Source organism: Asterias rubens, chromosome 20 (genome assembly GCF_902459465.1).
Source record: "Asterias rubens chromosome 20, eAstRub1.3, whole genome shotgun sequence".
NCBI classification, from domain to species: Eukaryota; Metazoa; Echinodermata; class Asteroidea; order Forcipulatida; family Asteriidae; genus Asterias; species Asterias rubens.
The window spans coordinates 294,923-429,109 of NC_047081.1; the positions used below are offsets into that span (position 1 = coordinate 294,923).

Consider the following 134,187-nt stretch of genomic DNA (forward strand, 5'->3'; position numbering starts at 1 on the left):
ACCTCACTTGGTAACGAGTAATGGGAGGTTGATGGTATAAAACATTGTGAGAAACGGCTCCCTCTGAAGCGACGTAGTTTTTGAGAAAGAAGTAATTTTCCAGAATTGTATTTCGAGACTTCAGGTTTAGAACTTGAGGTCTCGAAATCAAGCATCTGAAAGCACACAACTTCGTGCGACAAGGGTGTTTTTTCTTCCATTATTATCTCGTAACTTCGAAGACCGATTGAGTTCAAATTTTCACAGGTTTGTTATTTAATGCATATGTTGAGATACACCAAGTGGGAAGACTGGTCTTTGACAATTACCAATAGTGTCCAGTGCCTTTAAAATAGATCCTAATACCTTTTAAGGAACTGCCACTACTCCATATTATGTTCAGCAGTTTTACTAAATTTATGTCAAAAAATAAGAAAAATTCCGCAAAAGAAATTACCCCTTTGGTTTTATAACATTTTTGTAAAAACTTAAGAACAAATCCAAGGGGGTAAGTCCAGAATTTTGAAGAAAAAACCCCCACATACAGCAATTTAATCAAATTTTGACAAAAAGTTGAGAGAAAAAAATACTAGGGGTATAATCAGCATTTTTGTTCAAATTTGGATCAACAAATTTAATAAATCACAAGGGGAAAGTCTAGTTTTTGTTTGTTTAAATTTGTGTTAACAATTAATTTGACAATCAAATAGGGGCAAGTCCAGCGTCTAAGTTAAAACAAATTTCATATCAGTTTGGAAAACAAATTGCAGTGTATACTTTTTTTATTGGTAAACATCATAAAATACATTTTTAATTATAATATTACAATTATGTTTGTCTTGTCCCTCAATGCTAGTAAATACTAAGATATTTCATGAATAATTAATTTATTAATTATATCGAATAATGCAAGGGATTTGTTTAGTTACATAAATTATGCATTTATTATAATAAATAATGCATCCGCTAATACAGACATGAACAATTTATAGAATCCCTAGCCTTCCCCTTCCAAGTCTGTACGAAGAAACCCTTAACCTAACAACAAACAAAATTACTTAAGAATACTCTAAACGCATCACATGGACTCAATTTCATAAAGCCTGTCAGCACAAAAGATGTGCTAAGCACAGACAAATCTTGCTTAGCAGAAACTGGGTACCAGCGAAAGTTCCATCAACTTGACACTGTTGCGACTAGTGCCTCACTCATTTTTGCTTAGCACAGGTAGTATTTGCTGCTTAACAGCTTAATCAAAGTGGGCCCAGGGTTAGAACAAAAATTGAGACTTCCACCCACAATAATGTGAACAATCGCATCCCAAATCTTTTCACAAACATGACCCAATGCAATAAATTACATTGCAACATCACCACAAAAATAATTATTTTTGTGAAGGGGCTCCAAAAGCAAATGAAGTTTGTGATGTGCTTGCTTTGCTTTCAATCCATTTTACCAGAGGTTAAAGACCCTTTGCCCCTCCTCTTTCATAAGAACTCTATCTTCTACAAAACTGAATTTGACCTTGGAGTCCCTCTTAACAAAATTTCAATCCAGAACAAGTTGATTAACACTTAGGAAAATAATAACTTATTAACCCGCTGCACAGTAGTGTTCCCATAACACTATTTCTTGTGACCTACCTACATTAATAAGTTTCCTCTACTGTTTTTGTGTATATATAAAACTAAACGGTTTATGCTGCTAAAGGTGCAGGTATAGACAGTGAAAGGCTTTGGGTTGCTTAAAGTTCATCAAGACTAAATTTCATGGTTCTGCTTACTGGGAAATTCTGTGTTAACAGTCATCAATAAGCGCTAGCTGCATTAAGCCAGAATGCTTAGCAGTGTTAAGTATATGTGCTTCTACTCCTTGCTAATATCCGACATTGGTGTATTTTACCACCATGCATCACGCATGCCTCAAGCAATCACAAGTTGTCATTCACCGTTGTTGATGATTAATATTTCCTTTTATACCTTCCACATAGCAGGGCCATGAACTTTGACCTCAACATGACAATTATATCAATTGAAACGCTATACTGCGAACAACTGGAAAACAAAAGCTTAACAACCAATAACCCATCAATTCATTGCAGAAAAAAAGAGACAATCACGGCATCTTGAAAGAGTCATCAAACATTGTCAGGGTCGTAGTGACGTTTATCTTGATACTAACGATACCCCCCACTTTTAAATGAGCAATCATTACTTTGCCTTTAAAATAAGCAAATAACAAAGTTAAAGAAAAACTGCTTCATAGCTCTCCATAAGCAGACAACTTCAGTTAACAATCTTGACGAGAATTGGCCAATAATCTACTCAATTTGAAGTAATTTTAAGATATTTATAAATCTGTCATTTTCCATGCCATTGTCACTCCCACCAGTTTTAACTATTCACATGGCACTGGATAACACTGGAGAGTCAACAAAAATCCTACTTTTAATTCTAACATTAAATATTCATCAGTAACACAACATGTAAATTATTTAAATGACCTCATGAATTATGCATAATTACAATCATAAGGGGAACCCACTACAGGTTCCTCCGGTCAAGTGGTAAAGCATATTCAAACATGGGTGGTTAAACTCATTTACATAGATGGCAAGTTCAAAAGCAAATACTCTATCAAACATTTGCATTGGCAAAACAAAACAAAAAATCATACCTCTCAGAAAAAAGGTTTTTACAAAAAAATTTGGTCAATCAAGTTATAATAATTATGATGAGATCAGCTGGTGCGGTAGGGAGAATTCATCAGTACAGAATGCAGAGGTCAGCCATATCAGTTCCAAATTCTCCCAACCCTCAAACGTAGACTCGTGCCTGTCAATGCTTTTGGTTATGAACTGGCAACATCTACTTGGTGGCGAGGCACCAGACAAATCAAATTGTAGCTGAAACTAAGTTTATTGGAAAGTAAGTTTTAACAATGAATACTTCATCAAAGTAATAATTAATCAAAATATTGGGAAGTTAAGTCATACTTTTGCTATCCAATCCTAGTAGCTAGGGCCCAATTTCATGGAGCTTCCTAAACAATGCTGAACATTTTTCTGCTAAGCACAATTAAGCAGGATAACAGTTACATTTATGTGAAATGGCACTTTGCTGTGCTTAGCAACTTTTTATGTTTAAGCAGCTCTATGAAATTGGGTCAAGGTAACAAAAGACTGAGTTTGCCCCAAACTAAGACAATGTAAAATCTACACGTAGTGTCTTAATCTTGGTATGCAAATAAGAATTGGAAATAGACAAACATCTAGTCCTGCCTACATAAAACAAATAATATCATACTAGACAGCATCTTAGTGGTCTAATCGAAGGACTAGGGAAAGTCTACAGTCTCAGGATCAGGCTGCACTTGGGGTTCTATTTCATTCAGTTCTGGAATAGTTCAACGCGGTCTTCATTTTTCGATGGCTTCATTCCGTGGCTTTTCCAAGATTAGTTCCAAAGGGTAAGCCTTGGCTGCTAATAAACTTGCCAGATATTTCAATATAATGAGTTCCTATGGCAACCATTCTGAGTCTATAGACTCCCTAGCCTTCTTTGACAACAGACCTAACCCCCCCCCCACCCCACCCCCCAAATATAGGAAAATGTTTAACTCTATCAACTTGAATATTTAAGATCAAACAAATCCAACATTCAAATTTTGTTAGTGCATGCGGCACTAATGCTAAAATAGAAGTGCCAGATTTGTAATGTCTCGCTAGTTCCAGGATGGTTGACGAAGTCTATCTCACAAATGCAGGTATTTTAGGCAAATGTGATGTTACTGTGTGGAGTGCTTTTTTCAAACTCATCTCCAGAAAACGAAAGAATGAAATAAGACACTTTTTTAAACATTTTAAACAAAACCAAATTATTTACCTAAATTTTACTTGCTAAATTTAAACACTACCTGTCCAAATGAAGAATACCTTGCCAAATTTGTTGACGGTAATTACAAATTTTTTTCAAGCGTATAATTTAGTAATCTAATATAAAGATTCAACATACACTGATTTTGTATTATTGTTTTTTCTTATAAACAGTGTGCATTTCTGAAAAAACTTCACTTCAACAAAGTACTCAGTTTTACAGTTTTACACAAACAAATCTACCATGAGTTGCAAAATATTCCTCATCCCTACCCCCCTCCCCCTCAAAAAAACCCACAGTTTTTGGTTTAAGAGTACATTTGGCCTATGCTTTGTGAAGTTTAACACTTCAAGTGGCTTCATCCTCTAGACCAAGGGGAGAACCACGCCCACTATACCTTCCACAAAACTAATACTGAAATCATTAAAGTTCTTCCTGAAATACGCCATTTCTGAGTACATTTTTGTCTTAGTGTTCGCTGTAATGATTACAACAAGTCTGTAACAAATTTGACAAACATTAACCTCTACACAATAATCACATAGCATGTATTTATAAGCACTCAATACATGACCTTTAAACCTTACCTAACCTTTGACCTGTCAGCTAATCACAGGCTAGTCTGTTGAAAGGTTTGTGGTGTTTTGGGGAGGACCCTTTTCTGTGCTCCTTGTCGTTTGACATCACCAGTGACTCGAGGAGGTTGAAAGGGCACGGCACCGAACGGATCTCGATCATCTGGAAACGCTGCTTCTCCAGACGCTAAGGAGGGCTTACTGAAATCCTCAAGTGGTGATCGAGGTGTGAAGTCATCATCAAACGAATGCTCTCTCGACCGGACAGGTTTTGCTTTCGGTAACAACGACGTCGGCGCCGCGCTCTGATCATCTGATCCGAACGGCTTGGCTCCGAAGGCGTCCAGGCTCTCCTGTGAACCAATCTGACGTGGGAGGCTTCCAGGGCTGGACTTCAATGAGTTGGAGGCTGAGCTTGAGCTGCTACGGCGGGAGGAACGAGAGCTGTTACTTCCACTGCGTCTACGTCTGCTACCTGATGCGGTTCGACCAGCTCTCCTGATACCCCCGGCTGTGCTGACTACATGAGGTCTCTTATGATGAAAGGCTGCATGGAAAATGGGGATTTGGAAGAGAGTTTCAGCTGGGGAAAGCTATTAAACAAATATTTCCTTAACCTACACACTAGATGATCAAGCAGGGCCAAATTTCAAAAAGCCTGTAAGCACAAAATCTTGCTAAGCACAGAAAAAAACCTGCTTAGCCGAAACAGGTTACCATCCATCATTCCATGATTTTGCCACCGGTGCCCCACTTATTTTTTCGCACAGCAATGAAATATGCTGAGAGGAGGATTTTCTGCTAAACAGCTTCATGAAATTGGGTCCAGGGCATTTTTTAAAGGAAAGTGGACAAAATGTTCAAATAAATTTCACTTTGCATGTAAAAGTATTTGATATGGTCCATGACTACATACCGGTCTCGTGTTTATGATGCTGGAGTGGCTGCTCTTCGCTGACTGTAAGCGTAGAAGCCACAGCTTCAAACGGTACTGCTCCGAATATATCCTCAGCTTTCTGGGCGTCACTTCTTGGCTTCGAGGTCTCCTTGCCAAACAGGTTGATCTCAGTTGGCGACAGAGGGGGTGTTGGGTTCCCAGTTGCCGACAGGTCTGTGTTGGAGCGTTGAGATTTAGGTTTATGGGCTCCTGTGGTGGATTGCTGGGTGTCTGGTCGTTTCTTAGAAGGGAAAGGAGCTTTAGAGAAGACATCAGAGCTCTCTGAGGTTGATGATGTACGGCTTCCTTGGCGCTGGACGCTGCGAGGGTCAAATGGCGCCTCGATGAAAGGGTCTGGTTTATTCACCTGCATTGGAGGCGACACAGGAGGAGTGAGGGTACAGGAGCTAAGAGGCTCACTTCTGGATTTAGTTGATCCCGAAGTTTTAACTGCTTTGAAGGGTGCCTTGACAAAGGGGTCATCTTCCTCTCCCATGTCAATGAGATTCCCGACAGGGGGGTTAGGATCGCGAAGATTTAAACCAGCTAGCTCGGCATCAGATAAGTCCTCTTCAAGTACTAGCACTCCTCTTGTCTCAGTGTCGTCATGATCATCTGAATCTTCATCAGAATTATCATCGGAGGAATCTTCCTTGTCCAGAAGCCGTCGGTGGAGACGCTCCTCATCTTTCCGTGTCTCCAACGATTGAGTATCAAAATCCTCATAACTGAATTCCCGTAGGCTGTCTGTGGCTCTGTCGTCTCTCTCGCTACTCGACTCGCTGACTTTCCGCCGTGGTGAAAATGGCAACGCTCCAAACTCGTCAAGTTGACGCTGTGGGTTAGCGAAATCCAGCGATAACATTGGATCTTTGTCGGGATTATCTCCCAATTGAACGTCGTCGTTAAAGTCACCAAGAAGCACGAGATCAGGGATGATGTGTTTTTTCTGCACCGCCCCCTCGTCCATGGTTCCGGAAGGGGGCCGTTGGACGTCCCCCGAAGCTGTAATTGAGGGTTGCCCGACCACCATGTCTGTCGGGCTGGTTACTGGCGGGCTCAAAAACGGACGTGCACCGAATTCATCAATGCTGTTATCGCCTTGCTGTTGGGCGGAGGTCTGACTGGTCCCCCGCATGGCAAGGTTGTCTAGCTCAATTGCACTACTCGGTCTTGGGCTACCTGTTAACAGTAAAGGGGGGGGGGGTGGGGTAGAGAAATACTTTACATTAACATCTCATGCAACATACTCTTGGGCAAGCACATAAACATTTCTGAAGTTGTGTCCTACTATTGAGAAGTATCTTACCACAAGACTTATTGCTGTCTGGTAGTCAACTAGTTAAAATCTGTTAAACCCCCCCCCCACATTAAGCCCCACCCCACAGTGGTTTAAAACCCTAAGTGACCCCGACATCGACAAGTTTCTGAACAATAATCGGTCAAAATACCTTCATAATCGGTCAAAAATACCTTTATAATATCTCAAGCATGTCTCAATGTCATCTTTAGGTAGATAAAACGTGGTTGTCCATTAAAATAATCCACAATTTATCGATCCGTGTCGTGATTCATGAATTATTGTGACAATTTTTATGATGTGGTTTTGAAGTCAACAGAGGGCGCTATATCTTCTGTGTGTAATGTTAACGTACACAATGTTTTTGGTTAAAAACAGCGTTCTGAAAACTTAGTTTTTGGGAGTGAAGGCGATCTTGCAGGATTTCGGCGCAATTTTATTTTCAAAGCTAAGTAGTCACTCTATCATTTTATGGAAAAAAATACAAAAAATATGTTGGCCGTTGGTGGCCGATTGGGAAAATATCCAACGATTTGATTTTTGTTTATTTTCCTTAATTTTGCGATGTAAACAATTGCTTTTTTGAAAATTCTCATTTTCAGGAGTAAAAACTCATTTTCGCTAATTTACCGTGAATTTCTAGCCACAACGAATGGTTACTTTACTAATCTATTACATATTTTTAGCATTTCGTCCAGGCCCTTAATGGCTTATTTTAAAGATGTGTGGAGGTATTTTTTTTATAAGTAGCATTTTTTGACATTTTAGTCGAAGATTTCAAAGCATTTTTGCCGTATCATCAAAACTTCGGTCCGTATTTAATTTTCTACAGTGCGAAAGGTCACTTATACAGGTAATTTAAAAACAATATTTTTTTTTTACATAAGGGTTTGTGATTTTTGCTGAATATAAACGTATGTCACAATATACAAACTACAATTCCTTAAAAAACCAGGGTCATAAAAGTCACCAAAGATATGTAGTTATCTCAGAAAAAAAAATCGGACCCGATGTCTGGGTCTTAAACCACTGTGCACCCCCTAGTAATCTGAGTCTGATACGCACAAGAAATATTCTCTGCTACCCACACAATACTCTTGATGTGAGCAAGGAATTCCTTGTTTCCGTAAGCTTTGATTATTTGCTAATGGCAAGCAGAGCCAGGCGCTGTGAAAGTTCTGAGAAGCCAGACCAGAGATCCAGTTGGAGTTTATTTTAGTCTTACCTTCTGATTTGGTAAACGGCAAGGCGCCAAACACATCCGTGTGAGATGTACGTTGAGGTTCATCACCTGTGAAAAGAGAGGAACAAAACTTAATCAAAGATCACAAAACAACATGCTTTAAGAGGAGTTGTTACAGTTTGGTTGTGTGGAATGAACATTGAAAAGTTGGAGATTGGAATGGAAACATGTGATGTAATAATTTTATTAAGAATAGTTTACTATTATTGACTGTTTCAAGTACTATTAATAATGGCACCTGAAATATTCTTCCACAGCATACATAAAAGCCGCTGTCATTCAGGATAATACATGCAGAATAAGACAAAGGCCCTTCACGAAACCACAGCTTTGGCTTCGGCTCCTTTCTCTCATCTCAAGCCCCGAGCTCGTAAGCAAAGCACGCTCGATTTTCAAAACAACCGTGGGGCCAAGCTAGCCTGAGCCAAATCTAGAGCCAAGGACATGGTTTCGAATAAAAAAAGAAACTAAACTCAAGTTTAAAAGTAAAAAGATGCTTTACCTGGGGCAGGTTTCCTCAGCATGTCAAACTCACTGTCAACCACTTGGTCCGGGGACAGTGTGGCGAAATCACCGTGGCTTTGGAACGGGTTGGGAGATTTGACCTCCGAAGGGAAACTCTGGGGTCTACCATTACCCGGTGACGTTGAACGATCGCTGCTGCTCTGTGCAAAACTGCTGGTGTTTAATAGCTGCTGTTGTTGTTGCTGCTGTTGTTGCTGATAGAACTGTTGCTGTTCTGCTAGTTGCTGTTGTGAGTATCTCTGCTGCTGCAAATGTTGTTGTTGCTGCTGTTGTTGTAACTGCTGCTGTTGAAGTTGTTGCTGCTTTAGTTGTTGTTGCTGCATCTGTTCCTGTTGCAGTCTTTGTTGTTGTAACTGTTGCTGTTAAAAAAACATGAGAAATTCATTAAAATACTATTAACTACTGAAAGGATTTGTAGAATTACTGTCAAAATTGTTAGAATACTTTTTAAAATACAGTAAAACTTCAGGTTTATGCTACAGTTACAAACACCGAATAATTAACAATTACAAGAGCCACAGAGTCAAAAAGCTATTTTTCTGGCTATTAAAAAACAATTTTTGAGGGCGAAAGAAATCGGAAATCAGACTTCAGTAGTTAGAAAATCATAAAGACAAGAAATTGGGAAACGTTTGTCTCTTCCAATGAAGGGTTCTTTCAACAAATTGCATTCATACCTGCTGCAGTTGTTGCTGCTGCTGCAACTTCAACTGTTGTTGCTGATACTGCTGTTGTTGAATCTGCTGCTGTTGCTGCTGTTGTTGCTGCAACTGCTGCTGTTGTTGAAGCTGTTGTTGTTGTTGCTGTTGCATTTGTATCTCCTGCTGGCTGAGCTGTCTTGTGAACTGTGGCTGGGACACAGCAGCTGCAGGCGGGTATTGTTGGTGCACTGGCGCTACGTAGCCCTGCTGAGGAAGCTTGTATTGCTGTTGGTAACCTGTGTTTACTGGTACGAAAGCATGGCGCTGTGGGCCTGGGTACTGTGGTTGGGGTCCTGATAGATTCAACAAAGAAACAAAGAAAACTGTCTGTTAAGGTACTGTCCGAACAGTCAATAACATCGGCTGTGGTTTAGAATGATAGATAAATTAAGCTAGCCTGCAAACATGAAACGATATGGTGAATGCATCAGCACAGCACACGGTCAACCCTCATACTGTATGACCATTCGCTATCATCCACTGTGGTTTTGAATGATAGATAAACTATACCAGCCTGTAATCTGATATCATTCCGTGATTTTTAAATAGTACACAGTCAACCCTCCTACTGTCTGACCATTCAATATCATCCACTGTGGTTTTGAAAGATAGATAAACTATGTCGGCCTCCGACTATGTGCAAAATTCCAAGCTGGTAGCGTCAAAGGCACAATTGTCCTAAATATTTCGCCCCATCTGCCCCACTTGTAGTTGTCCACCTTAACCATAACATCCTTTTGTCAAGTATTGCTGCGTTTCAAGAATAAGACAAAACTTCCTACCTGCAGGATACTGCTGGGAGGTCATCTGTCTTTGCTGCTGTTGCTGCTGTTGCTGCTGCTGCTGCATCGAGTAAGCCTGCTGCACTAGCTGCTGCGGTGTATACTCCAGCATCAGCGACTCTGGCTGCTGCTGCTGTTGTTGTTGTTGTAACTGCTGCTGCTGTAACTGCTGCTGTTGCTTCATCTGTTGCTGTTGTTGCTGTTTTTGCTGCAGCTGTTGCTGTTGCAGTTGGAGCTGCTGCTGTTGTTGCTGCTGAAGCTGCTGCTGTTGTTGTAACTGCTGCTGTTGGATCTTTTGTTGCTGCAGTTGTTGCTGCTGTTGCTGCTGTTGGGTTGGTGTATGCCGATGTTGAGCTACCTGGGCTGCTGCTGCTTGTTGTTGCTGTTGTTCTTGAAAGGCTTGCTGCGGACTCAATCCTATTTTAACAGACAAACCTTGGTTAAATGCTTTCCAATACAATCATCTCTAAATGCTAGTGGATTTCACTGTTCTTGTTCTTTAAAAATACTGCTTCAAATCATAACGTCAAATAAATTCATAACTTTGCCTGAATCTACTGAGACAAACTTGAACTCACTATTGCCTGATGCTCCCTGGGTCGCCACTGCAGCTATCGGCTTACCACGCCCTCGTGTTGCAGGAGTTGGCAATTGTAACACTCCAGTAGCTGGGGCTACACCAGCTTGACCGGGCTTGGGTCGTTGACGAGGGGTAACAGACGTGCTTACATCCATGGGCGTTGCTGCTATTCTGTAAAGATTGGGGAGGAGGATGAAAGAAATTTAAAAACGAATCCTGCAATTCTTACTAAAGGGTGAGAAAAATTATCTCAGAGAGAAACATTCGCCGAGATTGTTTTAAACATACCAGAACTCAACTTAGAATTGATCGAAGACTTGATTGAACAATTTTCAACAAAATTATACTGACAAGAATAAGGTTTCCAGCTAAACTAGTATGTCACATGGACAATTTGTGACTGGCTCTCTTCTGCTAAGAAGAAAAATGTTCAAACAATATTTTCTGCTTAAGCAGCTCTATGAATATGGGCCCTTGTCTTTAAAGTAACAAACTTCGATAGAGTCACCAGACTTTACCTGTTGGAATTCTGCTTAGAACGATTGTCTTGTTGCTGGCGGTACTCTGTCTCTGTTAAGGGCAAAGGCAGCTTGCCCACCTCGGGTACCGGTGAATTCTAAAAGGTAAAATATTTGAAATTCTGGTTATTGATATGATTTGGTCTCTAACCCTTACACCAAAACACGGCAAGCACCAAGCTACGGCTATGACTATTGCTAACGGTGTTGCTGAGGTTGCCTATACATGATGACGCAATATAGACATGCCGTCAGTCTCTTTGAGGTATGGGAGGACACTATAGCCGTGCTCTGTTTGATTTGGGTGTATACAGAAAATTTACCCAAACCTAGAAGTGTCCTAGTATTGTGTCCACCATATCTCAAAGTGGCTTAAACAATAGCAACCAAATTGAACAAAGCCTAAGCAAGGGGCTAATAGGTTTTTTAAAAAGCTGCAAATAATAAAAAACACTTATTTTTGAATAAGACTCACATGTAGATTCTGTACCGGGGTGTCCGTTCCCATGATTTTGAACGCAACGTACGAGACTTGAAAGATATCTGGGCGCTTATCTGGGTCTAACTCCAGCATGTAACCTATGAGAACAAGAAATAAATGTTGGGTTATTATCAACAACATTACTAAATCTGGTTTCCAGCCAGAATTAAGCAAATTTTACATTGTTGCAACTGTTACTCAACTCATTTTTTGCTTATCAATGAAATTTGCTAAGCAGTATTTTCAGCTTAACAGCTTTATGAGAGTGACCTCTGGCTTGTTATACCTATGGAAAGGAATTCTGTCTTACATATAAGTGAGTGCATCTCTTTGGAGTAGCGTGAGGCGTCAGGAATGGTGAAGTTAGCACACTGGATAGCCAAGCTGCTCTCTCCGAAGGGTAGAGTGAAGAAACAAAGCTTGTACAACATGCATCCCATAGCCTAGAACAACCACAAAGTCAATATAAATATTAGAGGTTTGTAATCAAATTAGGCTTGTTACATAACAAGTCTACCTTTGTTTTAGGCCATAGACACAATTATAATTATTATGGCCGCCATAGCCGAGTGATTTAGACCATCAAATTCAAGTTATGGTGGTTTAGTCAGCAGAGTGTGGGTTCAGGTCCCAGTCATGACACTAGTGTCCTTGAGCAAGATGCTTTAATACAATTGCTTCTCTTCACCAGGGGGTATAAATGGGTGCCTGTAAGGGTAGAGGTTGATGTGTTTGAAAAAAACCTTTGGAGCACCACGCAAGCCCAAGATGTATACTCCCCAGGGAGCTGGGAAAGATTACAGGAATGTTATTGGCACATTGACCAGGGCAGTAATGTAAAGCACACTGATACAGAATTGAAAATGTGCTAAAAGAGCTAGTTACTGTATTTAATTTTATCACAGCATGCATGAGAAAGATACCATTTTCCTTAGTGCCGGTAACTCTTTGACTTGGGCTACGTCCTGTTATAATTATTAATATTATTATAATTATTATTATTAATACTTACCCATATATCTGACTTAGTGGTGAGTGGAGTATCTGAGTAAAGATCGATCATTTCTGGGGACCGGTACGATAGCGTTGTATACCTATATAACAAAAGAATCAGGAAACAAAGGAATCAGGTTTCAAATCTCATAAAATAATACACAATTTATCTAGACAAAATGTAAGCATAGTTCCAGGGTGCTGCTTACTAGTTAATTCTGTGCTTACTCTGCTCTGTAACACACATGAAACTTTTTCACGGTAAGCAGAGCCTAAATTCTACTCTTTGGGGGCAACATGTCTTTTCCTGCAGCATCATCTCACCAGTTCAATCAAGCATACTCACACAATCCACAGTCCTTATATGTTTTCCTCCTCTAGCACCATGAGCGCCTTTTTTGTGGAAACCTGTGCTTTACTAAGTTTTCTAATTATTATTATTATCACCTTTCCAGTTCATCCTTGATGGATTGTACGCCATGTTGTTTGGGGTCCAAGACTTTGCCGGTCGCACTCCCAAAATCACACAGCATGTAGCTCCCACTAGGATGCAGTAAGATATTCTCCACCTAATCAACAAATAATAAACACAACAATTGTTGCAAAAGGTCACTCTCAAGACTTAACACTTCCAGGTCATTGTAGTTGGTAGAGCCCTGATACATTTAAGGCAAAATTATATCTCTGGTTTTTGTGTGAATGGAAGGCCAAATCATGAGGCAGCGATGAGCATTTCTGTACCGGCTGCTTGTGGCCGCTATGGTTTCTAAAGGGTTAGGCAGCTCTGTAAAATGTTGCCCTGATGCTAAAACTACTGGACTCCATCAAGTGGCCAAGTAAGCATTTCAAGCCCCAGTGAATAAACGACTCTTCCAAAAACTCACTGTACGAATATAATACATTGACCAAGATCCCAAGAGGATGTTTTCAGGAGGAAACCAACCAAGTAGTAAATAAACTTACTTTTAGATCCCGGTGTATAATAGGAGTCTGACAATGGTGAAGTCTGGACACGGCCTCACACGTATCGCAGAATATCTTCATGACTTCATGTTCAGTGAAGCCTGTGCTTAATCGCTCATTCATCTGCTGGACAACATGGCCATCTGGAGTCATCAAAAAAAAAAACCAGAAAAGCACAATTTTTATAACAAGAACAACAAAACACATGTGACAAAAATGATGAGGGTCTGAGCAGAAGGACCATATTTGATAGATTCCTTTCTCAGCAATGTAAGAAAGTCATTCGGGTTTCTCGAAGATGATGACCCAATTGCAATTGTGGCACATCACCCAAATATATGTCATACTTTCTGAGATGCCTGGCCCTTGAAGAGCAGTGCTTTCTTGAAGAACTGATGGTCCCGATTGGCAAACGCCATGGGTTCGAATCCCACACGAGTAATATTCATGTGGAGTTTTTTCACAGGACTCAGGAAAGTACCAAGTACAAAGTGTATTACACGGATGGGAAAAAGACATTAAAGAACTTTAAAAGATAACAAGTTTATTTTTGAATCAGAAAAACAAGTTCCCACGCATTTCCCCCATGATAAACTGAAACCCAGTTCTTAATTTTCCAAGAAAAAAGCCTAACTTAGACTAGACTACATGTCATGATGAGATGGATAGAACTCAGCCATTAACCAACCACCAGAGAGTATTTAAACAACATCCTGTCCGGATTGGATTGAGTTACATGCAATCCAATCACTACAATGTGTACATAGAGTTGCTCATAAACAAGAAAAGTCTCTTCCCAACGGGGTCCGATTTCATAGAGATGCTTAAAGCAGAACATATCGCTTAACAATTGTCTGCTAAGCAGAAATGAGCAGTACACCAGTCACAATTGTACATGTGCGAGGTAGTTTGCTTGGTAACCTTATTCTGGTAAGCAACATTTTCTTTTGCTGAGCTACTTTTTGTAGTCAAGAAACTCTATAAAATTGGGTCCTACCTGGATACACACATTTATAATTATATCAAGCTCTCTGTGCAATGCGCTAGATTGTAAGGGCTGTTATTATTATTAATTATTAATTATATTGTAAAGATATAATTAAAGCTGAGACCACTCACCTCTGCAGTATTCCATGAGAATGAGTACCTCGTAGACACCGGTGTTCCCTTTGGTTATACTGGAATCAATGTATGGTACGATATTCTTATGACCAGTCAAGCTAGCCTGTTGAAGAAGAAAAAACAACACAAAGATCTTTGTTAAAGCTACAAAACTTCCCCCTTCGTAAAACTCCTCTGATGATTTTGAGAGGCTGAGACATTTCCCGGTTTACGACTAGTCTACAGAACTCCTTGCCCTTTTCAAATCAATTAAATAGACCCTTGTTTTCTAGCTTAGCTTGCTTGCTTGCTTTAATTGATAGAAATGGTTTTCTATCAATGTTTTTTGTGAACAAAATACAAAATATTTGTCCACATCCGCCGAAACTTGCTCGTATCAGAATTAGTATTGCGCAACAATACGCTAGCTTGTGCATGTGGAGAACCCTGTTTAAGTTCCAGGTGTCTGATTCTAATTTATTTGATGAACAAGTTAAATCAGTTTATAGTTTTGCCAGGAAGTGCCTGGTCTTGTGAGGAAGTGCCTGGTTTATGCATGAACTCTCACATTCCTCAATGAACATGATCAACCTGTACATGTGTGTACACACATTCTACATGAGATTTTGCATTAATCTTGGTGTCGTTAAAAACTTTGAATTTTCTTTTTAAAGAAACACAGTTCAGTCATCCCAGTGGTGCATAGGCAATTTGGGACAGAAAACAAAACTTGAAACTCAAAACAAATCTCAAAATTCAAACATTGAACTTTAATCTCAAAAAATAAACTACACAATTTAAACTCAAATTAAATAAACATTCCATATACATAAAGTGCTCTTTTAGATTGAAAAGTACTCTTATTTTCGGCCTTTTCTCCCAATAAATGTTGTTGTTATTATTAATGAAAAGTGGAGTGCACCATTAAAGCCAGATTCACAAGGGACCCTCAGAATCTGTTTATCAAAATGGATTCTGCCTTCAGGTCTCTGGTTAATATGAGACATGCAGGATTTAAAAGGATTTCCATAAATAGCATTGATATCTTTCGCTTCAACACCAACAGCAACATGTTTTTACAGAGTCACACAGTTTTTTTTTCAAATCAGGAAAAAGGTCTCGGCGGTCATACTTGGAAAATTCCCTGAAGATTTGGATTTGCTTTTTAAAATTTGGTTTCGCTATATTTATACAACTTTTTTTTTCTTGCTCTCAATTTAAACAGTACAAATAAAGTGTCAAGAGTAAACAAATAATGCGTCACTCAAATATGCTATTTGCTAGGTCCGATTTGTGGTCGATCTGACGTCAAATTTTGGGTTATAAATAGTGACCAAACCACCATAGAATACTCCTTACCATTATTTTGATTTCTCGTTTGCACACGGTCAGATCCTGTTCGTTATTGACGAACATCCGTTTAAGAGCAAAGTGGCGTCCGTTTCTAGCTTTGACGAGGAACACCAAGGCAAATCCACCTGCAATAAAACAATTTGAAAATCATTCAGAGAAAAATCCATTTCAATTTCGCGACAAATGTACAGCAGTTCTGAAAATTAAAAAAATGCTGAAGGTTGAATATTACAGGAAATCTAATTAGGTGAGGACGCTACATGTATATTGATCTAGCTTGACTATGTTCATCAATGTTAATCATTTGGAATGTATGTCTATTCCACCCTAAGTCAACAAAGTACATGTAGGAGGCCGAGTTAAGCTGCTGGAATCAAATGGAGCTACCCTGGCCTCAATTTCATGTTCAAGCTGCTTACTGCTAAGCATGTTCATAAAGCTCTTGACCTTAAGGCCGTTTTTTTTATACAGTGTAGCTGTTTAGTTGTAAACAATTTTATAAAGCTGAAACAAAGAATAATACCTCACTGCATAAAATCTTTTAAAGAAATTCATATGTTCAAATGGTTGAAAGGTATTTTATCATACTCAAATTATCAAAGTCAACATTTATTGAATCAGAATTTTACATTAACATTTTCTCAATAACAAGCAATAAAAAAGACTGTGGGGTGTCAAAACAAACATTGAAATAAATTTCACAAGGTTAATAGACATCAACCCCTCAGAGTAACATAAAAGTACTTTACCATTGACCACAGCACAGGGTGTAAAACAGTGACATATGTGTGGGTGGAGATTTTACCGGCATGCTTTCATAATGAACCAATGATAATTGCTACTATGTACTGTAGCCAAACTTTATGCACAAGCTAATGCATCGGGCACAAACTAGCAAATGCGTAAAATCCCGGGCCGCTTTGCTACTCTCACTGAACTGAAAGTGGCCTTGTCCCCACGTAAGTGCTACATCAAATTCGTAAAAATTTCTTTAAAAAAAAAAAAAAAAATCTTGTATTGACCAAGATGGTCCCATGTGACAAAAATGCACTTTTTTTATTTATAAGATTATTTGTCTTATTACGTTCTGCCCCCTGTTCAATCTTTTTCGCCTGCTATTGACGTAAAATGTTTGTGTTTCACCTCAATTTGCAAGCCTTCTGCACATAAAGACCCTATTGACACTCCGTGTCCGCGCACACATGAAGAAAAAAAATGTAGATCATTCATGAATTTGCATTTTGAGTTCTTCCTGACTATCAGACTATTGTGCCGGTCATATTGACAGGCTTTTATAGTCAGTGCGTAGGGCGTTTGTTTTCTACTCATGTGAATTTGCATTTCTGAGTTCTTCCTGACTATCGGACTATCGTCCCAGTTATATGAACAGGCTTTCATAGTCAGTGCGTAGGGCGTTTGTTTTCATGTACTTGAACTATCACAATGCTTTCAGGGATTCAATCTTCTACAGCCTGCAACGAGGTCGAGTCAATAACGCTGTGCATTCAGCTGTGCGGAAAAACACCCTTCTTGGAAATGTATACGTGATGTAAAACATCAAATAAACAGTACTACACTGTATGTGTTTTTCTGTAATTGTACAGTACACTCGGCTCTGTATTTACAGGAAGATTGAATTTGATTGTCATGTTACTGGTTGCCAACCGAGTTAGCAACAACCAGTAGGGTTTTGCCCTTTAATTTATTAGTGACTGGCCAGTGGGACCAGTAACTGCTCATTTGCCATATTTATAGACCGCCAGCCTTTTTACTGGTCCACATCTTTAATTGTTTTCTTTCAACATTTTGTTTGGTACCTAAGCTTGAGACCAGTACAGGCAATGGTTTACATGTAGCTTTTGGAAGCTATGAATGAGCCAGCTGGAACATAATTTTTGGGCTGGTCCTCAGAGGTTCTCAACTGACCAGCAGAACCTGTTCAGGGAGACAATGCACTAGTGGTGAAAAAGTGAAAGTCATTGCTGACAAAATTGTCTAAAACAATAATCTAAAATCTAAAATGTTATCTCTAAAGCATCCTACAAAAGGTCCACCTTTTGTTTTAACCCATTGAGTAGGGCCTATAGATTTCAAAGAGCTACGTGTACATGTACATGTAACCCTGTGAACAGTATCCTGTGCATTATTAGACTGTGAAAGGGAATAACCCAGTTTCAGCCCCAGCAGTAGGCATGGTAGGTGGCAACACACCCCTGGACACAGTTGATTTGGTCGACAGCCCAGATCAGTTAAAGTGTACCCCTCATCTTGAAGTGGTCGTTAGGCCTTTTGTTAATAGGCAAAGTATCATAGGGAAACGAAAATCCACTTTTAGCATTTTAGGGAGTCAATGGACCCTAGACTCTCAAAAAGAATTCCAGATATTTCAACATTTGTTCAAGTGCATTCTTTCACATGTTTTCCAATCGTTCAACCAATCAATAATTTGACCCCCCAACAAAACAGGTGAATTGGGCGTGTCCAAAAACACATTGCAGACAGCCCAGGGATCTACTATGGTAGAGTACATGGTGTATGTAGTTTTACATTGTGCCATTTAGCCCAACTAGATTGCCTCACAAATTCACGGTCAGGTCATGGTCAGATGCACAGCTAGATATTATTGCAAAATTGCATTGTATTGTGATATTTCTATAGGCGAATGTGCACAGCCTGACCTACATGTATCTGTTTATTAAAAACTGCTACCAGCTAGTAAACACCACTACTCAACTTGCCCTTTGGGCTACAAAAAAACTGTGCAACCTAATTGTTTAGAATGCTCATATTTCATCCTTAAAATAACAAATTTAGATTTTGTCACTGCTTTTTACATGTAGGGTCCAACCTCCATGGTCCAACATAAAAAATTGACTCAAGTGGGACTTGCACAGTCTGCATTTACCCAGTCAGTTTCCCTTGTGATGTACATTGATTTGATACATTATTTATTTTCTAATGTAGCAACCATTTATGAGAATTAAAGACTTAAATGTTTCTGCACTTAATTTTAAAAGTACACTATATTTTATTTTTAATATTGTTGTTTAATATTGTTTAAATGTTGTACAACACAAGCTTACAAGTGACTAGGATTCAACCTAAAGTATGTGACTTGTGAACAGACTGGGACTCGACCCAAATGACTGAGGATTGAGATTTCAATTCAAGACTAGTAATTGATGTACACCCTGTATGATAATTTACTTCCAGCCTTGGTTAATAATAAAATATCAGCAAACCCTTGGTCAATGCCAGGTACCCCTTGAAAGTTTCCACTACAACCTATTGCCCATATAAGGGAAAACTGTCCTGCTCATGCCATACAAGAACAAAGTATCTGCCCATCTTTCCTGGCATTGCAATCATATCATATACATGACATGTACACGTCGTAAACACCTTGCATGTTTCCTGCACAGACTTGTTTGTCTGTATACAAGCCACAAATGGCTAAAACTGTCTTTTGGGGAGGAAACCCACACAACAAAACAATGTGTCTGACTCAAAAAGGATATTACGATACAAATACGTGGGATATTTGATCAGGTTAAGTAAGCAATGTTGATCACTTTGACAGATTTCTAGACAACCCAACGGACGAGGACTACTCAAGTAAAACCATTATTGATGAGAAGAGTGGGAGTCAAGCTGGTCTTTGCCCTCCAGGTATGAAATATGACACATTTATTTCTTTATTTGGATCAATTTAAAGTACACCATATAGGTCAGGGCCCAGTTAGCTACTTTCTGCTTAGCAAAAACAAGCAGGATACCAGTCACAGATTGTGCATGTGACATGGTACTTTGGCTGGTAAGGTTATTCTGGTTAGCATATTTTGGTTGTGCTCAGCTACTTTTTGTGTTGATTGCTGGCTATAAAAGTGAACCGGGATACGCCACGGCAGTCCATTAACTGTCAACTGAGCTATCTAGATTTATTGTAGAAAGTCCACAAAGACTATTTTGAACTCCGTGAATATTTTCAGTTTCACATGATTGTAGTTCTCTATTTCACTTTCACATCAAACCACAATCCATGACTAAAAGTAGGAAGAAAACCCTGTCATTATCAGTTGACCTTTTTACATACTTCTCAGATCGGTTTCCGTTCATTTTCTTCATCTCCAAGAATAAAGCTCTTTGCACAAAACAATAACAAGTTGAGAACACTTTTCAACTGAACAAACAATCATTCGATTTCCATCTTGCCTTGTTCAAGGAGCGGAAGTGATTCAAGCCATGGCAGTATGTGGGTAGAATACAAAACCAGGCAAGACGGCTGTCATTTATCAACAGACAATTTCAACCATGTACATTTTGTTTCCAAAGCTACTTGTCTCCTTGAACTTTGAGCGTGAAGACTGTAAACTGTTTTGTACTAATTATGTGAAGCTTTCTTTCAATTCAGAAGTGCTTTGTGCAGGGTGTGTGTAGTTACGCTGGTTGGCGCTGGTTGGCAGGCACCAACCATCACTCTGTACACACAATGTACATGTACATGTACATGTATCCTACATGTCCTACTACTGTATAGAATACAGGCTTGTATTCTTCGTTTTTTTAATCGGAAAGGGCACAAAGTTAAGGGCACCCTTCATGGCCTGTTCAGTGTCCTACACTGGTACAATAAGGCTATAATATTTCAATTAGGACAATTGAAAACAAAGAAAGTGAAATTTAAGGTCTTGAATACTATTTCTTTTTCTCTAATCCCAGATGTTCAGATGGTATTATTTCCCTGGAGGTTTGGTGGCGCTTTGAGGTTTGCTTTTAGTTTTTACTCTTTTGATTGTTCATGTTGAAATTTGTAAATTACTGAATTTTTTTCAAATTCAAACACTGTATTTTGTGAAAAGGAAAAATGCTGTGGCAGCCACTTTCTAAGGAACTTAAATGTTTTTAATGATGAATGTTTGACTTTAAAAAGGAAAATTCAAGCCCACATTTCATCACGTAGCCATATAAGTATTTTGCACTCATGCCCAAATAAAAGCAACATATTTAATTTGATCAAAGAAAAGGATTCCAAGCAAAGTTGCTTTAATTTAATGATTCTTGCATTCACAAAATAACATTTTGTTCGGAAAAATTGTCATTACCCATGGAGGAACATATTCCATTGCAACAACCACTGGAAAAATTTTCGTATGGCGCCACCACTTTTTCATTCGATATGAAATAATATAGTATATAACTTACCTCAATGAAATATTTCTTTTTGTAAAAAAGAGTGAAAAAGTGGTGGCGCCATACAGAAAGTTATCCCAACCACTTTTTAAAACGAATACTGGACCTTGTTGTTTCCTTATTAATTATGAAATTGTTAGAAAGATATGAATGTAATTGTTATGGAAAGCATTGATGTATTGTAAAGGAAACCAATTTTAAAATTAACATTTCATTAGTATTTATTTCACTTTCAACAATGAGTTAAAATAACAAAAACAAACTGACCCAGCAAAACAAAAATACTGAAATACTGAAATAATACAAGAAATGCAAAATATGATTATTAAAATTGCAAATTTGCAAGAGTAAAATAATATTTATAAATACACTTTAATATTCAAGTTATTGGTAAAAAACCCTCAAAGCTAAGGACTTACCTTCGGCAATAACATCTTCTACAGTAACTTGATACCTCCCAACAGTGAAGACCCGACCAACAACAGAGGCGGCCGCCGTTGTCGTAAATTTCTTGTTCTTCTTCATTTTGGCTCACGAACAACAACCCAGCAAATTTACTAATTAAAATAAAACAAAATCTAACACCACTTTCCTAATGCATTATAAAATATACAGCTACCCTAGATGTACATTTTGCACAGACTGGACGAATTGGTGAGAAACAGCAGCTGAAAAACTAGTTTTGCTGACGGAATTCGTGGCTATTTATGACAGAGAAATATCCTCGCTCTGTTCCACATCACGAACTACACAACACCTATTTTTATCATAAAAAAATAAACTGGTTACTGCTGGATCCGTGTTGAAATGACACCACAGTGCGGGTTACCAGTCGTGGTGGATGAGTCATCAAGCGCAGTACCCTGCACGTTTTAATAGGCCCTTTTCGAAACTTCGGTTTCGGCGGCTTAGGCTCTCGAAGCCTTGTCGCATCAAACCCGCCATTTCCGATATAAAAGACAAAGCCTAAGTTAGAGCCCATGTTAAAATTTTAACTTCGAAAAGGGCCACGGACGAGATGGTGTCTGGTTTCAGCCGCTTCCCTCACTGTATATAAATCATAAGGCCGTGTCCGAAACGACGACTTCGGCTACAGCTACGTCTAGATCAGCGCGTCTACCAGTGTTGAAGAATAGGCAGACGCGCGCGATCTAGCCGTAGCTGTAGCCGAAGTCGCCGTTTCGGACACGGCCTTAGATTTATTTATGTTTACCATACCAAACATTAGTGACCCACTTTCTTGACCTATGACCTCAGCTTGAACACCACCGCGCAAAAAATGGCAGATGTCGACAGCAAAGAAAGGTTTTTATTCTAGTTTTCATTTTCTGATTAAACGATCTTATTTAATATCCTCCTTTTATAAATGTCTATGTGTTAGCTTCAATTTGATGTTAAACTTATGGGCCTGGAGGACTGATTTGTGTAACAAAGATAGAGCTCAATTTGTATTTATCGGAGCATAACAAAACACAATGCATTTTGTGCTGCACCAGTTTCGTGATATTTTGGGGGAAATTGTTTTTAGCCGGTATTTTATAAAATAATATTAATTTGGATTACACTAGTAATTAATAATGCAATTAAGTCATTAAGATAATTCCTTCTCCCTTAAAATGGAGAAGGTACAACAAGCTTATTTTATTTTTAATACACAGCCTATAATTAGTATTATTCCCGGCTTTTAACAATAACGAATAACATGATATTGATATTAATAAAAAAAAGTGTAGGCTTACCTCCACAGAACATACTATTCAGAATTGAGTACACAATCATTGAATGAATCATTCACAAATAACAATTTTACTGATCGAAACATCAAGTTGAAACTAACGGTTCTTTTCAGAACCATCCCAACTCATTTAGTAGAGATTAGATTAGTCATTACATGGTGATACTGCTAACTTTTCAGTATCATGGTATTTCCACTGCAAAGTTTCAAAATCCTAATTATTCTTATTGTTGAAAATGTATGTTTTCTTCATTTCAGTTCTGCAACAGAAGTGGAGGAGGAGGTTGCCATGGAAACCTGCGTGACAGATAGCTTTGATGTTGCTGAATCACAGGAGGTTGAAATGCAGGAAACTGTGAGTCCCTCTGACAAGGATCTTTCAGCACCCCCCTCTGATGACGATGGAACAACCACTGATAACAAGGAGAACCTCTCTGTAGACAGCAGTTCCACTAATGGAGAAGGGGGGAAACCTAAGGACATTCTAGGCAGAAAGGGAGACTGCTACTGGTATGAATAAAGTTGATAAAGTTCAGACGATTTATGTGGAATAAAACCTGAACTTACATCAGTTAAGGCAAACTCTAGAAATGGAAACAGAAAGCAGTTTCTCTAAATGTTTGGAAACGTCTACTACAGTGTAAAACTGAGCTCAGTATATCACACAAGGCCTTCTGGAAATGTTTCTGATTTTAGAGTTTGCCCTGACTGACTTAGAAGGCCATTCATGGCATCAATGCCCACTGGCATAAAACAAAATGTAAAAATAAAAAAATGTGTAAAATGACTCATTCTTATTGTGCTTATTTTTCTTTCGCAGTGGGAAACAGAGAGATCCAAACAATATTGAGCTCCAGTGCAGCGTTTGCCTCAAGTGGTACCACAAACAATGCATCACGTGTAACGTTGGGTGAGTCAAACATCTGTCAACATCCATGAGCTTCACATGCCCAGATATATGGGTCGTCTTTGCTAATCTTAAAATGCACCCCACCCTCTTTCTGGCTTTCCTTTCTTTTTCTTTTCAAGCTGGCGCTTTATAAATACCCTGTGTGTTATTATTCTTACCATAAATGACTTTTGTTTTTGCAGAAACTGCATTCCCTACATGATGACGTATACATTCTGCTGCAAAGACTGCAATCCAACAAAGTCAGAAGTTTACAGCCGGAGAATGGCAAGTAAGTATCAGCTACAAAAACAAACTTAGGAATTAAAAGAAGTAAAGTGGCTGATGATTTTCTTAATAAGGTGATGTTTGCAGCATAGTGCTGGTTCTGAGAAGAATGGGTGGTTTTCGACTACCAGTTCTTCTCAAAAGAGAGATTTACACATGGAGCTACCGCAGTCTCACCTTATTATACTCCAACCATGCAAAATTGCAGATTCTACTGAAGATTTTTTTTGTTTGTCTTGTTAGATTTTAGCCAGCTGTGTCACATGGCGCTGGCCAACTTGACAGCTCAGAGTTTGCAGGAAGGAACCGATAAGTCGCTTTTCTCAAAAGAGAAAGATTTGATTCCTTTCATTAATCAGAATTGGGAAGCCCTGACTCCAATGCAGAGGAGGACGACCACGACCTGGCAAGCAACCATCGTTAAGGCTATGGTGAGAAGCTCTTTAACTCACATTATTTCAATCAGAATTTTCTTTTTTACTTAATATGTTGACATTTCATCAGTTGTGTTTGAAGCTTTGTATGAATTTTTGCACCGGTGGGGTCAGATGTGTCAGCTAATATTATTAGTACATGACAGACTAAGACTCGTTTGTGGATGAGTCAATTGGGAATTCCCTTGAGACAGTGGACTAGTCTATGTTGTAAAAAGTCCAGCGGGTAACTGACCTTGCCCTGGCTACGGTGCTAACTGGCCTTGTGACACACATTAAGGGTTCAAATTAGTTAGTTTATTTTTCTAACCAATCATGTCTGATATTTCTGTTTGATTCAAACTCCAGACGAAGGACAGTGATATCTTTGTGTGTAAGGAGAAACCAGACAACGGCGGGGAAACTGAAGAAGAGTATCCACTCTTTGGTCTCGTTGATCAGGTAAGAAGCAGTCCATCACCATGGAAACTAATGACAACAAAAGTTACATAATAGGGTTCACTCTGACATTTTGGTCTAACACAATTTCCCGACAGGACAGCATGACTAAATGATGTAGAACATACTTATTGAATATTTGCAACTGAGCGTGAAGTAAACACTGAATTTCTTGTTTTGATTTTCTCTTTTTCTCTTTCAGGATTTAGCTAAGATAAGCCCAAACTACGACCCATCGAAGCAGAGTACCAATGTCAAGGGTGACCTAAGTCAAAAGCTTAACTCATCACTCAGCTCATCTCTGAATGGTAAGACAAGGGTTGCAATACAAAAATTAATGCAGTCCGTTATCGCTGTGTTTGGTTGTGGCTGGAAAGGGTCATGTAATATTAGTGTGTTATGTCATTGTTGCTTTTTTGTCTGATTCTACAGGAAGCAGCTTATCATCTTCTTTGGGGAAGAGCCGCGGAGCTAAGAGGAAAGGTCTGGATAGCAGTCAAAATATCACCTCAGGGAAAAAGACAAGAAAGTGAGTACACAGAGAATTTCTTTTTTTTTTAAAGATTTCTTGCAATAGTTGGTGAACCAATGACTGATGAGCACTACAAGTTGACTATCTGCCAAATAACATGAAAGGCATGGCTTGGATTTGAACACACACACTCTGATGACTCAGTCATCAGAACTTGAACAAGTTACACCATACCACTTTTCATTCAAAGTTCAAACCATTTGTTTCCAATTTGTCTACAGTGATATGATCACAGCCCAGAAGCTTCCTCCTCATGGCTACCCTCTTGAACATCCATTTAACAAAGACGGTTACCGTTACATCCTGACACAGCAAGACCCTCACGCTCCGAGCAGTGCCTTTGAAGAAGACATGTGGATCGGGAAGCCTATCCCAGCCTTGCTGTATCGTATGGCTCTCGGTCGAGAACCCTACCTAGCCTTACATGACAGAGGTGAGTAGTAAAAACTTTGCATAACATCATCTCTGACACTCACTCACTCACTCAGGTTTGGGTTACAAACTGGGGGATTTCTTTGATTTTAAATTCAACTATTTTTGTTTTACTGTTTTTAGCTCCTCAGTTGAAGATATCGGAGAACCGTTTATCAGTCACAGGAGAGAAAGGTTACTCCATGGTTCGAGCAACGCATGGAACCAACCGCGGTTCTTGGTTCTTTGAGATAACAGTCGAGGACATGCCTGAGGGAACCGCTACCAGGATCGGATGGTCACAACCATTAGGTAAAGAGAACAAGTTCCCAAAACTCTACAAAAAACTGTACTAGTTTTACCAGATTGTAAAGGTCCCATGAATTTGAAAGTTTCATAGACACAAGCTGTGCAAGCAAGTGATGCAACACATGAGACTTACGGCTTTACGTCCCTTCAGAAGGACGCAGCAATAATAGTTTAGTATCTTGCTTAAGTGTTACGACCGCGACTTGAACCCTACATCTGCTGATCAACAGAAACACCACAGCTCTTATCCGCTCGATCACGACATGCAATAATAAATGTTGATGTTTTGTTTTCTTTTTCTAAGGTAACCTGCAAGCTCCATTAGGATATGACAAATTCAGCTACTCATGGCGGAGCAGGAAGGGAACCCGTTTTCATCAGAGTATAGGCAAGCATTATGGAGAAGGGTACAAGACGGGAGATGTATTAGGATTGTACATTAAGCTACCTAGTCAGGTTCCCCCGGATCAACTCCTTCCATTAACATACAAAGACAGGGTAAGCAACGAATAAACAAATTAAAAATAAAAGTACTCAAGAGTACAAAGGTCTAGTATTTTAAAATGGAGCATTATATTCAGAATAGATGGATTACACATGGCGTCATTGACCGCTATCATTGATGACAAAAAATTTGAAAATTGCATGCTTGTAGGCGATGCGCACGACACTCAGCCAATGATAGCCTTTTGCTCATGCACAACTCATCAAGGATGGCAGCCAATGCAAGGGATCTATGCCATACATCATAGTAAATGTCGATATTATGTGGAAGGGATTTGGCTGATTCTATTCTTTATTCCACTCCAGGCCCTGATCAAATTTAAGAGTCATCTATACTTTGAGGAGAAGGATCTTGTACAAGAGACGGAGAACGCCTTAACACCCTGTAAAGGAACAAAGGTATACAAAGCTTAAACCTCAAGACAACTCCACAAGACATCGTTCTTGTAGTTCAACATATCACTGGACTAGGATAATAATTTTACAAGATAGTTGAACCATTCTCTTTTAAACTTGTAGAGGTGTGGACTTGACAAGCTAAAGTACTTATTTGTCAATATGTAAAAATATCTGCAGGCCATGGCTTCTGTTGCCTAAGTCTTGAAGTGCTCTTTACAAAATGAAAACAGTCTTCCCTCTCAAAGATGAAATTTCTAGCCTTTATGTGTTGGGAAACAAAATTAGCAGTTTTGTCCTCTTGTTAGGTTGCTGGTAAATTGTTTGTTTTCTAGTACTCAACACACAGTGTTTCTTTCAGGTTTAGACCACAACTGAAAAGGCATTTTTCAGATCACATTTTTGAAATTGTGTTATTTAAAAATAAAATTACTATCATGACAACTGTTTTTACACGTACACAGATTGCATTTTACAAAAACGGAGAGAGCCAGGGTGTAGCTTTTGAGGACATATTTGAAGGAACGTACTACCCAGCAATATCATTACATAAGTCATGCACGGTGAGTTATTTTAGTTATGATTTTCAAGATAGGGTTAATGTATCTTACAACTGTCTTTGATGTTAGGTTGTGTTGTCCCCAGATCTCCCTGTCCCTCCCTGTCAAAAAAACAGTGTATAAGTAAGGTGACCTCTACCTCATTGGGCTTGACCTTGCTTGGGCTCCCAGAGGACAAGCTTGCTTGGTTGAAGCTCAGGGTGGCTATAGTAGTGCCCTGCAACTTTTGTTTTACTGTAATAAACTATTCTTGATTTTCCTTCAACTTAGGTGTCGATCAACTTTGGTCCGAACTTCAAGCATCCGCCCAAAGACATTGATGATTTCTTGCCAGTGAGTGAGTTAGCCCACCGTGCTATGGTGGAGCAATCTCTAGCTAACCTTGTGTATCACGTACAACATGAACAAGATTTCATTGATGCCAGTAAAGGATTGCTGCCACAGTCTTGTTGAATTGAAATCCGTGCTTCTCGCAACCTCTTGGCAGACAGGACTTACTTCCCAATTACTACTTGTTTAGCCCAATGGTGTTTCATCCAAAATCTGGGCGATTCCAGCGCTGCCAAATTGAAAATGAAATGATCGTTCCATGTTCTGATGAGCAAGGAAACTTTGTCCTGATTATTTGGAATGTAATTCTAAACATCTCCCTGATTGCTGTACAAAATCTCCCTTATTGTAAGATACAAATGTTGGCAGCTCTTCAATTTCGTGGACTGCAGGCAATCTTTGTAGATTCAGTTTGTCATTAAGGCCTACTTTTATTGATTTCTTATGAACGGGGGCACTTCACTGGAAATGCTTTCACACTACCATTACCATCTGTATTACAGGTAGTGGCTTTTGGATAAAAAGTACACATTTTCTTATCAGGGTCAAGCCCCTAACTTTAAGTCAGTTGCTTTAAGTACCCTTCTTTCTTCTTTCACACAATTGAAGTTCCAAAATACTTTTCTCAAGTTAAAGTTAAATTCAGGGGTTACTGCTATTAACTTGCAAAAATAAGATCAGTAACTTCATAGGAATAAATACACACCTTTGTAGAAACCTGATCATGGAATTAAGGTCTGATGTGTTCGCAAGGATCTGATAAGAATTTTTGGGATGTTATTTTTGTTAAAGTAGCCATTTCACTACATAGGTCCTTCTAGGACAAAATCTACTTTGCGCAAAGAAAGTTGTCAATACCTTCAACATTTACTTTCTTAACATGGTACATGTATTTGTACTCAAACATTATGGAAACACCAGGGTCCAATTTCATAGTGCTGCATAGCGGCCGATTTTGTGCTTACTGTGCAATTTCTATTTCATAGCGCTGCTAACCGTAAGCACACGAAAAGGCATGCTAACCTTCCGGTGCTTACGGCATAAAAATAAATGGCGTCACAATGCAAATCCACTGTAACCACGCAATATGGCCGACCAATTTTCCTGCTAACCTGTGAAATACGCTAAGGCTTAAGCAACTTTTTCTGCTACAGTAAGCACACAAATTTGCTTACCGTTAAGCAGCGCTATGAAGTTGAGCCCATGCCCCTTCTGTGTACTGTGTTTGTGATTATTGTTCCCGTTGGTACTTTGCTGTTTGTCGTTTGTCTTGTGTACTTCTTTGCTCAGTTTGAAACTTTAAAATGTTTAGTAGTTTACCAAAGTCAACTCTTTGTACTAAAAACTTGAGAAGGAAACTTCTGAATTGCAGGCAAGTTTGTTTAGCTCCTGCATTATTGACGTAACAATGAGGTGAAAGAAGCCATGTATATATCTATTTCTCCATAACTTTTGTACATTTTTCAATTAAAAATAAAGAATCTTTTTCTGTAAACGAGAAAGACAGTATTTACAAAATGATTTGTGGTTTTTATTGAGCAATTGTTTTTTGGTTTAATTTTATTAGGACATTCTTTAATTTACTACATCTACTCCCAAAACTGACACAACAAATTGAAAAATTAAAAACAAAAAGGAAGTCAATTCTTAATGTACTTTGGTCTGTACAAGACAAGTTCATGTGAGGTTTCTTTGAAAGTATTTACTGGATAATATTGGGATAATATCAAAGACCCACTTTATTAATTTTACAAATTCAAGTTTCTTTGTGTTGTTTGTCGAGGCTGGAAAGTGCCGCAGGGGTTTTGCTCTTGAGCTCAGCAATTTCCCTCCCTCTGAATCTCACCTCCAGCTGAAGCTTACTCAAGTCATTGTGTAGTTTCTTGACGTCAGTCACCGCTTTCTTCAGCTCCACTTGAAGCTGATTATGAAAAGCCGTCTTTAACTGTCTGACACTCACATTGCAATGATCCACACTCTGTGAGAGGCTGTCAATTTTCTTGATGTTGTTAGTCTTGGCGTCATTGAGATGGTTCTCATGTCTTGCCACCATCTTACTGATGTAGACGATGAGTTGATCAAACTTCTTTTGTTCCGTCTTGAGTGAGGTTATAGCGGCTTGATTGTCACGGCTGAGGTTTCTGGATTCTTTCAGAGCTGCAATTATTGACGCTCTTCCTTGAGAGAGTTTGAGGACCTCAAAAGAGGTGTCTAAGAATTCTTCCTTCATGAACTGAATGTGTCCTTTGAGCTTTTGTATGTCCACTGAAACATCTCGGACAGTCTGTGCCATTGTTGGGTCTGCAAAGACCTGCGGAAGTCATGTTAAATATCAACTTGCAGAATAGTTTAATGAGTATGCTGGCCAAACAAAAGAGTGTTTCTTTAGTTATGGCACGGCATTTAACAGTTGTATGGTGTCTGATTGGAACTCCTAAAACAAATATATTGACCAAATTAGGAGGCTGCAAACAGAGGGATATTGTAGCTCAGTTGGTACGTTAGTCCGGAGGTCTTTTGTTCAAATCCTGCTCAAGTAAATTCTAACCACCTGCAGCATAATTACGATATTACTCGGTATCTCTCATTACTTTTAGGAAACAAGTCACAGCTGTCACTTTAATAAAATAATTCAGAATGCTAATCTTGCTATTAAAGGAAACTGAATTGCAAAAGATGCGGCTGTAACGTGTTTAAGCAACAGGCAAGCGAGGGCGCCTTTGACAGCCTTGGTGCGACTCATGACCCTGGAGCACATCCTATCCACATAGCAAAATTGTTCGATTTTTTTCCGAAGGGGGAAAAAACAGAGGGATTAAAAAAACTGTTCTAAACGGCCTTGAATGGGAATTGAACCAGAGCCACACTGGTGTAAGACGAGTGTTTCACACACTAGAAACCCATGCTACCAAAAATGTTCATGAAAACATGGTTAAGTACTGAAGATAAGCTCTCTATTGTCAAGAAAATAAAATGTATACATCGAGGGAACTTCTCTTTATTAACTTCACCGCCACTGAGTGAGCATTCGTCTCAACGTTTGAATTATAGCCTGCTCTAGTCATCGTACAGGAGATTTACAATAACACACAAAACAAAACACAACACACCAAAAGTAGTGACCAATATTTCGTATATTAGTTGTTATCAACAATAATATGAAAAAGTGGGAGTAACTTACTTGAACGTTTGCTGGACTAAACACCATGGGTTTCTGGTCATCATGTCCGGGCAAGATACTTGTCGGTTGGTCTGTTTTCGGTGGGTCACCCGGCGGCAGTCTTCCCGTGGTCTTGTCGCCATCTTTCTTCAACAGCCCATGGGTCGTGCAGAGCCGTCGTTCGGTAGGTGAACCCCGACGCCGACACGGTAAACCCCGGACTTGAAGCAAGCTTTGATACTTTCGAGTTGTTGACAATAATCTCGAGCTAAAACCATGTCCATTTGTAACGTTTTCATGTCCAGTGGAAAGGGTGAATATTGGCTTGTACCTTGCGTGACGAAAACCACAATCCCATGCAGTTGTGAACTTGTTGACTACTGCAGCAGCTGCTCGTGAACAAAACATGGCGACGAAACTTGTGGCCAACCAGCAACACCTGCGCCTACATTCCTTGAGTGGTTCTCTATTGTTATGCAAATTAAGTTGAAAGGCAAATCGCTGAATGGGCCATTTTGTAATACGATTTCCAAACTCGGCTTCTCTTTGAGTCAACTTTACTTTATCATTTCAACTCCTTTTATGAAAATGAGAGTTTTATTGCCTTGTTTTTATTTCGCAGTAGTATTTTTGTTGTTGAAACAAACAAAAACCGTCACAAACGTATCTAACGGATGATGACAAAAGTTCACAATGCAAAAGACAAGGAGCTTTGCATTGTGACGTCACAAAAAGAAGAAGTGCAATTTAAAAGAAAACTGGACGCACGCATTTTGCAGCGCGTTTCTGTTTCTATAAACGCGTCAGATGGAATGTTTTCTTGACTTCACAGTTGTGATGTTTTTTTCTAAATCATTTGTGACGTTTTATCAGCGCCTAAATAAATTAGAACATTTCGTGTTGCCTACAGTCACTGCAAAAATCACAACAAATGCGGGAGGAAGTTCAAGAAAGTAAGACGTTCGTCCCTGTGAGTATCGCAAAATTCTTCTGAAATGACCCTTTCTGTTATCTTTTTACAGTATTATAATTCCATGATTACGTCAGTTGATGTGCAACAGTAGGTGCTACTTTTTTTCAAAAAGGTTGGCTTTCAAAATGTCAGTTAAATTGAGGTAAAATAAAAGCACGTTGCCGATATCTTGTGTATGCGACGCATTGCCTTTGCCAGTTTGTGTAACTGAATTTTAAAAATGTAACTGCAGACAAATGACTTTTATACAATGGAAATTTCTAAGCTTTAAACTACCAACCAGAACATGCCACTCTCTCAGAATCAACTTTACTCGGCGAGGGAACTTTGGAAACGGTGATATGTTTTTATACATTTGTGTTGATAACATAACTTTGTTTGAACGTCGGTATAGCATAAATTGATTTTTAAGAAAGGTTTCACAAATATCTCAGAGATTGGAGGCAAACAGTGATGGTTGAGAAACACAAGTACAAACCAGCTGGTCCTCAGTAAGGTAAGTGAACTTTTTACCATTCTTAATCAGTTGAATTGAATCTCTGTTTATAAAAAGAGTGGCCTTGTGCATTCCAGGGCATTTCCTTGCAGGCAAGATACTAAATTTATCAGCGGGAAATATTACATTCATTTCCACATCTCAAAGAGTTAACACAAATCAGACAGTGCAATCTCCATAAAATAATAAGATTAATTGTTTTCTTCCTTTTAACTGTGTATAAGTCATGCGTGCAGGAAGTCTAGCCTGTGTGGCTATTTTGTTAATATTGTGATGTATTGTGATGTCACAGGTCACATGGTCTATACTTTTGTACAATTAGTAAGTTATTTTCTTTTTTTCTTTTGTCATTTGGTAAAATAATTTTGAACATCACACAAACAACAACAATCAATCACTAAATTTCTTTAAATCAAAATGCCCCAAACAGGGGTAGTATTATTTTGTCTCTGAAGGTGGAGATTACCACTCACTACTCAAAAACTTTATTTCAATTATTATAGACTATAAAATATACATCATAATACAGCATTTACAAAGTTTCTTTATTGTCTTAATAAGTGTTTTAGCAAAGGCCTGATTATAACACATTGGAAAACCATGCTTAGCAGAGCAATTGTTACCAGCTTAATTGCCATGTAACGTACACTACTTATGACTGGTTTCCTGCTGATCTTTACTTAGCAGCAATTTTCGTTTTAGTATTAAGCAATAACTTTTGTGTGAATGAAGTGTGAATACATTTTCGGGACAAAATGTACTTGGCAAAAATGTTTAAGCGACAGCAAAATACTCGTTGAGTTCAAATTACTATGAAAAATGAATGAACTGCAATAGCCTTCAGTGCTTCTTTCTGTATCAACTAAATTTTCCTTTTGTATTTACTTCACATCTCTATTAACTTTTACTTCTCTGTTGTTTTCTTCTCAAAGCGCATAGGGACTTTTCTGTGATTGTGATATGCGCTCTACAAAAATGGTTCATTATTATTAGTCCTAACTCTTTGTGAAATCGACCCCAGGTTTGTAGGTGTTTTTATATGAAGCCAAACAAAGTTGTGTAAAAAACAATATTAAATACATAGCAAATATTTTTTTGAGAGAATCTTCTAAATCAATAAACTTAAAATCTAAAGCAAAATACCCTTCTTTCCCATTCACATAAAAAAACTATAGCAGCTGCAGAAACAGATATGTTGTATAAAATATCTGTAAAAGTGACAAGGACCAAAATAAATAAATCAGTCCAAACAACTCTGTCTAACTACAGGATTTCTACTAGGCCATTGGGTCTCACCTCTGCAACCAAAGATCTGTGACATGAAGTTTGTAGGCTTTTGTGGCCCAAAATGTTGCACAATATTTACGCTGGAATGTTTTTTTTCTGTTTAAAAACAGGTAGTTGATGATCAATGTTGGTGTTTTATAGTCATAGACATCAACCGTCTACTTTATATTGCTCAATAGTTTAAAGGCAGTGGACACTATTGGTAATTACTCAAAATAATTACTGCCATAAAACCTTACTTGTTAACGAGTAACAGGGAGAGATTGATAGTATAAAACATTGTGACAAACGGCTCCCTCTGAAATATTGTAGTTTTCGAGAAAGAAGTAATTTTCCACGAATTTGATTTCGAGACCTCACATTTAGAATTTGATGTCTCAAAAATCAAGCATCTGAAAGCACACAACTTTGTGTGACAAAGGTGTTTTTTCTTTCACTATTATTTCAACTTCGATGACCGATTGAGCTCAAATTTTCACAGATTTGTTATTTTATGCATATGTTGAGATACACTAACTGTGAAGGCTAGTCTTTGACAATAACCAATAGTGTCCACTGTCTTTAAGTAGACTTGTGGTAGCATTGTGACTGCTCCCTCTTTTTCAAGTTCTATCTCCTAAAAAACAAGTATTTCAGTAATATTATGAAAACAGAACTTAAAGGAAAAATATGCTTGTCGACAAAAAATACAGGGTTGAAATATTAATAATAATATGATGGATTTTGAGAGAGTTTGTATAGATTTCAGATTGTGCTAGAGCATGTTTTGGAATAATTGGTTTATTTTTTGATTATTTAACAAAAGAAATAACTGGTTTTGATACACCCATGTGATAAGCCATTGCTATAACACCTTGTAGTAACCGGCTTGTTGAGCCCCGAAGCATGGATCTAATATGATGAATCGGGTTCGAATCCCACCAGGGATTCATTGTTATAAGCCATTGCTATAACACCTTGTAGTAACCGGCTTGTTGAGCCCCGAAGCATGGATCTAATATGATGAATCGGGTTCGAATCCCACCAGGGATTCATTGTTATAAGCCACTGTTATAACACCTTGAAGTAACCTGCTTGTTGAGCCCCATACTGACTCACTGAAGCATCGATGTGCGACGATGAACCTGGAATACCCAAACTGATTCCCGTTATTCCAGACATGATGCCAGGGTTACCTGTATCAAGAAAACAGACAAAATCATTCATACTTTACTGGTTTGTTGGTTGAGCAATCTTGACTCTGCACCATAATTGCTTTGTCACAGGACAACAAGCCAGAGATGCCGTGTACTAGGATTGATAGTGTACGTAAAACAACCCTGGAACACTTTATAGTGGAAGTGTAGGGGTTAACCCTAGTGTTTCTGGTCCACATACCAGGTGTTTGCAGGTTTCCTCAGGCCTGTGAGCTACAGTGATTAAGTTCACTTATGAGGCATCATTGGTTTCATTATCAGAAATATATAGCAATATAAATAATAATGACTTACCACCTGCCGGGGGAACAGCAGCGGGTGACTTGAACAGAGTGAAAGACTGGGGAGTTGATGATCGACGATTCAAGATGCCAAATGGTGTATCGGACTATAACACAAACAACAGACAAAAACATTACCAGCAACCCAGACCCATTATCACAATCTGGAATCCAGCAGAATCCTTAGTAGGGTGCACCAAGTGCAAGGATAGTTCTTATGATGAAAAGTACTTTAGTGTACAGACTGAAACCCTTTTCACACTTGTCTATTTCCCAGGGGCAACCTCTGGGGCACTTTGGAATCCAGCTGGAATCCAGCAGAATCCTTAGTCCTCCAAAAGCCTGTTTAGGTTTTCTGATTGTGTAGGGCGTGGTACCCAAGCAAATTGGTACCTACAAATAGGGTGCACCAAGTGCAAGGATAGTTCTTATGATGAAAAGTACTTTAGTGTAAAGACTGAAACCCTTTTCACACTTGTCTATTTCTCAGGGGCAACCCCTGGGGCACTTTGGCGCTTGGTTCACTTCACCCCCGGTCTACCCCAGAAATTGGGCATACCCCTGGGGAAAAGCCATCCCTGCTCCGGAGTAGGGGTAAGTGGTACAGCCCTAGACTTTTCTTGAGGAGCTAGTGGGTGCCAACCCAGGGCAACATTTTATAGAGCTGCTTCTAAAACAAATATCGCTATAAAACAAAATTTTCAACTAAGCAGAAATGTACTGTTACCTTGTCAAAAGGTACCATACATGATAATTGTACTTTATGGCTGGTAACCAGTTTCTGCTTAGCAAGGGTCGACAAGTTCACGGGACTTACTCGGAATGTGTGTGTCGTGTTTGGTCTTGACTCTGAGGTAAACGTAGCTGAACGATCTTTTAGTCTCAACGCTCTGTCATCAGCTGCAGCACTTGATATCCTGAACTTAGCAGATGTTTTCTGTGCAAACAAAAACAGTCCATGTAGCGGCTTCAAGTTATTGATTGCTTGTGTGAAATAAACATTGATATAGTCTAGCTTTCCAAACTATGTTCACATTTGAAAAATTGCGGGCATAATAAAGGAGTGCATTAAAGGCGTATCTGAACAATGAAATTATGTTGTGTGCAACTGGACATTAATGAAGACCAATCTTGCAGCAAACTAACTTTACTTCTAACTGACCCTTTCTATGATGGACATAATATTGGGGTGTTCTGCAGACTGTGTAAGTGGGATACATTTACCAGCTCTGAACAGACCCCTTTTATTCTGTAAACCATCTTGTAACAGACTGACTTTACTTCTAACTGACCCTTTATATGATGGACTTAATATTGGGGTGTTCTGCAGACTGTGTAAGTGGGATACATTTACCAGCTCTGAACAGACCCCTTTTATTCTGTAAACCATCTTGTGACAGATTAACTTTACTTCTAACTGACCCTCTCTATGATGGACATAATATTGGGGTGTTCTGCAGACTGGGTAAGTGGGATACATTTACCAGCTCTGAACAGACCCCTTTTATTCTGTACACCATCTTGTAACAGACTGACTTTACTTCTCACTGACCCTTTCTATGATGGACTTAATATTGGGGTGTTCTGCAGACTGTGTAAGTGGGATACATTTACCAGCTCTGAACAGACCCCTTTTATTCTGTACACCATCTTGTAACAGACTGACTTTACTTCTCACTGACCCTTTCTATGATGGACTTAATATTGGGGTGTTCTGCAGGACTGTGTAAGTGGGATACATTTACCAGCTCTGAACAGACCCCTTTTATTCTGTACACCATCTTGTAACAGACTAACTTTACTTCTAACTGACCCTTTCTATGATGGACATAATATTGGGGTGTTCTGCAGACTGTGTAAGTGGGATACATTTACCAGCTCTGAACAGACCCCTTTTATTCTGTAAACCATCTTGTGACAGACTGACATTACTTTTAACTGACCCCAGAACCTACCAGATGCTACACAATTCGGGAGGTTTACAGACTCTGTGCATCACCTGAAATATATAACTACAGGTTTGGATGCAATGGGAAATAAAAGTTTCTTTCTCCCTTTGGGGACTGCTTTACTTCTTTCAAGTAAAATTTAAAGGGGTTTTGAGAAAACCTTCAAATAAAAAATCCCTGTCAAATCCCAGCCCTGCTTGTGTACTTACATGTGTAGACAATTTACATGTGTACTTACGTTATTAGTGTTATTGGTTTGTTTGTTCTCATTCCCATGCGACTCTGGTTGCCTTAGCTGAGGCAGAGTTTCTTGGACTGCCTCTATTGGTGGTAGGGTCGCATTCCGACTCCAATGGTAGGGAGGAGAAGCAGCGGGATGGGGTGGAGAACCTAGACGGTCACTCGCTGTGGTCCTGTAGACATTGGAAGAAGGTCACAAGATTATTCTTTACGTCAAAAATATTTGGCCAACGATAAATTGACTAAAGTGGACTAGAGTTCAACCTGCAACCTCTGGCAGTCTGGATCAATGTACTGGACCTCTACCAGATGAGCTATCTAGCACCAATATTGGCATTCCTCTGCTTTACTATCTTTGCTCAGGAGTGCCAGTCAGAAGTTGATTCAACCTGTTACTGCAGTGTAGCAAGTTTATGAAACAACCTGGGAAGCGTCAACCAAAGGATCACCTTTCCGAGATCATCTTTGTAAAGCTCGTTCAAGATGGAAACAAGCAACAGATAAACGCAAAGTGCTACGTCAAAGAACTTACAGTTTCTTTCCGGTGATGATTCCCTCCATGTTGGGCGTCTTGGCTCGGTCGATGGGCCTCAACCTCCCCCGGCCTCTAGCTGATGACAACCTGTAGTTGAAGTTGTCCGTTGTTTTGACACTCATCGGACGGTTGGAGCGGTTGATCTGACTCAGGGTGCTCGAGCCTGGCCGATTCATTCCAATCTGTAAGGGTAGAGTCTGCAGCTCATCCCTAAAATACCACAAAAAGGGAAAAGACGACTTTACAGCACTTTATCACACCCCCAGGGGCGTATCGAAGCGCTCAGTATTTTTTCCTGGAAGGTATGTGCAGCTACATTTGAAGCATGAGGTTCGTTTTTAAGCAGCTTTAGTGAAGGACGCAATAATAGTGGTTAAGTGTCTTGCTTAGGGACACAATGGATTAGAACCCACACTCTGCTGATCAGAAACACCAAAGATTGAGTCTAATGCTCTAAGTATCTGCTCAGCCATGCCACGCCCTGAATGATGTTACAGCCAACCAAATAATCATTGAAACCTCACCGTGCAATGCCTCAAATCCCATCTTGTCAGCTTGTTACTGTAGTAATGCATTGTACTTACCCTAGTATTGAAGGAGCTCTCGTATCTCTATCATTGGGCCTGTTATGAAGAGCTTTGGACGATATCGTCATTACACCAGTTAGATTCTGCCGGTCAGCGAGCGAGATGTTCAGGGAGGGCGCTGTGTTCAATCGAAGCTGAGTGGGTGTACAAGTATTGAAAATCTTTCAGCATGAATACATAATGCAACACAACATCCATGAACAATCCAAAGTTTGCTGTGGCATGGGCCCGATTTCATACAAACATTGCTTAGCAAATTTCTGTTCAAAATTTAGTGGGGCACCAGTGGCACCAATGTAAACTTTAGGGGAAGATAAGCTGGTAACCTGTTTCTGCTGAGCAAGATATTTCTGTGCTTAGCATGTTTTAATGCTTACAGGCTTTATGGAAATGAGCCATGATGTCCCTAAGCTTGTCTGTTTGCCCAATCTTTAACCAATGATGAAGTGGTAGGTTTACTTACCACTGAGCCCATTGGAGCGAGCTTGTTGGATGGCATATCTAGCAAGCCACGCCCCATGTGGGTACTGAAGGGGTATGGGCTTAGGCTGAGGTCAAAGGTTGGGGCAACGGGATGCAAGGCTGACATGGCGGACGAGATGTCTTCTGTGTTTGTGTACTTCTTAGCTGTTGGTTAAAAACAAAATTGATGCGAATGTATTGTTGGTTGTTAATGACTATTGATTATTAGTGATTGACACACCGATTTAAGTTACATGTGTAACCTAGAAGCTGATTTCGTACACAGCTAGATTAAAAGCAGAACAGATTGTATCCGTATTGAAATTCGGACCTGATCCGGATAAGTCTCGACATGGATCAAAAGTCAGTAGAGTGAAAAGGCTTATTTACTAATAGGGAGACTGCCAACATAGAGCTGAATAGCTCAGTTGATAGAAAGACGGTATGTCAATCCGGAGGTCGATGGTTCAAGTCCTGCTCGTTTATGTTCGAACCCAAACGAAGGTTTGATTGCGCTTACCTTCTGCCAATAGATGCCAATGTCTCTTGATTAATAACCTGATCCATCCAACGACCTCTGTCCACATCACATCAAAGGCTTGACTATAGATAGAGTTCTGTACACAGGCGTTTGGAGTCAGGGGAGGGAAGCCTTTTCTTCTTGGGGCGTGGTATCTCTTCAGCTCGTGACCTTCGTCCTCCCTTTATAAAAACAATAATGGTAATTTAGTTGATAAACTTATTCTGGTAAGTATGTTGTTGTGCTTAGCTTGTTCTGAAAGGGAACGAACAACCTTGTTGCACAAATTTGTTCTCCCTTGCTAGTTACCAAGAACATTTTCATGCTAATACATTTTTTTAGTAATTACAAACATATCTTTACGCAGCTATTTGAGATCGGCAGATTGGGTCATCGACTCACCATGATTTTAATCGGTCATACGCAAAATACTCTTCAATGACGCCTTCAGACTCAAATATTTCCTCTTCCATGTCGGCTAGTTGTTGTTGGACGTCTTCATCTCTGCTGGATCCCATCGTGGCTACCGGATCAATCGGTGTCAAACGAGTTCCAAAGACTGTCAACCTGTAATCCAAAATGATTCCGTTTGATTCCAGGTCTGTATGCTTCATGTATTCTTGTCATAAATTCACAATATTTCTGCTGTCTTATCAGAATTCTGTAGGTTTGACATTATCCGTATCTATTTGTTTATTCCAAATGGAAGTGGCCTTTTCAAAAATGAAAATGGCCTCGCCCTGTCAAAGATAAAATTCCACGCCCTGAGTACTCACTGGACTCGGCTAATACTCACCCCTGTGGGTCTTGACTTGAGTAGTTTGGATACTCATTCTCACCGAGGTCCATGAGCTCAACGGCCGTTGCTGGTGTCTGGGACGAGCGTGGAATAAACTCATAGCCGAGGTCACTTGGTGTGATCTGTTGCTTGCCCAACACTCTGTAAATAAATCATCAAAATATTCAATATGACTTTGGTTCTAACTTCTTTGCATAGCCTGCAGATAGACCTGGTCCCAATTTAATAGAGCTGCTTCCCAGAATTATTGCCTCAAAAAGATCTGCTTAGCCGAAATACGCAGAATACCAGTCACAAACAGTACATGTGATAAGGTACCTCGGCTGCTAACCTTGGTGTGGTAAGCACAATTTTGTGTGCTTTTACCAGCTCTATGAAATTGGGCCTTTACCTAGACAATTTTTTTCACAGAAATGGGTTACCAGCCAGAACACCATGCAAATTACATCTTGTGACTGGTACCATGCCTTCTTTTGCTAACCAAATTTCACCTGCTTAGAACAGTTTTCTGCTTAGCAGTTAGAGCTTTTATATTGTTTACAGCTGAATGAGTGATCTTTAAGTCAAATAAAAACCTTGTAAATATTATGAAGATCAACAAGTATGATCTTCGAGGGGCGACACTCTTACGTACCTTAAGTGTGGGAACCTGGAGTTCCATTCTTTACATTCATTTTCTAATTGCACTGACGTGGTGGCGTCTTTCTGTCCCTCAAACAGAATATCATCAATCTCCTGGAACATACGACGAACCGTTTTACCCGCTTGCTTGTCAAATTCCTGCAAAAAAAGAGAACAAAAACAATAATTTTTTAATTTTTTATTTTGAGTATTTTCCCTAAATGTTCCTTTAGGTTTATAGACTGTGTGGTCTCTGGGGTCAATAAGAATGTCTTAAGATGGGTTATAGTATCACCAAAGTGATTTGAACTGTGACATCACACATTGATTACCAATTAAGAATAATGCAAAAGTTAAGATCAATCTTAGCTCTTTGTGAAATAAAGCCCCAGGTTTGATTCTTAGAATCAGAACCAACTTGTAAATCAGTTTTCACACCCTGATTATCAAAGTTTGCATCTTCTGTTTTTTTCTCTAAAATCCAAGAGAATCGTTCATTTACTTCTACCTTTGACTCCCATCACTAGACAAGAGCCAATTTGTGGACAGCTTTTCTTTTCCAACCAAACGATGAGGATTTTGCCCTTTTTTTGAGGGATCTTAAACTCTTCTCTCTAAAGCCACTACTCACTTGAACATTTTTACTTACATCATCTGCCCAAGAAAACAGACTACTCCTTTCTGTCGAGTTTCCAGACGTCCAACCTCCGCTATTCATTAAGAAGTTGGGTTTCTCATCCTCTGATGGTGAAGACATTCCGCTTCCAGAGGGGGTGACATAGCTATTTATAGCCTCGTTAACGCTGTTCAGGTAGTGCATGGGGATGATGTCATCAGGTCGCTCCAGGGTGGGGTAGTTGTCCGACCGCGATGAGATGCCCCGTCTGGAATACAAGAAGCGAAACAAAAATCAGTGAAAACTCTTTCGTACGGTTTGGTGATGCCCGTTGCCCCACAGTTTTTGGAAAACCTGTGAAGAACACTGTTTTTACAATTTAGGAGGTGCACAGACTCTGTGTATTGAAACCAGAAATACAAGGAAGACCATAGGTTTGTACATGGGTGACGGTGTAGACTATCTCTTACTCCAGTTGGTCACTGCTTTAGTATCTCCTGCAATAAAACTTGAAGGCTCAAATGAAAAAGGGAAAATTATGAGAAATTACAATTAACAGTTTACCCTAAAATAATCAGACCCTCTCTATGTGCTGTCTTTCTCCGCATGATCAGAAAACACTCACTCCGAGTTACAGATGCTTTTGAAAAGTAGAGATATCCGACGCCAATATTCAGAAAACTCACAGATACTCATTTACTGGAATACTCAATATCCAGATGTCCGTTCCTGATACTACACACTCACTCTCCTCCAATGACATTGTACTAAATATCTAACAACACTGTCTTTCTGACCATATGGCTGACACAACCAAAATGTCAAGTGCACTGGAGATCTATCACAGGACAGCGGGAAAGAGCTAAGCAAACATTGCTTGTCAAACACAGAAAGTGACCACCAATAATGACAATCAACGGCCAATAGGGCAAGATATATAATCACCTCACTCAAGGCGCCAAACTAAACACAAGTGCTTTGCTGTGAATGTCCGAGTTCAAGTAATAAAAGACTGAGCGAGGAGGTAAATAAACACACAAAATATTAATATGATCCAAAATCATATTACTGTTCTTATAATGTATAATATTTTTATATCCGTCCTGTAACTGGCGCTTGCGCTGTTGAATAAAATAAAATTAAAATAAATAAATAAAATAAATTTCATCCAATGAAATTATTCATCCAGGGATGAGATTTATAGAGTGTGAAAATGCCTGAAACGTGGCTTGCAGGGCTTCGGTTTCCCTTTAAACGAGACCTCCTACAGTCCTAGACAGTAAGGGTTCTTCTCCTATGCCCCATGTACTTGAAGCTAGCTTATACGTGGGGCCATTACTTACGATTGGTGTGCCGATACAGGCACACTACGGCCAACTCGCAAACAACAATTTTGTTTAATAGTATGAACTTTGAACCTGGGCTTCAAATACTCAAAGGCCATCATCAATGTTTGAATCATAATAAAAACAAGGGAGAGAAAGAATCTTAGTCTTGAAAAAAATATTTACAGTCAAGTAAAATTCTGAGAAGCAAGACGAGTGGTCTTATTGAGATTTTCCTTGAAATTCTATCCTCAAATGCCCAAGACATCTTGTTCAAACAACAACCATTCTTGTCTTATTGAATACGAGTACAAATACATTCACATGTACGCTACGGAATAAAATCTGAGTGTCAGATCTTTCATTGATGAATATTGACTTGAATCTCAAGTTCCACTATCGAATCACAAACTTAGGAAGCAAACACATCAGCACCATGTAAATAGATATTTTGTTTGTTTTGATACGCAAGTATTAAAAGTAAAATAACGTATGGTGCAAGTCTCAGGCATTTTGAATATGAGAAGACAACAAAATCAAAGACTATCTTTCAATGAAACTGAAAGCAAGTTATTTTTTGATATATAAACCTATTGTGATCCCTGGCTATGACATTATGGCAGTTACAGGTTGCATAGCTTCTTACTTACTTGCACCCTGAACAAAGATATTGACTGATAGGGAGACCACCATCATAAGGGTGAGATAGCTCAGTTAGTAGACCGCCGGGCATGTTATACTGGAGGTTGTTGGTTCAAATCCTACTCCCATTAGTTTGTCTTTGTTCAATTCAAAAATTAAAGTGCTCAGTACCTTTTAGGTAAACCTTTACCTAAAAAAACAAGTGTATATAATGTTTATATAGGCCTAATTATCTAAAAAAAATCCAGCCAATAATTCTGAAGGACATTTTGTTTTATTGAGGAGGCGCCTGCCACTAAGGCCACCTGCTATTTACCCAAGGTCCCCCATCAATGGTGTCCTTGAATGAAATATGTACTAATATAGCAGGATAAGATTACATTTTAATAGAAATATCAACACTACAGTAACCAACAGCAATGACCATGAATGACCTGTGCCACCATTGTTAGTATAACCATTCTATTTACGGACATGACAAAATGACCAACTTCAATCCAACTTTCTATCTTTCAAGAAACGGTATCTGACTAAAAAAAACACAGAACTTACCAACATGGCAACAAATTTCAAGCTTGATTTCACAAAGCACTTACGGTAAATATTGACTAAATGAATTGCCTGATCTCAGTAATAATTTGAAAGCCCTTAATTTGTTGTATTAATTACATATTTGACGGTTTAATACTTTCAGGGTCGAATACATTGACCTGCAGACAATTGTCTTTGATGCCTCTCCAAGGGGCAATTTAAAATAAATTATTTTGGTTTACTGAGCTCTCACAACTGAAGAACTCGGCAAACTCCCACAACGGGAAATAAACACCAAGCTGGCAAAAGCCAATTTCTCACATTAGTTTCACATCTATGATTATAAATTGCACAAATCAATAAATTGTAACTGGTTTTTAAAAAGTCAACATGATTTAGCAAACTATCCTAGGTTCAATCACCTAGATTAGATTTTGTTCCTTCCTCCAAACATGACTGGGCAGAAAAAAACACTGAAAAACAACTGTCAAAGAAGGGCAATGAATAGGAGACTTTCCAACGCTAGGTGGCAGCAGACATACCGGGTAAATTTCCATTGTTTACGTAGTTCTGAACATGCGCATAATTCTGAGAACAATGGATTTACCCGGTAAGTCTGCTGCCCTCTATCTTCCCAGAAAGTCTCCCATTGACATGCATTTATTCATCAACGACGTCAATATGGAAGACTTTAGACGTCTTTGTTTGTGAGGGTTGATGTACCGATACGAGGAACCACATCAATATCCAGCTGTTTGTTTTATCAAACAGTCGCAGTCTATTGCGTCTTTTGACTCTTTTCGCGAGTGACGTACTGCCAAGGTTATAATGACAGCTGCTCGCAGTGAAATGTTTCGCATCGTAAATAATAAACGCCAACAAATAATTAATATTTGTGCTTCTCAATAACATGTTGATTTATGGAGCCTTTAGACTGGGCTAGGTAGACAATGGAAACGGCGTCATGACAATTCATCAACACCATATGTTTATTGGTTTTATCTCTTCTTTCATATTCCTTTGTATGGTTTTGTAACTCATACTAATAGGCTGTTTACTAATTGGATTTGCCAAGTGGCAATGTAGCATTTTATGGCGTGTCATGGCTGAGCCGATAAGTTCACCGCACTAATGATCTGGTGTTTCTTGTCAATAGAGTGTTCGAGTCCCCGGCGTGAAACTTGTTTCCTTAAAACAAGGCACTATACCATTATTGCTTCGTCCTTCAGATGGGGCGTGAAGCTGTTGGTCCCATGTGTTATGTAATGCATGTAAAAGATTCCAGTAAACTTATCAGAAGGCCAAGGCTGCATAGTGTTCCTGGTTTGATTTGCAGCATATTGTGGCACACCTCCTAGTAAACCACTACATGGTGCTATGTAAAGACATTGCAATATTTACATATTATTTTGAAGCTGACAAATGGCTATTAATGTAAGCTCTTGCACTCTCCATCAATTAACAATACCAAGGTCACATCGTTAGCTTTTACTGTGGATCCATTAACGAGCCTGTGGTGACATCAGTTCATTAGTTGGTTCGTTAGTCATGATAATTAAGATGATTTCCATACTCGTTAATCCTACTAAGATATCCGTTGACAAACAAACAACAGATGAGGAGATTGCATTCATTTCATTTGCAGTCGGAGTACCTCAAACTTTAAGTGCTTTTTGACGTCAAACCCATTATCCTAACCAACACAAAACACATCGGAATCAAAGCTCAGTTTGTTTTGGATTTGTTTGACTAGCCTGATAAGTGGAATCAGACATAGTAACCGATGGTGCCTGTGACCGGTCTTTAAATTACTACATATCTGTCATGGCCCTTTAGTCAAATATTTCTTTCATAACATTACTGTGACCACACTAAAAATCATCAAAGGGATCAAATATAAGATAAATCCCTGGGACATTCTAACTGTCTAACGAATAATTTAAAAGTCAATTGCTCTTTTAAGTCATATTATTCTGATTTAACACTAGCCTTGCACTAAGCCTTTCGCCCTATCCCACTCTGAATATGAATAATTCACTTCATCAGTCAATTTTAATGAAGGGACTTCAAGGTGCTTCAAACCTCCCATTCGCTTGCCGTGTTGATTGGATCAAATTAATCGTCTAACAGAAAACTATAAGTTATTTTCCCCCGTTGATGCAAATGCCGGTCGTTGCCTGGTAACTGATAACAACACAATGGATGGCTCATCGTGACTTTCACTTGATTGTAATTGTGGTATGATCAAATTGAAGGACATCCCATGGATCGCTCCAAACCCACATAATCAATACAGAACGCTGCTTAGCACTGAATTCTGCGCTTTCAGGCCCTGTAAAGCACAGGGACCAATTTCATAAAGCCTGTAAGCATAAAAACTTGCTAAGCCTGAACTAATATTGCTGAACAGAAACTGGTAACCAGCCAAAATCCTACAAAGTTTACATTGATGCAACTGGTACCCCACTTTTTTTAGCTTAGCAAAGATACGCTTGAAATTATAAGCCTGGAACTCCCTGCTTCTGTAAGCGTTGATTCTTTGCTTATGGTTAGCAGAACCATGAAATAAAGCCCTGATCTGAATACAAAATAGTTTTTATTAAAGTATACATCAATCACATACTACATGTTTAATGTAGGTCTGAAGGCCTAGCTTTAAAAGCATTGAGAAAACAATCAAGTGTCCTTCAGTTTAGAATAATTATAACACAAACAATGGATAAGACATTGGGTGGGCTAAACAGCATTATGTCATTTTAAAATAAATACAACATGCAAATTTCAGGGCTTACAGCATTGAACAGTAAAGCATGCAATGATCTGACAAAATATACACAACGTCTGGAAAAATTTTTAAAGAGGAAGGCTTTGAGAAAGACTCTGCTAGGGTCGAAACGTCAGGGGCATAAACTGTACTTTGAAGGACAAAATAATGTACATCAGTCAGACGGTATGTTTGAAGGGTGAGACTCTTTGCTGATGCAAAGTTTCCATCTTTTGATAACCCCAGTTGTGATTTTACTGGCCAAGTGCTAAAAATACTGGGCCCATCCAGTGGTCCAGTGTTAATTTCGTGTCCTGAACAGCTATTTTTTTAACCAAGTGAATTATAAAGTAAATTATCTTCAGCTCAAAATCTAGAATTTCCAATCCCTGTGTTTGAAACAGCGAATCCTGCACCTCCCAGATTATATTTCTAAAAAACAATATGTGGCAGGTTGTTAAAGTCAGTCAATGAATAACTTGTAGGCTCAGTCAGACTCTCGTCTTTAAGTCAGCCAATGAATAACTTGAAGGCACAGTCAGACTCTGGTCTTTAGAGTTGTCTAGAGCCAACCTCAACGTGGTCATTTATTGTCCTTTACTTTGTCCTGTTACACTTACACTTTACAGGACGATGTAAAAATGACATCAACAAGGCTAGAAACAAATCTCAGGAGGTGAAATGTTATGATCTTATATCCACGTTCATTTATCATAATAATGAGCTGTCGAAAGTACTAAATGGAATAGGAGATATTGATTGTTAAATAAACAAAAAGTGTTTCTGGTTTTATAAATCAATGAGGAGTTGTTTATTTCTAACCAGGCTCTAAATATATTTAAAATATTTATAGGCCCTATTGAAATAATAAGAACAAATTCAAAACAGAACTTTGATCATAGTAAAAAGGTTCCTCATTCCATGAAACCTTTTCAAACTAACAAAAGATCTGAAGGGGAGGGGGGGGGGGGGTGCAAAAATAAACAAATGTTACCCACATTGACAGAATGCTCGATAGAATTCGTTCTGCTTCCTCGCCATTCTGCGGCAGGGTATGAGACGGGGTCCTCTGGCCTGTCTTAGCCGATCTTGAAGACCCAATCCGCTTTCTCGGTAGTGTCAAGGATCGACATCCGATGCTTGGTGCCGAACTCGCCGATGAATTGGCCGAGGTTTTTCGGTTGCGTGTCAAGCGCGGGTTGGCAGACCGGGTCCTAGTGATCTCGCATGAGGGTTGGATTACGGGTGGGGTCTGCGTAGCGATGCTTAGCTGGATCGACGAGGGAGTTCTGGTAAGCTGGGGCGGTTGGAAGGCCAACATCGGAGACGGGTGAGTGTGGCTTAAACCGTTCTCCCTGAACAAGTCTCTTCACACTGAGAAGTCAACATCTTGTGAAATGAATAATTCTGCTTCTTATAAAGACGACAACGTCGTTTTATCCTCTCAAGTGGTATGCTGACAAGTACTGATGTTTTCACAATCCCGTCAGAAAATATTGCTTCTCGGAAATGAAAAAAACCTTCTCTACTAAGAACCCAACAAGAATAATGTTTCACAAATCAGAGAAATGAAGCGTTTGCCTGAGAAAACTCAACTCTTTCGTAGAAAATTATTCTCTGGTGTGGTTCTGAGAAAGACTTGCTAACTGCACAACAAAATAACATCTAAGGAGGTCGAAGACCGATGCCAGCGTGTCTTCAGGATGAGACAACAATAGGAAAACAGTCAACACTTACAAGTTGTCCGAAAAAAGCCAAGCATTTCATCAACAGTAATCTGAACTCCGTTGAGACTCCTCATTCACCAGTTTCTATAGCGATGTTTTTTAACTCCATGAAAATTCCATGGCAACCAATCAAAACACAAATCAACAAGACACAAAAGGGGGTTTAACCAGGAAAACAGGTTGCCACAGTGTTATCTGCAACATAAGATCCCTGTCACCCTCTCTGTGTATTTGTCACTGTCGCTAAATGAGAGGGGGAGTCAAGCAGGTCACATGACCTTGTGGATCATATCACATGACCTCATCTGTTTTTCTCCTCTGTATGGTGATACGGGAAATAATTGCCGTTATCAAAATGGAATTCACATAGCCTCTTGCACAAGGCTGAATGACTGTTGAAATTATTCGAAGTGTTGAAATTATTCAAAGTCTAATGATGAGTGTTGTATGAAGGTAGCCATCCATCACACTGTGTAGTCTCTGTTCAAGAGTGATTTACTACACACCTAAGACACAGCTCAAAACAGAATCCTCAAGTCTGAAATAAGATGTTTCCAAATCAATGTGTTATCTTTAACATCATCACACACGAGATGAGACACAATCTAAGATACGACACACTGCATTCAATCCCCCTAACATAGATTCCTCCTGTAGTCTTGCAGAAGGCCCCAATTATACATCGTTGACAAGAACAGCTTTCAACTCAATTGCTATTCTCTGATCCCATGCCATCTTCCTGCTTGTCGCTACCACACACAGCTAGCCCATCATAATGTCAACTTGTCGCTACCACACACAGCTAGCCCATCATAATGTCAACATCTCATGTTGTACAGTATATATGACAATGATGAGTTGTGTAGATTGACTGTGTATTACGTAGACCAGAAGGAGGATCTACGTTACACTTTAGCCCTGCAGCATTCAACTGTGGTGTCATTACATACACAGCCTGTGCACAGTTCATCACTGACGAGGCAGGCAGGCAATGCACTTGCCATGCACATGTTCATATGGTTTATGAGGTTTATGAGCACTGCAATGCCCACCCAGTGCTTTAGATAACACACATGTAGAGTACTGCTTCGTTTATAGTTGAAGGAAGAGCTATGAAGCACAAGTTAGTTTGCATTTTTTAGAAGAGAAGCAGGCCTTATGCCTTGGTGCCCTTGAAATGATCTGCAGTAGTAATTTACAATGTCCCAGGAGAAAATGCCTGGTTGTCCTTGCCCGTTCAAAAACAAAGCATACAGGCTTGAAATTTGATAAAATATCTTGATAACATGTTGATAACAGCTTAGCTCAAGTTTTTACAGGAAACAACATTTTTGCCAGGCCTTTAAAGCCATTGGACCCTTTCGGTGCAGAAAAAAAAAAAAAAAAGTTCACAGATTTACAAATAACTTACAGGATTTACAGAAGGTAGTGGTGAAAGACTTCCCTTGAAATATTATTCCATGAAATGCTTCACTTTTTGAGAAAACAGTAAAACAATATCAATTCTCGTTAGCGAGAATTACGGATTTATTTTAAACACATGTCATGACATGGCGAAACGCGCGGATACACGGGTGGGTTTTCCCGTTATTTTCTCCAGACTCCGATGACCGATTGAGCCTAAATTTTCACAGGTTTGTTATTTGATATAGAAGTTGTGATACACGAAGGCTGGGCCTTGGACAATACTGTTTACCGAAAGGGTCCAATGGCTTTAATGCGAAACCACACATGGAAAGTAGAATTCACACATATCTGATCAATTGGCCATATATCATTCAGATAGAAACCATAAACTCGGGAAAGGTTTCTCCACAATTTATCAAGACATCCTTGAGATCCTCATGCGGTAGAAACGCCAGCCCGTAAGACGTTGTGCCAATCATTAATAAAGCCAGCCATCCTTGGGCAGGATAATTAATGTGCCACCGATTGCAACGCCCAACGAATGTCTTCAACGATTCTTCAGCTGTAGAAAATTGGTCCCTCAGAGAAAAGTAATTATATTGAGAGATACAGTATGTGGATTTTGACTGATTTGGATTCCGTGAAAATTCTTATCAATTCTTGCCCGCCTGGTCAGGAAAAGAAACTGCGTTGCTAAGTTTAATAGCTTCATGAATACCCTATAGTTTATCCCAAAAGGACGAGTGGAATAGCGACTTATTCTTAATTTTGCAACCAAAGAATTTCTAAATAAAATTGAAAGCTTTTCCATTCCAGACCTCCTCCTGCAAACCTTAGCATAAAAGGAAAGAAATATTTAAAATTCTTGTGAAATATATTTCCGGTTCAGTGATAGTGCTGGGCTATAAAAACCTGTAGAGATTTTCTTTGTAACTAGAGACTTGACTACATTGCATTTTATGTATGCTTTCCAGCTGTTCGGAATATATCACAATATTGTCCAAAGACCCTCCAGCTTTAATCACACAAGCTACACTTTCATTCTTTAGTATCTCCACAATTGGCAAACTGTGGGCCAAAATGTTGCAGTGTAATATCATCTGCTTACAGTTAATGACCAGTTGTTGCCCGATTATTGATGTCGAAAATGCTCTTTCATTATTTCCACAGGCAAGCCCCTGGGTCACTTGTAAATTATTTTTTTTAAGCTAGATTGTTTTGATAATGCATGGGGATGCGAGATGCATTTCAGAGTCAATAATAGAATGCAGCGCTGTCAACATTTGCATCTTGCAATCAGGGAGATTAGTCACAACAATCAGGGAGACATTTAGAATTACATTTATTCTAAACTACAGTAGACTAGAGACAACGTTTCAATAATCAGGGAGATTTTCAAACTTGTTCATCAGAAGATGGAATGTTTGGTTTGTTTTGTAGAAAACCTTCGGCAGAATCAGGAAGATTTGGCAACTTCCAATAAATTGGATGGTATCCCATTTTCTTATAATAAAGGAAATAGCTTACATCTGGTATATAAAGAATACTCTTCAATTTTGTTTACCTAGATACATCGATAATTAAGCACTTTGACATTAAGCAATATGATATTAAGAACTATGATATTGAAGACGATTATAATAAATGGCCTACATCAGTGACAATCATCTGTCTGTTTCTCCCCTCATCTTGTTATGATGTTGCCATAGCGATACTTAACACATTATTTTTACTCCAATGAACATCACATCTCCTACTTTGGTATCCATAGTGATATGGATCTGGGATGTATCGATGGAGAAATTACGCAGTGAGGCAAGAACTTCATTTCAACAACAACAAAACTGGGCGGTAATTGCAAGGAGTAAAACTCTATTATTTAAAGGAAGAAAAAGAAGTCAAGGAGATATCTGTAAACAACTTCAACTCGGACCATATTGTGAAATATGAAGGCAAGATCGGCCCATGACCCTGGTCACAGCCTTGGTGCCCTTAGAAATGCAGCCATGATATGCCACAAAGACAAGAGGCAATTGCCTTAGTCATGTTGGTGCCCCTTCAAACTGTTCAGTCCAGTACATTTCGCTCTTAGACAGCTGCCCTTGAACAATTTAAAACTGCCCGCCCTCATAAGAACAAAATATCACACTTAGAAACTTTCCAGTAGAAGTAAAGACGTGCCCTTCACTCAAGAAAAAAAATCTCAAACTAAGGCGTCCAAACAAGGCTAAGGAAAATTGCTGATTTATGTACCTTTCCCAGCAGTACGGGAATGCAACATTACACCAGAGTGTTCAATATCACACTCAAAAGCACATTAGTAGCTGTCAGGTAATTTATAGCTCCGTCCAATGTCAAACAATTGAAGGGAGAGTGACAATATAATTATAGGCTGTGTGTGTGTTCAGGATGTTTGGACTTGACTGCAAAGTAAGATTGATAAATAATACCTTTGGCAATCAATCACGATAATACTTACATTTGTACTCAAGTAATGACAATTGTAAGTATTTATGTGGTATTAATTTGGGTCTAGCGTATTTCCAACGGGAAGAATAAATGGACGAACATCAGCGAACACGATTGATCATAATGCACAGTATTCAATTGACTTTCAAAGTCTACAAAAACTATTAACTGAAGTATCGTGTTACCAAATGCACTCAAAAAGAAGAACATCTCCAACACTAACAACCTCACATGCAGGCTAATAACATATCTTGTTAAAATTGTTTGAAATCATGTCATGCAGTGCCTAAGCACAAGAAATAATTGTGCTTAACAGAATACAGTTACAAACCAAACTATCAAGTCACATTGTGACTGGGTTCCTGCTCATTTGTGCTGAGCAGACATTTAGTAGCAATATTATATGTTAAGGCAGCTGTATGGAATAAGGTCCAGCTATTAAATTAAAACAGACTGCATTTCTTCATCTAGCCTTTGACATTCCACTGTAAGAGATGCTACCAAGGTTGATTCCTTGCAGTTTGCCAGAGGGAATTTGAACGACAATGGACTTAAAAATCCGATGAGCTTGACCTTCCTAAGTTCTGGATTGAAAGGTCAAGAGTTGGGATTGCTGTTGCTAGGCAACAATCAAACAGAGTATTAACAATGTCATCTCCGTGGATGATAAAAGCAGATGTATTTTGTTAATGTTTCGTGTCTTTTGTGTGGCGGTCAGGCAGAACTGAATGTTTGCTTTTAACTCTGAATACATTGAGCTCAATGTGGACACAATGATAAATAATTTGTAGAATTATAATTTTATTCTGAATATCATTAGTGGTCAACTAATGGAAGCTAACTCTGTGGACAGGGGTCAACATTTCAGCACATGTGTAGTCCAGTTGGCCAATACACCTTGATGTTTTCTGAATCAGTTTTTGTTTACAAAAATTATTAAATTTTAAACTATTGTTTTTTGTTTTAATATGAAAACATTTCAGTCTGTTAGGCCTATATTTTCCCCTTTGTAGTTGTTGTTTCCTTTAGGTACCAATTGTTTTTGGATAATTATCACAAAACACCCAGACATTGCTAATTTCTTTAATCACATTTTTTAAGTACAAATTTTCATAAAAAACATGAAACAGATAGTTTAGTCTTGTGTTTAGAAGTTGGGATACTACCTTTAAAAAAATACTACCTCTACCTTAAAAGCAATTGGAATGGTAACCTGTTTGGACACTAAAATCTAAAACCTCTCTCTGTCATTTGAATGGTAAAGACACCATGCTTGTCTTAGTTCTAGAGTCTGTCCTACAATTTACCTGAAACCCTACAATGAAACAAACCTCTGCCCTTATCATATATTAACAACCCATCTACCACTGACATTGACATTGTTTGATTACATCAAGCGAGATGTAGAGATCGAAAAGGACTAATTAGTATTGCTGAGTGGCGCAGGAGGGGGGGGGGGGGGTCATGCGCTAGATCACAATACAGCTACAGATCCATGGTCGCTTGGCAACCATGGATCTGATAAATAATGACAAAGATATTACATTACAACTTCAGAGCAGATGTTCACAGAAGGACCTGGGAACAGTTTCACTAAGCTGTTTAAGCAGAATTTACGAAGCAAACATAGAAAGGGTAAATTTGGTTGGTTAACTATTTATGCTGAGCAAGCTTTTCTGTAATAAGCATTATTTTTTTTAGTATGAACGGACCAGGGCCTACTTTTATAGAGCTGAAATTTGTCAAGTAAAGTTATAAATAGAAAAGGACCAGTTCCGCTATCAATTTTGAAGCAATTGTTTGAAAACTTGTCAGTGAATGAGCAAATTTTCAATTGCCTCAATAAAGCAGGAATATATTATTTGTTCACAATGCAGTTTCCCATACACGTTTCCCTGTTTCCTGCTTCAACTTTCCTTTCTTGGCCAAACTCAAACACAAACACAAGAGGGCTCACTCTCACAATCACAAGCCTTACAGATATTTTTGTCATTCTTTTAATGAGTAAATATTAACCGACACTGAAATAGTGGTGCAAGCCTATTGAGGGCACTGTTGATCTTAACATCAATCCTACACGCCAGTACTAATTGCATTCTTTTAATTCACTGTTGTTTCTCTAAACGCTTTACTATCGAAAACTGATTTACTTCGAGCCAAGTAAGTTTTCATTGGCATTTACTTTATGAGTGATTGTCAAACATACCTTCCCTTTAAAACAGAAATCTTTAGGGTGTGCCACAACGAGGGCTAGGGGTGGATTTCACAAATATTTAAGACTAGTTATTTCTTGAGTTCGGACGATGAACTTGTCTTTACTTTAGGACTAGTTGTCAGAATTTCTCTAGTTCCAACTCTTTGTGAAATCCACCCCAGGTCTTGCATCTCAAGTGATTGTAGTTTTGCTTCTTTCAAGAAAATCAGAACATGAAGAGACAAAAAGATCAATGAAAAATCCTACATCAGGAAAAAACCACTTACTTATCACACGCCTGCATAACGCATCAATCAAACTAGCAACTCTACAGTTTAGTTTCTTACATAATAATGCGTTTATCATCTAAGTCAATCTCTGATTATTCCGAAAAGTATACACAACACAAGGCTACTAGAGAAGCGGAAAAATCACTGCTACCGGGTTTCAAAATATTGTTTTGTCAAAACAAACCTTCGCTTGATCACAGATTTATCTTTCTGGGACTCGCTACACAGTAAACACTCAATCCATTTAGGACGTATAAAGCTGGACATAAAAGAGTTTGCTTACAGAGCATCAATCCTCCGGAAACCAGTTGTCTGGCTCTGTCTACTTTACGACAAGTAGGATTAGACTTTCAGTTCACCACTTGAGCTGTCTCAAGAAGTTTTTTATTAAAATTTGAGGAGAGATTTTCTTCTGGGTAAATACCAGAAAATGGCGGGATTAACGAGTTACCACAAACTGAGATAATCCAAAAGGCCCTGGAATGGGTGGACTTATACGGCCTAGATTAAACTCAAGGTAGGGGGGTGAATGCAGAGGATTGAAGTAGGGTCTGCTGAATGTCCAAATATTTAACCCAGGGGGCGGAGGATGGCAAGAGACCCCGTTCACAGCAACCCACTCAGATCCACTGTCCTCTCCTCTTTGCCCCCCCCCCCCCGTCCCCCCCCCAAAAAAAAAAAAAGAATGCGAGGAAACAATTAAGAAAACACCCTCCCCCCTCAAAAAAAAATAAAATAAAATTCTGCTCACTTCACTGCAAGTAATACACAACCAAAATATCTTACTGTACCATCACTTGTCCAAAATTAGAGACCTGCTTTAAAAAATGCCAGTAAACTGTAAGAGTTTCTATTATCCGAGTTCCCAAATCTGAAATGCGTATTCTGCTTGTAGTCAATAGTAATTATCAGCATGTGGTGTCTTCGACACTACTATAGTTTCCTCGTACCATACTCCTACAAAGAGATCTATTCTAACATGGGGATCTAATTTGAAGCCATCCAATCGTTGGTCCGCAGGGAGGCTGCGTTTGCTAAACACCTCTGACGACAGAGATTAACCATGGAGGCACAGATAGTTGTAGACAGGCTCCATTGCCAGTTGCTGGATGATGGATGTCCAGTAATCCCCAAGACCTCCTCCCTTAATCCCCTTTTGAGGGGTACAACCCCGGAGGTCATCGCTAATCCTCTGAAAACTTTGCGAAGCGATCCAAAGTCCTTCAGAAGTTGTAGTACTTTCAGCACCCCATTTCTCAATAATAAGCTACCAAGTAAAAATCTACTGTGCGATCATAGAATAAAGCAAAACAAGTTCACAACCAGCAGGTACATGTTTAGACATGGTGTTGTTGCCATGGAAAAAGATACCTGTTAACTTCCCATGCAATGCCTCAAAACATGAGCCACCAAGTTTTTTTTTTTACATAGCATTTTGCACTGTATGCTATGTGAGTTCATTTAGTTGGGTGCACCCCTATTGGAAAATAAGTTTATAACTGAACTCCTTAAGCCTATTTTATTAATTAAGCCCCTCATACCACCATTAAAGCACACCTCCCTTTAGGCCCATCCTCAGGAATAACATCAACCTAACAGTTACTTCCTAACAGGTTTTTATGAGCTCCTGCTGGTTGCTGACCCCCACAATGGATACTGGATCTGTTTTTAGCTCACTACACAATAAGATGAACAAAGCGCTGCAGGCATAGACCCTTTAGTTAGGCTTTTATTGATTGCTGATTTGGTAGACCTGTCCCTGGGTAACAGTTGCCTAGTTCACACCTCCATGTGTACTGGTTACTCAAAAGGACCCCCCCCCCCTAAGAACTATTCTGAGTAACGGAAGATTATCTCCCACACTTCGGTACAAAGGACCTCAGCTATGGGTCTTCAAATCACATAATGGCATCTCAATTGACGTCAATTAATTATATGGACATCCGAATTAATTATCTATGTGTCCTTGGTCCTATACCCTAATAGACTTTTAGAGTTGCACTGTTTTTCTTTGGCCTTTCAATTTCATTCTTAAAAGAACATGGTTTTATTAGTCCTAGATGTGCAATATATTCAATTGAGTTCCGCCTGGTTGTCAGTGTCCACAGACCACACCAACACAATCTCTGAACAAACTCATCAAAATAGGTGGCTATGTTCCAGCATTCAAAATGCAACACCCCACCGCAGGCCCATGGCAAGTGTTTGGCAAGTAAACTCAGGAGCAGACAAGTCTGACAGTCTTGTGGTTTATCAATTTAATATCTTTCATTAAAAAAAAAGATGTTCAAATACTCAAAATCAAAGTTTATTTACCTATGATGAAAAAGGAGATAAGTCATATCTTTGCATTTAGTCAGATAAAAACAGTTGAAACTGGTCTTGAAAACAAAATGGTCCCATACATGCATTTAAAGCTCAACAATCTTAAGTACAGGAAAATACTAAATGTTAAGTGCCTTAAGCCTCACTGAGTGACGAATATGAACTCTATAAGAACCCACTATTATTATTATTTTTTTAAATCTCAAATGGAAAGGCGAAGGTCGTTTTGAAGTCTCATAGATTTCTCAGCGATGTGATACCAGTGAGCCATTTACCGATAATAGGATTTAGATTTCGGCGCTCAAGTGTTCTTATTGTCAATGCAATAATCAATGAAGAATTCATTAATTATTAATATCCAAGGAATGGGGGGCTTTGTGTGGGGTCCCAGACTGGAATGGCACAAATAAGTTTATGGATGTCAACAGACTGGGTTTACAAATTTTACCTCTCTGCTTTGAGCGTTATAAAAGAAAGAAAGCAAGGAACTTATGCTTAAAGCATTCTTTGCATGCACAGCTAGTGTGAGAATAAATATGTCATGTCTTTTGGGAATTCTTAAAAAGGTGCCGAAGCCAAGACCAGGGCAACTAGAGGCTACAGCCTTCGTGTACTAGACAATTCCAGGCATGCATTATTTTTAAAAAGCAATTAAACAAATGAGACTATTTTTTAAAGAGGTCCTTAGCTATTCAAACGGAACTTGGAAAGTGGGCCACTGTAAAGGAAGAACACTTGAGCGGTTGACAAGTTTCTGAAAACTCAATTACTGCACTGCACCCGGAATGACGAACAAGACAGCAATAATGCAAGCTAGTTTGAGTATAGACTTTACAGACAAACAGTCTTTTGTGCGGTCATTATTTGCAATTACTCTCTCATGCAACAAATGCAGGGTCTACACATGACACTCCCATAACTTTGCCAGGAGCTACCAACTAAAAGCTCTTCACGCTGCCCTGGGCCCTGTTGGTACCTCAACCATACACCATGGCCCAACGAGTACGTACACACCAAACAATTACAAGTTCCTGCAAAAGTGTACACTTAAAAGTTAATCCCCACTTTGGCAGGGTGCCCAAGATCCACTGTAGTAATCCAGCTTGTGCAATGCATATTTACCATGCCGCGAGTGTTTGCAACCAGTTTGCAGTGTAGGATTACTTGTGTTTATTTGTATTTATTTTGCGGTATCCACAACCAACCCTTCAGTACTGCAATTTGGTATTTACTTCATAAGTAAACAAGTCAGCCACAGTGTATGATTCCTAGGCTACTTTAGGATCTTGTGTATTTTTTTTTAAATCCATGAACCTCTGACAGCACTGCCTCTATCTCTTTATTTTACTACCAAATGTGACCCATTGCTCCTTTTAGATGCTAAAAAGCTATTGCATTACAAGATCAAAGTTTATCACACAAACATATTGGAATGAAAGACTTCATCAAGTTTCAAAATAGTTTTTTTGAGCGAGATACTTTGTGGATACAACCCCCAAGCATTCAGATCTGTTTCAAAGGTATTTCTTGATCCCATGGTCAGATGGTAAAACTCTTATCCCAGAGTTCTACCATGGAGGAATAAGGAATGTCTTATTCCTCCATGGTTCTACACTTAAACTAAACCCAAATCAACTGTCACCAGGGGCACGTTTGCACCTACTCATTGGGCTGAGGTCCAGTCCATAGGTATCATGGGCATCATCTTTGAGAAGCCTGGCTGGTAGAGCAGAATGCCTGGCTGGTAGAGCAGTTCTAAACTGTTTGCGAAGCAATTATGGTTAAATGCCTTGCTCAGGGGCACACTCAGGCGTCATGATAGGGATTCAAACCACACACTCTGCTGACAACACCAGAGAGAATGAGTTCGGTAAACTAGATCGCTCAGCCACGACACACCTAGAAACTGGTTATAATCTGTAAATTCACAGATGTGAGATGGCCCTAGCAACTCCACCTCATCAACAAATAAATTACACAAACAGGGGCTAATGAAGAATCAACGCAGAAGAGTTTAACAACACTCTAGACCAAGAAAACAACATTAGAACGCCAACAGAGTGTAAAATCAGTTTCTTTTCAAAAACTTCTTTTCACACCCAATGTTTACTCAACCATTCATCTCAAAAGAAAATAAATGAAACAATTTTCCAACGATAAAAGAGTGCCTACTCTGTTGAGTTAACGTTGGTTGTTGTTTGCCCATTAAGTTCACCTTAATAGTGTTGAACTTTAAAAGGGTGTAAACAGCCTATTCTTGGTTAATCAAGCTTGCCTAAAAATGACGGCCATGGAGGCTGGATACAAAATAAAATATGATCTGGAAGTCTGTAATGAAAAGTTAGATTTGATTTCAACTTTGCCAGAGGGGTGACCGTGGTTCAATATTGAGACTTTTTACTTTCTGCGATTGAGCCAGCACAGAGCGTGCTGTCTGATGTTAAGATAATAATTGTTGCATCAGGGATAATTTTGATTTTACCCTTACAATGTGTGTTTAGTAGCATTGTATACTCAGTACTTTCAATGAGTTCAGTTTCACAGAGTCATGCTTATGTGCTAAGAGTAAACATCAACCCAAATGCCTGTAAAGGGATCAGGAGAGCAGTTGGGTAACACCTTGATGTAACCAAGCAGTCTCTCATGGCCATTTACTGTTTGATAATTGACTTTACACTTTTCAGAAACAAACATCAGGAGCCCTACCAAGGGATTACTTCATCACACTATCAAGCTCCAAATCATGCCGAGAGCTACACGGTTCTGATCCGTGCTGTTGACTTCATTCATAAATGGTTTGTGCATAGCAATTTTCTGCTAAGCAAAAATAAGCAGGAAACGAGTCACATGGTTGACATGGTTTTAGGGCTGGTAACCTTATTCTGGTAAGCAAAATTGTTTTGTAAGCAGCTTTACGAAATTGGACCCTGCTCTCTCTCAGAAGCCCCAGACTTTTCTTTGGTTTCTCATTTCAATATTCGCAGCACAGTTGTAGAAAACAAAATCAAAATATTTCAAAATAAAATTCATAAAGGACCCAAGTTCTTTTGAGCACAACATTTGATTTACGCACTGATTATATTACGCTGTAAAGCTCCTCTGGGGCAGGTGGCTTTCTTTGTGAGACGGGGCACTTAAGCTAAATCCGCTATTTCAAAAAAACACGTTTTTAATAAAACTCTGCGCTGGCTTTGATTGATGCAGTCAATTAAGAATTCTGTCGTTTTCACACTCTTTGAAAATAAAAGGAGTTCATAGAAGTGCTATTGACATTTAGGGAATAATGGTTGGTTATTTTTCAAAAATAAAACCAGTCAACAAAACATGACTGTGATGACCTCTGACACAAAACAGTGAAATCCTCACAAGAACGTTGCTACCTAATCAGGGTCCTAGCTATAGAGAAACGACGGTCCTTTTTTTATGCTCACACAGTGACCATCTATTGACAAGCAGATTCACCCAAATCTTCATGAGTCGATTTGGGTGAACTGTATGGTCACTGTACACTAAAAATTACAGACTAAAGTTCAAACCTGCATGTTAGGTTGAATTTTTCAACAAAATCAGCTGAAAACAAGGTCACGTACTATGCCATCTATCATCTGGGTCGACATCCCTAATTTATCTTGTATAGTCATGTGGTAGCTAAGCAACAATAAACACTTAGATTTGTGCATTCGGTAACCTTTGGCGGCGAATCACAACCAGACAAGTGTTACAACACAGACTGGATGTAAAAAAGATTGGGTTGAACAGGCGGTCAGGTCAACCAACTAAACCCCCAGTCTGGGCAATTCTTTGATACCCCCATGTATTTGATAAACTAACCCGTCTGTGTGGTCTGGCCTGGAATTATAGAAACTTTTATTTTCCATCACAATTATGCCCTTACTCACAAAATGTGGCCCTTCCCAAAAACAAGAATGAATTTGAAATATTACAAAGTACAAACATGTCACCAACTTGATACCCTTAGGCCCTTGTTTGAAAGGGAACTTTCTTTAACAATTGAAAACTTAGTTGACTTTTCTTGACTTAAATACTTTCACTGCACAGTGACAAAAAGTTTAGTTCTGTGGCTACTGTGTGTAAAGGCACATGAGGCAATTTACAGGCAATCAAATCCAAGTTATCGCCAATAAGAAAATTCACTTTCTCATCATTTTCTTGGGGATAGTAAGTCACAGCTAGAAGAATGTCTCATGCAATGCCGAAGTAGGCCTATTCCTTTAGCATACAATGCATTAACTCTTGCCTGTAAAACTACATCTTAATTGTTGTATACTTTCTCTGTTAACTCTTGCCTGTAAAACTACATCTTAATTGTTGTATACTTTCCCTGTTAACTCTTGCCTGTAAAACTACATCTTAATTGTTGTATACTTTCTCTGTTAACTCTTGCCTGTAAAACTACATCTTAATTGTTGGATACTTTCTCTGTTAACTCTTGCCTGTAAAACTACATCTTAATTGTTGTATACTTTCTCTGTTAACTCTTGCCTGTAAAACTACATCTTAATTGTTGTATACTTTCTCTGTTAACTCTTGCCTGTAAAACTACATCTTAATTGTTGTATACTTTCTCTGTTAACTCTTGCCTGTAAAACTACATCTAAATTGTTGTATACTTTCTCTGTTTAGTACAATAGTTGGCACTATTTATTCCCCTATAAAACTACATGTACATTCAGAATTTAGTTAGTGTACCTTCAATAGTATTTCTCTAACTGTAGGTTAAATGATAAACACAAACACTAACAAAAGGAAGATTTGATTTGTCATTTTCCATTCGCTTGAGACTTGCAATCTATTAGGACAAATATCACAAACTCTGATCATTGGACAAAATCTCCGCACACAGCCAACAAACATTAATCACAACCTTTTGTTGCGCTACTAAATCTCAATCATCGGTCTTTGATCTGGTCCAACAACAACCACAAGTAGGAAATTAGTTAACCATTTATTTCTGTCAGTTACACTGGCACCAAAAGGCCATTGCCAGCTTTTATATCACATGGCAACCTAAATAAACAAATACACAACTGAGTGCTTTAATTGTCATTTGATCGTTACAGTAGAAATTAAAATGTACTATATTTCATTGATCTGATAGTGATACCACACAGTTTGAGTTTCACAAAGAAATCTCCACAAGAAAATAGGTCGTTGGAATTTTCAATAGTATACTGTTTGAATAGTATACAACTTTTTAATCAGTTCTTAGATTCGACAGTGAGCTCATAAAATTATGGTGTTTTTTTTGGTCTTGGTATGTGCTATGGGGTTAGTTTGCGTCATAAAACTTAACTTTTGGTGTGTTTTTTTGTGACAAATACTTTGTGAAGAAAGGTTATGGAATGGTGGGTTTTATGTTGTTGTTTCATCCTTGCCAATGTCTCTTCTCTAGTACAATAACTTCATAAAAATGCAAAAATGTAATCAGTTAACCTCTTTTCCTCCAGTGAATTGTGTGTTATAGAACTTTTAAAACTTTAGGCCCTATAATGTTGTTTAGTATTCAGCCAGGGTTTGCCTTGTTTAATTTTCAGTAAACTATGTAGAAGCCAGCGGCACCCAATGACTTGTCATATCACACCTTAGCATGTCTGTACTGTGTCAAAGGCCTGAAATAACATGAAGGTCACGTCCTGTATTGCACTGGCTTGGTCTTAGACATGGTGCCCCTTGAAAGGTTTTAATTATAGACTTTTATTTTCTAATGGAAGTGTTCTTTGCATAATTAAATGAAAATGGCCTTGCCCTCCCAAAGAAGTGTCAGTGCATTAGTGCTGGTACCAGTTTTTTTCTCTGGTCTACATGGTCTACTGCAAGTTTTTTTTAAAATGTTTTCTGTCAACACTGTCATTCAATTATCATGTGGAAATTGTAACTTGAAGAAAAATAATCAGTGATAGAAATGAACATGCTCACAGTCACATGTTGTTTTAACTGGCTTTTGGTCAGTGGACCACAGGAGAGCACTGTGACATATTTATTAGTCCCGGACAACAATCAAGTCATAAATAGAGTATCCCCTGAAAGCGCTTGCAAACAAACTGACCCAGGCTGCCTCATAAAAACAACCTAAACATTCCTGTAAAAAACTGTATGAAAATGTAAATGAGGATAAAAATAAATAAATTTGGTTATCAAACTGGTTTGTGGCTCCCGTGGAATGTTTTGAAAAGATTTCTGTATCCTGCCACCACTTTTAAATAAAAATTTACCAAAAGGAATGAATCTCATGAGTAAGGTTACTCATGAGTAAACTAGATTAAGGAATTAAATAGTGGCGACAGGATACAGAAATTCTGTTGAATGTTTTTGTTAAATTAAAGAAAAATTAATTCTGAAATTCATGGTCCAAGTAGGGCCTACCCCAAAACAGTAACTGCGCATGTTCAGTGCTGGCTAATTATACACAACACTGGAAAAAAGTTCATGTTATAAAATGTACAGTTAACGACATATTAGGCGTAAGTCTGTAACATGTTGACCTTGGTTTGGTAGGACTGCAGGAGACGAGAATATGTACCATTTAAAAATAACAAAGAAACATCATCCAACCTCGAAAGTTCATAAAAAATTACTGTCTGCTAGACTGGGTTTCATTCTGCTTTAGTCACTAGATGGATGATGTGAGGTGGTTACTGTTTGGGATTCTATGGTGTGCAATTGTGGGGAAAAAATTAAAATATTTTATGTGAAAATGACAACAAATTTTTAATTTTTATTTACTGCGTACTGTAATAAATTCCGATAAGCGTAATAAATATTAAGTCTACATTAAAGAGAAAATATCATAGATTGGTTTCTTATCTCCTGACTGAAACCAAACATAATTGGTCTGAAATGGGGGAAAACGGGTTGTTATGAAGTGTGAGTGCATCGAGGGGGGGGGGGGGGGTGGAGTGTTTTACTTTCATGCCTTATGATATTTCTAGATTCTAATATAGTAGCCATAATGCCTTAGGACAAAAATTAAATTTGTTAAGTAGTAATTGAATAATATTTTTGATTTATTTTGCACGCCATACTAGCTTCTGAATATTCAATAAAATACCAACCAATGAAAGGTGTGAAAACATGACGTTGCTCCAATGTCCTGCATGCATAAGCACTGTTAATGGCGGACTGTCTCTCACATCGTAAAACCAAAACTTTTAAAAATTCAACACACCATGAAGTGAAAGTGTTATTGTTAAAAAATTGGATAGATGATTTGAAAGAAAAACAAATTTAGTTTTTGATGGTGAACAATTTTATCCTACTGAAAACACATGACACCAGGATATCTAATTTACCTCAATGAGATATCCCTTTTTGTAAAAAAGTGTGAAAAAGTGGTGGCGCCATACGGAAAGTTATCCTAAGCCATACTTACATTTCCATTTTGTCCAGGGACAAAATATTTCTATTCCTTGGTTTCTTGCCTGCCATGGTTTGGTTTTTCATGACCAAGTGTCACCGACTGCACGATCAAAAAACAGCAAGTCAATTTCTCGCATTCTTCACACCAAACTGTGTCCAGAAATGCCGTTATTTCAGTGTCACTCCAAAAGTCGTTTTAAATATACAGAGAGCAGGGTTTATCATTCAAGTTTTGATAAAATAAACACAGAATAAAGGTAAATGTCGGTGTGCTCCCGGGGCCAAGAAGTGCTGGCTTACTTGTGGTGGTATCGACTAGCGACACCGCAGTCAGTGCAGCTGCATTCTTCCGTGCTTAGCTCCCCGTTGCCGCGGTTGGGTCACGAACTCAACCCAAACAACGTCCGCGGACTTCCCCGCCCGTTCCTCGAAAGTTTGGAACACAACTCCGAAACCAAGCAAAAAACCACAACACACGCAGAATTGACTTCAAATGTCCTGCAGTTAACCACCAGGAAGAAGTTCATGAAGAATCATTTTATGTTATTTCTTTTAGAGGTCACCAACAGATAATGGTACAGCACAAAGTTTCGCTGTTGAGTTCCCACCATACAAAAGTACACAAACCTAAATAAAGATGGCGGATTTAGTGTCAGCCGGGACCACAATGCAACGCGCGGTTGGCCAGGCGACATAAGCCCCTTGCACTTTGCCTCACACGAAGAATCATTTTGAAGTATTTTTTTGTAGACGTCAGTTTTGTTATTTTAAGGTTTCGTTTAAAATCCTTTAGACGATGAGAATTATGATAAACAGTCAGGTAGTTAAATTACACAACTGTTTGGGGTTTATACAATTGAACTTGTGTTTCTGTCTCTGCCGGGCGCGGGGGCGTAACGCAAACTAGCACCTGTTTTCAATTAAAAGATTAATTGATTGGAAAATCAATACGCAATTAGTGTCTAGATAATCCGCGATTTCTCTGGGCTATTTTCAAAGTTTCAAAGAAAATATATTTAGAAAACAGATCGCTGCAAAAGATTCACGGATACGTGTATAATTTTCACAGCATAAAATAAATACAAGATAGGATCGAGATGTCTAAGTTTGCTTTTGCAAAATCCAGAATTTCGGAAGGGGACCATAGAGGTAGTGATTCAAATATTTTCCCCAGGGTTGATTTTTGAAATAAATAAAGTGTAAAACTTACAAAATGAAGCAGCCCCACCCAACCCACAAGCCCCACCCCCTGCAGCAAAGGCCAAAGGGGAAAATTCCAGCCCCGCCCCCCCCCCCGCCCCACCCCCAATAAACCTACACTGTAACTACAGAGGGCGGGCTTGAACTTTCCCTTGTTTTGATTCATCACACGTCAGCTGTTAGGGCACGTGTGTGCGCATGGCACCTCCGATAAATTCAACCATCCGGAAAATTTGTCCTCAAAACAGTGTACGTTCGAAGGTGTGCAGACGACACAACAGTGGCAGTTTTACCTTAAAATAACAGTGAATTATCATGGATTCTGCAGTGAGAAAAAGAGTCAAATCTTCGCCGGCTTCCGAGTCCAAAACACAGGGACCTCAGCGGCCTAGAGGAGGGGTCAATGCTAAGTATGTAGCGGTCTTCCTGGTTGTACTTTTTACGGTGATTTTTGTTGGGACCTTTTTGGGACTGGGCGTTCTCGGCCTCGGTAACGATCCGCTGAAGACACTGATGTCAAAGACGAACACGAGATCTGAAGTTTGGTCATCTGAGCCGGAGGAAACCGAAATGAGAAATTCTGCTAAACCATTGCCAGTGTCGGTGAAGGTAGCACCATTGACAAAACCAACAATTCTTTGGTGGACTGACAAGTTATTTCCGCATTTCCAAGGTAAACAAACCGTTGAGATTGAGTGTGGGCTCAAGGAGGGACTAGGAACATGTCTAACCACAACAGATAAGAATGTTTTATCGGACCCCCTTGCTAGGGGGATTATTTTTTACGGAACCGATTTCCGAGCTTACGAAGCGCCTCTTCCGCGAGAACCTTGGCACGAGTGGGCTCTAATACATGAAGAATCCCCGCTCAACAATCAAATATTTTCGCATTCAGTCGGAATGTCACTTTTTAATCATACGTCAACATTTCGACGAGAGTCGGACTTCCCAATTACAACTCAACACATAAAGAATCTGAAATACCTGACAGAGCGACAACCTCTTCCAATAACCAAGAAAAATCAGCACCGCCAGAAACTTGCTCCAATTTTATACGTTCAATCTCATTGTAACGTTCCGTCAGATCGTGACCGTTACGTTAAAGAATTAATGAAATATATAGATGTGGATTCCTACGGAAAATGCGCCAACAACAAACAGCTTCCTGAGAATCTTCAAGATCCGGTAGAATCAATGGAAGCGCAAGAGTTCCTCGATTTCATCTCGAGATATAAATTTCATCTTGCGTTTGAGAACGGTATCTGTGAAGACTACATCACCGAGAAGTTGATTCGTCCGCTCCATGTTGGGTCCATCCCAATCTATAGAGGCTCTCCCTCGGCTCAAGATTGGATGCCTGATGATCACTCCGTCATCTTTGCGGAGGATTTCAAATCACCCAAGGAGCTTGCGGCGTTCATCAAACGTCTCGATGAAAACGACGGAGAATATCAGAAATATCTTTCCTTCAAGGAAGTTGGTATCCAGAATAATTTGTTGAGGTAATAACCAAAGTCACTTGGATCAAATGCGGCTTACATTAGTATAGCTGGGTTCTGCCTAGTTGCGATATTGTAACCCTCAGGAGGAGGGTTACTACGTTATCGCAACTAGGTTCTGCCTACTCCTAGAACTATGACTGAGGTTCGTTCTGCTATCGCCCCCACAAGACGATAGCAGAACGAACCTCATCAGTCATATACATGTACATGTACATTGTAGTCACAGTTCTAGGAGTAGGTTCTGCCCTAACTTTGGCCGCTTTCGAAACCACAGCTTGGGCTTTTGCTCTGGTTTAGGATCTGCCTGAAAGTATCAAAATTACAGGAATCCAGAGCCCAAGTCAAAGCGGCCGGATTTCAAAAAGGTCCTTTAAACATAATAAACAAACTAGGCCTATTAGTTGAGATTGGCCCTACTAAAATTTGGATTTGGGCCAGTTTCAAATAGCTGGGCGGGGACAACAGCTCTGTGTGTATGCAAGATACATTTTTACATCTTGAAGGGCAAGAAGTTTTTAATATAAAACTATGGCTTGCATTTCTGAAAAAGCTAAATTCAAATGCACATATCAAGTACATTTGAAGACACAGATAAAACCTTTAGAGTGTAAGTTTTCAGACCTTTTTATCACGATGTCTCCCGCCCATACATGTACCTCAAAACATGCCATATTTTCTTTTCCTTTAATACAGACAAACAATGGAGAGCAGAACATGGGGCGTTAATGAATGGCGAGTACCCAGTTTCATCACTGCATTTGAGTGTTACGTCTGTGAAAAGATACAGGAAAGACTGAAGGCAGAGAAAGCCCATGCTGACGATCCCTCCCAACCTTTGCTGCCTCCTAGAGTAGCTAAACCCAATCATGTCGGTTGTCCAGAGCCGTCAATCTCACATGGTGATTGGAGTCAAGTCAGAAGCAGAGACAAGTAAGTTCTTTTTGAAAGTTAGTTTGTTTTAAAACAGTTTACTGAGATGAAGCACAAAAAGCAGTTTTAAAGGACAACATTTGTTTGCTTACCAGAATAAGGTTGCCTGCCAAAATACCATGACATGTACTTTACTTTATTAGCTATAGGAAGCTAGGTCCTGCTCATAGTGATTCTACAACATTCCTGTCTTGACCGTAGGTAAGTAACATTGGTGTGGCGAGCTGTCAAACACACAGACTCGAGCTCTCTTTGTTACTGATCAGCAGGATATTGGTTCGAGTCCGGGCCATGACACTTGTGTCCGTTAAAAGTAAGACACTTAACCAAGATTGCTCCATCTTTTGGTGGTGCACATAAAATAACCTAGTGTTCCTGGCATGGTTATCTTTTATTGTTTGTTCTTGATAATTTGCAGAAAAACAAAACAAACGATGACCCTTTAATGGAAAATGGGTTCATTTCACTATGTGCAGTTCTGAATCTATTTATAGATGAGAGTTGCAGGGGGGGGGGGTGGATTAGAGAGCCTGGTGAGAGGGTAAATTGAAAAATATAATTCGAAAGAATTTCCCTGTCGCAGTCAAAAGTTGACAGTCTTCCCTTATGGTGTGCAAGGGACATGTCCCCCATTGCTTTATGCACATTCCTGTCCTTGGAAACCCAGTGGGTGAAAATGGCCTCCGTGCACACTCTGTATCAAAACGTCTTCTTCGATCGGCTGGCCCCAGGCAGTTCAACCAATTTACTTCTTAATTCCGCCCAGGGTAGCAAAGAAACAACTGATGGGATACATGTAATGTGAGATCTCCTTGCCTGGTGCATGTTTCCCTCCATCCTTCAATCTAGACTAGGGAACATGTAATGTGAGATCTCCTTGTGCATGTTTCCCTCCATCCTTCAATCTAGACTGGGGGTACATGTAATGTGAGATCTCCTTGCCTGGTGCATGTTTCCCTCCATCCTTCAATCTAGACTGTTTTAAGAGGAATATCAATTCCTACCTTCAGCTCCCCTGAGTTATTTTCATCTTAGATGTTTTCTTTTTGTGGCCACTCTACCAAAGGTTGGCTTTAAGCCTAGTTTGCAGTGAACTTGCATATAAAAAATAATTCATACTACAGGTCTAGACACAATCTGATCTAAAGGAAGCAAATTATTTATCAAAATTGTCTGTTTGAGGCAAGAAATTGTTTGCATTCTTCTTGCATAAATCATCAGCTCAATGCAACTTGGGCTTCTGGTACTCAGTTGAGTGAGTTTATGTGAAGCGGTGGGTGGCTTACACTGGAATTTAATCACTCTTACGAACAGGATAAAGAGGGTTCAAAAACCAGTAAGAACCAATTCTTTAAAAATGTCATTGTTACTATTTCCTTTTTTTCTCATTTATATCATCACAGCATCTATTTCTGGAGGGAAGACTTTCACACCTCCAAGGAACAAGCCATTGCTTTGAAGAACATGATCGACAAAGGCGCAACAGATTCCTCCAAACTATTTGATGAACTTCAACAAATGTATCAACAAAATGGTTAAGCCTTTGCTTACAATTGTTGACTTGTGCCGACTGTACCCATATCCCTTCTCCTTCAAGAGTTTGTAAAAAAGTCCTTTAAATGAAAGCTTTCTGAAACTGTAAAGGTTGTATTCAAAAGGATCAAATGCAGTCCTCTCAAACTGTGTGATGACCTTAAAATAACAGGGAGAAAACAGGGTAAAAGCATGAACAGTAAAGGGTTTGAAGTCTGAACCCATTTTGTTTGGACACATTGTTAGGCTTGTGTATTATGACTGGCGATAAAAATATGTTGAAACGTTTTGTAAATTAAAAACTTCCTGTCTGGACGCTTTATCATAATTATCATTTCCTGAATGTAAAACCATAAGGAAAGATTTTACTTCCACAAAAGGAGGTAACAATTATATTTTCTTGCCAGCCTATATTTTGTCAAGACGATTTTATTTTAATGAGAAAATGGTACAAAATGTAGCATCGGATAACTGCCATACATGCAGTTGAATCAACCATCAACTCCCAGTTATGTGGTATTGTCAAATTTGTATAGCGCCCTCTTTTGGCAAATTATGATGCTAGAGAAGCTACCCACAATGCAATAAATGGCAGGTTTGTTAAAGGTGATATTTTAATCCAATTTGAAGTGGAATGCATGAGAGTAAATAAAGACCTATATTTAGGGATTGCGTTTTCTAAAAATAATTTTTGTTCTATGGTTTGATTTTTCTTTGTGTGTGAAAGACTGTTGTGAAAACCATTTAGGATTCGGGCAAAATGAGCCTTACAACCTGAGCAATGGGTTGTGCAATCAAAGTTTATGGTGAGTGGTGACTGTAAGCACATGATTCCTCTGTTAGCAAAACCATTAATATCGAACTGGCTAAACAAGAAACTACATCAAATCGGTCTAACAACAAATCCTTCACTTACTTCGAGACGATTTTATTTCCATCTTGAGCCACGTCAGCTTCAATAAATTAACAGAAATGTGTACACAATCTTTGTCAAACAAATGGCACAATAAATAAAACACAAAACTCAAACAACACAATGAAATTTAGGTACAGCTACCGACTGTTCAACTTCAAAAATGCATCCTCTGATTTTACTTGCTTTTCTATCAATAAGCCATTTGGGAGTTGGGTTTGAATAATGTGACAATGTCTGGTAATGACTAACATTTGAATTCCTGAGACTAAAGAGACAGTTGCTATGTCAAATGGTTCGGGGCAAGCTTTTGTATAACATCCTGCAGATGAGCAAACCCTGGCACCATTGTTCCATACACATCCATTTAGAATCCTGTATGGGTGTTCACTGTCTCTTACGTAACTAAGCGAAAGCTTGCCCTAATCATGTGACATAGCAACTGTCTCAATAGTCTAAGGAATTCAAATTTAAGTGGTAACTTGTGATCAAGCACATCATTATACCCGACAATATTCAAATCTAACACGCAAATGGCTTATTGGCTGATTTTGTTTTATGGGTTCATTATTAAAAATAAAAATAAAAGTAAAAACTATGGAATTTCATTGGGCGGGTAGTTGTACCATTGTTCACGCAACAATTAATATTTCATAACACAGATATCAAAGCAATAAAGCTACTATATACAGAGACAAACAGAATATTGAGTTGTTGCATTTGCATTACAGTTAATATTACAATGCTGCCATTAATTGCAAACAGATAAATAATTTATTTGTTACCGAAAAAATAAACAAAATAATAAATAAATGGAAAACAAGTTTTTATCTTAAAGCCACGATATGGTGAACACTGATGATGTTTAGCACACATTTATAATGAAACAACAAAATTATATAAATTGGTTAAAGGTGCTGTGCACTTTTGCATCAATTTTTCACCTTTGACCGTACACAACTATACCATAATACAAACAAACTTATTAGTAACCTTTCAAATTGGAATTGTTCTGTTGTTGAACATTAAATATATACACGCATTATATACAGATTAATTTGTTGATTATGTACAATATTATACAATTAAGGTGTGTAGATCTGTGGGAATATTCAGTTACAAGCAAACATTGAAACAAGTAAAATGTGTGTCTTCTTTCAAATAGTGTCTTAAACATCTTTTAAAATTAAGATTTTGGTAAGGAGAGGCCTGGGATATTTCGAATGCAATAAAGGAATATTCAAATAAGATCATGAAAATTTGATAAAAGAAAAAAATCACTTAATATGTCTCCAGGGCTTTCCTTAATATGGCAATGCCATGATAAGAAATGTATACTCAGTACTTTCCCAAAGTCCTGCGAAAAATACCACAGGCATTTAACTCGGGTGGGATTCAAACCCATGACCTTTGCTAATTTTTGCTGAACAGCTCTTCAAAATTGGGCCCTGGATTAAAAAAAAAAAAAAAAACCCAGCCATTGTCTTCCTACAAATGTACCAATAAATCTTACGAATCTATCGTAAAAGAAATACATTTCACCTTCACTTCACAGTTCAAAATATCAGCAAGTACACATCAAAGTATCGCGACAGTATCCACAGATCGCGACACAAATTTAACTTCATCATAATAAAATTTCATTATTATCAAAACTACCTTTTAAAAGTTTAAGATAAAAAACCTTTATGTTTTGGTAATATATGCACCCAAAAGTGAAATATTTTGTTTTGATTTTTATTTAAAAACTATGTTGGTGTAAGGCACTACATGATTGTGGCACATAGACTTGTCATGTGGTCATTACATAAACTTTAATTAAAGTGAACCACATTTCTTCACTTTTCTGAACTAAGTACTGCAGAAAGATGTACTGCTTTGTTCATACGCTAAAAGAAGTTAGCAAGCTTAAATAAACTGTTAAGCAGCTCTATTTAATTGGGACAAATTGCAACAACATAATCTTTATGGAATGTTTTCTGGTAACCTCTATATGCTAAGCAATATTTGTCTGTGCTTATTGGGCCCTAGTTTGGGGTATATGCGCTGCAATGTTATGCATGCATCTGTTTATCAGTCTAACTACTTTGAGCAAGGACAGAAACAAGCTTGCCGTACCATCTCAGACGGATGTCAAAGGCAAACACAATCCTGTATTTCAGCCGATGAGGCTGGTCTATGATGAGGGTTAAACATTTTGAAAGATTATGGTAACATCACAACTTGCTTTTTTAAATTTTGACCCATTAGTGTTTCTTTGAAGTTGGTTTACATAGTACTATTTTTGCATTGTTTTGTGGGTCCAGTATTAAGTGATTTTTCACAGAACAGAACATATCCAAGAAGGTTTAACTCCGTAAACAGTACTTCATGTTGCGAAGCATTCAAGGAGACTAAACAAATATAATTCCAGATAAATTTTACGTGGGTGCATATTTAAATCTGAATAATTAATACAAGAATTTACCCTTCATCAGTTTACTAATTTGGGACCTACACACACACAACGTGATAGCAGACCATTGATGCAATTTTCAAAATTTGTAAATTTTCCCATAATTTTTTTTGATTTGGTGTATGACCCTACCTTCAACCGAGTCCAATGTGATTGACAATTATTGGTTGTACCAACAGAGCCATTATCGAGACAAAGCAAGACCTACTTTTACTGAGGCTAGTTGTTCCCAAGAGACCTGCTTTGTAGGATGTTGACAGTGGAGAGTAAATTTAATTAATTTTTATAAAGGCAATGTACACCTTTGGTTTTTTGGAACCATTCGATCATTTTAAGCAATAAAACTAACCTTTGGATATTCCAGTCCAAAAGTGGTTGTGTTTTTGTGATTGAACTGATAATATGGAGCAGTTATGTTCAGGCAGAAAGAATAATCCATAGTTGGAATACACAATCTGAGAATTGTTTCTTAGAATCTCTTTCTCTAAAACCACATTCCTCTTAAAGGAATCATTTCTCAAAATGCTATACACTATCAACAACTGCAGTGCTTCTTACCAAGCAAGTTTTAATGTCAATCATTTTTTGGAGTAATGACCAATGGTATACCCTGCCTTTAACAGCGGACTTTGGTCTGCTACATCATTTGACTTTAAATGTCGCTGATGTAAAGTCTTATATCATGCGAGTCAAATTAAACAGGTTGCATGCAATGCAATGAGGACAGGGTCTTAATTGGCAGATCTAAAGGTAAATTTGACGAGCAAAATATAATTAATGAGTTTCTATGAACCTTGCCTTTGGCATTATAATTGAACTGGTCAACAAACCCACACAGAGGAAAGGTAAGGACCATGGGGGCCAATGTAGAGCTAAGAGCTAAGTCAACATTTTCACACAAAGATGGTGCTTTGTATGCAAATTAAATCATGCATAAATTTAAGAGATATGTGATGTAGGAGAAAAGTATAAATCAGATTTTAAATTGCACAAATATATCATAAATATATCATAAACTGGCAAAGAAGTGGACGTATGCAAGAGTTTTGGACACACTTTTAAAAATGAATAATATGCATTATTCATGAGAGTCAGAGATGTCATTTCAGACGGTGCAAGATGAAATTGCACAAATGATAAAGATTACAAACAGGCAAATGTTTGGGTTTGAGTTGTAACACTTTTAAAGAAATGCTGTGTTTTATGCATATAAAACTATGCATATTCATGAATCACACTGTGATGTAAGTTTTGGAGATAAATTAACAATTATATTGCACATTAAAGTCTTTTTTAGTGTCCTTTGTCACGATTGAATATTCATTCATGGGTTCTGATGGTTTGCTTGGGCAAGATTTTTTTTTACATTTTGTAGAAAATCTATGCATTGATTCATGTGATACGTTTGGATCTGAGAGCTGATTGATTATTGATCGATTCAAAGTTAAGATCAATCTTGGCTCTGTATGAATTCAAGCCCAGAGCCCAATTTCAGAGAGCTGCTTATCAGCACAAAAAATATCTAATCACAACAAAACTATGCTTACAAGAATATGGCTACCAGCTAAAATACCATGTCACATGTAATATCTTTGACTGGTATCCTGCCTATTTTTACTAAGCAGGAAATATTTACTGCCTAAAAAGCAACTCTATGAAATATGGCCTAGCCCTTGGTCTAGGTTCCCCTTCAATGGTTTCCAGGTAGACTTTCCAAAGGAAAAATGAAATGGCCTTTCCCTCTCAAATACCAAATTCAATACCTGTGGGGTTTATGTTTTTGAATATTTGAGGTTAGAAATGTACTTACTCATCCAGAACCAGCTATGTACATGTACAAGTATGTCAATTTGCATACTTGTTGTGTGTGTGGGGTTGGTGGTGGGGGAGGGGGGGGGGGGTAAATCTGTTTAGGCTGCAGAAATTAGTCAGTTCTAGGTTGTTGTTTTTTGCCCAAAGAACAAAATTCCCGGACAGAGCATACTTATCAAAGACATATGTCATGTTTTGCATATCTGTTTAAAATATGCACCACCGGATAAAAGGCCACGTCACGGACCCTTGAACACTTCAACTACATGTAAAATACAACCCGTATTGCGAAAGTGATTGATAAGCAAACAACACGTAGTATGTGTTAGGCTTTCATGTTTAAATGGCTGGGTCGTCATGATCAAAGACATACAGAATTACTCTAGCTTTATGCGGGCACCTTCCCCCCGTATTATAGAAATAGATAGAGTGCGCATGGATCTGGATCGGTACTGCAAGCAATCTCCCAATTTGGGATGTATAGGTGTGCAGTAATTTGGTGAAGGTTTGTAATGGACCCTTCCCATGAAATATGCTAATTACATTCACGCATGCCTACAGACCCTGTTGGTGGGCAAACACCATAGAGTTGTGCACTCAGCAGACGCGCAATCGCATCTGCATCATGCACCCATTAGCTGGGTACAAAACAGTGCGATGTTCCCTCATTTTGCCAACCAAAATGTTAGTGCACACGCTCTATGTGCAATTTACATATTTCATGGGAAGGGTCTATTCCATGTGCAGACAAAGGCCTTCTTTGATCATGACGACATAGCTCCTAAATTAACTGGAACATTTCTATGAATAAACATGATGACTATTAAAAGGTTACTGGTCTCACCTGGACTTAACAAATTAGATGTCAACAAAATTATTAAATAAATAGGGTGTTCACATTGGTTACTATGTGTATTTTGTTCATGTATGAAAGTTATAACTGGACATTTCAAAACACATTCAAAAGAAAATCCCCAAAAAGAAGACTAAATAATTGAATCATACGCATACGATGTCACCGCATGAGGGTACTCTCTCATAGAGGTAAAAAGAAGGTATCTCATTAGCTCATCCTGTGCGCTGCACACAAACAACTACCATTGTTTTCAGTACCATTTTACCAGTCGGATGACTTCAATGTACACACGTCCATTGCACTAGGATTTAATTTAGTTGATTATTTCAACGTGAGCAGGTGGGGGTTCAGGTACCACTTTAGACTGCCGGACTTTCATCCTCTCCTCAGACGGACAGTTCTGTACATAAATGACGCGGTTATACGCCTTTAACCGTCTCCACAGCTGTAAATAAACCTTGCATTGGACGTACATGAATACCAGACCTCCCGTGAAGCCGATCGCAACGACAACGAGCTTGGTCCAGAACGGCCACTCGGTGGCGCCGTTGCTGTTGCGTAGTTCTGCTGTCAGACGGTCGATGAGAACGTATAGGGCCCAGACAACGCAAGTGATCGCGATGATGTGGAATGAAACGGAGCAGATGATCTTGCGACGTTCGCCTGTTGACATCTCTAGCTTCTCCCACTGTGGGTAGACGATAATAAACGGAATTATTCACATACTCTAAAAGTTAACAAACATAAGAGGCCTAACACTTCGATCCTTTAGCAGAGTCTTTGTCAAAGGCTATAAGTACATAATGGGGGTGTCACGGTTGTCACAACTTGAACATGTTTTGGGGCCATCAAAATCTCTATTTCAACTTACCATGTTACCATGTTTACAAAAATAGAGACCTTCTTAATGTACATTCCAGTGCGTTTTCCGGCAGGCAGAAGTGCTACACTGGGCATATGTGTTTCGTAATGTAAACACATTTTAAAATTGATAATTGTAAAAAGAACACTCAAAGAGTTTAAGGATGTGGCTATTTCTTCATATGAATTGCGTATGAAATGTTATCAAAAATCATTTCAGTTTTGAGCCTAAAAACAGGGGAAAACAGTGGCCCTGTTGTGTTGATATTATTTACCTTTCCTATTGGTTTCAGCTTAGTCTGCATAACAAACGGGAATCGACACAACTCACAAGACTTTGTATTAGAGCTTTTGATCCACTGTTGCAGGCAAGCTTGATGGACGTGCTGAAGGCTACCCAAACACAGACACGGCGTAACCAATGGCAACTCATCATCTCCCTCGCAGTGACAAATACGACAGATATCGTTGTTAGATGAAATCACCGAGACTGAGGATTGTGTGGAACCAGTACGGGTTAGAACCCCCTTAGACCAGCGTTGTTGTAAGGGTGGTTTATTTAGTTCGTCATTGTCTTTGTCGGGGGTTGTTGTTGATGTAGGCACAGTGCTTTGGTGTCCTTGTGTTCCTTGTGTTTGTCCATCTACTTGGCTGGGGATGTCTTTTGGGTCCATGATGAAGGCAGGATTTTTCTTAGCATGGTTCTGTTTTTCGTCTTTTTCCTGTAACAAATATAAATCATTGCAATAAGTGAGTCCAGGGGTATAAATGGGTACCTGTTACCTGCAAGGGTAGAGGTTGATTTTGTTAATTACATGATTAGGATTAATGAGCGTGAAGTACAAAATGAGAACAGCCCTATAATATAATGCCATGCGACCAGATGCATTTTCAACCTGTGCATGAATTTGAAATTTTAATGAGAGATTGCCTAATACCACAATGCTGGACGGTCACTTCAAGCTACACTTGACTGATTAGGGCTGTCCACCCAAATCAAATGTCACCAGGGGTGCGTTGTCAACTACTCCTGGGGTCAATCTCACAAAGATACAACACGTAGTTCTAACTTAGGACAAGTCCCAGGAGTTTACTAGTCCTAAGTAAAAATGAGTATTCCGTCCTAACTTTAGGTAAGACAAATCTTTGTTAAATCAACCCCTGGGATCATTCTGCCAAAAAACAGGGCGATGTAACAAAAGATGAATTTGCAAAATTAATATGACATTTCATACAGTATCAGCAAACTCTGACGTCATAATACACTGGTAATAGTAAACAAAATTTACCTTAAGTGCTTTTGGAAATCCCACTCCCGGATTTCACTAATTGAGATTTATCTAAAAATAAATTGTCAAAGTAAACGCCACTAGCAGATCAACGATCAGTCTATCAGCGCAGGCCTGGTACTTCACGGAGGCAACGAAGGCAATTGCCTCCGTGTCCCCTTGTCATTGCCTTGGTGCTCTGAAATGCTCCAGTACAAATTTGCTATTTCATCACAGTTTGCCCTTTACCAAGAAGAAAATGCCTTGGTGCCCTTGCCCTTTCAAAGACGAAGCATACAGCCCTGCGTCACTACTTCGGTAATTGTCCCTTCATAGCTTAGCAATGACACAACACTATGGTGACAGTAACAATTAACTTGTTTGGCCTCAGTGCTTAGATACATGTACATGGAAATCAGGCAAAGATTTATCTGTTTTAAAATAGATTCACATTGTAAGCCCTTTCCCAGTATTTAAGCAACTACATCAACCTACATGTAATGGTGCCCACATTGGTTGTACACGTACTACACATACATAACACTATCTTGCTACATTGTAGGTACGTGTGTAGATCTATGCCCTGCACCACATAAAAAAGACATAGGCCTACATGTACATGTAGCAATCTAAAATGTCAGAAACATGTTGACATTTAGAAACTAGGTTTTTTTTTTTTATTGTGCCAGAGTTTTGGGCGCATGTTTGCGATTGGTCAATGCAGAAGGGATCAACCCACGGCGCTTATAACCAAACAAATCAATAATCGGATACAATACAAATCACACTCTAACGGGGAAAAATAATATGTCTGTGATAAAGAAGTTTGAGAAAATTATAATCCCTTGTGGTTGTTGTAATAAACAGCTCGCCTTGCAAGATGATTTTTATTGTAGAACTAAAAACAACATTCAAGAAGATGAATTTTGATAATGCTAACAGTGCATGTTGTACAATGTACAGTGTGTAGCTAGACCAATGTTGTGGGCTCTAAATCCAATTTAGTCCATAGGGAGGAACGGTTCAACAAAATTATTCATGTTTAGGTATGACGATGTGGCCATTTTTTCTTAAGTGCAATCTGGGGGAAATCTGTGCTGGTCGGCACAATGTATTTTGCTCAGAGTGCTGGGCAACATTTGTTAGTTCTGGGCAGGCCCGCCTGGCACAGCGTGCTTTCCTTCTGACTGTTCGCAACATTGGCTGTACCAAGAATTAAGAACTCTAACCCAGATACTGCATGCGCACCAGTTGTCACATCACAAAAGGCATTGTCAGTGCTATTGTGATGATTGTGATGTTATTATGAACAGCCACAGCCCTGCTACCTACGACCCTGACATCAGTCCCCCCTTAAAACAACTCATTATTAAACACAAGGTAAATATTTGTCAAAACTAAGTTGTGTTTAATAATAAACGTCTAAGTGGTCTGCCTATTAAACAGAAAATAAAAATAATCTTATGGGGCAAGCTCTGAATATAATGTGCTAGCTGTGTAAGCGAAGAATGCCTTTTTAGCAAAATTCCCTGCTAACCTCTGTGAAATACGCTTGCATTAAGCGCAGACTCCACTGCTTCCATTTACAAACAAAGATTCTTTGCTTACGGTAAGCAAAACCATGAAATTGGGCCCTGCTACGGCCTGAACAGATTAATGAGTGCATACATTGTAGCAACCCAACCTTCAAAGCTCTCAGAAAAACACATTTTAAGTATGTTTTTCAGTCAAAAGTCTTGCATAATAGGATTTTTTTCGATGACATCAGATGTTAATCACAACCGACGGGCGTCTTAAAACACAAAATATTTTACAGCAGGCACATGTTCAGGGGGGGCTCAAAATTAACACCAAACCGCAAGCCCCAATGCTAGTGATTGTAGTCCAGCCAGTAAAGTTAATCACAACAAATTATGTTTTTCATTTGAGGGATAACACAAACACTGTTTGTCATAAACAAAAATTATAAGACCCATGCAGACATCAACTTGTTTTGTAAAACTCAATATGGTTGGAATCAAATTTGCATGAGATTTGCATGGTCTATTGTGCTATATTATAATGTTAAAACGCATACAATTATAAGCTGTTGCAAACTGCTATACATTTTGACTCTGTTTTTCTTGAAGGCAAGACTTCAGAAATATTGACTTTATGCTCATACGTCATTAATTATTCAAGACATTTAACATTAAACTTGAAACAAATATTCCAATAATATTGGAATTATGGAAATTGAATCAAATTCATTTATGATCCACAAGGAAAAAGAAAAGAAAATTCTACATTGGGTCCGCCTATTTATTTCTGCGAAAGAAATTGTTTACAATGCTGGCACTATGATGCAGTCACTGATGTCATCTGACATTTAAAATTTGACACAGACACACACTACAATAGCAATCTCAACAGAAAACTACATGTCTGGCTTTATGTTCAGATCCTATGAGGATAGAATACCGTGGAAATGCTGACACTGCGATTCTTCATTCTCAAGTTCCGTATTGAAAACACAGACTTTACAAAAATGATAATTTCTAGTTTTCTAAAATGAAAAGACATCTAGCCCTGGGCAATGACAAGCAGGCCTGATACTTCCCTGAGGCAACGGAGGCGATTGCCTTCGTTGCCCCCTGCCATTGCCTTGGTGCCCTTGTAATGCTCACAGTAGAAATTTACAATTTCCTCATAGGGTACCCTTTGCCAACGAGAAAATGCCTTGGTGCCTTTGCCCTTTCAAAAACGAAGCATAAAAGGACAAGAAATCTAGCCCTGGCCAATGACAAGACACCTAGCCCTGGCCAATGACGAGACATCTAGCCCTGGCCAATGACCAGGGGCAGGAAGGCAATGACCAGGGGCAGGGGAGGCCATGACCAGGGGCAGGGGAGGCCATGACCAGGGGCATGGAGGCAATGACCAGGGGCATGGAGGCAATGACCAGGGGCATTGAGGCAATGACCAGGGGCATGGAGGCAATGACCAAGGGCATGGAGGCAATGACTAGGGGCATGGAGGCAATGGCCAGGGGCATGGAGGCAATGACCAGGGGAATGGAGGCAATGACCAAGGGCATGGAGGCAATGACCAGGGGCATGGAGGCAATGACCAGGGGCATGGAGGCAATGACCAGGGGCATGGAGGCAATGACCAGGGGTATGGAGGCAATGACCTGGGGCATGGAGGCAATGACAAGGGGCATGGAGGCAATGACCAGGGGCATGGAGGCAATACTAGGGGCATGGAGGCAATGACTAGGGGCATTGAGGCATTGACCTGGGGCATGGAGGAAATGACCAGGGGCATTGAGGCAATGACCAGGGGCAGGGAGGCTATGACCAGGGGCATGGAGGCAATGACCAGGGGCATGGAGGAAATGACCACGGGCAGGGAGGCAATGACCAGGGGAATGGAGGCAAGGACCAGTGGGATGGAGGCAATGACCAGGGGCATGGAGGCAATGACCAGGGGAATGAAGGCAAGGACCAGTGGTATAGAGGCAATGACCAGGGGAATGCAAGCAATGACAAGAGGCAGGCAAAGGCAATGACCAGGGGCATGGAGGCAATGACCAGGGGTATGGAGGCAATGACCTGGGGCATGGAGGCAATGACAAGGGGCATTGGAGGCAATGACCAGGGGAATGAAGGCAATAACCAGAGGCTTGGAGGCAATGACCAGAGGCTTGGAGGCAATGACCAGTGACTTGGAGGCAATGACTAGGGGCATGAAGGCCATTACCAGGGGCAAAGAGGCAATCAAGGGGGCATAGAGGCAATCAAGGGGGCATAGAGGCAATGACTAGAGGGCCTCCACTGCCCCATGACGTATAAGGCCTGCAACTGTATACTTTAAACTCAAGGTAAACACCAAACTACTTGAAAATTAAAGCAAGCTACATGTATTCAACATCTAGACAAGGCCATGGCTTAATTACATACGATGGAACGACGGAACATCGCCAGTAGAACTATCTCTTTATTGATTCTTCCCACTATATTTTACCTGTAGATAATGCACATTATGTGCATGACTGTCTTGGCTGATTACCATTGATCCAATTCATGGGATGTCTTTTTCTATTTTTGTATTTTATGCACAAGTGCTTCTTGACTTACATAAAACTTAAATTATGTGTTGTGTTTTAGAACTGCGTATGTACACCTATACGCTGTACTATGTTCAGATTATCAGATTGTTGAAATGCAGCCATGACTAAAAACAAGTGTGTCTTCATTCTTCTCTTAATGCATTCAGGGAGTCTACCTTTCACAATCAAAGACTCCTGGGGGAGAAATATATTCTGGCATCTTGGATAAAAACAAAAAAATGGCCTTGTTCTTTTTTTTCAGGCCCAAAACGACAACCTGTTAACTTTTGTTATGTATAAAAAAATGTTCTCAAACAGGTTTTCCTTCTTTTGTTACAGTTCCATTTTATTAGATGCAATCATTAAATGCCAAGGGTTTCCATGGAAACCCTACAATACTCTGCTTATTGCAAAAGAGATGACACGTATGAAAAAAGGTCTGTGTTACTCAATGCTTGACAAATTTCAAAGCAATTTGTAGATCACCGTTTCTTTTATTGTTCTCAATAAAGAAACAGGTATGAACACCAGTTAATTTTCTGCTTGATTGCAATACAAGTAGGCCTACCATACTTCATTTGTGTTCTATTTTGAGTGTTGTTGATTTTAATGCAGGGATTACATGGAAAGAACTTGGCCTCATTTTTAATACTCGTTTTATAACCGATAAAATTGTCGCAATTAATTGAAAATGTTCACATTATTCCAAGCAAAAAAATATATAAAAATTAATTAGGCCTAAATAGGGCTTTCTCCAATAGACGATCAGAGCATATTGATCAAAACGTCAAGTTGAAACCAACTGTTCTTTTTAGAACCACCACAACTCAATAGAGATAGTCATTACATTGTATTTTTTCCACCATGCAAAGTAAGTTACAAATCCTACATAAAAAACCCTAATAAAGTAAAGTAATAGACATTTAGCAACAGTTTCTGCCAATTGTGATGTTCATGACAGGCGAACATCAACTAGACCAGATATTTTTTCTCATCTTCCTAAGGATTAAACAGCCTGTGTTTTTTTCCCCTGGTATTCTCTAAGATTTTCCTCCCACAACTAAACTAAAACTTAGTTCCTTATTATCTCAATTGGATTCCTGGATAGTATAGTGAACTTCAGATCAGTTCTAAGAATCATTGACTTAAAAACCAAGTTTATTAAACAAAATAAAAACATTATTTCCACCCTCAAAGGTACGTATTTGCTCCTGGGTAAAGGGAAGCAACAGGCATACTGCTCAGTTTGTCCAAAAATTATGTTTCAAGTTTCATCAAGTACACTATTTAGACTGATGTAAAATACTTTCGAGTGGCACACTTATTTTGTTTCCAGAAAAAAACAAAAAGTCACCCCAAATAAAGATATTGCCAAAATAGGAGGGAGACCGCCAACAAAGGGCTAGATAGTTAAAAGAGCGTCGGCATTCGGCAAGTTAAACCTTAGGTCGTTGGTTCAAGTCCCACTCTAGTAAATTTTGTATTTGTTCAACCCCAACCCAAATCAAAAGAGAAAAATAGATGAACTTACTTTGTTACTGTCATTCTCATTTCCCTGGTTGCAGAGACCCACATCCGTTTCCTCCATGACGCTGGTCTGCTTAGAGATAATCGGAGTGACTGCGATCTTTTTAAGCGGCATCGTGATGGCTTAGCGTTTAGAGCGTAAGACAAACCATGAAACACAACGCTGCATGAGGTCGGAACGAGCGTCAAACACAAAGCACTCAAGAAGTCTGTTATATCACGAAACCCTACAAAGAACAGAAGAGATGAATATTTCATTTTATAAGGAAAGTACACGTTTGGTAAAAAATTCACTCTTCAATTTAATGGCAATAAAACCTTTTGATTAGAAGCCTACATGTATTGTACGCTATATCTTTTGATATAGCATTTTAAGAAAATTTTCACTTCAAATGATGTTTGTTGTTCTAAAGCAAAATAAAAATTAAGGGTGGCTGCACAAAGTAAGGGTCGGTCGGGTAATCAGAAACAGCACGTTGTTTTGTTTGGCCCAACAAAAAATGGACTACAGACTTGATGGGCATAGGCCTAGTATGGAAAATGACAATAAATAATTTACCTTTTATTTCATTATAAAACAGGTTGCTGAATATTAGCATTTTTCCCCTTTTAAAAATTATTATTAGTAATCAAATTATTATCAATTAAATTATTATTATCCATTTGCTTGTGAACTAAATTTGGTTTGTCATTATTTGTTTTAATCCACCCAAACACACAATTTCAAAAAATTTACCACATTGGTGAATCTTAACTGGCAATTAGTGACTGCCATTAATACTGGTTGCTCTAAAGGACATTCTTTAAAAAAAGGGAAACTTGTACTTTTGGTAAACAGTATTGTCCAAGGCCCACACTTCATGTATCACACTTTATATAAAAATAAAATAACAAACCTGTGAAAATTTAGGCTCAATCGGCCTTCGGAGTCGGGAGAAAATAACGAGAAAACCCACCCTTGTTTCCGCTCGTTTCCCCGTGTCATGACATGTGTTTAAAATAAATCCGTAGTTCTCGATATCAAGAATTTATATTGTTTCAATGTTTCTCAAAAACTAATTTTTAAGCATTTCATGGAATAATATTTCAAGAGAAGTCTTTCACCATTACCTTCTGTAAACCCTGTAAGTTATTTGTAAATCTGTTACCTTTTTTTTTTTTTTTCTGTTCCAAAATTGTCCAATGGCTTTCAAGGTGTTCAAAGATGTACATTATGTAGATTTGCATCGGTGGTTATATAGGCATTTCGTTGTGTCTTGGTACCCTCTGCTAAAGGATTCGAACAGACTCTAGCTACTCTAGCTACTTGGACATCAGCATTGTGGTCAAGTGGTAATGCAAAGGGGAAAAGTCTCTGTATGGCGCCACCACTTTTTCACTCGATATGAAATAATTTACCTCAATGAGATATTCCTTTTTGTAAAAAATAGGAAATCTACTATATATCTAATTACAAATTTTCCAAACAAAGCAGACCTCATAATTCAACAACACACTGACGGTAGACAACTATTCTAACTACACCGACCGGTCGGCGTGTGCTGGCGGTCTGCTGCCGTCCGTATGCTAAAAATAAAAATAAAAGAACAAAAAACATTACAAAATACATTTGTTTCTTACCAGCATGTCCACGCAGGAAGTAGAGCCACTTTCCATGATTAGTCCAACGTAAAATGCTGCAGGCATTGACGTAACTGTGTTGTTTTCTCCGCAAAGTAAGTTATATCAGAAAAATAATTTTGTACAGGAACAGCTCAGTCAGTCGCCATTGCATTGTTATGTGACAGAGACCATTAGTCAACGGCTGTTTCGCAAACGCGTAGAATTGGATTAGGCGTTTCTTTGCTAATAGAAAAAGGAACGCTGAAGAAACTAACACACAACAGCCGTTCATTTATGGTTAGCATTTGCTTTGTTTTACTTGGTGGCGCTATTTGACAACGCGGTGCTCAAAAGGAAAAAAAGGCATGTGCGGGTAAGTTTAAAAACTTTATTTATAACCTTTTGCAAAATAACTCGGCTGGCTTTAAACCTGAATAATTTTATCCATACCACTGCATTGTTGAAAACAACCTCCATATTATTGTGTTTATTAAGTGTGCAATATATCCCCTAGCCCAGCCAGGCCCGGAGTCAGAGTAAGTTGCAGTAGGCTACATCATCCCTTGTACTTGGTAGTTGTACTTTACTTTAACTCTCAACTCATTAGATTTAGAAGCATGTAGCACTCGGTTAACTGACCGGTGACCCTAAATTCATTCGGGTCAGTGAGGTAGTATTATACCACCATGATTTAACTTTATTGGTTTGCGGTAATCTACTCCGCGACTGAGAACGTTCTCTCGAATTCCGAAAAATCATTAATACTCCGCGCGCGGTATCGCCACCGTCAAAGTCGCCCCACAAAGTCGCCCCCAGCAACCCCGCCCCTCTTTGTACAAACTCGCCGCAAAACAATGTCTCTCCCCGCCAGAGTCGCCCCTAACAAAGTCGCCCCCGACACAGTCGCCCCCACCCCACCTTCGTGCACTGAACTTTAGAACTTAGGAAGAGTTCTGAGTCTTGACTTTTCTATGACTAGGCCTATTTAGTGTTATTTATTCGAAGTCATTGTGCTAAAATGTATGTTTTAAAACTGATTCAGCTAAACTATCTAGATAGTAGGTTGACCTCCATGGTAGGAAGCAATGGTTGAGCAATGGTTGAACTCGCTCCTCAGCCTACCCAACGGGTCGGCAGCCGTAGAAATTATACACACAATATTCATAACAGTATTTAAAGATTCATTGTATTTATTAAGTCTCAGGAACTATAATTTTATACGTAGTGTACGTAGAGCGCCATATTTTTTTAATTTACCCAGTCAGTTTCCCTTGCAGTTTATAATAATATTTGATTGTTTTTGCTACTTTATATTTTTGCGAGAAATCTTTCATGTTTTAAGTATCTGTTGAGCTGTTTGTACATTTTAGAAGCTGTGTGGAAAAAACCCAGCCACAGCCAGGCACCTAGCTGGGAGAACCCCTTCTCTTTTCGATAAGTGCACTGGGTTATTTTACATGCGTTACACAACACATGGGATCAATGGTTTTATGTCCCCCCCCCCCCCCTCCCCCAATACATGTTCTTGGAAACTCACAAACTGGGACGGTCGAACAATGGTGAAACAGCAATAATCTTGTTAGTGCAGACATATTTTGATAACAAAGTTGAATCCAGTGAAAGTGTTGTGTTTTTTCTGACTCTAGACCTACCAAATTGGGTTTATTATTCCCAAACATACGAATATAATTGGTTAATTATTCAAAACAAAACAAAATCGACTTTCTTTGGACGAACAAACAATGCTCTCGGGGCCCCCCAAAAGATAACCATTGAAAAAAGGGTTTGGATAATCGTAAAATTCATTTGAAATCATAGTAAGTTGTAAAAATATATGTTTACATCATTAATAGGCTATTACAAAATAGAAGAAACACTAAAAAGTTATGGAAAGAGTAATTAGGAAATTGCAATTATGTATAATAAATTATTTTTACAGCAAATCCCACATAAATATGATTTTCATTCCTACTTGGCCAAGAGGTAATAATAAGAGCCCGACCACGTGTAGCGATTCCTTGCCCAGCCGTGGGTCCCATCGGCTCCCTGGCCTACCGCTCGGGGACCGAAGAACACTGAGATTAGCACGAGCGGCTTAGACGGCATGTCGATCGGCGGTAAATTCCCCTCACCGCACTGAGTCAAAATGGCTGTCCCGGAACGACAAGCAAGACGATTGCCTGAAAAGAGAGAATAATAGATGGCGTAAATACCATGCGATAGTAACTAAATTATTTCATCGAACTACTCAAGCACCAAACGTAGCTAAAGCCAAACTACCATTTTAGGTGTAGAATTTTTGACTCGTCCCATGCTCATTTTCTGCAGAACATTGCCAAGCAAATCATCTGAAAAATATGCCTGTGATATTTTTTCCACCGGACACGGGAATACAATAGTGATAAAACACATCGGTCATCGGTATATGAGTAAAAACCAATAATGTAATATTTACTGCGTTAATAAAAATAATAGCAAATTGGGCCAAGGTACGGTAAGACGAAGCACACCTTGGGTCTGTTATGGTTCTCATTTAACATCGGTCTATTTAATGGCAATTATGATTAGACTTAGCCATAACAACTGGCACAACAAGGTGGGGCTAGATGATCAAAAACTTCCATTTCTGACCAACTGGTCATCATGCGCACATTGTGTAAGCACCATGCGATCGGGGCACTCATCCCTCTTTATTTTGTACTAAAAAAATTGCCAACAGCCCATTATTTACAATCTCTATTCTAACTGGGGACCTTTCCCAAAATCCAACCGCTAACTACAGCCCCGTGAAGAAAACGGAGTCTACTAGCACGAGTGTGAAAATGGCTGGAAAATAAAGGCGGGAAAAACGAATCAATGAACCAACCTTCCTCCGTCAACTCCAAGTGGGTGTGATCCCGTCCTTGTCCAATGCTAATAGATTTGGGTTCGAGCGACGGCAGAGTTAATGCGATCAAGGTGGATGGATTCGACGAATCTTCGGCTTGAAGATAAAACTCTACATCTGTGAAGATCTTAAAGGTGTTGAAGTCAGACACCTTGATCATTTTGATGTCCTGGGGTGAGATGAGATCGAGGTTTACCTCGGTTTCATCCTCGTCCCTGTAGTTCCATGTCGATTCCATGCCGCCTTTTCCAAAACGTGTCCAGCCGCCTCCGAACTCGTCCATCAAACAGTACACCTATATGATGGAAAAGGGCAATGATTAAGAGGCACTTACTTCGTGAAAGATTTTTGATTTCAGCAAGGATATGAAATGATGTCCACCGGCCTGTGGGATATTTGTCTTTTTGTGTACCAATCCATCATGAAATGCCATTTTTCGGCGATCACTTTAGGCGGGCACCTCACCCTCGATGCCGCCGTTTTGAAGTTGAACTCCGCACTATTTTTCCCTAGGAAATATTCCAGATTTTTGGCAATCAAACATTATGACGTACGTATGTTTTTGGTATAAAAAGTGTTGGGAACTGATCGTGTTCCTAAGTTCTTAGGGCGAGCCTGGGTGGCTATAAATATAAGAGATTTGCATTTGTTTAAAAAAAAAATGCTCTTAAAATCACAATGCACTGTTCCTAAACAGGACAGGATTATTATTGTGGAATGAAAATGTTTCATTACTTGTGAAGAAGTCGATCCTTGCACGAAATACAACCCACTAGGCTGTTGTTGGCACGTCTCCATCAGGTTCTTGCACGATACGGCAGGGTACTGGATCGTTCCCATTAACTCGCACGATCCATGTCCAACACCAATGTGGATAGAAAGACCTGGTGGTACAGACAGGGATACGAGGTTGATCTTTCAGACAAAGTATGATTGGAAATTAACAACAATAACATGTATTGACTAGAAATAGACGTGGCCGCCATCTTTGATGTAAAACAATGGAAACGTGCACATGTGTACGCGATGCACACAACACTAAGCCAATGACATAATTATCTTGTCTTCATTGATCAGGCAGAGTGAGGGAACTGTTTTGGGGGTTTGTGACGAGGTTGGTCCATTAGGTAAAGTATGATTAGAAATCAACAACAAGGCAGCGGTAAGCTGCCATTTAACAAATGTATTGTAAGTGAACAATATGGACACCCAGCTTTTAGCACAGTTTATACCCTTTTCCCAAATCTTGGTTTATACATTACTTCTCGCCACGACACGTCGTAAGTATTGATTAAGATTAAGATGTTTACCTTCAATAAGATGGTACAGTTCCTGCGACTGTTTACATTGATCCTCTTCAGGAGTCAGAGCAACATTCAGAGAGGCCAGAGTCAGCTTCTTCATCTTGTTAGTTTCTTGTTTCAATCTGACGATAATCGTCTTAAGACTGGAGACACTTGCTTCAAGAAGGGACAATCGAGTCACCATTTCTACATGAAAACATTGTGATTAAAAAGTTTGGTTTTAACTCTTAAAATTATTGGCAGTACTAAACATACTTGGGTAAAGGTACAGCAGCTTTTGATAGTGTAAAGCATTTTGTAAATCATTTCACTTCGAAGTAATGTGGTTATGCAAAAAGATTTTGATTTGTATCCCTCCAAATTTTATTCTGAGAACGTTTTTATCGGATACCTTTACTAGATTGCTTATTCCATCAACGGATTATTCTTCCTGTGATGAGGCCATTTCTGCCCCACATTTCGGCAAAATAAAATACGCGACCACATTTTGAAATGAAATTGTCCACAAAAATCCACAGAGAATTGTGACAAGGCCATCCAACGGAAAATCTTTTAGTGGGTTAACAAACAAACAAACAGACAAACAAACAAAGTTGCAAATGTTGGTATTGCTCTTGTTTACCTTTGTATTCGATTGCGTCGCAGTTGCACTCATGTGCTATCGGCAGACTTGCTGGCCAAGCTACTGCGAGAAGAGCCAGAACTAGCCAAACTTGAAGAAAGTAAACCATCTTGCCAAAAAAGTACCGCTGCAAAAAACTGCTAACTTGGTCTGGAGGAAAGTCAAGAGATCATAAAGTGGTGAAAACTCAGAGACGCAAATGGTTTTTATAACCACGACGAGATAAGGTATTTTTAATGTCACTTTTTGGGGGTGTCCAATAAGTCGTCTCTGATTGGTGTCTTGTGATCAGGTGACGGGTGAAGGGAGGGTGGGCATTTTGCCAACCAAAGCTATCTTCGCGTCATCCAGTTTCTAGCTGACGTAAATCATTGTAAAACTCTCTGTATCTGACGTTGCCGCTAACAAAAATAAAACTAGAAACTGACTCTAAGCTATTCACCTTTGAACGGTCACGAGCAATCCATCCTGTGTATTTTACACTTTCAATTCATGATTTGTGAGTTGTTTAATATATTTTTTCTCTCGATGTGTATAAATTTTCTACTGTGGGAACCTCTTATCTAATAAATAACAATCTTATTTCGCCCTAACTATCTAGAACAGAACTTATCAACAATAGTGAACTTGAGCTTGAGTGAGTGCAGATTTTGAGAGATGGGTGCGGAGTAATGCTTTCCGCCCCCCCCCCCCCCTAAGATGCCTCCTTGCGGGGAGGGTTGGGGCTGACAGATTCTTGTGAATACATTTTGGAAGGGATTGAAGTCGTTAAGGCCTTTTATATGAAGTCGTTAATACCTTTTGTATGAAGTCGAAGTACTGTAAAGTATTGTGCTCCTACCTATTGAAGGAACACGAGTTATCAAGGGAAAAAATCGAGACGGGATAAAAGGGACTATGCACTTAGAAGAATGTTGGCTTCGTATCTAACTTAAAAGGAATATGAGGGTGTGGTTTTGGAAAAAAAACAAATAAACAAATTTGGAGAGGATGAAAACCGAGTCATGCTCACTCAGGTATCTTGACTCGCAAGTCGCATTGCAGGGTCATTAGCTGACCTCGGCGGATCATTAATGGGTCATTTTGACCCAGGAAAGTTTTCTCCACAAAACAGACAAAATGCAGTAATTAGATTTTAAGATTACCAAAGTTTTGCAGTTATTTTTACTGTTCAGCCAGTTACCCAGAATGTAATTTGTGTTTACCATTGTTGTAGAGATTTTCATTGTCGTGTTTAACCTCCCCCGCCTCGTCCCACGCAAACGTCGCCCACTGCCTCCTTACAATGCCTTCTGGAGTTCGTGAGAGCATTGCCCCGTTTCCAATGACGCACTTTACGATTTGACTGAAAGTAATAACTTGCTTCCAGACAGCTCATCGGTGAAGAGACTTTCCTCTTGCAGTGGGGTGAAATAGGCTAGAAAGAAAGAAAGAAAGATGTAATTGCAAAGCGAAGGAAGCCCATATTAATTTTTGCCATACACTGCATGTTGTCAAAGTTCGCGGCGTTGCCGTTGAATTTCTGCACACCGCGATCCCAAAAGGGGTTGCGGGAAAAAGGTATCATCAAAGTAATGGTGTGATAAGTTTGTAATTGTACTCTAGCCGTTTTAGCCTTCGAGAAAAGACTGCATTTTTGTCAAGACTTTCGTGGTTCTGTGAAGCTGGCAAACCAAGCCGCGAGCTTGACAAAAGACTACGGTCGTGCCTGAAATTTTGATTGGGTCGCTGGCCTACTAAGAGTACGCTAACCGTTTGTCAACTGTCCCTCCGCTGATCTGCCAAAACTAAAATATGAAACTAACAAAACAGAGACAGGTATAAAACTATGAACCGTCAAGCATGCAAGCAACCGCACGCATAAAAACAATTATAGATTAGATAGAGTCGACTGATAATGATTTCTTACGGCACTGTCAGTGTGAATCAAAGGGTGAATTGGGACAAATTTGATAACAAATTCATGAGAGCAAGAGAAAAACAGAACGTCGTGAAGCAGTCACCCTTTCAAATAGAAAACACACAAACATCCCGGTTCACATAGAGGTTAAACATCATTTCCAAAGTTCAAGCACCAAGGAACAACCTTTTTTGTTGGTGTGAATTGAAACCTGTTGCAAAATGTCATCTGAGTATAGCGCCCTGGGCGGCTAGAGGTGAAAAGTGGTCGCTCATTGGTCAATCTGTGCACTACATTGTACAGGGCGACTAACGTCACTCTGACGTCAAGCCAACATGGTCGTTCTCATTTCTACTGTTTAGCTGTAATTCTATGGAAGATGGCTCGGTGATGTTTGTAACTAGAGCATAACATTAATATTTGAATTTTGCTCGCAAAACTTCGAACTTCTGAAGTTGCTTTTATTCTCGAAACCTCCATTGTTTGGCTGACCAATGTCAACACAGTGATCTCTTCGAGATCAAGAATGACAACATTATAGGAAGAATTGGTTCCCAACAAATCTCTACACCCACGCTATTCAGGGTTAAAGGGAGGTGAAAGCGTAGGTGGAAAATTACAACAATTCTAAGATATAAATCTGAATGGAATTAAGAATACTAAAAGTCAAGCGGCCCTCTTGCACCAGTTATTTTGGAGGTTGAGCGCCCTCTGTTAACAAAATAGATTTTATAGTCAGACCCCGCCTTTGGTGGTTATTTTGCTGTTAGACCAAAGTGCCACTAAGTCAGGGAGTCGCACAACATGTGTCATGGTGTACATTGAGTGGTTTTTGTTTTTGACGGGACGAACTCTAAATTATCCCCCTACTGCCCCAAGTATTCTACACTTACGCTGAAGCCGTTGAATAAAGGTAAGATAAAGGGACAGATAGATCCGTTTGAAATTGAAATCATGAAAATTACCCATTCAGCTCGAGCGTTATAATTTGACTTTGAGTTCATTAACCCTACCACCAGTCCAGCGGCACAAGAGACCGGGACCAGTTTGAGTTTTGTTGCAAGTGCAAGCCCCCTCCCGGCCGTGCTTGTCAGGTGAGGTTGTCAATGTCAGCTCGCTTCTGCCGGTCAAGTATTTCCTGTGGTTTGCTTTGCATTAACTCTCAACAATAAACTCACTTTTTTGTTATCTAAGTGTGTTGTTTACATGTCCATGTGATGCCTCGGTTACGTAGGCTTAATTAATTATTAAAAATAACTATATTTAAAATAAAGTTTTACAATTGGCTGCCATCTGGATGATCTGGTCCTTGCGCTATGAATATGAATAATTGATGAATCTGCTAATTAAATTTGTATTGACATCGACAGTTGGCATACCGACTTTGTAGACAAAGGATGCTGGCACTCTGGCAGATCCTGATGCCATAAAAATAATGCCATGGATTAATTTCATTAAGATGCTTAAGCAGAACATATTGCTTAAATTTTAAAACGTTTTCTGCTAGGCAAAAATAGAAAGGGGAAAAAGATTTATTTTAAGGTAATTTTTCGGCTGGTAAACCTTTCTGTCTGGTATTGTAAGCAAAATGTTGTTGCGCTTAGCTACTCTTTAAATAATACATGGCTCTCAGTCACAGATTCAAGCTGCTTTCTTTTATTTAACCAGAATCTCATGGAGACCGCTTTGCGTAGGACACGGCTCTCATGTTTCCAGCTACCACATTATTTTGAAACAAATGAGTTTAAATATTCAATTTCAACTGTTTACTTTTCCCGTCAGGACAAGCAGGACTAACGGCAACGGCAACGGCAACGTGCAATCATGGGGTTACAGAAAGTATTAAACACCTTTATCCACCTGTATTCATTTGGCATTATGGTCGGGTATCTACTAATGGTGCTGTTATCTCCGCTTTATCAAAAGATCTCTAAACCCATGTCCCTGAGACCGGTAAGTAAACGATGCACAAGGTGAAATAAAGCCATGTCATCTCCCCAATAACCCTGACATTTTTTATTTTTTATTATTAAGGAAAAAGTGCATCGGTAACTTGCGTACATAGTGAATATGTACAACAAAATCAAGAACTAAATTGAACGTAACGATTGTATTTTGCTGTAGATTCTGGTGGTGTATAACTATGCATGTAGTCTACTCAGCGTCTGTACCTTCGCCATGTTCGCTTACGGTATGTACGACGCCGGGTCGGTATTTCGCATGGAATCTACACTGGTACTCAAGCAAGCCTTCCTACTCTACCGCATAGCCAAATACATTGAGCTTCTAGACACCGTCTTTATGATTCTACGCCATAAACGACGGCAGATTTCATTTCTTCACGTGTATCACCACGGCAGTATGATAAACCTCGCGGAGTTCTCATACCTCTTAACGCCATGGGCGGCCGTTGCTTTCTCCCTTGGTCTTAACTCGCTCATACACGTTTGTCTTTACTTCTACTATGGACGGTGCGCAGCAAATCCAGATAGCCCGCCCTCATGGAAGAAACAAATGACCCAGCTACAGATTGCGCAATTCTTCGTCATACTGGTGCACTGCACGGTTGGTTACCTGTATCATGGTTTCTGCGGCTATTCTATATTCTTTTGTATGACAATGATTTATCTTTTTGGTAGTTTTTACGTCGTTGCATTTCTCAGGTCTAAACAGCCAAAGGATCAAATAAAATCAGAATGATGCAAAATGTCCACAAAATGTATGTTATTATTTTTTAAAGTCTTTTCTAAGTTTTTTTTTTCCAGAACAATGAAGTTGGATGGACAGTAATGTAAGGTACATTAAAACAACATTTAGAATTAGGTTGTAGGACTTCAGCAACATTTTGAGGAGGTGCCAGATGGTGTTGTTCAGAATGTAAAGGAGTTGAATATTGGCTGAAAATTTAAAACTGTACGCTATAACGATGCTTGCTCAAACAAGTCTAGAATTAAACTGCAATTCTTTGTATTTTCATTACATTCCACTGTAAAATGTTTTCTCAAGACCACATGACTTGTGATAAGTTTTAGTACTATTAATCATGAGAATAGCAGTGTGTGATTTTTTAATTATTTTTGTTTATATTTAAGAAACAACCAAAAGGTTCCACGTCGTTTATCTCCAGCTGTCTAACCGTTAGTTTTGCACACCACTTGGTAGTTTCCTATACATTATGTTAATCCTAACGTCACGTGTTTTGTTTACACAATCTTAGCCACAGAGCTCAGTGTTCATGCACGCACTTTTAGTTCACAGTTTAACGGAAGAAAATGTCAAATCTTGTGAAAATTTACATCATCTTTTTTATTTGCCATAGAGGGTATCATTGTTCAGCTGTTTTTTTATTATTTTTTTATGTTGGAGTTTTTTATGTGAATCACAAATCAACTTGTCTGTCAGAATAAATATTTGGCAAGTTCTGGATCACACTTTGTTTGTTTTGTAAACGAATTGACAGTAATACTTTTGCGTCTTTCGTATTTTGTGAACAGTATAAAATTTAAGGGGTATTTCTTGACCTCATTCCCAGGTGTTTGCTCCGAATATGCCTTACCATATAATAGTAACATGAGGCGGGATCGATATGGTTCTTTGCCTATGGGATCAAGGCTTACACTTCCTTCATTTATCCAATTTACAAAGAAACAACCATGGAAAATGAGTTTGTTTAAATATTTCAATCTGGAATAAAATTTGAATTTTTCTACCACAATTGTGTGTTTTTGGTTATATTTGACCCTAAAATATGCGAAATGAGTACATAACCCCATGATAATATCTTTGCATAGTTGAGTAATTTTCATCAACGACTCTTTTTCCTCTAAGATTATTGATGTCCATTTCATGGTCTGTATACGTTTGGTAATAACTCTGATATCTACGGCAATAAAAACGTGTGTATTTCTAAAACGTTTATTATTCATGTGTGGACATAAGCTCCGGATTTTCGGCTATTTTATAAATATCGCGACCACCACCTTTTGAAAATGTTCACGGTTTAACTGTAGACAACTACATTTATATAGGATTATATACAACAATCAAACGGTTCCTTAACCATTCTTTTAAGTTATTTTATTAATTGCATACTTCTTCTGCAAATTAGGATATGCACGGCACGCGTTGAACACGTGCTGTCATGCGAGTTTTAAAATTGCGTTCACTTCAAATACGCTTAACAGTCAAAACCCGGTATCCATCCAGTGTCAAAGTCTTCGTTTCGAAAAGGACTAAAGATCGGTGATAAAAACCCGGCTCATAAACAGCGCCCTCTTTGAGGTCAAATGAAGTCTTGTCATTGGCTGAGAGTATTTTTGGCGCGTACACACTAAATACCCACCAGAAGTCTGTATTATGAGCAGACGGTTTCTGCTTACGGGGTAGACATTAATAGCAGAAGTTCTATTTCGTAAAGGCTGCTAACCGTAAGCAAAGAAAAAGTTAAGCTTGCCAGCCGTTTGTGCTCAACAATGCAAATGTGCTAAGCCACAATCCTTGGACCTGAGTAGCCACACATTTGTTGTTCGTGTCCATCAGGAACAACCAGTTTAAAAACCACTGATGCAGTTATCTTAATTTTATTTATCAGTTTACAATCGCTGTGTCAATGGTGAATGAAGTGTTTGAGTTTGTCGAATACAAGACCTGCAAAGCAGTTACTTAATATTTATGTTGTTCATTTGGTGTCTTTGTTAGATGGCAACTCATGGAGTGGGCGAGCTTGCTGGGGGCGACTTTTTGGTTGGGGCGAGATGAAAGTGTACCCCGGTGATTGTGGCTGTGCACAAATCCATTGCGCTGTTCATTGATTTAAACAGAGTTAATAAACTTATTTAATCTTTATAATCTGAAACTAAATCAAAGTATTTTTTGTTGTCTGTAATCCTATTACCTTGTCTGCCAGGGGCGGGGCTCTGTAATTACCCCCGACCCAATTCCCGCGACCACCCCACAACCCCATGTCGCAAGGCCGTGCGTGACAAAGATCAAAGGTAGACTTGTATTAGTCATTTCCCATTGTCTTCGATAACGGATTCTCTTGATTTTCAATTAGGGCAGGTACTGAGTACGAAGATCCAAAGTTGTGTGTTTTGAAGAATTTAAAGGGATTGTGTCTTAGATAAAAGATAATTTGATTACCATTTAGGGCATGCATTGTGTATTTGAAAGAATTGATATGACTTGCGTAATAACATTATCACTGATACAAAATATATGTGATATACTAGTTTGTCGTTGAAGGGGTACGCCCAATGGGTTACGCCCAATGTTTTTACCAGGGGCGTTTCCTGTTGGGCGGGGTTGTGTGAGGGGTATTACTAGACTATTTAGATATGGGTTGCACTTAAGTTGGATCGAAAATTGCGCACAGAGCAACCAAATGCACAAACACCGGTCCCTCTTTACAAATCTCTCCTGAGCACATCTCTGTTTGTCCCCCGCTCGCTTGTACCCCGGCATGTACCCTCTCTCTCACAAACGCTTTCGAATAACCCCTCGTTATCTAAAACGCACCTCGACTTCCCTGTAGGGGTTTTCCGGGCCTAAATTCTTTCTCACCTTCAAATAAATTAGTGAGCAATTAACTAAACGTTACTTCAGAGGAAGCCGTTTCTCACAATGTGTTATGCCACCAACAGCGTCTCCGTTCCTTGTTATAACCAAATAAGTTGTTTTATGCTAACATGTATTTTTTAGTAATTACCAAACGTGTCCAGTGCTTTTGAGGTACTTGGACAAGTCTACCTTAATTGCGACCTTTGCCTTTGCAACAATGCTTTGGGGTATCGCTGAATCAATACCCAAATCAGCTGAAGGACTACCCCATTGACAAACACACTTTTGATAATAATGATTGGGATTTGCAGCTTCCATTATTTTATAAATCATTAATGAATGATAAAGGTGTTTCCTTGCTAAGGTTGAGCATTGAGGTACCTCCATGGGTTGAGCAACAGTTACGTCAACATGCCCCCCCCCCCCCGGCAACCAAAGATTGCATTGTATTGCTGGGGTCATCGGGTGAAGTTATGGCCCCAGTACATACCCATTTATGGTAGCTTCAGGGATGGATATATCAAACATTTATCTGAATTTAAAAATATTGTCACGTCCGCCTGGTAAATTAAATTCTCAAACATGACACCTTTTGTTTGGGTAAAAGTTGTTAATTTATTTATTTATTTATTTAAAAGTAGAATTTACTCCAGTCCAGTGCAGTTTCTATCATGTGATCTAAAACTAGATCTAATGTGGTCTAAACCTAGCAAAACATAAATAATGTCACTTTAGGCAACAACACCTTCAAATATTTGTGTATTGATAGTCATGTTGTAAACAGCATAACAATTTTTACCAAAATATTAATTTTTATTGATAATCAGCCAAGAAAATACTTAGAGGTACAAAACAATTTCTATACAATAATCTTTTATTTTAAATCGAACAAAACAGTTATGATGCATAATGATGCATAATGATGTGGTACACATTCGCAAGTTTCAGTCAATGTGATTGGCTTATACATCGACTATTTTGTTCTGATTTTCGTGACCAATCTATTGATTATTCTAATGTATCGATTGTTCTTGACATGAACAACTTTATTGACAAGTACGAAACAACGTATAAACAATACCGAGGTCAGAACGAACGTTTAAGCTCGAGGAAAATTCTACTAGGAATACTAAAAATATAATTTACTCTTTACATTTCTGTCAATTCTCATACACCTATTCATGCATCTATCGATTTATACAAATTACCTGAAAAATACAATCATTTTTAGTCAAAGAAAGAAAATGTCGGTATCCCAATCTACCACTTAAAATCAAAGGTTTAATTCAAAAAGTGCTCGATTTGTACCATAGTTCACCACTGATCAAAACGACTGAAAGAAATGCTATGTATGCATCTCATTAGAGGCATAGCCTACATATTTTATACTACAGATATATATATTTATAGGAAGAAAAACATCTATTGCATAATAATTGTGTCACACTTGTAAACAATTTTAACAATACCAAAAACTGATATCAATATTGAAAACAATAACACCTACTATTAATTACTGTAGTCGGTCAAGCCCCACTGCACACACTGTGCCGCTTCGCTGAACAGACCATAGTACAGGGTTCCCGCCGTTTATAGCTATTCCTTGAATTTAACAATATAATCTAAGATGTTCATGGATTTTTGTTTTGGTGGAAGGTCAAGAAGTTGGCATAAGCCTCTTTGAGACATGGTTGACACTATAGTAGATGTATTTTGGGTTTGGGTGTTTGAAGTGTGGACCTTAGAACAAAAACCACATAATGTAGTGACTTAAACACTGTGTGTGCTTACACACGTCCACACAGTGTTATTTACAGAATTGAGGAATAAAAGGTGTGTAGAAAGTGTTCAAAACAAAAGAATATCCACTCAGCCACTGCAACACCGTGTGGATCTGAAAACAAAAGACTTGCACACGTCCATACAGTGTTATTTGCAGTGTTGCGGAACAAGATTTTTTACCAAAGTGGTCAAAACAAAGGGATTTCCACACAGTGCCTCATCAAAGAGCTGTGGAGGCCTATACACGTAACAGACTAAATAAAACCCGGCACACCTCAAAATGGCCGACTAATACTGCTATCCAATAATTTGGAACATTGAAAAGCATGTTCCTGTTTGACATGTTTTGGCCTTAGTGGTTTTCCTGTATGGGTTCCAGGAGGTGCCTTATAGGACTTCAACTTGTACTTGTTGCTAGTTCACTTATTTTACACACCAGATCTTTACATACACAAAACAGAACATTGTTAACTGAAGTTTAATCTCTACAACCAATGTTTGCGATGTATTTGTGGCGCTGACCGGTTGCTACAAATTCTAAAACAACGATAGATTTCTGTACAAAACAGCATAAGAATTTGTAATGGAAAACACCCTGATTTTGTCCTTGTGGAAAACATGGAATTTCACTGTAATAATAATCTGGGAACCCTGATACGAAAACAGGCCTATTCGCAAAAAAAAAATCATCACATTTTGATAAAATGTTATTTTAATTATTTTTAAACAGTATTGTGTTTACTAAGTAATTGCACATATAAATTTGGATTGAAATAAACTCGTGATTCTGACTAAGGGGCTTATCGGGGGCGAACGACTTGTACAAGTTAAGCCGGAAGGAAAAGCAAATTTATAGAGACCGAGGTCAAATTGAAAAATATTACTCGTGCATTATCTTTCAATGTCATAAATGCTATAATTCATTCAACCAAACCGCCAACAAAACATAGTCTGGTGCTTGTTCTTGTTAGGAGTTTGACCAATCGCATCTTGGACCAAAAGGGGCTCCAGACAAGGATAGGAGACTGCGCAGAACTCGCGCAATTTCGCCCTGTTCAAAGTGCGCATCAATCCTTTTGTATGAGTTGGGATCCAAGGTCCCTGGTAATCATTAAAATGCGCGAGACTGGATATGCACAGTCGTCTGGCACCTACGGGTACACAGGTTACAAAATTGAACGAGAACTGGTCGTGTTAAATAATATATCTTACTGTAGATAAACCAAACATAAAATTTGTGACAATTAATTCAAACTGCAAAAGTGGTATGTAAGAATGTACCCAGTCTGTACCCATTCTGACACCAGAAGGTTACAACTATAAATCAATAGTATTTCAGCCTTGATTGTCTGATGATGGTGGTACAAAAATGAATGGAATCCTTTGTGAAATTACATTCATCTCTGTCAGAACGCCACCAACATAAAGGAGAAATAAAATTAATGGACCAATATAAATTTAAAAACCAATATAAAATTTAAAATTTGTCAACTGCAAACCAACAATAAGATTGCATGATGTAAATTACAAATTCATAATCATGATGTAGAAAGTTTGTTGTCAAAAGTTGTTGGACAACTTTTTAGTTCGTCTTCTTTTCTCCATTGTTGAGTTGACCTCTCGGCTGTTGCATGTCCGACTTGTCAGCAAGTTTCTCCTGTTGCTTAGCGAAGTAAGCCCTGTAGAAATAGTTCGCGAAGAGCATGAAATAGCTAAGATACATGACGAAGGATACCTCTAGATTTCTCCAGGTGACATCGCATGGCTCACCGCTCTTTAGGACCTGATGAGCGTATAGATTGATGATAATCCCCATAAACATTTGCATGATTTGCAAAATGGTTATACACACGTTGACTTTACGAGGAATCCTGACCAATCGGGATGCTTTAAGGGCATAGTAGGTATACATGAAAGCATGGACGGTGTAGTTCATAACCAGAAAACAGCGCCCAGTCGAGGTGTAGCAGCCATAACTATACCAGGTGTACAATAGTACAGTGATATGATGATACCAATGAAGGAAGATCAACTTCTGCTTTCGTAGTACGATGAACGCAGTATCGCCCAACTCGACCAGTTTGCTCGCAGCGAAGAGCCAGGCCCACAGACCGCTGGCCCCGATGAAGCCGACCGAGTCACACGCTATAGATTTAGGGCCGTAGGTAGTAGCCATGTAGTAGCTTTCTTCCCAACCACGGAGCAGTCCGATCCAGCTGAAGATGGCCAGGCCGACCGACCACGCCGTCAGGGCCTGGCGGAGATCGTAAGCCGGCCGGTCCCTCATGATTCTCTGCCCCACAAGTATGAGTAGAACATAGAGACTGCATAGGGGAATACCCACTGACCAGTACTGCTGGAAAAGGCCCACACCCCACTCATGATCGAATCTCCGTTCAAACGCGAACTCATAGGCGTACACCACGGGTACTTTCGTCGTGTTCAACGGCACTTGCAGAGGAAGAGTAACCGGTGGAAATCCCCGTGTCTCGGACATTTTCTCTGCCGGTGAAATTCAGATGCCTTCAGATGTATTGACCTATCTTCATATGAACAGGGCGATAGTTCAACCCTTTACATAGACCTTGCTATGTGACCACTAGTATAGTAAACTAGCCTTGTATGTACGTCCTCGCCTTGTATCTATGCGTCAAGCCGAAGGTATGTACTCATACATCATGCCAAACTAGTTAGCATACGCGGCTCATTAGGGATTATAATTTATACAGTTGTCCCTCATCGGGCAGGCATGAACAGCGAGCGTGTCCCTTGCGCAGTCCATTACGCACATATACCTCGCCTTAAAAATCACGCCATCTGTTTTTTAACCGTAGAAATAAACCCAGTCAATAGACTTGTCTCATGCCTTTTATTAACTATTTTGTAAGGTTCAGTCATGCACAAACTGTTCCATGCGGGTCCTTGAAGCCTTGGAACAGACTTTAGGTCAAAACACTATACAAAATGATTGGCTCCAATAGGCCTTTTACGCCGGGGTCGAACATAGGTGTCGTTGTGAATTTTTGACATGTGTGTTTTTAATTTCCTACAACTTTTATGTGGAAACGTGACCGTTTAACTCTCCCGTTTCCCCTCGCACATTTTTCAACACGCACATAAAATAAATTCACAGTTATAATTCATAATATTATGACTTATATCTCAAATCAGCATATCTATTTTATATTTAATAAATTAGCACAAATCATTACTAAGTATAGCTGCGCTGCTCATAGTTAGGAATTACCATAAATCATAACTTATAAAGCATATCTCGTAATCATACACAAGCCTATAATTGTGAATATTTCATAAATATGAATTATCACCACTCATAACTATAGCTCGATTTGAATTAGCATAAAACATCAAAATATTGACTTTGTATCTCGGTCATGAGTTAGCATAAATTTATCTATGACTTATTTTTCATACGAATTAGCATAAGTCATACTTATTCTGCCAATAAAGTTGTCACTATGACAAACTTGTTACGGATTCATCATACGAATAATAAAAACGGTCGTGATTTTGTTTAATTAATGAGATGGGATTCGAACCGGGTCTACAGATTAGAAAGGCAGGGAAAGAAACATGCTAAGTCAAAGAAACATGCTAAGTCAAAGAAACATGCTAAGTCAAAGAAACATGCTAAGTCAACCTGATCCCCAAATACCGTGTAAAACTCTCTAGTTTATGGGAACCCGTTAGTGCACTAATACTCCCATGGTAAGAACAAATTATTACCGTCACGTTGAACTACTACACACATTATTACCGTCACGTTGAACTACTACACACATTATTACCGTCACGTTGAACTACTACAAGCACAACAGAACCAGCCCCCCCCCCCATAACAAATACCAGGAAAGGCCCCGAATCATACGATACAATAAGTAAAGGACAAATAAATAGAAAGGATACGCTTGAAAACCATGTTGTCCTTGGCATATTAAATTGTTTGTTTCGATTTTAGTGTAAAGTAGTGGCGACACGCATTATACCATCAGACACACACTGAAAGTTAGTATGGAGCCATACTAAAGATAGCTCCACGGTATTTAGGGCATCATAGTTTATTGCTACATGAAAAGGGCAGGACTGTCTAGCGTAACTGCACACAAATAAACCCTCACAAAAATTCATTTTATGATAATGCAAACTGTGTGCATTGTCGAACAAGGTTGCTTGCAATCAAGCGTGCAGGGCAATATCACGAACATGCCTGGGGATTTGTTTTTGGAATAACCTGGGTCGGGGCGGGGTGCACATCCACAGATCGGCGGTTCAGTATTTCGTCCAAAGTTCTAAACACATTTTTTAAGAAACTTGACACATAATATGTTTCACCAAGTTCTACATGATGACGTAATTTTTAAATTATTTGTGTGTGAAATATGGTATTTCCCCCATAGTTTACGTTTTGTTCTTCTTCGAATGCCTAAATTTACACTTATTTTGACATTATTTGAAAACGTGGCAAAAATGTATTTCTGTGGTCGTGACCAATAGGGGCAAAGTAGTTTGCGCTCGTGTTTTGCAGAATGCACATGTCCTTCTCAACTTGTTACGAATCAAGTGTCTTGCTCAAGGGACCGTAGGTGGGCCATAATCGTTAGTATTTTTGTGTTGTATTCACTTGAAACTGATTTTGCCTCCATGAACGGTTGCCTTGGTAACAGCTGACCCCATGTAACAATCACTGAATGACCCTAGATATATTTTGGAGAAAACAGAAAGTTTTGAGGTGTTCGGATGCAGAATGCAACCAACGCTAAACATTCAAACTACTCAATCAACACATTTGATTTAACATAGCAAATTTATGATATTATGTTTATAATATATTGTTATCTATAAAAGGTGAGAGTGTAGTCTTAGTTGACGAGAGCTGTTCATTTTGAACTATTTCATTTTGTATTTATATTATATTTTCGTGGAAAGGACTTACACAAGTTTAGTTATCCTGGTGTATCAGTCCGCAACAAAAGGTGCCTAAAGAGGGCGCTATATGATTAACTCGGTAGCAATTTTGGTCCCCAGATAATTATCATTCATCGACATTTGAACTTTAATCTTCTGCTCAATTAGATATGGGAGTCCCTGTGCCCGTCGCGTTGTTCTATCAGATTAAAACCCTACACCGGTGGAATTTTCTAAACGTCCGAGCACAAGCCTTAAAGAAATGTCCCTCTCTCTGCAAATGGGACCATTTGTTTCAGGGCCTATAGTTATCCCATATACATCAAGTTCCAAGGTCACAATTAGGCAAACTTGTTTACACTTTTTCCCCATTGGTGGGCTCTCAGGTCTATCTATATATTTTGTGTGTCCACAGAATATAAATGAGGCCTCCACCCTTTTTCTCCCTTTACTTTGGTTTGGGTGCATCTAGCTCTCTATGTGTACGAGTGCATCACCCTTAAAGCGCATGATTATGTCACTACCTTTGGGTGTGCCAATTAAAGGTATGTTGGGGTGGGGTGCCGGGAAAGGGGTGGGGGTGGAATGGTAGATGTATGTTTGTTTGTAATGGAGGAGTCCCATAATAATTATCAGTACTTTTTGATGATAACTCTATTAGACGTCACAATAAACACCGATACAAAAAACCCATCTGGGTTTTACTTTGTATATTTCACAAAAGATTCAAATAATATTACAAATACACAAACAAACTGTATAATATTAAGTATTTAAAATTATTTCTTGATTATTTTTTTATACCAATTATTAATTTACAACATTTTAACAAGAGAAAATGAACCTATTGTGCATGATACTTAGTTAGTTACATCAAAAGAGTCACACAAAAAACATTGTACAAAATTCGAAGAAACTAAAGTCTATAGTTTGTTTTTAAGACTATAGTCTTTATGCAATGACGTCATATCGCCGCCATCTTAGAAGCAAAACGATCATGCAACTCTGGGGAAAACGCACAGCTATAAACGGATGTCTGAAAGGGTGATGGGCCAATGAGCAACATTCTTGTGCCCTCTAGCTGAGGGCGCCCTACCCAAATGACGCCATAGAACAATAATGGTCTTATAAAATTAATTCTCTCGTTTTAAGTTATTTTTAGAAAATAGAACTGCTTTACCAACCAAAAGAGAGCTATAAATGCAAACAAGTAAAATGGTCTGACATTTCGATTAGTGTGAGCCTTTTCCAAACCTAGATATAGGAATAAGGGGCTCCGTCCGGAGCAGTGTACATTTTTAGTGCACGTTCAACAACAAACGGAGCCTGGAGCGTAATTGAGGTTTGGAAAAGGCCCTCCTAGGGTTTCCGTATCAAGGATTATGTTCGTGAAGGTCACACTAATCAGTTTGCGTTTGTGTTTCGTCTCAAATACATTATTTATAAATGTATCCATGATTAAGCAAGAATTACCCCTATAAACCAACACCAATGAACATTGGACTCTTAAAACCAGGACCCGATTTCAATAGTTGCGCAATAACCAGTGAATATTGCTTAACCATTTTTTGCTATTATGGAAAAATATGCAGAATACTACAGATTGTAAATGTGACATGCGTATTTTGGCTGATAACTTATTCTGGCAATCATGATGACAAGAATTATTCGAATATATGAATTTGAGACAAGCACAGTATCAGTTATAACATGGCCACACATCAACACCTCTTTCAGAGCCCCAACAAAATGAGAGATATTAAAGCAACACGTTGCCTTGGATCGGTCGAGTTGGTCTTTGAAAAGCGTTCTGTTAACGTTTGTTATAAAATGCATATGGTTAGAAAGATGTTGTAAAAGTAGAATACAATGATCTACACAAATATGCCTCAAAATTGCGTGGTTTTCTTTTTACCTCGTCCGCTAACACGGTCGGCCATTTATGGGAGTCAAAATTTTGACTCCCATAAATGGCCGACCGTGATAGTTCGCGACGTAAAAGGAAAACCGTGAAATTTCGAGTGATACTTGTGTGGATCATTATATTCTACTTTTAAAACATCTTTCTAACCATATGCATTTCATAACAAACAATTTTGAACGCTTTTTATAGACCAATTCGTCCGATCCAATGCAACGTGTGCTTTAAGAGCCTTTTACAAAAGAGAAATGTACAATTGTAACCCAAATCAGTTTACATAGCAATAGTTACTTTGCATTATAATTTCCCTCAACCTCGGCTGGATGAAAGCATTTGGCTTATACTAGTTAACTGGAATATTTTAATTTAAATATGGAAGTTCCTTCGTCGTATATTTCTACAGTCCTTTCTTTTCTTGCAAACTGCTCCCGTTTTTATTGAGATCTTTTCTCTTCCCATCACTGCCCGGCTTGGAGAGGTATCTACCAATGAAGAAATTGAGAAAGAGCACCAAGTAGCTGAAGTACATCACTGAAGATACTGTCATGTTCTGTTCGTTGGTTGAACAGTAGCCGCCATTTCGAATTTTCCAGTACGCGTAACCGTTGACAACGCATCCCACCAGCATCTGTGTGATCTGTAACGTGGTTATCACTAAGCCAACCCAGTTAGGGATGCGTAGTAGACGAGAGGCCTTGATAGCATAGTAGGAGTACATGAGGGAATGAACAGTGAAGTTCATGAGGCAGAACGAGCCAGCTAGAGCGACAGTCTGAGGATAGGAGTACCATGAGTACATGAGCACAGTGATGTGGTGGTACCAGTGAAGGAAGATGAGATTCTGCTTACGTAGCACGATGAATGCCGTATCGATGAGCTCAGGGAGTTTGCTGAGAGTGAAGATCCATAGCCAGAACCCAGCCATACCCTTGAAGAGGACTGGGTTGCAGATAGTTGCATCCAAGCCGTGGGTCCGGAGTATACTAAAGGTACCGGTAGCGAATCGAATCATACCCATCCAGCTAAACGCAGCGAGTGCAGCAGACCATACAGCAAGGGGTAGACGCAGATCAAACGGCTGTCTAGACTGCATCAAACGCCTGCCGCCGAAGACTAGAACAACATACAACACGCTGAATACAATAGACAGTTGCCAGTTGTTGTAAAACCATATCAGGTTGGGTCCAGGTTGGAATTGTCTCTCAAACTCGAACATAAAAGCTGGTTCGAAAGGTTTGAGGGTAGAATTTACTCGCAAGTGCTCCATGGTACAATCCGGCTAGTTGTTGAATCGTTGATGAAAAATAAAAACCACAGGTTTTTTCAACAGTTCAAGTTCAGGAAATTTAGGTGTATTCTTTCAGGAAGAGCAAGCTCTCGTCGTACTGTCATCATTTAATATGATGAAAGCACATGATACAACCACCACACTGTACCATGCACATACTTTTCCAATACGGTGGCAAGGGCCACATCACACAGTCATACTGTAGTCGAACCATCGACTGTTACCCCCTATGGTCTGAATATCAAAGTCAACCTCTATCACACCGATCAGTACACATATTTCACATAGCCGTCAGTGGATAACAAGGGAGGACGTTTGGTTAATAGAACAGCCCTTGATTTACATAGATGTTCGCAATTGGCGCTTAAGCGGTCAGGCGGGGATTATCGACGCTGATTGGTCAATACAGCTACGCCTTCATTGCAATGATGAATGAATCCTTTTCACAAGCAGACACAAAAATCCTATTGGCACATAAAGACTTATCGCCCCATATGGTGACACGCGATCAGGCCACCAAGCGAGGCAGCCTGTGATCACACAGTCCATGAATGCAATAAAAGCTATTTTATTAAAGGCATTGGACACGCTTGGTTGCCAAATACCCGTATTTTCACTGGGTGTCTCCGGTCCTTGATGGCCCACATCATGCATACAATTAATAGTCTGTGAACAATTCTGGTTCGTCAAATTTCTATGACCCTGAATGAAAAGCAACTCGAATTCAAACACTTCAACTCGTTCAAATCTCTAATTGCGAGGACACAATGGAAGTTATCCATGGCATTGTGTCATATAGTAAATATTACACTGCCAGTAGACATCACCTTGTTTCACAGACAGACGTCACAAGCAAATAGAACCACCAAAGTTCAATATACATTACTCAATAATTGCGAAATTCTTTGACAGACTGTGGGAGTAAAAGTCACAGATTTAAAGATTTAAAGATTGTTAGCGTTGAGTATTGTATACAAAAGGCTGTGGTTGAATACATTACGTTCCATTGTTACTTTTGGACCATTAGTTAACTAGAATGCCCCATTTCATAATACAAGCTGGTAACGAACAGACAAATATTGCTTAACAAAATCTTCATGCCAGCCAAACTGTCATTAAGTTTGGAAAGGGGACTAAGTGGTAGCTGGGATAAGGCTTGAATAAGCGCACACGATCGTATCGTTCAATGCACAATGTGTTATCAGGCGTAGTAAATGGATTAAAGAGGATTAAATAATAATGATTAGTTCTGCACGCATGGTTTACTTAAATGTCTTAATATAGCAATACTGGAAGTAATCTGTTTGCCAACTTAAGTTTATCTTTTTATAAACTTTATATCAGTGATATATAAACTTAGCTGTATTCCGTTTAATTAAGTTGCATGGACAGTTTTTGTGTTATAGCCGAATTTTGTTTTCTCCTAAGAACTTTTTTATCTGAACGAATTTCGATAGGAGCTATTTCAGGACCAAAACTATAGAAAATGTTTTGCATAATATGCAACGAATGCATATGCAAATAAGTTTATTAATAACTTTTTATCTGAACGAATTTTGATAGGTGCTATTTCAGAAAACAAAAACATAGAAAATGTTTGCGTATGCAAATGCACATGCATCACACACTATTATATAGGGACCTTTATTATAATATGGATCGAAAGTTTGTTGAACCCTGCAGGGTGGTATACATGTTCACTACATTTGGTGCTCGGTTTGTGGTATTATTGTATTCTGGTCTTTTATTGTGCTCTGGGAATGTCATGAATTATTGAGAGGATCCGTTTAATGGAGGGGGGGGATAGGGGTGGTAATTTCATACAAGAGGAAAATTAATTTGTTAAAGGGTCTTGTACTTTTTCCTAACACAAAACACAATGTCCACAGATTTGCATTGAACTTACACAGTTTGAAGATAATGATAGTAGAAAGCTTCCCTAGAAATGTTACTTTACTGAGGTGCTGTAGTTTTTGAGAAATGAGTAAAAGTAATAATTTTCGTCTCGTTTTAGCTTGTAAAATCGTATTAACCAGTTATACTATGTTTATGGTAAAACAAATACCCTAACTGGTTAATGGGATTTTACATTCTAAAATAATTTTCGTCTCACTTGAGACGAAAATTATTTTGAGACTTGTTTTACCAATTTCTCAAAAACTACAGAACCTCAGTTAGTAATATTTGGAGGAAAGCCTTTCACTATCATTATCTTCAAACCCTGTAAGTTTAATAGGTGACAACTGTTATTTTATGTAATTATGGTCTCACCATGGAGGCAAAGTTTTTTCTTCTAGGTCCCCAAACTGCAGACACTGGCCTTGATATTGATAGCCACCAAAATGGCCGTAGGCTTTAACGAGCAAGGGATATATTAATTTCAATTTTGTTTTCATTTCCCAATAAATAAAGTCCTTATGTGGAGTGAGGGGGAAAATACACGTCTCTGACCTCACTTTAAAACGGTGTAATTTGCACCGCGTTCAATACCCTTGCGGTGCAAAATGTGTCAACATCCAAAAAATCAATTCCTGGAAAAATTGGGTCTTAAAGTAAAAGGAACAGCATATTGAGATTCGATATGTTTTGTTCTAAATGTTTTAATGAGAATACAATTCCACCCCAGCTTGGCAGCATTAGTATACTGTATGCCCAATAATTATCAATTTCATATCTCACAATTCCAACATGGGGTCGAGAGAATCTTGGACACAATCCGAAGAGTAAATATGAAACTTAATCCCGGTTATATCTCGAAAAATTATCTACAATTCTAAGAGATCAACAAACTTCGAACCAGCAGCCTTCAGGTGACATTTTTTGACATTAATACAAAGACAACACTGAAAGAACAGGAGAATTTACACAATGATTTGTGTGCAATTTTTTTTTTATATAGAAAATGGGTGAATAGTACTGATCAGAACATAGTTAAATTAGGAAAAGAAATCAACATGCTGCAAGGCAAAAAGGCAAAAGCTGGAAATGTATAATGCGTTTATATGTACATACACTAGATTGCTACACTATCACTATCTCAAACATTCTAAGATTGGACACTGTAGTAGATTCAAGGTTCAGCGTTGACCATAACCGGGTCAAATAAACCGAGTCAGAAAGCCTTGTAAGGACCACCATGGCTGGATGTTTCAGTTCAGGCCCATCTTGGCCATAACACTGGGTTGCCATGGCTTTGTTCGGATCCAATGCGGGTTGTTGGTTGACCATATTTGGGCCATCCTGACCCTATTATGGTCAACTGTTTATCCGTTATCTGAGCCTGACCAAGTCACTTCTGACCCCTGTGTTGTCAGTGTTTGAGAACAACCGAGAAAAGCCTTTATCTTTAGTTAAAAACAAAATGTAAATTTACTTTAAAATCAGCTAGCTGCAAAGAATAATTCCAATGTCACATTCACATCCGGGCACTTTTAATTCATTTGCAAACTGAACATCATTAACACCCAGTAAATCAATCAGAAATGTTATCCCATAATGGAAGTCTGTTAAGAGGAACAAGTTACGTTCGAAAGTGATAAACACAGAACAAAATCACAACATATTGACACAAACAACATCTTATTTACAAGCTTACGAAATTAGAGTTGGTACAGGTCGTCCCTTCTCTTTCTTTGCCACAATAGTTTTTTTTTTCTTGGAAAAAAAAAACACAGCTAAATAAATAAAACAAGAATGAATTAACTTCTGGGATAAAGAAATCAACTAGGATTAAAATGAAAGACTCTCTGTATTAAAACAATGTAAATTAAAGTCTAAGCATTATCGGGAATTATTAGGAAAAGAAATAAAAATTATTCCAAAGGTCAACACACCAGTAGCGATACTCCAGAGAAAGGAAAGATTTCGGCCTGAAATCGAGGAAATAGCAATTTAGTACATCGTGCTTTATTTATATTGTAGCAATCAAAATAAAGCCAAGATGAACGTTCACATAAGTCGTGAAAAAAACCGAAAAATAAAGGAAAGATTTCGGCCTGAAATCAAGGAAATAGCAATTTAGTACATCGTGCTTTATTTATTTTGTAGCAATCAAAATAAAGCCCAGATGAACGTGCACAAAAGTCGTGAAAAAAAAACCCCGGAAAATGTATGATCCATTTTACGAAAATTTCCATCAAATTTTATGACAGTTTTGCAAAAGTTACTTCTTCTTTATAACAACTGGTACTTTCCCTAATAATTAACACATTGTTTTAACCCGCTGTCCCATATTAAAAGAAACACAATAACATATTCATAATTTGTGACTACAAATTAAATTGATGAATATAATTAACATCGATAAACATTGTATTCCCTTCGCCACAGAAATTTTCAGTGTTCAGCTGCAATTATAATATATATATTCTAATATCCTGTTGCAATAATGAAGGATTCACATAGAATGGTGCCAATACTATTGGCCCATTATTCACAATTCTTAATCACTGCAGACTTTCCTTCATGACCCCATAAGAAAAAAACATATTATAATGTTGCTGGCATAGAACGGGCATTACAACAAATGTTAAGCCATTGTCGAAACAAGTGGATGTGACAGGTTAAAGCTTATAAGTTGTCCTTAGCAACATCCTTAGCAACAGCCTAAGTCACAGCCGCCAATTCAAAAGTGGCATTAAAAGACAAAATGCTGTGAGGTAAATACATGGCAATGATTACCAGGGAAGCAGTCTCATGCATTGGGTGGCATTTTAGCTGGTAAACCGCCAAATAAATCATCTATATATATAATAATTGTATAAAGCAAGAGTCGTGTGTGCTCATTTTATCAGCTCCAGATCATTTGTGGATTTTTTTTTAAATAAACATTATTATTTTTAAATAATATTCATTTGAACAAAAATATCAGCAATTTCTTAAGGTAAACAAAGTAAAGATCGTTTCCTGAAGACCATTTTGATGAAACGTCGATTTACAAGAGACTATAATACAGTGCAACAATATCATTCAATCAATTTGCAAATACATACAATAAGCTTCAAATATTGTTTTTTTTTATGAAGTGCCAATGTAAAGAAACGTTTCATCCTTTTATGAACATTGTATACATTATTACCTCGTGCAACCATTCACCATAAAAATACACATTATTTAAAAGCACAGCGTACTACGTTTTCCCCCTTACAGAACGTAATGACGTCATTCGAAATAAAGCCTACCCTATACAATCTACGTTCAAAAACCACATTGTCTAAAGCCAAGTTGAATTCACAACCCATAGCGCACAAGTATGCCACTGGTAGTGATAAAATTGCATTCTGTGGAGCGAAGCTCCGAGTCCTGATTTTCTTTTTTTTAACAATAACTTGTTATTTACTAGCTTTTGTTACGCTGTTTCAAATTTGATGGGTTGGAACATTTTAATGGTCGGATTTTGGTCAAAAATTAGTCCAAAAATATTCTGCAAGATGCAAAAAAAAAACTACAATATTTTGTGGTAGTGCACAACAGGCAACAAAATCACACACATTGCTTGTTAATTTTGTTTTTTTTAAATACTACATTTATGTAATTTGTTTTGATGCCAACAACAATCTCACAACTTGTTCAGAGGAATGTATTAATTTTGTGTACATGAAGTATTATTGTACAGTTACGTAATTATCATATTTAATCACAAATCGAGGTTTTCCCTCTAAACACATTTTTTTTTGTCTTAGGCACCTTGTTAAAATACATCCCTTTTAACAAATTATTTCTGCAACATGTTTACAATGCAAGGAAATATAAAGCTCCTTTTAATGTGATTGAAAAACTACACTACACTACACTATCAGTTGATGAACATTACACTAATGTCGCATTAAATATCTTGCATACTATGAAATAAACTGCGCCAATAAAGTATCTAAACACTTACAAATGGTCAGATATATCGGAACCTGAAATAGTATGCCAAAAAATAATTATTCATTTCGAGTCACCGTTAATTTCTGCACATTTTGACACATCTTGTGTTGCGCTACGATGTTGTTTGGTGGATTTACGGGCACTTGAGTGGCTTAAGGTCGAATTTCAAAAGCCCCTATTCAAGCTAAATCGTTGTATTGTGACGGGTAAGATCAGCGTTTCTTTTGCCCGCCTTTTATAAATGATTTTTTGTTTTGGTCGCGTATTGGATAAATCGTTTGCGATGAACATCAGCAATAGTTGTCAGTAATCTCGGTGGTCTAGTTGGTAAGACACTGCTCTAGAATGGAAAAGGTCGTGGGTTTGAATCCCACCCGAGTAATATGCCTGTGATTTTTTTCACAGAGCTTTGTTTACAGTGCTAACACACATCGGTGTATATGGGTTAAACCAATCAGTTGAACTTTATATTGTGTTACCATTCTACTAAATTCTCTCCACTGATTGGACTCTTGTCTTGTGAAATAGTTTTCATTCTTTTTAAATATAAATATATATATACATACTTGCCACTCACCTTTTTGTGAAGTTTCAATAATATTTATGTGTTGATGACTTCATTAAGACAATGAAAGGTTGGACTTCCTGTTTTATAATAAATTGGACTTAAAGTGGAATTATGTCAAGTTTGACAATTTATACTGTGTTCATTATTAAAGAGTTTTCTTTGTTTTATCCATAACGTTCTCATTGGTGTCATGACAGGCTTTCTTGATCTGTGCCTCTTGAGCCAATCTTCTCTTTGTCATGTAGGTTTCGTAGAAGAAATGGACGAACAAAGTGAAGTAACTTAGGTACATCAAGAAGGATGCTCGGAGGTTCTCGTCTGTGGTGGAGCAGAATCCACCACTGCTTCTTACGGAGTAAGCGTAGCAATTGATGGCACATCCCACGAACATCTGAGTGATCTGCAAGGAGGTGAGCACGATGTTGATCCAGCTAGGGATGCTGACCAGCTTGGAGGCCTTGAGGGCGTAGTAAGTGTACATCAGGGCGTGAACGGAGAAGTTCATCAGGACGAAGTAGCGAGATGGGGCAACAATCAGGGGGTAAGTGTACCAACAGTAGATGAGGACAGTTATGTGATGATACCAATGGAGGAAAATCAGTTTCTGTTTGCGTAGCACGATGAAGATGGTGTCGCCCAGCTCCGGAACCTTGCTTAAGACAAATAGCCACGACCAGAAGCCGGCCACGCCTTTATAGAAGATGGGGTCGCAAGCAGATGCCTTCCATCCGTAGGTACTTACGAAGACGATAGTATCAGCCCATACTCGAATGGCTCCCATCCAGCTAAACACCGCCAGGCTAAACGACCACATCGCCAGGCCCAATCGCAGATCAAACCGGGGCCGTTTCTCCATGTACAACCGCCCAGCGAAGATAAGGGCTGCATATAGAGCACTGTACACTATCGACTTGGACCAGTTATTCTGGAACCACCATATCTTCTCAGCTGGTTCAAAGTGCTTCTCAAACTCGAAGGGGGCGTGTGGGTCGCATGGTGTTCGGTTAGTACTTAGTAGCACCTCATAGTTCTCAAAGAAAAGAGCATCTTCCCTTGCAATTGTCGTCATTTTCGGTTGAGTATCAACAATATCCTTCACTCAATAGAAGAACTACAGTTGTCGACGACCAAACTCCCCGAGTTTAGCTTCAAATTATTCTGCCACCGAGGTTGAAGAGAACACCAGTCTTCCCCTGATGGCGAGTGTATAATATTTTGGTTTAAATTGTGAAATTCGCTGTCGTTCATTCAATAGACAGAAGAAAAAAACGAATTTACATGCAGTCGGTGCGTGTGTACTGTCCAAGGCAATACTGGCATGATAATGTCACAACGGACGACCCATGTGCGTTTTGACTGGGAAAGCCTTTCATCTGCGTACAACTGTCTGTAGTATGCTGTTACATTTAGTGAACCTACTCCCTACTTGAGAAATGCCGGATGCATTAAAGTTTATTTTAGTGCTCGAAATAAAGTGCGACCTTATTTCACGCATTGGGAAGTTAACCAAAAGTAAATAATGTTTGTTATGACTCGATCGAGAGAACAACAACATCACACAATTGGTATAATTTAACCACAGAGCTTTTTAACTTGTCAACTTGCCAAATAAAAAAAATACCAGTTGATCGTCCCCGCCCGGGGCTGGCCTAGGAGCTTTTCCCGAATCTAACGTGATGCTCTCGAACACGTGTAACCGTCTGTTTCATAAAACAATATTAGTGAATGCCTACCACCAGCAAATCTTGTTAGTGTAATCCGACCCTGTTAGTGTTAACACAGGTCCTCATAAATAGGTATGACTGAAAAACTGGTGGCCTGTTTGATTTGAAATACTAAGCGGCCATCTTGGAAAAAGAAAGAAAGTAATAAGCAAACAAAAAAGAGGAGGGATGAGGTCCCGCCTCTTTTTTGAAAAATCTTGACGATCAACTGGTAATTTTTTGTTTTGCCTTATTTTTCTCTACCCAATTAAATGAGTATTACATCTTACTCCATACTGCATCTGGTTCGCACTGTTTCGATGCTGTTTGAACTTTAATAAATGAAGTATTGTTTTAGTATATTTTAGTATAGTTTTGCAATGGTGTGCATTAATTGGAAGAAACTTTAAAATTAATAAATAGTGAACTGGCGTGGTACAAAATAGTGTATATGAGGGGCCCGGCTCTTTTCAGAGCCAACACTCCCATAAAATAAATGTACACATTGTTGTACCTGGAAGTTTACTATTGATTTATAGTTTCTTCCTGTTCAATAAAATGTTCAGAGTTGAGTGCTTTGTTTCATGGTCATGAATTGTTTATTGCACTCTATTCCAGAGAGTGCAAGTTCATTCCCTGTAAGAGCCACGCCACTTACTGCTGCGCAATCTGATTGGCTAGCTGCAAATCAGGTGGTTATAGCTGACGTTCTTATGGGCTGTCACATGGAATGTAATGGGCGTGTTTTTATTTATTTCTTCTGCTTGGGGTATTTTACCTGGGGCTGATTTTGCAAGTTTATGGAAGAAATTGTCACTATCAGTAAAGAAAACATTGGACTTGTTTTTCAACCGCAGATAGTCGTAACTTCTGTGGTATTTTAATTAATAAGCTCTCATCTAATCGTAGCTAGCTGGGCTGTTATGCAAATTGAAAAGGTTATTTTGAGGTCAAAGTTTAAAAGAAGATGGCGGCCACCATGAAACATTTTCGTCTCGCAGTCGCTGCATTACTTCTTATTTCTTTGTCATCTTGTGTACTTTGCGTGGACCTGAATCTTGGTAAGTCATCTCTACGAAAACTGTCCATATCCTGGCAATACTTGTTCACTAATTTTTACAAACAGGAATATCTTATTTCAGTAATTTTTAGATAATTGTTATTTCATTTTATTAATTAATAATAATGTTGAGAGCGGTCCCGTTGAGCGAGTGTCGTCTGTCTTTCGGTTTTCGACTCATGGCCAAATTGGTGACTGGTCAAAGCAAGGAGGAAGTTCTTCCTCCATGGTCAAAGCAATTTAATGGAGGTCATAGCCAGTGTCATAGCGACAGCTTTTTAAAAAAATTGAGTAGAGGTTCGTCGTACACCTATTTATTTTACAGTTAACTGATGTTCTGTACTCATTTGAAGAATAAAAATAATACAGTTGCATTTTTTCCTTCTACATACAACAAAAACATAAATAGTTTGGGGTAATCATCCATCAGTCACTAAATGCAAGTACCCACTGTGCGAAGGCAGTCAAAAGCGCATACAGAGCCCTGGGGCTAATCTGATAATCAACAGAACCATTACGAACAAAGACAAAACAACAATCATCAGACTGTACAAAGAACTGGTTAGACCACACCTAGATTACTGTGTACAGGCGTGGAGGCCTCATCTTCAAAGGGACATTGACCTAATAGAAAGAGTTCAAAAGAGAGCATTGCGAATGACTGGAGGTCTATCTCACCTAGACTACGTTGACAGACTCAGGGAAGTGAAATTGACCACCCTGGACTGCAGGAGGCTGCGATGAGATCTTATCGAGACCTTTAAGATACTCCGGGGCCTTGATTGAGGGCTTGAACCCTGAACACTTCTTTGATTTGTCAACCGTGCAGCACAGGGGTCACCAACTCAAACTGTACAAATCAAGATCCAACCTTAACCTCAGGAAGTTCTGGTTTAGTCAGAGAGTTGTCAACTACTGGAACATTCTCCCTCGAAAGGCAATTGAAGCTTCAAGTGTGAACATTTTCAAGGGGCATGTGGATAAATTCCTAAAGAACGTCGGGGGGCTCTACATAAGCTTATCTAAGCTGTCTGCCCCAGTAACCAGAACCACCGTCTCCTCCCCAGTTGTGTGATGGCGTCGGTGGGTTCAAGTAAGTTCAAGTTCTGGGTCTAGGGAGTAAAGCCTAGGTCCATGCCATGGAAAGGTTTCCGTATGGCGCCACCACTTTTTCATTCGATATGAAATAATATAGTATCTAATTTACCTCAATGAGATATCCCTTTTGTTGTAAAATGAGTGAAAAAGTGGTGGTGCCATACGGAAAGTTATCCCATGCCATTGTAACAATGTGAATCCCTGATACGTGTAAACTGCAGTAGCTGTGGCTACTCCCTGGCGTCACGCTCAGGTAAGGCCTTTATCCAGGCATGGAGGTAGATCCAGGGTACAACAACAATAACAGCCTTATTGTTTATTCTTGATCGATGCAATAACATGTATTTCTTGTCTACAGTTTCAGAAGTAAGAAATGCTGATGAGGAGAGCTCAAATGATCTTTCAAAAGAAACAGAACTCGAAACGCAAGAAATCCCTTTAACCCAGACTCCGATAGAGACAATTACAAACAATGCCTCACTGGGAAGTACAAAAGAGGCAAACGTCTCACTACCAATCACCTTCATCCACATCGCAGCATCCTACATGAGACCAGTCACCTTCCACAGATTCTTAAACGACCTGAACATAACGGTGAACGCAAGTCTAAAATACCCGCATCCGGATGTCACTTACGTCGAGGATGAAGCATTATACACGCCCCGTAAGATTAGATACCCTTGTCTTAGGAGATTGTTTGGGAACAGAACGGCTGAAGTACGGATTGTTAACAGTACAGAGCTTACTGAAGCTGTGAGCTTCAAGACTGATAAAGGCAGCAATTCGACCACTATGCTGAGTGGGTACTGTGCCTTTGTGATGTTTTTTGCACCCTGGTGTAAGTTTTCAACTGCTGCTGCGCCACCATTTAACGCCATCGGACGGGCTTTTCCAGATCTTGAGGTTCTGGCTATTGACGCATTTCAGCATAACAGGTAAGCTCAGTTCAAATATCATAAATTAAAAGAAAAAAAGTTTTCTGGCGTATTATCCCCAATTCTATATTCCTTGAATCATCCATTATACTGAGACAAATCTTCTCTAGTCTTAAACTGCATCAACATTGTTTTCGTTAAAGTTCTTGTCTTGTAGATAATCAACCCACAAAGAGCCCTGTTGATGATATTGATTGGTCAAACCATAGGAGGGTTGATGTTGATAATTACAAAACACTGTAAACTAGCAATTCAATTACCCTTTTTGGGGGGAGATGGGTATAGACTTTTATCACGGTGCAGCCATCTTGTTGCCAAACCGAGGCTGGAAGAACAAAATAGTCTGGTTCCTATTTGCAAAATGATATATTAGCATTCACTATTGTTATTCGATATGAGGAAGATGGAGGCGGCGTGATAAAGGTCCATAGGGGGTTGTATGCATTTGCACAAGTTATATTTGATGCTGATTTTCTTTCAGTCTGAACACACGCTACAGTATCGTCGCTGTTCCAAACATCCTCCTGTTCCACAACAATAAACCAGTCATGAGGTTTAATTACAGCGAGAGGACATTCAGCGTCTTCACTGACTTCATTAGGAATTTCACAGGTGCGTTTGCTTAGATTTGGTCATAAAACTATCTCATCGTTCATAAGTAGTCCGCTGGTCAAATGTCAGTAAAACACCTACATGCAAGGACCAGTCAGAATTCACTCGAACTGGTCCAACACTGACAGGCTAGTTGAGAGTTGAAGAAAGCATCCATTTAAATATTGACCCGCTGCTAACACAGGATTCAAACTGCCTCTAGTCACCGGACTAGCTCAGTGGTTTAGTGTTAGGGCACCTGCTCTAGCAATTGCAAAGGTTGTGGGTTTGAATTCCAGCCGAGTGATTTTTGGTAACGTACTGTACTTAGTATACAGGACATTGGTGTAACGGTAAAGACATACTAAATTCTTTATCCCTGATGCAAAATTAACATCTACTTGTAAATGGCTGCAATTGCTTTGTTAATTCTTCCTACATTACATGTATTTCAGGTCTGTATGCTTCGTATTATGAAAGGGGAAGATCACCAAGGCATTTTTCCTATGAGTAAATTGTAAATTTCTACTGGAACATTTCACGAGGGCTAGGGCACTAAGGCAATGACCAGAGGGTATGGAGTTGTTGCCTCAGTGACGTAATCAGGCCTGTTATTTTCAAAGGACATGACATGGTACATCTTCCTATCTATCTAATTTACATAATCTGACTGTGTACAGAGTTCATCAAAGTCGCAATCTCATCACCAACCGACCCTACTAATCACAAGGTCAATACACTGGTTCTACAAATAATGATAGCAATAATGTGTATCATCAAACACAGAACATCTGGTGATACTGAAATGTTATATATTTATCCAATGTGATTGTTTCAATTCCACTTAGCCTCAGTTTTATCAGATTATCTTAATCCCTTAAAACTTTTAAAACACAACTTTGCGTGTAAGTTTTGTGTGCTTAAAGCCACAAAAGTTATTGCTGGGAAGAAGTGGTGGTGGAAAGTTACATTTTGAGTTGTTGACTGGTTTACAAAAGACTGGAAGCTTTATTCCACATAACAGGAAATGAATCTGGTGAAAAAAGGGCCTGGTGTTTTATTTACTTAGACTTGATTTGCCAGAAGGTAGCCCCGTCAATTTTCTAGGAAATGTAAGGTCGAGGGGGGGGGGGGCCTTGTACACAAATTTATCTGGTTCAAATATAATTTGAAAGCCAAATTCTGAATTGTATTCGATTCGGTTTATTACTTGATATTTGGAATAAAAAGTTCACATTCCCATTTAGGAGATCCCTTAGCTTTGAAAAATCTTGTTGAGAATCCTTGGTTGGAGTCATATCAATGTAAAGTGATCTAATGCTTTGAGGCTTTTTCAATAACCAGTGTACCATTGGTAAATTGGAAAGTCAGTACACTCTGCTCTACCAGCCAGGCTTCTACATGTAGTAGTGGACGATAACCGTAGTGCCTACATGGCCTATATACTTACTGACAGTGTAGGTCTTGCCCTGTTTCAGCCCCATGATAGGATGTAACCCTGTTTCAGCCCCCATGAGTAGGTGGCAACAGGCCCCTGATGGGAGTAGATTTGGGGGTGACAGCCCAAATCAGTTATTGTAGCCCTCACCTTAAAGTGGTCGGCCGGCCTTGTGATGTTAGGCGGTCTCTCAAATAAAATATAAAATAAAAATCTCATATTAATTTTATTCTGATTTTCCAACAGGTCTTGAGCCCAACTCCTCCATCACTGTAAATGAGGCAGACGCCATTGGTCCACTGCCCAGCATACCAACTGAGGAAACCGACTATGCTCTTTGGTTCTCTTGGCTATTCCTTGCCGCTGTAGCCGGGTGGTTCTTGAAGCAACATCTTGGCAGTTTCGTCATGGACCGTGTCAGGATGTTTCTTGTTTACGCTCGACAAGTTTGGAGGACTGGAGAATTCTATGATCAGGTTGGTGTGATGGCTCACGAACATCGGGATTGAAAATGTTTTTAACGACCATAAATCTCTGATGAAAGAGGCTTTTAGATAAGCTGGTCTGAACTTCTGTTGTCTTAACTTTTGAGGCTTGTAAAAAACATCAGATATGGGCCTTGTGATTGGGAAGACCTGCCAAGTTCCTAGCAGTTTCACCTTTTGGATGGGGTGTCACATGACAGTTTCAGGTGGAGGCAATGAGACATCAATCTATGATATTGCTATACTGGCGCCCATCATAGGAAGCAAAATAGATCAGTCACTGGCAATGATTGAACGAAATGTGGCTCGAGAAGGTGTCACAGTTAACAGAATAAACTATGATTAGGCGTTTGAGGGAAACAAACTTTTAAAAGTCCACAGAGTTCAAGGATGTTTCAGGAATGATGTTCATGGACAGAGGAAGTGATAGTTCATGGTGTGAGTATTACATACCTGTGATATTTGTTCACAGGACTCGGGGACAGTACTGAGTATACGCTGCTAACACAGTACAGTGGTAGTAAACTTCTGAAAGTCTGTTGTTAAATTTTGAAAGTGTGATTATAGTTGATTAATGCAATTGTAATTTGTGTCACTTTCCAAATGTGTTTATACAACAGAAGTGAAACTTCCTGTGCAATGAAGAAATCGTCATTAATGAAATCGTTCGCAAGTTTTGATGTGCAATGTTGTGTTGAGAAATAAAACCGTTTTAAAATTATGTAAACTGTTTCATGGAGTCATGGTTCACTGGACCTGGAAAAAAAGGCACTGCATTTGGAGACTTTAGAACTCTAGGTGGCAGCAGATTTACCAGATAAATGTCCATTGTTTACGTTGTTCTGAGCTCACATTACCAAGAACAATGGATTTACCTGTCTGCTGCCACCTTGTGTCCCCACTCACTAATGAACAGATAACCTTTTTAAATGGATGTGTGTCTATGCCTTTAACAAAGACTTGTTCTTTTCACATACAAGCCAAGATGTTCTAAACAAGGATAACACTTTCAAAGTAAAAATTAGAGCCCCTCTTTAATCTCTTAACTTCTAACAATCTGCTGTTCTTTTTACAAACACACTTACTCCTAAATTTCAAGTCCAATAGACCTTATGCATTGACATCATCCAGCAGCCATCTTACTGGAAAAACTGTGACAAAACAATCGAAACGCACATATTTATACACGCGGCGCACAGGATTGGCAAATGAACAACCTCCTTTTGACCTCTAGGTGAGGGCGCCCTACTGAAATGACGTCATGTGAATTTTTATAAGGTCTGTGCTCTTCCTAAAAGCTCAGGACAGAATGAATATATACGAGGAAATTACTATGCAATCTTTAAGAATATTTCTGGACCTCCGACCATCCTGAGCTGCTAGACCTTTGGCCGAGTAGAGATTGTCTTGAAATTTGCAAACTTCAAGTCTTTATTGTGATGTTTCATAAACAATCTTCACTCTTTTTGTACAGAATAAAAAAACTGCAATAAAAATCCACATGCCATACACCCGTCACTACATTTCATTGGTTCAGGCAATAAGGTCAGTTTTAATTCAATGCATTTTGAACGATTGTCTTAATAACTTCTTTCTTTGGCATATTTTGGAGCTCCTTGTAAATGGAGTTTAATGATCAAGAGTGGTCTCCAAAATAATTGTAGGCAAAAAGAAACATTCAGTTTCTACGAAAAACATTTACTTGTGGGTTTTGATGTTTTTGTCAAACATTTTACACTTCCAACTTTTTGACAAGAATGTGTTCGAAAATGCAATAAGTGACCTTACAGAACTGAGCTGACGATTTGTCTCTTAAAAGTTTCCTGTAAACTGAAATATTTTTCAAGTCTTGATAAAGAGAAACAGTCTCAAGTTCTTCGGATGGATTCAATATTTACACTTTTTTTAAAGTTTTATCTTAATTGTGAACGTTCTGTCAAAATTATTTAAAAAAAAACAAACTCACAGCACTAATTATGAACATATCAATAAAAATGTGGCATAGGGTCATGCAGCTTTCTGGAAATATATTATACATCTTGTGAAATTACATACTCGAAATTCGTCACTCTTTGTGCATAGGATCTGTCTGATATTGTTCAAAATAAAGAATGATTTTTTTGCATCAATATTATGAAATGCCAAACTGTCTTGCTGTGTTTTCCTCAGCCATTCCATGGCTAGAATATTAGACTGGCCCACCGACCTGAGTCCAGTAGTTTTAGTGTCGGGCAGTAAACTCATGACTGGAAAAAGCTGGAAGATTTGTGTTTTTAATTGTATAAATAAGTGCTCACTCTTTAATATGGTGTTCAAATTTGACTTTGAGTCTTATAAAATACATTTCAATTCTATATCATCAACCAATATAAGTTTATATAGGATCCCTACTGCCTCAATCCTCCAGAATCAACCAATATAGGTTGATACAGGATCCGTACTACCCCAACCTTTGTACCAAACCATGTGCCATCAGCTTTTAAGCTTTGTGTGTCAGACTTTAAATGAAGTAATTTTCTCTGCACTACCTTACACTATGTCGATAGTATTTCCTGACGCTTTATTACTTCTGGTCCGGGTGAACCTTGTTCAAGCACATTACAGTCTTCAAGCAATGTTTGAAGATCGTTAGGACGAATAGGATGATCTCAAAGAGTGTAATGGATGAGATTCCAACGTAGAGTCCCATCAGGCCACCAACAGAACCAAGGATGCTCTCAAACTGTAAGTAAGAATATCATTCATGTTGGTCATAACATTACCATTGCCGTGTTGTGGCCAGCGGATAAGGGCACCGGACTCAAGCTCTGGTGTTTCTAATCAGCAGATTGTGTGTGTAATTGAGTCCCGGTCGTGACACTTGTGTCCTTAATAAGCAAGACACTTTAATAACCATGACTGCTTTGTCCTTCAGATGGGACGTAAAGACGTTGGACTCGTGCGTTGTGTACAACGCGTAAAAGAACCCAGTGCACTTATTGAAAAGAGAAGGGGTTCACCCTGTGCTCCTTGTTTGATTGGCTGCATGTTGCCCCATGGCACCTTGTTAACCATTACATGGTGCTATGTTCAAAATAATGAGTAGTCTCATACTTCAAACGTAGCCCCACAATCAATATTTTTCAAAGATAGGATTCACTTGTGACAAACAATGGAACATGAATATTAACTCTCCTACTCTTTGACCAATTAATATCGTCCACTGTGGTTTTGAATGATAGATGCACTTTGCTAGCCTGCATATAATATCATGGCGTGAATGCATATACAAAGTACACAGTCAACTGTCTGACCATTTACCGATGTGGTTGGGAGGGATGGCAACTTTTCTGCTAAATGTTGCCAACAATAATTATGAGAGATTTCTTGACGGGTATTCAACAGACTATGCATCACCACATAGTGTGGTAACTTTTCTGCTATATAATACCAACAATATGAGAGTTAATTGAGATTGCTTGAAAGGTATTCAACATATTATCTTGGATATGAACTTACCGTCCATGATGGTACCTCAGTCACCGATTGGTAATTCAACTCCTCAAAGTAAATGTGCAAACGGGCCATGTTCTTCCTGCGATCAAGGACAAATTTAGTAGTCTTTATAACAAAGTTACTTGTATCCAACTAAAGTTTCTTACTTAAGAAACAGTTGGGCTTGCGCCAAAGGTAGGCTTAGCCTAATCATACTGTATTATTGAAACAAGTCTAACTGTAGTTTGGCAAAGCCTACTCCAAGACGAGGCCTGACTCCTACGTTGAATACAATAACAGTTTAATGGGTGAATTGGCGCCCTGCCAAGAAAAGGCAAAAATATAGCTTGCGGGGTTGATCATCACTTTTTATTTGTTTATATTTTCACTTTTTGAATTGTTTTAAAAACCCACAGATTTTAAAAAGAATCTGCCGAAGACATGATGGATGTTTTTGTGTGAAATGTACACCTTCATTCCTCACGAGAATTTGTTTAAAGTAATTCATTAAAATAAAGTAAAAATCTCCTTAAAAATGCCAGTCGGGTATGGAAATAAGAAACAGGGAACTAATTTTGTTTGGCGACGTGGTTTATAACTTAGGGACATAGAGCGCCCTCATGTGGTGGAAAAGTACTCAGATTTTTGTCTCACCTCGTGGTCTCCACATCTTGCAGAATTCTTGCCGCCACTTCGTTCTTCTCAGCTACACGACTGTACAAATGCTCCTGAAAGATTAAATCATACCGCATCAAAATTAAACGGTAACGGCTAATGGCTAATACGACGCAGCCTTAGCCACTTCTGAAGCGGTCAAAGCCGTGGCTCGAAAGGAGAGAATAATAACATTTATTCAAACTCAAATTCTTCCCTGACTTTCTGACATTTCATGTGCGTGTCAGCGCCATTGCAGTGAGCCATCCGAATGGCGCCACCAACGGCGAGCATGACTCTCCACTTTCAAATACCCAAAAAGGTTAGTCTGAACTTATAGTTAAAACTTATAAGGGTGCCAGGACTGCCATTGATTATAACGTCTAGTAGGACTTTGAAATTACACGTATACTTCAGGTAACTACCCTTGCATAATCATTGTTTTCTACTACGTCTTGCAATATGAAACCCACCTCATAGCGTTCAGACGGCCACACAGCCACGGACGAGCTAACCTGGAAACCAGTTTCCCTACAAAGAAAACGAACAATGTTCAATGTACAATCATTTAAAGATTTTGTATTCATTTTCATTTAACTTGCATTTATTTGCACTTGTTTTATACCAGGGACATAGTGCCAAAAGATGGCGGCCAAAAGGGGTTTAGGAGATGTAGAGTAGCATTATCAACGCGCGCCGTTCTTGTTTTAATGCAAACTTTTATAGACGTGTTGGCGTTAACAAAAAAAGGTGGAATTTCCCCTCTTTTTAGGCCCATTTTCTTGGCAACAAGTTACGTGTACTTACTCGCAGGCTACTGGGCAGTAACAGTCAAGCTTGTCATCTTCATAAAGTGTCTCCACGAGCTGTCTACATCTCTCTGCAAATCAAAACGATCAAAACATACACTTCACATGAACACAATTTCAACCGCAAATTGCTCTAACACTGATGGGAACATGATGGAACTTTGCTGACATCACGCCCAATTTTCTGTACAGTAATGTACTAGGTTCGTTTTACGTGCGATACACTACCCACGGGACCTACGGCTTTACGTCCCATCCGGAGGACGAAGCAATAGTGTTAGCAATTAAGGACACAAGAGTGTCAAGATCGGGACTTGAACACCGGCACCCTGTGTATCAGAAACACCAGAGCTTGAGTCAGGTGCTCTTATTCGCCCGGCCGCTACACGCCAAGTTATGTATAACCTACATTATCTTCAATGATCGATATTCTTACTTGTCCGCCCTCTCTCTCTCTATCTCTCTCTCTCTCTCTCTCTCTCTCTCTCTCTCTATATAAATATGAATAAGTTAATAACTAAACCCTGATTGATTATAATTTTCAATGAACTTACGTTGTGTGCTGTTAAGAAAGCTGCACTTTTCACCTTCGAGTAGCAGATCTGAGACGCAGCCGCATGACTCCCTAAGATTCCTCTGCATACATTGCTTCTTACAAGCCAGTGGTGAATACGTGAAGAAGTCTGACTCGAAAAGAGTATCGCTACCGTCGGTGCAATTACTGTACTTCCCGCCAAGACGATCAATGAAAGTCTGTAGGTAAAACAAAGGGACAAAGGTCGTGGGTTCGAATCTCACTCGAGTAAATGCCTGTGATCAGAACTCGGGAAAGTTTGTTTTACCCTTTCAGTGTACGTTTATATATTTTGTAGACTGAAAGGGTAAAACAAACTAACATCTTTATCTCCAATTCGTATCATCTTAAAAAAGGACCCCCCCCCCAAAAAAAAAATGAAAAAAAAAAAAAATGATAACTTTCAAGTCAACAGAGGGTGCCCATGGAATGTTTGGCACCCCACCTTCACCCATACCATAAACAATACCTTTCTGATAGCAATTGAGGTCGCCTGACCAGTGGAGGCAGTGAGACCCGTATCTTCAGGATTGGGAGTCGTCTGCCAATCGTCAACAGAGATCCGGACCCCGGACTCCGGGGAGAAAAGTCCGACGTATTCCGGCTGTTCGATGAACAATGTAAGATGCAGACCTGTGAAGGAACATTGAACAGTTTTTTTTTAAATATTGAACGGACCGACTTCAGGCATTTTGGAACAAAAACTTGACTTCGATAGACCGGCCCTGACTGACTAAGCGGTCCAAAGTGCACCGGGTTCATGATAGTGTGAGTTCGAAATTCTGGTTCCGGTCAAGGCACTCTACTTCTTGTGCCATTACATTAAAATGGTGAACAAGTGCATTATAAACAAGTAAAAATACCATTTCTGTTGAAAACATTCCGCTCAGGTAGGTGTTAAATATCCTACTCTACTAATCTAAACTAATACAGAGTTCTCCAGGACAAACGATCACTTGCCACGCCCCGAAGCCGTAGGATGTCACTGTGGGTTTTTGAGGGACAGCTGACGAGCATTGAGGTCTTTCCGTAGAATGTCAAGTAAGTTAGTTTTGTGACGGCCACGACGGTCTCTCAGGTGTCCCGATCTAACTACAGCGAAGGGATGTAAGCCACATGTCTAATGTGTGAAGATCCCCAGTGCACCAGAACGTTGGACGAGTGGTATGGGATAATATACTGAGAGCCCGGGCAAAACAGTAAACATGTATAATTTACTTACCATACTGCGAGCCTGACTTGCTTGTTTCCCTTGCCGTCTCATTTCGGCCGTGGTTGTACGTGAAACAGTTTCCGAACTGACTGTTTTGAAACTTGTGGAAATCACTGCATAAGAAAAAAACAACAACTTGTCGTTTTTTTTTATAGACTAGGCACTAAACTATCGGGTAAACCCCCAGGGCAACCTTATCACGACTTTCTTCCGGCCGGACGCACCAGTTAAACCAATGGGAGACTTTCTGGGACGATAGAGGGCAGCAGACTTATCAGGTAAATCCATTGTTCTTAGAATTATGCGCATGTTCAGAACTACGTAAACGATGGAAATTTACCCGGTATGTCTGCTGCCACCTAGCGTTGGAAAGTCTCTTATTATGACAGATATTGTCATGACCCCCAATGTCAGTGCTTAATTTGTCGTCTGCGATGAGGTTCCAGCTCCCTCTAAACACCCGGGGCATCTGGGCGCTATTGCCCCGTTGGTTCTAACTGGAATGCACGCTCCCGTCCGTCCCGCTGCGTACCTTTGAGTTTGTTGCCTACAAGCTGCCTGTCAATACAACACATTTCCCCTACAAAACACTTCAAACTTACGTATAGTTGCAAGGACGCTTGTCAAATGTACACTGCAGAATTAAGTCCTCAGCCTGATGCCCCAACACGTCCAGCTCTTCTCTGGTTGGGTTGGCAACGTTGATGATGTCACTGTAATCCTCTGATTTGGAGTTCTCTAGGAAGCCATTCCAGTCACTCTCGCCCGTGACGTCACCGAAATCGTAGTAGTCAACGTACTCGAAGTTTTGGAAGTCTGTGCTGCCGAAACCGGTGAACCATTCATCGATGAAGGAGAAACTACCACCGGGAGTGCCGAATCCACCCCCGCCGAAACTTGCACCACCACCGCCAAAACTTCCACCCCCACCGCCAAAACTTCCACCCCCACCGCCAAAACTTCCACCCCCACCGCCCAAACTTCCACCCCCACCGCCCAAACTTCCACCCCCACCGCCCAAACTTCCACCCCCACCGCCCAAACTTCCACCCCCACCGCCCAAACTTCCACCCCCACCGCCCAAACTTCCACCCCCACCGCCCAAACCTCCACCCCCACCGCCCAAACTTCCACCCCCACCGCCCAAACTTCCACCCCCACCGCCCAAACTTCCACCCCCACCGCCCAAACTTCCACCCCCACCTCCGATAGAGCTGCTTCCACCGGCCCTCCTCTTCCTCCCACCGCCACCACCACCGGCACCCGAAGAAAGATACGCATCAAGCCAATTAGCCTGCGAAGACCAGTCAAAAAACCAAGAATAATCGGCATCTCCTCCACTGATTCCACCATCGATGGCAATAACTCCTTCAAACCGGGTACCAACAAGCTTAGACCGCCTCAGCCTATTCATATTACACACCGTAACGGCAGGGAAACCTACGTTGGTCTTTGTGATAACATCAATTGTGGTACCGTATGGATTGCCCAAGTAATCAAGGACCAGATATGTCCCCTGGTAAGAGAAGAGCGCAAACGCACCGAGCAGAACGATCAACCAAAAAAGACCGACAAGGCAGTTGCTGGCATTGGTAATCCTACTCACTCCATGTGCGGTTGTTTCGTTTCCAAAGTCGGTCACAATGGAGCCGATAGTCTCCTTCTGTGGATTGGATGGAGAAAATAAAAACACAATGTCAACAATTTACAAGTTATTTCCACGGGTTTTAAAGAAACAATCTTTCCATTTAAGTTCCAGTGAATCTGTTAAAACTGCAGGGTCAAAATGGTCCTGGAATTCGGGTCACAGGGAGCCAGTGTAGCAGGAGATTCTGTGCCCCCCCCCCCCCCCCCCATCAATACGGGGAACTGTGTCCAAACTACATCTTATATCTTCTTTTGAGACATTGTCCTTCAGCCAACATTAATTTCCAATAGGGGGACGTCATCTCCGAGGGGTGGGGTGGAGGCAGATTACGCTGGGACACCGGACCCTTTCCATGGTCAGTATGAATCTGTCTCAAACTTACCCTGAACATGCGCGAGACTTACGCAGAACCCACCGGCGAGTCAAAGTCCGAGTATGACCCAAATATGATCCAAATAATATTAAGGGTGTATTTGGTTTTGCGGTGACCTTTAATATAGCCGTAACCTATGGGTTCTTAATCATTCTTTTGAGGACATGCTTCTTATTATGCTAACTGGCCGCAGAGTTAATAGTATATTTTTCAGAATTCGAGCAACTTCTCAGATTTTGTCTTCGATCTTACCTTTTTAGGGGTATCTTCTTCAGTTGATGTCTTAGGCTTCTCGTAATTGGGTGGACCAGGGTTCTCCATCGGCACGACCATAAAGGCATTGTCGTAGTTTGCACTAGACTCGATACCGGTCATCGTCATTTGTTGTTTACTAAAAAAACAATTATATGTAAACAAAACCGATCAGCGCACTCGTAATTCATATCAGTGTAGTACTTTAAAGGCACTGGACACTATTGGTAGCTACTACAAAACAATTATTGTTAGCATAAAAACTTACTTGATAACGAGCAATTGAGAGCTGTTGATAGTATAAAACATTGTGAGAAACGGCTCCCACCGAACATAGTTTCAAGAAAGAGGTAATTTTATTATCACTGAAATAATACAGTTCGGCTGAAGCCTTTTATTGTGCATTATGGAAGCACACACGTGATGCAACAAGTGTGTTTTTCTTTCATTTTCCTCTTGCAAATTCACAGAGAAACATTGAGTCCAAATTTCACAGGTTTATTACTTTGCATATGTTGGGATACACCAAGTGATGAAACTGGTCTTTGACAATATTACCAAACATGCCTTTAAAGGGCCTGTGCATATACGCATGGCGGTGAGTCTGAGAACTATCGGCAATAAAAACTTAATAGGTTGTAAAGTAGGCCCATCGTCAGCTTTTGATACTTACTATTAAGCATTTTGAGAATCTTTTCACTTCGAAGAAATGTGGTTATCAGAATAAACTATTATACCACCTTTATGTAGTAATATCACCTAATGTTAAACTTTTTTTTCAAGTATTAACACACAGATAATCCTTTGCCTCCATGGCGTCAGATTATACAAAATAAATGTCATAAAAAGAGCTGTGAAAAGGGGGCTTGTTAGGAAAAATGCAAACGGAAACATATAGTTCTCTCATTGGCCAGAAGTGCCACCTAGAAAAAAATGTACACCCTTGTGTCTCCCTACACGTTGACCCTAGTTGCCCCACTGTTATCAGTTGTGGCACTTAACTGTTAAGTTCATCTTACCTCATTGTGGTAATCGGGATCAGTCCTGGAGGACTTTATTCCAATTTAATCCGGGGAAAAAAACTCAAGATGAGATCCGGGAACAGCAAGGAATGTCCCTCCGCGAAACGAAGGGCTACCTTTTAGTCAAACTCAAGCAACGCGTCTGCCCGGTTCTTCTTACGAAGGGCATCTTATCAACTACCTCTTGGGATTTTATCGACTGACTCCTCACTTGATCGATCGACTACTTTGTCCAAGAGGGATCATTGATCACTGGGCCGGGGGTACTTTTTGTCCACCAAGTTTTCTTTGTCAAGTGGGAGTCATTCTTTTATTGGAGAAAAAAGACGATGCTTAATGTGGAAGCAAAATGAGATAGCAAATAATTGTAGAGGGGCTCCATCTATTATTTTTACAATATTATTTCTGATCACGGGCTCCAGGCTGGACCCTCTCTGCAATGTAACTTTTGTCGGCTTTGAGACCCATTTCGAGACCATTCTCTTGATACCAGCTTCGTCTTAAAGCATGGAGGAAGAAGCAAGCCACAAGGGAAAGCGTTCAACTTGATGGGACCTAAAGACATAACCGAAGTCCTAGCCGATAGCCCAAAGCCGGAGTAACTTAAGCCGTAGTCTAGTCCTGAACAGGGCTTAGTGTCTTGCAGTGCACCCCTAGGCAATGCTTGGGAGGGTTAAGCTAAAATCGATGCTATTAATATTTGACATTCTCGTGTGTAAGTCACAAAAAGCGATGCATAGCTACCGAATGATCGATTAGAGCAATCTCCAGAAGACTAACAGAAGAACATACAACTGTTCTCAAACGAAATCGATCAGCATCCATTGTTTACTTCTGAGGGGAAACTTTTTGGAGATGAATATAACGGGACCGATAAACATTGGGCAGCTCACGACATGGATGGCGTGCCCATGCAGGGGCGGGGTCAGAGTGAGATGGGTGGGGTGCTCAGACCGCAATCGTAAAGGTATCGGGAACGTTTGGTAATGTCAAGAAAGGTATTCTCACTTTGTGTAGCCCAACATCATGCATAAAATAACAAACCTGTGAAATTTGGGCTCAACTGTTCTTTAAAGTTGCAGGAGAGTATTGAAACAGAAAACATACTTATTGCAATACTTTGTGTGCTCTTCACATGTATAATTAAAGGCTTCGGCTGAAGTATTTTATTATTTAATTAAGAAATTACCTCTTTCTCAAAAACTACGCGCACTTCAGAGGGAGCTGTTTCTCACAATGTTTTATACTATCAACAGCTCTTCATTTCTCGTTTACCAAGTAAGTGTATTTACCAATAGTGTCAAGAGCCTTTAGCCAAAACATAACTCTTGTATAGGTCACGGACTACACGTTGCAAACATTCATGGGGGCGGTGACAGTAAAAACAACATCACATCGAAGAGCTTCGTCCAGTCTTCGATTTTTGTCCTTCGGTGTCTTTTGTTGACCACACCTCCTCAGCGACACAATCGTCTCCCACCCCTACTTGTCGTTTTAATAATTCAAAAGAGGATTGTGTCCTTGCCCCTTTGGCTTTAAACCGTGTGTTTGGTCCCCTGTCTCACAGTTAATAAAGATAGTTCTCAGTATCATATATGGGGGTCAGACGAACTTGCTCCCAGCCTCGTTTTCGTCACAGTGCCATGGGTGGATAGCAAGATACCTGCCGTGCGATAAAAGTTTTGTCGAACATCAAGTCGATCATAAGAAACAATTTTCTTTTTTTTACAAATCCAGCAAAATGTATAATCCATCATATACACGGTATATGCGCGGGGCTTAAGCCGGAGCACCTGGAGGGACGTTTGTAAAATGCCGCGATCTGATGGTCATGAATAAGTGATCATTCCTTTGGAAATAAATAAGCGAAACAAGCAAAACAAAAAAATATGTTCCCTTTTTTGTTTACTGTTGAGCTTGATGAGACAAGCCTTATCAAACACACTGTAAAACCATTGTCTGAAAGTTTTTACGTTCGTTTTCTGAGAAGTATTTGTTTATTGGCTTAATTTTATGTGACAAATTATTGATTTGTGTTGAACAAACTTTCAGCTATTGTTTCGCAATCGCCATGGTTGCTCCTTTATAGTTTCTTGGTTCCACGTTTCAAGGACTCTCTGTGTTTGTGCGAGGCCAGAATGATCAGCCTTCTCCAATCTCTTTGTCTGATCAGTTTCATTGGTTTTTGAAAGAGTAGCTCATCCCCATTTCTTTGTTTCAAAAAACATATCACACATCCATGAGGAAAATCCAAAATAGTTGGTCACTTTGAGTGAGATGCTAAGCACAAAATAAGCATAAGTCTACCCCCGAGCATGACACCCACAACCAGCCAAAAAGGACCACCAAGCCCTGGGTGTGCCTCCTTCGACCCATATCCCTAATCTAGATCAATATTCAGGGTAGAATGTAAGTAGGATTTGAAACTTTGCATGGTGGAAGTAAGATATAGAAAAGTTTGCGGTAACACCATGTAAAATCCTCGTGTCTTGAGACGCCCCCCCCCCCCCCTTGCAATAGATGCAGGTTCAATCTGGTTCGGGTCGGTTTGATCTGGGCCGAGTTTCATAAAGTGTTAACTCACATAGAATGTTGGCTGGTAATCTGTTTTTGTAAGCAAGATTTCCCCGTGCTTAGCGGGTTTTTGTGCTAGGCTTTATGAAATTGGGCACATGTTCTTTGTTGCCACCTTGGAGATTTAAGATTTTTAAAGTTTGAAACGTAGAGTAGAGACTTGGTTATGTTATCTGTGATCGGGGTGTATTTTTAGTCTTACCAACAACGGTTGCCCCCAAAACGCGCCCTCACACGAGGCAAGTTTGCAATCGCTGATGCAAGAATGCGATCTCAGACTTGAAAGAAGTCTTCAGTACACTACAGAATCACTCGGGCTAGAAAGTTTACCATGGCAGTGACATTTTAGTAGCCGTATTTAGCCCCATTTTTGATAAAAAAACATACTTTTCCTTAGTTTCTGTTTGTTAAA

At 39.2% G+C, this 134,187-nt stretch overlaps 13 protein-coding genes across 15 annotated transcripts; 4 read left to right on the top strand and 9 right to left on the bottom strand.

Moving 5' to 3' along the window:
- Positions 1-751: 751 nt before the first annotated feature.
- Positions 752-21,837, bottom strand: LOC117303931 (BMP-2-inducible protein kinase-like). The gene is made up of 16 exons (XM_033788396.1): positions 21,516-21,837; positions 15,913-16,031; positions 14,572-14,677; positions 13,453-13,595; positions 12,937-13,058; positions 12,509-12,590; positions 11,807-11,939; positions 11,491-11,594; positions 11,016-11,113; positions 10,496-10,668; positions 9,918-10,334; positions 9,112-9,428; positions 8,412-8,793; positions 7,892-7,957; positions 5,346-6,548; positions 752-4,976 (listed from the first exon to the last, which is right to left on the bottom strand). Exons 1-16 carry the CDS (start codon positions 21,619-21,621, stop codon positions 4,465-4,467), a joined length of 4,083 nt encoding a protein of 1,360 aa, XP_033644287.1. The 5' UTR covers positions 21,622-21,837; the 3' UTR covers positions 752-4,464.
- Positions 21,838-22,354: 517 nt separating this feature from the next.
- Positions 22,355-28,869, top strand: LOC117304099 (set1/Ash2 histone methyltransferase complex subunit ASH2-like). The gene is made up of 14 exons (XM_033788601.1): positions 22,355-22,401; positions 23,090-23,341; positions 23,652-23,741; positions 23,924-24,012; positions 24,252-24,439; positions 24,791-24,883; positions 25,083-25,188; positions 25,313-25,409; positions 25,634-25,845; positions 25,968-26,135; positions 26,437-26,630; positions 26,943-27,035; positions 27,497-27,595; positions 27,863-28,869. Exons 1-14 carry the CDS (start codon positions 22,376-22,378, stop codon positions 28,043-28,045), a joined length of 1,890 nt encoding a protein of 629 aa, XP_033644492.1. The 5' UTR covers positions 22,355-22,375; the 3' UTR covers positions 28,046-28,869.
- A 574-nt stretch (positions 28,870-29,443) lies between these two features.
- Positions 29,444-31,490, bottom strand: LOC117303932. The gene is made up of 2 exons (XM_033788397.1): positions 31,104-31,490; positions 29,444-30,233 (listed from the first exon to the last, which is right to left on the bottom strand). Exons 1-2 carry the CDS (start codon positions 31,488-31,490, stop codon positions 29,679-29,681), a joined length of 942 nt encoding a protein of 313 aa, XP_033644288.1. The 3' UTR covers positions 29,444-29,678.
- A 2,841-nt stretch (positions 31,491-34,331) lies between these two features.
- Positions 34,332-65,307, bottom strand: LOC117303768 (protein FAM149B1-like). 3 transcript variants are annotated; one of them, XM_033788117.1, is made up of 14 exons: positions 47,905-49,495; positions 41,678-41,912; positions 41,042-41,187; positions 40,405-40,548; positions 40,011-40,175; positions 39,609-39,790; positions 39,090-39,253; positions 38,624-38,760; positions 38,037-38,249; positions 37,503-37,677; positions 36,133-36,252; positions 35,329-35,422; positions 34,898-35,013; positions 34,332-34,794 (listed from the first exon to the last, which is right to left on the bottom strand). In XM_033788117.1, exons 1-14 carry the CDS (start codon positions 48,225-48,227, stop codon positions 34,786-34,788), a joined length of 2,223 nt encoding a protein of 740 aa, XP_033644008.1. In that variant the 5' UTR covers positions 48,228-49,495; the 3' UTR covers positions 34,332-34,785. The 3 variants fall into 3 exon arrangements, with proteins under 3 accessions (XP_033644008.1, XP_033644009.1, XP_033644007.1); XM_033788118.1 differs by lacking the exon at positions 47,905-49,495 and adding an exon at positions 64,709-65,307 and having other exon boundaries at positions 34,332-35,013; XM_033788116.1 differs by having other exon boundaries at positions 34,332-35,013; positions 47,905-49,494.
- An 803-nt stretch (positions 65,308-66,110) lies between these two features.
- Positions 66,111-70,542, top strand: LOC117303769 (alpha-(1,3)-fucosyltransferase 11-like). Its single transcript, XM_033788119.1, has 3 exons — positions 66,111-67,397; positions 68,091-68,327; positions 69,731-70,542. The coding sequence occupies exons 1-3, from the start codon at positions 66,211-66,213 to the stop codon at positions 69,864-69,866; spliced, it is 1,560 nt and encodes a 519-aa protein (XP_033644010.1). The 5' UTR covers positions 66,111-66,210; the 3' UTR covers positions 69,867-70,542.
- Positions 70,543-75,133: 4,591 nt separating this feature from the next.
- Positions 75,134-85,403, bottom strand: LOC117303606 (E3 ubiquitin-protein ligase MARCH8-like). The gene is made up of 4 exons (XM_033787817.1): positions 85,263-85,403; positions 83,647-83,869; positions 77,033-77,479; positions 75,134-76,584 (listed from the first exon to the last, which is right to left on the bottom strand). Exons 2-4 carry the CDS (start codon positions 83,755-83,757, stop codon positions 76,210-76,212), a joined length of 933 nt encoding a protein of 310 aa, XP_033643708.1. The 5' UTR covers positions 83,758-83,869; positions 85,263-85,403; the 3' UTR covers positions 75,134-76,209.
- A 1,371-nt stretch (positions 85,404-86,774) lies between these two features.
- Positions 86,775-91,283, bottom strand: LOC117304106. The gene is made up of 6 exons (XM_033788607.1): positions 91,263-91,283; positions 90,058-90,207; positions 89,442-89,621; positions 88,867-89,015; positions 88,111-88,426; positions 86,775-87,424 (listed from the first exon to the last, which is right to left on the bottom strand). Exons 2-6 carry the CDS (start codon positions 90,164-90,166, stop codon positions 87,213-87,215), a joined length of 966 nt encoding a protein of 321 aa, XP_033644498.1. The 5' UTR covers positions 90,167-90,207; positions 91,263-91,283; the 3' UTR covers positions 86,775-87,212.
- Positions 91,284-92,743: 1,460 nt separating this feature from the next.
- LOC117304133 (elongation of very long chain fatty acids protein 5-like) lies at positions 92,744-95,672 on the top strand. Its single transcript, XM_033788633.1, has 3 exons — positions 92,744-92,870; positions 93,740-93,910; positions 94,082-95,672. The coding sequence occupies exons 2-3, from the start codon at positions 93,782-93,784 to the stop codon at positions 94,655-94,657; spliced, it is 705 nt and encodes a 234-aa protein (XP_033644524.1). The 5' UTR covers positions 92,744-92,870; positions 93,740-93,781; the 3' UTR covers positions 94,658-95,672.
- A 2,388-nt stretch (positions 95,673-98,060) lies between these two features.
- On the bottom strand, positions 98,061-105,500 carry LOC117303784 (elongation of very long chain fatty acids protein 6-like). The gene has a single exon (XM_033788140.1). The coding sequence runs from the start codon at positions 101,793-101,795 to the stop codon at positions 100,881-100,883; it is 915 nt and encodes a 304-aa protein (XP_033644031.1). The 5' UTR covers positions 101,796-105,500; the 3' UTR covers positions 98,061-100,880.
- Positions 105,501-106,292: 792 nt separating this feature from the next.
- On the bottom strand, positions 106,293-107,668 carry LOC117303853 (elongation of very long chain fatty acids protein 6-like). The gene has a single exon (XM_033788244.1). The coding sequence runs from the start codon at positions 107,410-107,412 to the stop codon at positions 106,543-106,545; it is 870 nt and encodes a 289-aa protein (XP_033644135.1). The 5' UTR covers positions 107,413-107,668; the 3' UTR covers positions 106,293-106,542.
- Positions 107,669-113,679: 6,011 nt separating this feature from the next.
- Positions 113,680-115,489, bottom strand: LOC117303646 (elongation of very long chain fatty acids protein 6-like). The gene has a single exon (XM_033787880.1). The coding sequence runs from the start codon at positions 114,939-114,941 to the stop codon at positions 114,018-114,020; it is 924 nt and encodes a 307-aa protein (XP_033643771.1). The 5' UTR covers positions 114,942-115,489; the 3' UTR covers positions 113,680-114,017.
- Positions 115,490-116,375: 886 nt separating this feature from the next.
- On the top strand, positions 116,376-121,903 carry LOC117303647. The gene is made up of 4 exons (XM_033787881.1): positions 116,376-116,636; positions 118,092-118,668; positions 119,150-119,280; positions 120,944-121,903. Exons 1-4 carry the CDS (start codon positions 116,543-116,545, stop codon positions 121,204-121,206), a joined length of 1,065 nt encoding a protein of 354 aa, XP_033643772.1. The 5' UTR covers positions 116,376-116,542; the 3' UTR covers positions 121,207-121,903.
- A 112-nt stretch (positions 121,904-122,015) lies between these two features.
- Positions 122,016-130,302, bottom strand: LOC117303933. The gene is made up of 10 exons (XM_033788398.1): positions 130,180-130,302; positions 128,509-129,569; positions 127,916-128,019; positions 127,163-127,326; positions 126,674-126,872; positions 126,118-126,190; positions 125,784-125,841; positions 125,311-125,384; positions 124,681-124,756; positions 122,016-123,904 (listed from the first exon to the last, which is right to left on the bottom strand). The coding sequence occupies exons 1-10, from the start codon at positions 130,300-130,302 to the stop codon at positions 123,746-123,748; spliced, it is 2,091 nt and encodes a 696-aa protein (XP_033644289.1). The 3' UTR covers positions 122,016-123,745.
- Positions 130,303-134,187: the final 3,885 nt, after the last annotated feature.

Coding starts and splice junctions, on each gene's coding strand:
- LOC117303933 (XM_033788398.1), bottom strand. CDS start 130,302: ATGACCGGTATCGAGTCTAGTGCAAACTACGACAATGCCTTTATGGTC. Junction 127,327..127,915: donor CAAGTCAGGCTCGCAGTATG/GTAAGTAAATTA, acceptor GTTCCTTCACAG/GTCTGCATCTTACATTGTTC. Junction 124,757..125,310: donor CAAGATGTGGAGACCACGAG/GTGAGACAAAAA, acceptor CCTTGATCGCAG/GAAGAACATGGCCCGTTTGC.
- LOC117303647 (XM_033787881.1), top strand. CDS start 116,543: ATGGCGGCCACCATGAAACATTTTCGTCTCGCAGTCGCTGCATTACTT. Junction 118,669..119,149: donor GACGCATTTCAGCATAACAG/GTAAGCTCAGTT, acceptor ATTTTCTTTCAG/TCTGAACACACGCTACAGTA. Junction 119,281..120,943: donor CTTCATTAGGAATTTCACAG/GTGCGTTTGCTT, acceptor ATTTTCCAACAG/GTCTTGAGCCCAACTCCTCC.
- LOC117303853 (XM_033788244.1), bottom strand. CDS start 107,412: ATGGAGCACTTGCGAGTAAATTCTACCCTCAAACCTTTCGAACCAGCT.
- LOC117303646 (XM_033787880.1), bottom strand. CDS start 114,941: ATGACGACAATTGCAAGGGAAGATGCTCTTTTCTTTGAGAACTATGAG.
- LOC117303768 (XM_033788117.1), bottom strand. CDS start 48,227: ATGTTGGCCTTCCAACCGCCCCAGCTTACCAGAACTCCCTCGTCGATC. Junction 41,913..47,904: donor CTATCGAGCATTCTGTCAAT/GTGGGTAACATT, acceptor CTTGTATTCCAG/ACGGGGCATCTCATCGCGGT. Junction 35,014..35,328: donor TGCTGTTCCCCCGGCAGGTG/GTAAGTCATTAT, acceptor TTCTTGATACAG/GTAACCCTGGCATCATGTCT.
- LOC117304133 (XM_033788633.1), top strand. CDS start 93,782: ATGGGGTTACAGAAAGTATTAAACACCTTTATCCACCTGTATTCATTT. Junction 93,911..94,081: donor AACCCATGTCCCTGAGACCG/GTAAGTAAACGA, acceptor ATTTTGCTGTAG/ATTCTGGTGGTGTATAACTA.
- LOC117303606 (XM_033787817.1), bottom strand. CDS start 83,757: ATGCCGCTTAAAAAGATCGCAGTCACTCCGATTATCTCTAAGCAGACC. Junction 77,480..83,646: donor ATGAGAATGACAGTAACAAA/GTAAGTTCATCT, acceptor TATTTGTTACAG/GAAAAAGACGAAAAACAGAA. Junction 76,585..77,032: donor AGCTGAAACCAATAGGAAAG/GTAAATAATATC, acceptor GTCTACCCACAG/TGGGAGAAGCTAGAGATGTC.
- LOC117303769 (XM_033788119.1), top strand. CDS start 66,211: ATGGATTCTGCAGTGAGAAAAAGAGTCAAATCTTCGCCGGCTTCCGAG. Junction 67,398..68,090: donor ATCCAGAATAATTTGTTGAG/GTAATAACCAAA, acceptor CCTTTAATACAG/ACAAACAATGGAGAGCAGAA. Junction 68,328..69,730: donor CAAGTCAGAAGCAGAGACAA/GTAAGTTCTTTT, acceptor ATATCATCACAG/CATCTATTTCTGGAGGGAAG.
- LOC117303932 (XM_033788397.1), bottom strand. CDS start 31,490: ATGTTTTGTTCACGAGCAGCTGCTGCAGTAGTCAACAAGTTCACAACT. Junction 30,234..31,103: donor TTAGTCCAGCAAACGTTCAA/GTAAGTTACTCC, acceptor TGACTTCCGCAG/GTCTTTGCAGACCCAACAAT.
- LOC117304106 (XM_033788607.1), bottom strand. CDS start 90,166: ATGGTTTACTTTCTTCAAGTTTGGCTAGTTCTGGCTCTTCTCGCAGTA. Junction 89,622..90,057: donor CGACGCAATCGAATACAAAG/GTAAACAAGAGC, acceptor GTTTTCATGTAG/AAATGGTGACTCGATTGTCC. Junction 88,427..88,866: donor AAGGATCGACTTCTTCACAA/GTAATGAAACAT, acceptor TCCATCATATAG/GTGTACTGTTTGATGGACGA.
- LOC117303784 (XM_033788140.1), bottom strand. CDS start 101,795: ATGTCCGAGACACGGGGATTTCCACCGGTTACTCTTCCTCTGCAAGTG.
- LOC117303931 (XM_033788396.1), bottom strand. CDS start 21,621: ATGAAGAAGAACAAGAAATTTACGACAACGGCGGCCGCCTCTGTTGTT. Junction 9,429..9,917: donor CTCCCAGCAGTATCCTGCAG/GTAGGAAGTTTT, acceptor TGAATCTATCAG/GACCCCAACCACAGTACCCA. Junction 8,794..9,111: donor AGCAGCAACAACTGCAGCAG/GTATGAATGCAA, acceptor TTTTTTTAACAG/CAACAGTTACAACAACAAAG.
- LOC117304099 (XM_033788601.1), top strand. CDS start 22,376: ATGGCAGATGTCGACAGCAAAGAAAG. Junction 23,742..23,923: donor TGCATCACGTGTAACGTTGG/GTGAGTCAAACA, acceptor TTGTTTTTGCAG/AAACTGCATTCCCTACATGA. Junction 26,631..26,942: donor CATTAACATACAAAGACAGG/GTAAGCAACGAA, acceptor ATTCCACTCCAG/GCCCTGATCAAATTTAAGAG.